Source organism: Anomaloglossus baeobatrachus, unplaced genomic scaffold (assembly GCF_048569485.1).
Source record: "Anomaloglossus baeobatrachus isolate aAnoBae1 unplaced genomic scaffold, aAnoBae1.hap1 Scaffold_362, whole genome shotgun sequence".
Lineage (NCBI taxonomy): Eukaryota > Metazoa > Chordata > Amphibia > Anura > Aromobatidae > Anomaloglossus > Anomaloglossus baeobatrachus.
The window spans coordinates 166504-310682 of NW_027442973.1; the positions used below are offsets into that span (position 1 = coordinate 166504).

The following is a 144179-nucleotide window of genomic DNA, read 5'->3' on the forward strand; positions in this document are numbered from 1 at the left end:
CAAAGACAAAAGTGTGTGCAGTGTATTAATATGGATTGTAAATAAGGGGTTTAACCCGTACACTAGAACCCGAAAAATAATCCAGTGTGCATGCCGTTTATTATTTAAATCCTATGTACCTGGCAGCTTAAGTTTCCAGTTTGCACTGACTTTGCAAAAATAGTGTATCGTTCAAAAGTGACTGAAACCCTCCGACAACAGGTTGTCTAGCTGAAGGCCAAAGGGGTGACCCTATCAGCCATAGCAAGAGAAGTAGGTAGAGCCAAGTCTGTGATTTCAAGAATATTGTTCTTTACAGCATCACAAACTCTTTCAAGTCCCCCAAGAAGACTGATTGCCCTCAAAAGACAAATGCAAGACAGGACAGGATAATAGGGAAAATCTCCATGGGTAAATCGTTCCAAAACTTCAGCTGGAATTGCTAGCCAGAGTTCAGCACAGAACAGGGTAAGAATCTTATCTCGTCATACAGTGTCATGATGTTTGAGAGCATTTCGACTGAAAGCCCACTCTGAAGTGACCAAACCTCTCATTAGCAGAAAGAATCAAAAGGAGGATGTTGTGTGGACAGAGGAGAAGTGGTCCACAGTTCATTTTAATGATTAAAGCAGCAAGTTTAATTTATTTGGGTTTAATGGGAAATATTATATTTGTTGACAAACTGGGGAAATACTGAATCCGAAGTGTAGTAAGAAGTCAGTGAAAGGCGGTGGAGGAAATGTCATGGTTTGGGGATTGTTTTCTGCAGGAGTTGGACCTCTCATACAGCTACATGGCAGAGTGAATGCAAGTGTGTATCAGAACCTTCTTCAACAACGCGTGGTTCTTCACTTGCATTCATCACTCAATGAGCCAGCAATTTCCATGCAGGACAATGCCCCCCGTCACACAACAAAATGGGTAAAGCAGTTCCTTGAAACAGAAAACATTGAAACAATGAAATGGCCGCCCAGAGTCCTGATCTAAACCCAATAGAAAACCTCTGGAAAATCCTTGCTGACAAAGTTATGGCCAAGAAACCCACAACAGTCAAAGAACTGTGGAAGAAACTGGAAGACGAAAGGACCAAAATCCTACCAGAGCAGTGTGAGAGACTAGTGATGTCCTGTGGCCGCAGATGTGCTGAAGTCATTCACAGCGACGGCCGGTACACGTCCTACTGATTGATGACTGTTGTTACCGAAAGAAAATTTAGTTATATCTTTTTCTGTGCTACAGTCATTGCAGTTTTCTAATTCTGATCATCACATTTTTGGCAAAATCAAGGTTTTAGGTTGATTAACTTTGGATCTTTTGTAAAACACTATTCTAGTGGCAAAAACCTTCAAGTGTTGATCAATTTAAATTACATAATTTCTGAAAAAAGCAAGTGATCATACATTGTTCTCTAATTTTGATCTCCAGTGTATGTTGCGGTATCACTATTTGTTTTAAGAACATCCAAATGCAATGTGTGATCATTTCTAATTAATTTACATTTTTAGCGAATTTCAGATTTTTTCTTAGTGACCAGGAAACAAATCTACCTCACATTACAGCTAAGATAAAGTACAATGTGTCACAAAAAAAAATCTCAGAAACACTGGGAGCAGATTCAGCATTACAAAGGTGTTATCATGTAAAGTGACAGATGTCAGATTGGAGAAATGGGGCCTGGATAGGAGCAGAAAACTGTCTACAGTGGAAAGCCATGAAATAAGAGCGTCTTTGTACTAACTACTATAGAGAAAACTGTGACTATAGACAATAACACATCTACTAAAATGATCGCCCTCCACCGCGACAGCTTTCATCGTCAGTGATTTAGTAACTAGAGGGGACACATCTGGAGTAATTACAGTATGTGGCTCGGGGGCTCTCGGCAAGCCAAACTATTGTAGGGGCCAATATCTTCTGTCAGATGAGTTTCTTGAAGAAATATTAGACATTTACAGAGAACTTCTTAACATAGTCCAGTAAACCGGAGTTGTACTCATTTAAGGTGAACCATCAGTGCTACTGTGAGTTTTGGCCAGAAAAGTAGAGAAAGTATTAGTGCTCCCCATTTCAGGAGCGATTGTGCAGCAATCTGAATTCCTTAGGATCGGAAACATAATAGAATTCATGACGATCTTGTAGATGTGAGTGAATGTATTTTAGAGCCATCATCCACGCACAGCTTAGCGATTTATCATGGCGGAGCTGTCAGGTTATCTTTATAATTTATCACAATCCTCTTTGAAGGAGACAAGTGGGATTGAAGAGAACATCTGTGCTCGATCTCCACAAAGCAGGACCTGGAGGCCATGTTTACTAGACTAGAGGAGACTCAGACCAGGGGCCCATATACTTTATGATTTACTATACTTCCTATGATTTACTTGGGAGGAAAGAGGACTCTAAAGGCCGCTTTACACGCTACGACATCGCTCAAGCGATCTTGTTGGCGTCACGGAATTTGTGATGCACATCCGGACGCTTTAGCGATGTCGTTGCGTGTGACACCTATGAGCGATTTTGAATCGTCGCAAAATCGTTAAAAATCGGACTTCCTGTTCCTGCGCTGAGATGTGAGGAGGGAGAAGGAGCAACTCCGTACAGCCCCTGCAATATACAGCGACCTACAGAAACAAATAGCACCCTAGACCAACATATAAAGGCTGCACTGAATCACCAGCTGTCAGTGCATGGATCGTTATCTCCTCAGAAGTGGATGAACACCATTCAAGCCCACAGCAGAGCAGAGGGAGGAGGGGGTGAGTGCAGATAACATGGCACCCACAGTGAGGAGGAAGGAGGGGGAGGAGGGAGAGGAACCACAAGGGCAGCTGCAGCAATGTGCAGGAGGCCAAGATAACAGAAGAATTCAGAGTATGCAGAGTGGTACAGAGACATTGGGCTTAGGGGAAAGATATGAGATGGATTACAAAAGGCTGGCAAAAGAAGTGGCAGATCATCTGACAGCAGAAATCAAAGAGGCAATAGCAACCTCAGTGAAGGAGGCTTTGGCTGCGCTGCAAGAGGATGTGGAGCACCATGATATGAGACTGACAGAGGTAGAGCAAAGAGTTTCTGATGCTGAAGAGAATCTGACAAGATTGGAGGGCAGATTTAAGGAGCTAAACACTAATGCTCAGCTTATGAAGGATAAAATAGAAGATCTCGAAAACAGATCTAGGAGGAATAATTTAAGGCTGGTGGGTCTGCCTGAGACAGTGACAACAAAATATTTGGACTCAATCTGTGAAAAAGAATTACCCCAGACTTTAGGCTTACCACATAGCTGCCGTGTAGAAAGAGCGCACAGAGTGGGACCCATAAGGGAGCAAAGAGATGGTCACAGTAACAATGATAATACCTCCAGGCAAGGTGAAATGTCCAGAGCAAGACAGGTTATTATAAAATACCTGGAATACAAAGATAAAGAAGAAATTCTACGGGCCTTCAGGAATAGGAAACAGGCACTATGCATTCAGGGACACAAGATTCTATTATTTGGCGACTATTCGGCAGAAGTCACACGAAAAAGAAAAGCATTTAGCCAGATCTGCACTGCCCTCTATCACAAAAACATTAAATTTCAGCTTTTATACCCAGCAATACTAAGAGTAAGAGGAGCAGATGGGGTCACAAAGACTTTTCGGGATCCTTCAGAGGCGGAGCGAGAGATACTACAGGACGGGAGAACACGGCGACAGGAGAGGAATGGAAAACAAGGGACTTTCACTGATCCGAAACATGCAGATCCTGCAAACATAACATCTGCAGTTAGACCCGACAACGAGCCAGAGTGGAGTCAATCGAGATCCAGACCAGCCAATCCGAAGGAAAAGCGACAGATGGCGACTTCAGCTGGGAAAAGAGGAGGAAGAGGCAGCAGCTCATGAACAAGCAGGCAAGACAAGGACTTAATTTGAGACTGCTGAATGGAGCCGTATGGTGACAAATGTGCCTTAACGCTCTAAAGTCTCGCCTACCTCCTTCTCTCTTTCTTCTCTATCTCTTTTTCATGCTTATCACTTTTTCCCTTTTATCATTTACTAATGCTTTTTTTTTTTCCTTCTTCTCTCTCTCTTTTTCTTCTCTTAATGACGGTTTTAGGAGCTTGTTAAATTTATAAAGGCTGTTTAGGGGCAAGGAGTTAATAGCCAATAGAGGGGGAGAGGTGACTTAGTGGGGTGGCTTCATGGAGAGCTTGACTGTCAAGGGATTTGAAAGGAGTCTCAATCATCTCAGAAAAAATGGAAGATGTTAATTGTATTTGTAAAGTTGGGTGAGGGGAGGGGAGGGGAAGAGAGTTGGAGAATCCATGCGACACGGCCTGAAAAAGGAACTGTTGATTTTGGGGATTATGGTTAAGCTCATTACGTGGAATGTTAAGGGACTCAGATCGCCGCACAAACGAAATATGATACTACGTCATCTCAAGAAGCTTAAGGTTGATATTGCTTTATTACAGGAGACGCACTTGCAAAAGGATGAGTTCTTCCGTATGAATAAGATGTGGGTGGGAAGGGTATATGGGTCGGCCTCAAACGGTAGGAAAGCAGGGGTTCTTATTTTGATAAATAAAAACTTTGCACACAAGGTGGAAACACAAGATTCAGATGAAGAAGGAAGATACATACATATAAAGATTTCAGGTACTCAAGGCACTTTTAGTATCCATAATATATATGCACCCAATACGGAACAAAGGGTCTTTTTTGAAAATATAGCTAGTAAGATTTTGCTGGATGGGGATATATGTAAATTGGTGGGGGGAGACTTCAATACAGTGGTTTCTCAGGAAGAAGACAGGAGGAGTCAGGGGAAGCAGGGGAGGAACACGGAGGGGTCGCTGAGAGCATTGTTAAATACAACTACACTACAGGATTGCTGGAGATTATATCACCCGCAAGAAAGAGCATTTACACACTATTCCCACCCACACGACTCTTGGTCAAGGATTGACCTTTGGCTGACAAGTGAGAATTTATTGCAGAGGGTAGAAGAGATAGTTATAGAGACTATGGTAATATCGGATCATAGCCCAGTGGTAGTCAGTATAGCTGACAAAGTCCAGAGAGGACAGGATTATATATGGCGCTTCCCCTCATTCTTGACTTTGGACGAGAACTTCCATAGAACACTGATAGAATGGTGGGTGGATTATACATTGACGAATCAGGAGCACAGTGGGGAAACACTATTGTATTGGGAGACGGCTAAGGCAGTTTTGAGAGGAAAAGTGATAGGATATACGACAAAGGTGAAACGACAGGCGCAAGTAAAGTTTCAGGAGGCTAGCCGGGCAGTCAGGGAAGCATATACTGACTTCTTAAAAAAACCATCAAGGGTGACAAAAGCAAAGTGGGTGGAGGCGAAGGGCAATTTTGAGAACTGGGTAGAAAGGAAAGAAGGTATGTACAGGACACAACAAGAGGCAGAGTTGAATCGTTTCGGGAACAAGGCAGGGAAGTTATTGGCAAATCTGGCAAGGGGACGACGACCGATGACACATATTATGACACTGAGAAACGCTGTGGGGAGTAAAACGACAGATCCCAAAAAGATAAACGACATTCTTGGAGACTTCTATGCAGGTTTATATAAAGAGGAGGGGTTAGATGATAGGAGAGAAGGAAATGAGTGGTTAAAAGGAACAAAAATGCCTACGCTCACGGAGGAAAATTTACAGGCTCTGAATAAAGAGGTGACGGAGGAGGAGGTGCTAAAGGTTATAGGAGAGTTAAAAACGACAAAGGCCCCGGGACCAGATGGCTTTAGCGGCAGTTTTTTCAAAATTATGAAGGATCAAATCTCACCTATACTGACAGAGTTATTCAATAAGATAATGGACGGGGAAAGAATATCGGGTACACTTAATACAGCCTATAGAAAGCTCATTCCTAAAGGAGGAAAGAATTTAGAAGACCCATCTAGTTATAGGCCCATCTCGCTGATTAATCAAGACCTAAAAATTTTAGCGAAGTTGATGGCAAATAGGTTAGCGGCAGTATTGCCAGAGATTATAGTTCTCCCCCAGGCTGGCTTTGTTAAAGGACGTTCAGTGGTGACAAACATTAGGAAAGTAATGCTAGCAATTGATGTAGTAAAGCAGACGAGAGAAGGGGGGGAGGGGAATCCAGCCTTGATCACCTTGGACGCGGAGAAAGCCTTTGACAATGTGAGGTGGTCATGGCTGGAACAGGTGTTAGATCACCTGGGCTTACACGGAGCTTTTGGGAATTTTGTGAGGGTCCTTTATGCAAATCCTCAGGCAAGAGTGAGTACCCCGGGATTTCTGTCAAAAACATTTCCTTTGATGAAGGGAACCAGGCAAGGATGCCCGATGTCACCACTATTGTTTAACTTGGCTATTGAACCACTGGCTAGACGTTTGAATGAGGGGGGTGGTTTGAAGGGATCAAGGTAGGGAGGAAGTCATTGCACTCAGCCTTATTTGCTGATGATATAATCCTGTTCATGAGCAAACCTAAATCACAATTGAGTAGAGTCATAGAACAAATTGAGGAGTTTGGGAGGTTAGCGGGGTTTAGACTTAACAAAAACAAATGTGAAATTCTCTTCTTGGATGGAAAGAGAGCGGATGGGGAGAGGGGTGCATTATGTGACATTCCAATAGCTAGAAATACAATTAAATACTTGGGAGTACAGGTTGGGAGGGATACAAAAACCATATATTCATTAAATTATTCCCCTTTGATCGAGAAAATTGAACGTGAACTGCAAGGTTGGGCAAATTTGCCGTTGACTCTTCTGGGAAGAAATCATCTAATAAAAATGATGAGCTTTTCCAAGGTTCTCTGTCCAATGCAGACAATCCCATTGCTTCTTAAACACTCGGATGTGAACAGATTGACAAAAGCGTTCTCACGTTTTTTGTGGAAGGGATATAGGCCGAGGATTAGTGCCAAAAAGCTAATGTTATCAACAGAAAATGGAGGGATCAGACTACCTAACATCAGGGGGTACAATTTAGCCTGTATCTTAAGACATGTAATCGATTGGATCAGACGAACAAGTAGGTATTCTGACTGGGATATAGAGGCAGAATTTTGTAAACCTTGGGACCTGAGTTCAATCCTACATACCTCCATTCCAAATTTGCCGCCCAACATTAAACACTCACTGATTTGTAGAGACACAGTGATGACTTGGAAGGCGGTTAGGAAAAAGTTCGGGTTAGCCTGGAACATCTCCAAATTCCTTAATATATGGGCTTGTCCTGACTTTCCACAGGGAAGGGAAAATTATCTCTTTAAAGAATGGAGGGAAAAAGGGATTGGAACTCTAAAAAACCTGATGCATGATACAGAACGGAGATGGATGACGTGTGAGGAGTTGAGAGCAAAGTATGACTTGCGCCTATTCCAGACTCTCCATGTTGTGTCCCATGAATGGGAACAACCTGTTGTATATAATTCTTGCATTGCATATTTTTCCTCCTATCAGGAAATTCCTTCTGTTACTAGGTAGATTAGACTGTATGAAGTTTGTCCCTATGTACCTCCCTTAGTTGGCTTCTGTATAGATTGCTCCTCCCTTCTCCTTCAGTTTAGTCTAGAGAAATCATTGCTGAAGAGACATGTCTGCAACCCTGTACAGATTATTCCTTTTCACCTGCATTTACTTTGTACTTAATACAAGATTCTAGAAGAAAACTACAGCGTTTCTCCTTGTCTTCCTACAAGTCATCGTTGTGCTGAGTTGAGCTATCTGTGGAAGCCGGTAGAGTGAGTAAAACCATACAGTTATCTAAGGGACTGATAATTAGAGCGGTTGGATTCATTGCTATGAGGAAGATACAGAATAGTGAAAAGGATTAGCTGTGACCGGGATTAGTATACATATATCAGTAAATAACCTGTTTCCAGGAGTGCTATACTGCATACAATCCAGAGAAAGGATTACCCCAAGGGGCTGATAACAAGCCACAGCATAAAACTTTATAGCAGCTTCTTACAAAGTGCCCTGTAAAGTATTTACCTGTTATCAGAACTGTGTGCAGCTATAAACCAAGAATCCCCCATAAGCTAATTGTAAATTGCAGCCAGAGACTCTGCAAATACATCCTGCAAACACAGACTGCAGAGAGATTGCAACATTGTATGATCTCCATGACAACCAGTGCAGAGCAGCTTTCATCCTTCCTGATGGAGTCAAAGAGAACCCTCTCACTACCTGCTTTAAAGCAACAAGAGGAAGACATGGTCTCACACTTACATTGCAGTGAAAGATCTAAGCGGTTGACCAAACCAACATGGAAGGTTAAAGAGAACCTAGAAACAGCCAGATGTGAACTGTTTACCCAGACAGCATTATTGTGGCAAAGAGTGCAAAAACAAGTGACTGTTTTATCTGCGCCCGGTGCTCATGAGCTACCATCAGAGGGAGCCCTGGAACAACTGTACTCAGCATACCAGTCCTACAAAGAGATTTGTAAAAAATATTCCTCTACCCTGCTGAGAGCAAATACGTCTGAGTCTGAAAAAGAATTACAGGACTTTCAACAGCTTAATGCTGAACGAGACCGCACCGTGCGCGACATTGTGAGCGAGACTGAAGCAAAAATTGCGCAAATGTCAGGAGCGGCATCTTACAAATCCAGGTCCATTAAGAGCTCAAGGCACTCACTCAAATCAGGCTCATCAAGGTACTCAACCCTCAGCGAGCAGCTCATAAAGGCGCGCGCTGAAGCAGAAACAACAAAAGTACACGCCATCTTCGCCCAGAGAGAAGCGGAGATGAAAGCAGAATCTGCACGCAAGGAAGCGGAGATGAAAGCAGAATCTGCACGCAAGGAAGTGGAGATGAAAGCAGAATCTGCACGCAAGGAAGCGGAGATGAAAGCAGAATCTGCACGCAAGGAAGCAGAAATTGAAGCCCTTCAGAAGGAATGTGAACATGTGGCGGCCATGGCAAGGCTAAAAGTCTTTGAGCAAGCTCTGGGTGGGAGCCAAGAAGGTAGCGCCAGTTTGTGTGATCTCGACACAGAAGACTCACTTAAGCGTACAAGAGATTACGTGCTGAGCCAAGCCGACGAACCGCCAACTACCATCAACATTCCCGTCAGTGCTAACACTTCTCCAGAGCCTCAAGACACTGATCCACCTACAGCTTCCAGCCTTCCAGGTCAGTCCAATGCACCTCAGACTTTTAAGCCTGAACCAGCTTCATATTCCAATGCACAGCCACACTCTGCGCATCAGCAACCTCCGTATGCCCATGTGTACATGCAACCTAACATGCCGGCAAGGCGCTACACTCCCAACAACTGTGTAGTTCCAGACCCGCATACAACAGAGACTGTACACACCAAACCGGCGGTCACTGGTCTAAACGCCTACGCCACTCCGTACTTTCCCATGTTCCCGAACCACGAAGCTACGAACCACGCAACCAGCATCACGCAGTCAGCAAATGTGCCCCAACTATCGGAAAGATCAGACATGTCCGACTTTGCGAGGTACATGATCCGCCGAGAACTCACCAACACCGGTCTCACAAAGTATGACGACCAGCCTGAAAACTACAGAGGGTGGAAGTGTGCCTTCAAAACCGCAACGCGTGACCTCGGCATTACAACTGCTGAAGAGCTGGACTTGCTAATCAGGTGGCTAGGGCCACGGTCTACTGAGAGAATCAAGAGACTCAGATCCGTCTACATCAGCGACCCAACAACTGGTCTCGCAACCGCATGGGACAGGCTAGAGAAAGGCTTCGGCAGTCCTGAAGCAATTGAAGATGCATTGCTGAAACAACTATACGACCTTCCCAAAATATCTAGCAAAGATGCTTCAAAGTACCAGGAACTCAGCGACCTGCTGTCCGAGCTCCAGCTGGCCAAAACAGACACACACCTACCTGGCCTCAGCTACCTGGACACCGCTCGTGGGGTGAAACCCATAGTCGCCAAGTTACCTTACAACTTGCAGGAACGGTGGACTACGGTAGGAACAAACTATAAAAAAGAGCACCAAGTCTCCTTCCCTCCATTCTCCTACTTCTGCGAGTTCATCAACGGCATCGCGGAATGTAAGGCAGACCCCAGCTTCACCTGTGGAGAACCAACCGGCTCCACTTCACCAGCTCCCGGATATGAGAGCCCTCATCAAAATGACAGAAAACGTAGGGGCCCAGTATCAGTCAAGAAGACCGACGTTCTACCACCTACACCATCAGCACCAGACAATGGCACTGAAGGCGGGAAGGTGGAAAATCCGAACCGCCAATGTCCTATTCACAAACTGCCACACCCCCTGAAGAAGTGCATTGGCTTCAGGAAGAAACCCCTTCAAGAACGAAAGGAACTCTTGAAAAGGTTTGGGGTATGTTTCAGGTGTTGTGCCTCTACAAAACACCTTGCCAAGGACTGTAAGGTTACAATTAAGTGCATGGAGTGCGACAGCACGGATCACGTACAAGCGCTCCACCCATCTCAGCCTGATCCTGCACCTACACCTTCTCCTACCACAAGTCATGGCGGGGAGAGTACAGGCCAAGCTGCAAACCACCTCACAGTATCCTCCTCGTGCACCGCAGTCTGCGGAGAAGATCTCTGGGACAAGTCTTGTGCAAAAATATGCCTAGTAAGGGTATATCCCAAAGGTCACCCAGAACGAGCTGTGAAGGTGTACAGCATCCTGGATGACCAGAGCAACAGGTTACTCGCCAGGTCTGAACTCTTCGACTTGTTCAACTTAAAAGGAATTGCCTACCCTTACACACTAGGTACTTGCAGCGGCATCTCAGAAGCTTGCGGAAGAAGAGCCAGTGGTCTCGTGGTAACATCTCTGGAAAATACCGTAGAGATACCCCTACCGACACTCGTCGAGTGCAACCAGATACCGGCTAACCGGGAAGAGATTCCAACGCCAGAGGCAGCTCTTCACCACCCTCACCTGAGAACTATCGCCAGCAAGATCCCACCTCTTGATCATAGTGCAAAAATGCTGATTCTGATTGGAAGGGACATCCTCCGGCTACACAAAGTACGCCAACGCATCAACGGGCCACACGATGCGCCATTCGCTCAGCGCTACGACTTAGGCTGGGTGATCATAGGAAACGTCTGCGTAGGCAAAGTGAAGAGTCCCGACGCGATCTCCTCCTACAAGACGCACATCCTCCCAAACGGTCGCGGCACTCACTTTCAACCATGTCCGCATCACTACGGGGTGAAAGAGAGGCTGAGCGACACCAGGTGGCGACAGCAGCCTCCCGACTGCGCGGACGCGTATCATCTCTGGGATGACGACTTCGGGTCAACAGCGTTCGAGTCTACAAATGAAGACAACAAATTGGCTTCGATGAGAGAAGACAAAGAATTCATAAAGATAAAGATTATGGATAAAGAGTTCTCTCAAAACGACTCTAACAGTTGGGTAGCCCCATTACCCTTTCGGTCTCCAAGGCCAAGGTTGCCAAACAACTCCCAGCAAGCAACCGCAAGGTCCTCCTCTCTAAAACGCACTTTGGAAAGACAACCAGAGATGGAGAAATGCTTTGTCGAGATTACGCAAAATATCCTCGACAGAGATCATGCTGAACAGTGGCACCACATTCCCACCGAACAAAACCCAGCTGACCGAGGAACGAGACTCACTGCTGCATCCAAACTCGGCGACATGTGGCTGATACCTCCAAGTATCTTATACGAGGAGACCTGCGATAACTACGCCGACAACATGTACGAGCTGGTGGAACCAGAATCTGACAAGGAAATGAGACCGGTCGTCTCCGCTCGCTACACTTCAGTGACATCAAAACAGAAGTTGAGATCTCATCGCTGCGAGTGCTTCTCAAGTTGGTCATCTGAGGTACGAGCCGTAGCTTGTCTTGTTCACACTGCTCACTGTTTCACCAACTACAAGTCTTCAACGTGCCACGGCTGGCACATGTGTGTGATTCGTCCAATCACCGAACTCGTGCTACTTTTACCAAAGGAGGACGTTACATGAACTAACTTTGTCGTTGGACACTGCCACGGCGGGGAGCGTACCTTTCCTTACCCCTGCTGTACGGAGACACAACTGTCCGTGTCCAATTGAACCTTGAACTTTTCCTTTGGATTAAAACTTTACCGTTGGATTATTGGGTTGGAGGAAGAGTTGGCATGTTTGCGGCTTCCCCAATCTGAAGATGGGTTTGTTGAACTTGAATTCATGTTTAACATTTTTCTACTTTTTCATTTTTTATGCAAGGACAATGCGTCATCAACAAAGCATGGACTTGAATTCAGTGCATTACGTTGCATTTTTTGTGTTGTCTCTTATCTCGTTACAGGTTTCGTGACATCGAGGGACAGGATCTACTCCTTACATCGTAGAAGGACTTGTGAAATCATATGATTTCAGACGGGGAGTGTTGTGTCCCATGAATGGGAACAACCTGTTGTATATAATTCTTGCATTGCATATTTTTCCTCCTATCAGGAAATTCCTTTATTGTTGCTAGGTAGATTAGACTGTATGAAGTTTGTCCCTATGTACCTCCCTTAGTTGGCTTCTGTATAGAATGCTCCTCCCTTCTCCTTCAGTTAGTCTAGAGAAATCATTGCTGAAGAGACATGTCTGCAACCCTGTACAGATTATTCCTTTTCACCTGCATTTACTTTGTACTTAATACAAGATTCTAGAAGAAAACTACAGCGTTTCTCCTTGTCTTCCTACAAGTCATCGTTGTGCTGAGTTGAGCTATCTGTGGAAGCCGTAGAGTGAGTAAAACCATACAGTTATCTAAGGGACTGATAATTAGAGCGGTTGGATTCATTGCTACAGGAAGATACAGAATACTCCAGTTTGAACAGGTGAAACAAGGGATAATGAAGAAACTATACAACATAAATAACGAATATGAGGCAAATCAGATGGATGCGATCATATTAAGGGACATCCATGCCACAAATATATCAAGTCTTTATGGAAATATGAGAGAAGTGTTAGTCCCTAACATATCAGGAAGAATGTTGGAAGGGTGGGCAAAGCAGTTGGGAGATCAAGAAGTGGAGGAGAAGATTTTGAATGGTTGGATGGTGATGAGAAAGAAGATTGTGAATGAGAACTTAAGAGATACCCAATTCAGGATCATACATAGAGCTATCTATGGATTTAATATACTGAATGCAAGACATCCAGATAAGATGATGAGTTGTCCAAATACTGGTACGGAAAAAACAGATCTATATCATGGGATATGGCAGTGCGAAAGGATTGAAAGATTTTGGAAACAAGTCCAAGGGGTAGTGAGGAAAATCTGGAATAGAAATGTAGAGTTAGATCCAATGGTCTGGTTATTTCACTATCAGCATCGGGAGGAGGGAGAGAAAGGGGGAGACAAGTTACCGAATCTTCTCATGATATAGCAATGATAAGTAAAAGGGCTATTCTTCAGAAGTGGCTGGTGAAGGAAATACCAACAAAAGAAGAACTTATTAATCAATTGAAAAAAACGCTCATGTTGGAGAAGGTGATGGTGGAGAGGTGTAAAGAAAGGATGACAGCAAAATTTTTCAGTAAATGGAGAAAGTTCATAAGCGTTATATGTTCTAGAGAAGAAACAATACAAATAATGTCCACATTTGTGTCTACGGAATGGTACATGAAGGAAGACCTGTCAGGGTCCCTGTGCGAGCTGAAAGTATAGTTGGCCAAATTCTGGGTTGTGTCGCATGGAGAGGGGAGGGGGGGTGGCAGGGATAGTGTTTACAAGTAATGTTTGTAACAAGTTATCAAGGAATGCTGAAGGGGGGTAGCGGAGACTGAATAATGGAAATATACATTGACGAAGAAGGGGAAGGAGCAAATTTGATGACCGTGACAAATATTTGATCGATAAATTGTAGAGACTATGTTATTTGATATTTTGATTTGTTGACCCTTATTTTCTTCATTCTGTACCCTTTTTTACCATTACAAGAAAAGAAATAAAAATTTGGTTTAAAAAAAATCGTTAAAAATCACTAATCGGTGACATACCCCCCTATTCCCAATTATCATTGCTGCTGCGTCTACGATGTTGTTCGTCGTTCCTGCGGCAGCCCACATCGCTATGTGTGCCACCGCAGGAACGAGGAGCCTCACCTTACCTGCGGACGCCGGCAATGCGGAAGGAAGGAGGTGGGCGGGATGTTACGGCCGCTCATCTCCGCCCCTATTGGGCGCCCGCTTAGTGATGTAGCTGTGACGCCGAACGAACCGCCCTCTTAGAAAGGAGGCGGTTTGCCGGTCACAGCGACGTCGCTAGGCAGGTAAGTAGTGTGACGGGTCTGAGCGATGTTGTGCGCCACGGGCAGCGATTTGCCCGTGTCGCACATGGTGGTGGGTACAAACACTAGTGATATCGGTAACGATATCGCAGCGTGTAAAGCGGGCTTTATGCTATGTTCACATGCAGCATCTTTTTCTGTCAGTGCATCTAAAAGGTACCAAAAACTAATCAAAAACGCAATGCGATTTTACTGCGCTTTGCCCAATGTGTTTTTTAAGTCAAATCTATTGACTGGATGGCTGAAAAACACGGTAAAACACACAAAAAGAATTGACACGCTGCATCTTAAAAAACGCAGCTAAGATGCAGCCAACAAAAGATGCCCAGCGTGGACAGCAAAATCGAAATCTCAGACTTTGCTGGGAGAAGAAAATGCATGCATTGCATTTAGGTGCATCTTTGTGACCTCAAAAACGCACTAAAAACGCAGCAAAAGATGCCCTTATTGAAATGAGTTTAATTCACAGAGCTCTGTTCCTACCCCCTAACCCCATCTGAATGACGTCGTTCTGCCTCTGCTTTTTTATTGAAATATATGATTGTAAAAAAAAATTTATAATTAGTGAATAACAAAGTAAAAACTTACTGAACCATAAACAATAAGAAATAATTATAAATTCTGCTAATGTTCTCCTGTCTAAGAAAATGAGAGAAGGTTTCATTTTACGGAAATTCACAGGTTACACCGTCTCCGGCTTTTATACCCGAGATCGCAAATATTAAAGGAAAGGTGTCGCGTTTTTTATTCTTGTATTAATAATAGTGATTATGAAATCAAGTTTTTTTGATACAAAATTAAATTCTCTGTTTATTTAGTTTTTATTTAATTCTAGATTTACTGAAACACAGGGGGCTGCCATCTTGGATCTGCTGTGTGTAACAACAGTTACTCACCTCAAATACGGCAGTTCCATGGGCTTAACAGTCAGTTGTTGGGCTGCGACTCTATTCTCTAGACACCGATAAAACTTCTGCTGTGATCTGACGCGCCCCCTGATCTGTCCAGATCACCGCCAACTTTGTGGAGCTCACAGCATATGTTGTAACTTTCCCCGTCACACGCCGGGATGCGTGAGTTCTGGTGCCGTGCCACCGCTGCTACCCTCCCCGTGCCCCCCCTCTCCCTGCTACCCTGCTCTCATGTGCTCACCTCGAGCCTCCGCTCCTCAGCTCTGCAGAGCACAGTATACTGAGGAGCACGGTATATCGAGGAGCGCGGAATACTGAGGAGCGTGGTATACGCGGACGGGCGTGCGTGCGGCAGAGCATTGTGGGCATGCGTGAGGCAGAGCGCTGTGTGCGGCAGAGTATTGCGGTCGGGAGTGCGGGCATGCAGCAGAGCACTGCGGTCGGGTGTGCGAGCGACAGAGCATTGCAGTCGGGCGTGCGTGCGGCAGAGCATTGCGGTCAGGCGTGCGTGCAGCAGAGCATTGCGGTCGGGTGTGCATGCGGCAGAGCATTGCGGTCAGGAGTGCGGGCATGCAGCAGAGCACTGCAGTCGGGTGTGCGTGCGGCAGAGTATTGCGGTCCGGAGTGCGGGCATGCAGCAGAACACTGCGGTCGGGTGGGCGTGTGGCAGAGCATTGTGGTCAGGCGTGGGTGCGGCAGAGCATAGCGGTCGGGCGTGCGTGCGGCAGAGCATTGCGGTCGGGTGTGCGTGCGGCAGAGCAGTGCGGGCAGGCAGACATGCGGCAGAGCAGTGAGGGCAGGCGGGCGTGCAGCAGAGTAGTGCGGGCAGGTGGGCGTGTGGCAGAGCAGTGCGGGCAGGCGGGCATGGTACGGCAGTGCATTGAGGCCGGCGGCCGTGTGGCAGTGCATTGCAGGCGGCAAAGCATTGCGTGTGTGCGACAGAGCATTGCTGGCGTACGAGCGTGCGGCAAAGCATTGCGGGCGGGCATTAGTGCGGCAGAGCATTGCTGGTGCGGGGCATCCAGAGTGCTATGTGGGGAGCAGTATGCAGCTCTACTTGGTGACACTTTAGACATTAGGATCACTTTGCGGTCACCAACAAAATGGCACTGCACTGTGATCCTAAACTTCATCTTCCCTTATCTTTTTGGAAACACCCAGATTGGGGGGGAGGGGTGACATCACACACAGGAGAGCAGATTCTACCTACTTTTACTGCAGTAGTTCTACAGTAGGATTTCAGCAGTTGCTCCCCCTAGTGTTTTAGGGATGCTTTACACGTAGCAACATCGCTACCGATATATCGCTCATCTCCGCCCCTCCGCTTCTATTGGCGGACCGATTAGTGACGTCGCTGTGACGCTGAACGCACCTCCCCCTTGAAGGAGGGATTGTTCGGCAGTCACAGCGACGTCGCCGAGCAGGTATGTGCGTGTGAAGCTGCCGCAGCGATAATGTTCGCTACGGCAGCAATCACCACATATCGCATGTGCGACGGGGGCGGATGCTATTGCGCTGGACATCGCTAGCAATTGCTAGCGATGTCGCAACGTGTAAAGTACCCCTAAGGCCTGTTTCACACATACGGCATTTCACCGCTTTGCCGGATCCGGCACACTCCAGTACAGTGTAATACAGTACAATGGCATCGCGGCAACCTCCGGCCACATGCTGTCATGTGACCAGAGCTTGCCGCAATGCCATTGTACAGTATTAACACTGTACTGGAGTGTGACGGATCCGGCAAAGCGGCAAAATGTCGGATATGTAAAACAGCCCTAAGAGTGGAAAAATATCAAACTTTTTACATTTTTTTATATTCTGCTCAATTAAAACCAAACAATAATATTTAAACAAAACATTAAAAACATTAATACTTTACATTTTTTCAGTTATTGAATTTCTTTTTTTTTTGGATGACACCTGCCCTTTAAATATTCTACACTGTGTGCAGAATTATTAGGCAAGTTGTATTTTTGAGGACTTTTTTTATTATTCATTACCAACTATGTTCTCAATCAACCCAAAAGACTCATATATATCAAAGCTTAATATTTTTGGAAGATGGAGTGGGGTTTTTAGATTTGGCTATCTTAGGAGGATATCTGTTTGTGCAGGTAACTATTACTGTGCAGAATTATTAGGCAACTTAATAAAAACCAAATATATTCCCATCTCACTTGTTTATTTTCACCAGGTAAACCAATATAACTGCACAAAATTTAGAAATAAACATTTCTGACATGCAAAAACAAAACCCCAAAAAATGAGTGAACAATATAACCCTCTTTCTTTATGATGACACTCAACAGCCGACCATCCATAGATTCTGTCAGCTGCTTGATCTGTTTACAATCAACATTGCATGCAGCAGCCACCACAGCCTGCCAGACACTGTTCCGAGAGGTGGACTGTTTTCCCTCCCTGTAGATCTCACATTTTATGAGGGAATACAGGTTCTCTATGGGGTTCAGATCAGGTGAACAAGGGGGCCATGTAATTATTTTTTCATCTTTTAGACCTTTATTGGCCAGCCACGCTGTGGAGTAGTTGGATGCATGTGATGGAGCATTGTCCTGCATGAAAATCATGTTTTTCTTGAACGATGCCGACTTCTTCCTGTACCACTGCTTGAAGTTGTCTTCCAGAAACTGGCAGTAGGTCTGGGAGTTGAGCTTCTGTGGGACCCCAAGGTGTGTGCATTACCTTCAGGGACTCCACGTGGAGGGGCAGTCACAGGTAGGTTGTCTTCCTTAGGATTTCGTGACACCACTCTCGGTATTGCGGTCAGGGGGACCGCCACTGCAGATTAGGGGACGCCTGGGGCTGATGTTGCTTGCAGTTAGATGTAGTGGCCTCCCGAGAGTGAGGCTGGCCCCAGGGCCCGGTGTGGGTGTGTAGAACCACAGGTCGCAGAATAACTCGGTCTCAGTCCAGAGATGTCTTTCAGGGTTTTTACTCACGTTAGGTGGCAGGGTGAGTAACCCAGGCGTAGCCGTGATGCACAAAGTAGGGAACCAGGCTCCTTCAGGCTGACTTGTGAGGGTTGCTACTGACTCGCTTCTTAGCCCTCTATTGTTTGTGGTGACTCAGACATGAAGTCCTACGGGGTCATCCAGGGAAGTTGCTCTCTGCCTGTTCTCCCCTTTTTCGGCCCGTTTGCTTGTAGCCTGGACCAGGTCACTCCGGCTGCTTGCCTCCTGTGAACTATGGACCCTCTCGTTGCTACGTGGCTCCGGACTCTCTGGTGGTTTGGTGAGGAGCATGAAGTGGCCTCACCTGCAGGTTTAGCAGGCCTAATAAATAGGTTCCTGATCTGGGGACCTGTAACCCCATGCAGGCAGAGTCTACTAGGCAGTCCCCTTACTCCACCACCTCTCAGCCCTTCCAGCCCTAGGTGGCTTTTCAGGCGGCACTACCAGGTAGCCCTTTCTCCTCCGTCAGTAACCACTGCGCCTGCGGTGTCTGACTAGTGACAGCCTGCAGGGTTCCTCCTTGCGACTGCTCTCCCTGAGCTCCACTTCAGACTGACTCACTACTCCTCTCCCCACTGTGCCTGTCTACGCAACTTAGAAACCAGGCTCTCTACCACACCCCTTGAGTGGAGATGAAGGCCGCGCCACCTCCTGGATTCCCCAGGGGTCCCTTCAAAGGTCAATGTGGGAGACCTGCCTACTATGCGCCTGTGTAACCACGCCTTGGTCAGCCTTCTGGATTACCTGTCTTGTACTCACTCAGCATGAGTGCAGTACTCAGTGGTGCCTGACCAGGTCAGGGGCGCCACACTTCACTACATCCTCAACCCGAAAAGGTTCCACAAGTTCATCTTTGATGATACCAGCCCATTACCACTACCCCACCTCCACCTTGCTGGCATCTGAGTCAGAGTGGAGCTCTCTGCCCTTTACTAATCAGCCTCTGTCCCATCCATCTGGCCCATCAAGAGTCACTCTCATTTCATCAGTCCATAAAACCTTTGAAAAATCAGTCTTAAGATATTTCTTGGCCCAGTCTTGATGTTTTAGCTTATGATTCTTGTTCAAAGGTGGTTGTTTTTCAGCCTTCCTTACATGGACCATGTCCCTGAGTATGGCACACCTTGTGCTTTTTGATACTCCAGTAACATTGCAGCTCTGAAATATGGCCAAACTCGTGGCAAATGGCATTTTGGCAGCTTCACGCTTGATTTTCCTCAATTCATGGGCAGTTATTTTGCTCCTTTTTTGCCCAACACGCTTCTTGCGACCATGTTGGCTATTTGCCATGAAACGCTTGATTGTTCGTTGATCACGTTCAAAAGTTTGGAATTTTCAAGACTGCTGCATCCCTCTGCAAGACATCTCACAATTTTGGACTTTTCAGAGCCCGTCAAATCTCTCTTCTGACCCATTTTGTCAAAGGAAAGGAAGTTGCCTAATAATTAAGCATACCTTATGTCATTATACCACACCCCTCCTCATTACAGAGATGCACATCAACTGATTTACTTAATTGGTAGTTGGCTCTCAAGCCTATACAGCTTGGAGTAGGACAACATGTAAAAAAAGTATCATGTGATCAAAATACTCATTTGCCTAATAATTCTGCACACAGTGTAAATGTCCCATGTGTAACTCAGAAGCTGCAGATCTATTCATTTGTATTGCGACTGCTCGGAAAGTAGGAATTTCACTGCTCATGGAATGGTGTCTTCTCATAAAAGGGAAGGAAGACTGGACCTTTGTAACGACCCGATCAGCACATTCAGCAGCACAGAAGGGAGAGAAGGAAGATTCATCAATAAGATGCCAAGATTCTAGGAAGTCACCAATATCATAACCCTCCGCTTTCTCCTAGGGGTCCACCATACAGATTAGATTTTTCTTCCCATGATTTTTTAAGTTGTCTCCAAATTCTACGTACGCAGTCATTTGGCTTTGCAGATTGTAGATCTGAGCAGCTAAAGGTCAACGTTTCTAATTTCAAGGGATAGGGTGGATCATACCTGTAAGATCTGGATAAAACAGATCTCACTCCAACAGAAGAGCGTCCAATGCCCAAAATAATGGGGACAGTTTTGGGTGGAGGAGCATGTGGTGGTCTAGCAGCAGAATGGTGACCATTTGATATGGCCGGACTACAACCCTGATAAAGCAGCCACAGCCGGGGACTGAGAAGAATCTGTGACTTCTCTGCATTTAGTGGTCACTACTCACCTGGGCGGTTATCTGTAGGAATCTCCTCTTTACTCCGCTCATCACCCCTCACATATCTCTCTGTAGTATTAATATGGGGCAGATCTTCACCCTGAAACAAATATTGTAAAAGTCACAGACAGATGGAGAAGTCCCATCTATGATCAGCTCTAATCCTGCCATCTCCACCGCTCTCATTACACAAGTATAACACATATAATACTGGAGGATAAAACAAGACTGAGCACAAGACCTTCACAGCCGTCTACACATCATAGGGGGATTTCATGGCACCTTCTCTCCATCTACCTGATGATCCTGAGGAACATCGGGATCTTCTTGTTTACAGTCCTGTGGGAGAAGAGGACGGGGACATCTCTCTGGTGTTGTCCTCTTACTGGATAGAACTGGAGGAGACACATACAGGGGCTGAATTCATTCCTTACATACAGATAATTTAGGCCGTGTGTATTTAGTCCTGTCTATTACCTGGTGATGTGAGGGGCTGGGGAACCTCCATCATGACGTCCTTGTACAGATCTTTGTGTCCTTCTAAATACTCCCACTCCTCCATGGAGAAATAGACGGTGACGTCCTGACACCTTATAGGAACCTGACACATACAATGAATCCGTCACCCCCGATCCCTTCATAGCGTTACTGTATAATGTCCCAGCATTCCCAGCAGTGTCACCTCTCCAGTCAGCAACTCAATCATCTTGTAGGTGAGTTCTAGGATCTTCTGGTCATTGATGTCCTCATGTATCGGGGGGTGAGGTGGAGGCCCCGTGATTGGGCTCAGGGGTCTTTCCCATCCCTCAGACACAGGGGCCTGACAGCGCTCACTAGAGGTCTTCTTCACTACTGTGTAATCCTGGTTATGGAGAGACACAGTAATAAATCTCACTACAGACATTTCCAGAGTCCTCACCTCTCCAGTTCTGTCCATCTGTTATTCCCATAGATAAGAATGATGTAATGTGACGTCATCAGAATCTCTCACCTCTCCAGTAAGCCGGAAGAGGATCTCTAGGGTGAGGTGTAATATCCTCTCCGCCATCTTGTCCCTGTCCATATCCATCCTTCACGGGGCAATCAGGAGAATTCTCTTCTATAGAAGATCTCCACTGAGAGGATCCGATATTGTAGGAACCTGAATGGGGATAAGATGACGATGTAACATCATAGAGAATCCGCTGTAATAATACAATTACTGGAGAGAATAAGGGGAAACATATAATGAGAACATTCTGGGGGAACATTATTCTGTGTGAGGGCAGAAAGGGGCCGAGGACTGAGGGCAGAAAGGGGCCGAGGACTGAGGGCAGAAAGGGGACAAGGACGGAGGGCAGAAAGGGGCCGAGGACGGAGGGCAGAAAGGGCCCGAGGACGGAGGGCAGAAAGGGGCCTAGGACTTAGGGCAGAAAAGGGCCGAGGACTGAGGGCAGAAAGGGGCCGAGGACTGAGGGGAGAAAGGGGCCGAGGACTGAGAGCAGAAAGGGGCTGAGGACTGAGGGCAGAAAGGGGCCGAGGACTGAGGGCAGAAAGGGGCCGAGGACTGAGGGCAGAAAGGGGCTGAGGACAGAGGGCAGAAAGGGGCTGAGGACTGAGGGCAGACAGGTTTCCTCACTTCCGGCCTCTCATAGTTGGGGCGTCTGTATCTATCAGAGGAAAAGGAACAAAAACCTCACAATTCATAGAAATCAGCGAGAGAAAAACTCCAAGAAAGTCTCAGAGCTGAAGGGGTTAATGCCGCCTGCCCCAGTAATAGGGAATCTCCACACACCTCCACCTGCAGAGCCGCACACTAGATATATAATACCCTGCACCTACCTCCACCTGCAGAGCCGCACACTAGATATATAATACCCTGCACCTACCTCCACCTGCAGAGCCGCACACTAGATATATAATACCCTGCACCTACCTCCACCTGCAGAGCCGCACACTAGATATATAATACCCTGCACCTACCTCCACCTGCAGAGCCGCACACTAGATATATAATACCCTGCACCTACCTCCACCTGCAGAGCCGCACACTAGATATATAATACCCTGCACCTACCTCCACCTGCAGAGCCGCACACTAGATATATAATACCCTGCACCTACCTCCACCTGCAGAGCCGCACACAGATATATAATAACCTGCACCTACCTCCACCTGCAGAGCCGCACACTAGATATATAATACCCTGCACCTACCTCCACCTGCAGAGCCGCACACTAGATATATAATACCCTGCACCTACCTCCACCTGCAGAGCCGCACACTAGATATATAATACCCTGCACCTACCTCCTCCTGCAGAGCCGCACACTAGATATATAATACCCTGCACCTACCTCCACCTGCAGAGCCGCACACTAGATATATAATACCCTGCACCTACCTCCACCTGCAGAGCCGCACACTAGATATATAATACCCTGCACCTACCTCCACCTGCAGAGCCGCACACTAGATATATAATACCCTGCACCTACCTCCACCTGCAGAGCCGCACACTAGATATATAATACCCTGCACCTACCTCCTCCTGCAGAGCCGCACACTAGATATATAATACCCTGCACCTACCTCCACCTGCAGAGCCGCACACTAGATATATAATAACCTGCACCTACCTCCACCTGCAGAGCCGCACACTAGATATATAATACCCTGCACCTACCTCCACCTGCAGAGCCGCACACTAGATATATAATACCCTGCACCTACCTCCACCTGCAGAGCCGCACACTAGATATATAATAACCTGCACCTACCTCCACCTGCAGAGCCGCACACTAGATATATAATACCCTGCACCTACCTCCACCTGCAGAGCCGCACACTAGATATATAATACCCTGCACCTACCTCCTCCTGCAGAGCCGCACACTAGATATATAATACCCTGCACCTACCTCCACCTGCAGAGCCGCACACTAGATATATAATAACCTGCACCTACCTCCACCTGCAGAGCCGCACACTAGATATATAATACCCTGCACCTACCTCCACCTGCAGAGCCGCACACTAGATATATAATACCCTGCACCTACCTCCTCCTGCAGAGCCGCACACTAGATATATAATACCCTGCACCTACCTCCACCTGCAGAGCCGCACACTAGATATATAATACCCTGCACCTACCTCCACCTGCAGAGCCGCACACTAGATATATAATACCCTGCACCTACCTCCACCTGCAGAGCCGCACACTAGATATATAATACCCTGCACCTACCTCCTCCTGCAGAGCCGCACACTAGATATATAATACCCTGCACCTACCTCCACCTGCAGAGCCGCACACTAGATATATAATACCCTGCACCTACCTCCACCTGCAGAGCCGCACACTAGATATATAATACCCTGCACCTACCTCCACCTGCAGAGCCGCACACTAGATATATAATACCCTGCACCTACCTCCACCTGCAGAGCCGCACACTAGATATATAATACCCTGCACCTACCTCCTCCTGCAGAGCCGCACACTAGATATATAATACCCTGCACCTACCTCCACCTGCAGAGCCGCACACTAGATATATAATAACCTGCACCTACCTCCACCTGCAGAGCCGCACACTAGATATATAATACCCTGCACCTACCTCCACCTGCAGAGCCGCACACTAGATATATAATACCCTGCACCTACCTCCACCTGCAGAGCCGCACACTAGATATATAATAACCTGCACCTACCTCCACCTGCAGAGCCGCACACTAGATATATAATACCCTGCACCTACCTCCACCTGCAGAGCCGCACACTAGATATATAATACCCTGCACCTACCTCCTCCTGCAGAGCCGCACACTAGATATATAATACCCTGCACCTACCTCCACCTGCAGAGCCGCACACTAGATATATAATAACCTGCACCTACCTCCACCTGCAGAGCCGCACACTAGATATATAATACCCTGCACCTACCTCCACCTGCAGAGCCGCACACTAGATATATAATACCCTGCACCTACCTCCACCTGCAGAGCCGCACACTAGATATATAATACCCTGCACCTACCTCCACCTGCAGAGCCGCACACTAGATATATAATACCCTGCACCTACCTCCACCTGCAGAGCCGCACACTAGATATATAATACCCTGCACCTACCTCCACCTGCAGAGCCGCACACTAGATATATAATACCCTGCACCTACCTCCTCCTGCAGAGCCGCACACTAGATATATAATACCCTGCACCTACCTCCACCTGCAGAGCCGCACACTAGATATATAATACCCTGCACCTACCTCCACCTGCAGAGCCGCACACTAGATATATAATACCCTGCACCTACCTCCACCTGCAGAGCCGCACACTAGATATATAATACCCTGCACCTACCTCCACCTGCAGAGCCGCACACTAGATATATAATACCCTGCACCTACCTCCTCCTGCAGAGCCGCACACTAGATATATAATACCCTGCACCTACCTCCACCTGCAGAGCCGCACACTAGATATATAATACCCTGCACCTACCTCCACCTGCAGAGCCGCACACTAGATATATAATACCCTGCACCTACCTCCTCCTGCAGAGCCGCACACTAGATATATAATACCCTGCACCTACCTCCACCTGCAGAGCCGCACACTAGATATATAATACCCTGCACCTACCTCCACCTGCAGAGCCGCACACAGATATATAATACCCTGCACCTACCTCCACCTGCAGAGCCGCACACTAGATATATAATACCCTGCACCTACCTCCACCTGCAGAGCTGCACACTAGATATATAATACCCTGCACCTACCTCCACCTGCAGAGCCGCACACTAGATATATAATACCCTGCACCTACCTCCACCTGCAGAGCCGCACACTAGATATATAATACCCTGCACCTACCTCCACCTGCAGAGCCGCACACTAGATATATAATACCCTGCACCTACCTCCACCTGCAGAGCCGCACACTAGATATATAATACCCTGCACCTACCTCCACCTGCAGAGCCGCACACTAGATATATAATACCCTGCACCTACCTCCACCTGCAGAGCCGCACACTAGATATATAATACCCTGCACCTACCTCCACCTGCAGAGCCGCACACTAGATATATAATACCCTGCACCTACCTCCACCTGCAGAGCCGCACACTAGATATATAATACCCTGCACCTACCTCCACCTGCAGAGCCGCACACTAGATATATAACACCCTGCACCTACCTCCACCTGCAGAGCCGCACACCAGATATATAATACCCTGCACCTACCTCCACCTGCAGAGCCGCACACTAGATATATAATACCCTGCACCTACCTCCACCTGCAGAGCCGCACACTAGATATATAACACCCTGCACCTACCTCCACCTGCAGAGCCGCACACTAGATATATAATACCCTGCACCTACCTCCACCTGCAGAGCCGCACACTAGATATATAATACCCTGCACCTACCTCCACCTGCAGAGCCGCACACTAGATATATAATACCCTGCACCTACCTCCACCTGCAGAGCCGCACACTAGATATATAATAACCTGCACCTACCTCCACCTGCAGAGCCGCACACTAGATATATAATACCCTGCACCTACCTCCACCTGCAGAGCCGCACACTAGATATATGGCTGCTCTGTGCTTACAGGACCTGTGATGATGTCACATGGAGGGGAGGAGTCAGGGGTCACATGGTCAGCTCCTCGGTGTAGTCCTATATTGGCGTGCACACACTGGATGACGCACGGTGTCAGTGGACGATTATAGTAAACCACTGTTGCGTATATATGTGACCCCTGTTGCGTATGTATGTGACCCCATCAAACTCATTTCAATCTTTGCTAAATTGAATTCTTTATTGGTAAGTTCAGGTGAGGAGACGATTTGTTGAGCGACTTTAGAAGAAAAACGTTTGGATCTGATCGGTCTTGATCACAATTCGCTGAAAATGTGTGTATGACGTATATGGAGCAGAGCCGCATGTGTACGATGTGTACGGGACAGTGCCATGTGTGTACAATGTCTACGTAGTGGAGCTGTGTATGTAACGGAGCCGTGTGTGCATGACATGTATGTAGCAAAACCATGTGTGCACAACATATATGTAGCGGATACCCTCTTTTACCACTTTACTAATCCCCAAAACACCCATGCAGGTTCGACATAATACACCAAAGGTCCCATGAAGCTTCAAGCTCTGCTACATGTATTCAAAGCACGCGATCATGGCACATAACCACCCGCTGTGAGGTTCAGACAGAGACTGAGCAGTGATCAGTGGTGACGTCACTCAGGTTAGCCGCGGCCACAGCTGGAGGGTCTCTACCTGCGACCGCAGGTAACTTGACCTCAGATGACTTTTGTGATCTCACCTGAGTTCATTCACTGCTCATCATGCGACTCACTCAGTTTCTGCCTGAACATCACAGTGTACGTAGCAAATACTGTTAGATAGAAGCGCAGAATAGGGTCTTACCAGGTAAGGAAACAGATAAGCCAAGGTAATTTAATTCACCTATAAGGGTTGTGCTAGTCACAACTCCTAAACGCACATAAAAGATGGCGACAGCCGCAGCCCTGGAAAGCGAATTCAGTGTAGCGTCCACGCTGGACCAGGTCCGGGCCTTCTTTCCATAATGAACGGAATGTCCCTCAGCTTTTCGCTCACAACAGTCTTCGGGACACTCTGCTTTTCGGGCCTTTCCTCTCACCCAGACTTTCGTGGCTCTCTCCTCTGGCAGCTTTCCTCTCAGAGTTTTGTTTCCCTCTCTTGCCTAGAAAGTCCCGCTGCCCGGATCCACCTTTGGGGCTGCGGATTTTCCTTCTTGCCACACCCCACCTGGGGTTGACCGACAAACATCAATGCTCCTGGGGGTGGGCCACACTTTTGCGCCATTGAGCTGTAACTCCGCCCACGCTGGGCCCGCCGCTCTTCCAAAGCGACCAGCACCATTTAAGTTCTTCTCATGCACACATCCCCAAGGGTTTTCTTTCTCTTTTTCTTCACTCTTACCGAGCGGGTCACGTTAAAGCATGGAAGTTGATCCTGCTGACTACGCCAAGATGTGAGAGGCACGGGGCAGGCCGTAGTAGTCGTGCTTGCAGGGGTCAGCCGGCCACAACGCAGCCGCTCGCTAAACCCTGCCTCCCCGCTGCCACATCACGTACAGGATCACTCCCAACTCGTCCACTCCACATTTCAGTCACTTTCAAAGGACATAAACAAGATGCCATAGCATTTGAATTCATCAACTTGTCTTTACTTCCTTTCTTCGTTTCAATTACAATTCCACTTCTTTCCTTCACAATATCTGTTAATGTCTGGGCTACACGGTCACCGTATTCAGACCCACGGGAGTTCCCTCCAGACTCCATCTCGTAAATGAATTTAGTGGCCGACCATCTTCCTTGCACCTGGGTTCTGTAAGATACCGCTAGGCCCCTCAGTTCCCCGTTTGACGTCACTTTGGCGTTGACCGGATCATATAGTCTCTTAAGGCATCCGTTCCCTCCCACAGGGATGCTTGCGCTAGGAATAGCTTATAGCGTTTTAACTCCTCGATCACTGCCTAGGTCAATAACAAAGCGTGTCCTTCTGTTTGAGGGCGCCACTGACTTCGGTCTCACTGGGGACTTCGTAGGGAAATACGTTTCCAGGAACATGGCCAGCACCCCAACCACCGGACTATACCCCAAGCACAGGGGACGTGACTAGACCGTTCTCCAACTTGTCGGTCTCCCATGTATCCATAATCCAGGGTTCACTCTTAGTCAGAAATCATTCTCAATGTTGGCCTTATCTTTTCTACTTCTCCTTTGGGACTCACCTACCCCTTTCCCTCTAACTGCCCTCTTTATAGTGTCCTGTCCTCCTCCTCTATTAACCCGCTCTCCGCCAATCCAGGTGCCAAGCATACTGTATGATCCTTGGGCCAGACTGCCACCGGGTGGCGACCCACACACAGTACTATGCATTGAAATACAATATACTAAACCCCTCAGTGTGCCACAGTTCTGCAGGGGTGGCCTATCCCCGACTCCCTACAGGTGAATGAACTCAGGTGAGGTCACTGACGACACCTGAGGTCAAGTTACCTGAAGTCACAGGTGGTGGACCGTGGGAACGTCCAGCTGTGGCCACGGCTAACGTAAGTGACATCACCATTGATCGCTGCTCAGTCTCTGCCTGAACCTCATACCGAATCAAAAAAGGTCCGTGGAGCCTCTGTTAGGAGTCTCAACACAGAAAAAATATTTTTTTAAAAAACATTTCTGTGTTGAGAATCCTAATAGAGGCTCCACGGACCTCTTTTTGATTTGCATACTTCCCAGGGGGCAATGCACCTAGGATTTCATTGTTTTGAGAGCCTTTGTGGGCTGCCGGCAGTGTTTTCTCTGGCTGGTCTCCCCGAGATCGGTGATTGTTTTGTCTTCTTCGTCTACTAGGCATTGCTCCTGTGACGCCCTGGACTAGCCAGATAGTCACAGGTAAATTTAAAGAAGTAGGGGGTGCACAGCCACTTGATAATTATAAATGGGAGTTCAGCCTCTTGTGTAGAAGGCAATTATCAATAAGGAAGAGAAAAGGCTACACAAATTCATAGGCGCACATCCGAATTATGTGAAAAAAATATATCAATTTTATTGAATCCATGAAAACACCAACAATTTAAAATCATTTAAAACCACACATAAATACACAAAAACAACCTCCATATAATATAATCATGGCTTAGTTGACCAGGGACCAATATATAAGGTAAATATGGTTGGGGTAAATAATTAATACAATAATCACAGGTAGTTCATAATAACCAAATATATAATGATTAGCAAGATATAACCCAAAAGCACCGTAAATGCGAATTGTTTTATATTAACATCCAAAATCAAGTATCCATACATATATAGATGTACCTGGTTAAATAATAGATTTTCCAATTCAAGATAGAAAAATCAAACTCAACAATAATTAATACTGTAATTTTTCATGAAAACCCTAAACCCATAATGATATAATCAAGTCCAATAAGGCATAATACACAATACACATAACCCTTATCCGGGTATCCTAGCAATCAGCCTATCAGTGAGAAAATATAGGAAAAAGTACCCCTGATGAAGCTGCTAGACAGCGTAACGCGTGGGGCTTCCTACAACCTCCTTTATTGAGGCACATTTTCTCTCCCTCCATGGCAGTATTTTTCTCCCTTTCTACCATTTAAATCCGGTCCACATATGGTACTTGCCCTACAGCTGTCCACCGCTGAGAAACCGGGCCCGGTTGGTAAATATGTGTGCACTGGGTGGATAGGGGAATTATACTATACCTTGCTGAGTATTTCTTAGCCTCTTAATCCTTTCCTATATTTTCTCACTGATAGGCTGATTGCTAGGATACCCGGATAAGGGTTATGTGTATTGTGTATTATGCCTTATTGGGCTTGATTATATCATTATGGGATTAGGGTTTTCATGAAAAATTACAGTATTAATTATTGTTGAGGTTGATTTTTCTATTTTGAATTGGAAAATCTATTATTTAACCAGGTACATCTATATATGTATGGATACTTTATTTTGGATGTTAATATAAAACAATTCGCATTTACGGTGCTTTTGGGTTATATCTTGCTAATCATTATATATTTGGTTATTATCAACTACCTGTGATTATTGTATTAATTATTTACCCCAACCATATTTACCTTATATATTGGTCCCTGGTCAACTAAGCCATGATTATATTATATGGAGGTTGTTTTTGTGTATTTATGTGTGGTTTTAAATATTTTTAAATTGTTGGTGTTTTTATGGATTCAATAAAATTGATATATTTTTTTCACATAATTCGGATGTGCGCCTATGAATTTGTGTAGCCTTTTCTCTTCCTTATAGATAGTCACAGGTAGGCCCTTGCACAAACACCCGTCCCTTAAGAAGGTGTCAGCAGCCACAAGCGAGCGGTCGAAAAACGAAACTGCTCGAGAGAAGAAGCAAGTGCCGCGAAAAGACCAAGGGGGAGGAGGGTGTCGAAGACCCCGTGCCATGTCACCGAGAAGATAAAGGGCAGGGACTCCAGGACTCTGCCACACTTCTGGTTCCTGGACTCCACAAGAGCATCATGTCCGCCCCGTCTGGCAAGCCCGCACTCCTGGAGCCCACGCCTGGAACAACGGCGTGGGTGGAAGCCCGGACGACAATGATGTGCTGCCGCTTGCAAGCCCAGTTGCGGTTCTTGATGAAACGATGGGTGGCCGAGATGGAGGAGATAGCTGCGGCCGTGCGGGTACGTGAAGTGGAGGCAGATTTTGGAGAGCGGGTAAGCGACCAACGCCCCTCTGTCCCCGAGGGACCGGCCAACGTGGCTGAGGGACCCGGTCTGCTCCTGCTCTCCATGTTGCTTCCCTCACCACCCGTGCCGGTTGCCGCTGCTTCTAACACCGGCAGCGGAGCCCGTCCTATCCGCCTGTGAGGACCCACCTGGGGAGGTAGCCCGCGGACGGCCGTTTGTTCGGCCCGCACCAATCCCGCTCCCGTGGAAGCTGAACCCTCGGAAGGTGCCCGTTCCCCAGCTGGGCTCGGGAGAAGCAGAAGGCTGAGGTGCTGGCCCGGACCATCCAAGAGAAAGACAACCTCCGCAGCGCCACCTATCGGGTGCGGGGCCCGACCTTCAAAGGCCAAGTGCGGCAGTTTGACCCCCGGCGTGGATGGGGGTTCATTTTCCAGCCCGGCCTGGAGGCCCAGATCTTCGTCTCCCAGAGGGACGTGTACCCCCACCTTCCAATGGGTCACCCGGACCATGACCTGGAGCCCGGTGAGCTCGTCACATACACCCGGCATTGCGGGGAGAGGGGCTGGTTCGCCCTGGATGTGAAGAGGAGGGCGAGCCGCAGTGTTCCGAGGCGTCCCCAGTCCCCTCCCCCGCCGTACAGTCTCAAAGTCGTGCTTGAGGAGGAGTATGAGTAAAAGGTAGCGGTTCCCGGCTACCCTACTGCCCGTCCCCGTTGGGACTTTGTTTATTCCAGTTATTCCCGTAAAAATAGACAAGGCCGAGAACTTGCAGGCCAACCCAAAAACTGTTGGGCCTTGTAAATAGCCCCTTGGACCACCCTTTCCCGCCTGCAGTCTCCGGAGAGGCTAGTTGGAGGAAGGGCCTGCGGCAGAGGATGCCGGAGTCCCGTCACCAACACAACCGGTGACTACCCTCCGGGGCCAGGGGTCTCCTGGACGTGGGGCATCTGAGAGACTGCCGGGTATGGAACTTTGTACCCGGCCTGTTGTGGGCAATACCCGGACCTGAACCCATTCCTGGATTGGGGAAAAGGGATGCTGACCTGGTTTTAGAGGCAGCATCAGGGCCAGGTTTGCTTGGGTGGGCAATTAAAAGGACCCGGTTCCGTCCCGTTCCCGTTAATAAAAATGTTTTATTGTTTGTAACGCTTGAAGTAACATGCCTCCCGTAAGGGATGATTCCAGCACTTGTTTATAATGTAAAAAGTTTATTATACTTGTACATGTTATACCAGTTATGTATACCAGTTATGTATATTAGATTTTATGACAGGGTATTGATCCAGGGAACTAGTCTGATTGCCGGATGTGGAGTCAGGAAGGACATTTTTTCCCCATTGGAACTTGTTTGCCACATTGGTTTTTTTTTGCCTTCCTCTGGATCAACATGTTAGGCTACAGGTTGAACTAGATGGACTTAGAGTCTCCCTTCAACCTTAAAAACTATGATACTATGATACTATGTTTTCCTTTTTCATCTTTTACAGTTAACAGCAACAAAAATAAACCAGTGGTGGTCGGACAGCCCGCGGACGGTCTGTATTAAACTAAGGGGGAATGTGACGCCCTGGACTAGCCAGGTAGTCACAGGTAGGCCTTTGCACAAACACCCGTCTCTTAAGAAGGTGTCAGCAGCCACCCTTTAAAACCCTAGTCACCTCCCTCAGGGTTTGATGGGCACACCAAGGGGGCGGAGCCATGCGGTTGGCACGCCCATCAAGGAAACCACAGGATCTGAGGCAGGAAGTTTAAAGACAGATTAGTTTTGGGGGTGAAGGAGAGTAGAGGTCAGGCCTGTGTGACAAGCCTGATACAGTCTGACAACTGGTGTCTGGGTCATAGCCCAGTCACCTCTGGCTAGGAGGCATACGGTGGCCTCAGCCTGCAGGAGCCGGAAAGATGGCTCAGTGGAACCGTAAGGGACCGGGACAGGGTAGTGGCCCGCCGGTACCGAACCGGGGAACCGACTGGAAACCGGAGCACAAAGGGGGGTACTCAGACCCTGAAACTCGGTCCAGAAACTAGTGGACCCAGTTAATTAACTGATTGAGGTCTGGACTTTAGGTCCTTTCCCACCCAAGTCCCGACTGAAGACAACAGCCCAACGAGGGGGATAAAAAGCCACCGCACAGGCAGAGAGATCCCACGGGCCAGCGTCTGCGGGAAAACGGGCACACCCGGCATTACCAAGTCTGGGAGTGGGCTCCTGTTGCTGAAGCACATGCAGACCACAGCTACAAGGTGCAGGAGAAAGGCGGAGACCACAAACCTGAATAAGGGACCAACTGCAGCTGGCTGCGGGCACCGACCACCATCTTTTTGGTTTACTAAGGACTCTTGTGCATCTTTCATAGTGAGTATAACTGTGCCCTCGGGCCACGCACTGCACCGCACCGACAAATACCACACCAAACGGGTTACGGGGCCACCACTCCTGCCCACGGAGGGGTTAACACCAAAGCTGCACCACATCTCCCCAGGGGTGCCTAGTCAACAGCAGTGGTGGTGCCTACATTCACCACAACCCATGGGTGGCGTCACTAACTTTAACCTAAAACCCCCTTCAAAGCTCCAGCCCCTTCCAGAGCGAAGTGACCCCCGGTCCGGAGGCGCTCGAGCCACCAACACACGAGGCCGGAACAGAGAGGCTCGGCTGCAGCCGAGCGCGGGGCGGTACACTCCCACCTATCCAGAATCCTACTCCATACTGATGAGGGGCAACACCCCGAAACAGCTGTCTGTGGATGGATACCTGGCCTTGGTATTTCCCTTGTCATATCTTTAAACTCGACAAAGAGTTAGATATTGACTGAAAGGGCCACTTAATATGGTGCTTATGGTTTCCTAAAAAGAGCCACTCCTTGGCTAGGTCCTTCCCGGAGGGATATCTGGCTATTTTTCTGTGATGAGACTCCTAACAGAGGTTCCACGGACCTTTTTTGATTTGCATACTTCCCAGGGGGCAATGCACCTAGGATGTCACTGTTTTGAGCGCCTTTGTTGGCTGCCAGCAGTGTTTTCTCTGGCTGGTCTCCCCAAGATCAGTGATTGTTTTGTCTTCTTGAACCTCATAGCGGACAGTCATGTGCCATGATCACGCTGTGACTTTACATGTAGCAGAGCTTGAATTGTCATGAGACCTCGTGTGGATTATGTTGGAGATGCACAGGTGTTTTGGGGATTAATAAAGTGGTAAAAGAGGGTATCTGCTACATACACATTGTGCACACATGGCTCCGTTACATACACAGCTCTGCTACATAGACTTTGTACACATATGGCACAGTTCTGTACACATCGTACACATGCGGCTCTGCTCCATATACGTCATACACACGTTTTCAGCGACTTGTGTTCAAGACCGATCAGGTCCAAATGTTTTCTTCTAAAGTCGCTCAATAAATCTTCTCCTCACCTAAACTTATCAATAAAGAATTCAATAAAGCAAAGATTGAAATAACAGTGTGAAGGGGTCACATACATACGCAACAGGGGGTCACATACATAAGCAACAATAGTTTACTATAACCGTCCACAGACACCACGCCTCATCCAGTGTGTACACGCCAATATAGGACTACACTGAGGAGCTGATCATGTGACCCTGACTCCTCCCCTCCATGTGACATCTTCACAGGTCCTGTAAGCACAGAGCAGCCATATCTCTAGTGTGCGGCTCTGCAGGTTTAGGTGTGTGGAGATTCCCCATTACTGGGCTCAGGCTCCATACACATTAGATGCTGGGGGAGAACAATCGCTCTATAGAAGAGAATTCTCCTGATTGCCCCGTGAAGGATGGATATGGACAGGGACAAGATGGCGGAGAGGATATTACACCTCACCCTAGAGATCCTCTTCCGGCTTACTGGAGAGGTGAGAGATTCTGATGACGTCACATTACATCATTCTTATCTATGGGAATAACAGATGGACAGAACTGGAGAGGTGAGGACTCTGGAAATGTCTGGAGTGAGATTTATTACTGTGTCTCTCCATAACCAGGATTACACAGTAGTGAAGAAAAGAGATGAGCGAACCAGTTGCGGTTCGGCTTGAGCTTGGTTCGCCGAACGGAGGTGTCGTTCGAGTTCGGTTCGGCGAACCACTCGAACCCATAGGAAACAATGGGAGGCAATCACAAACACATAAAAACACATTATAAATTTACACATACAGGTAATAAACATTGCCATAACACTTACCGATGCCCGCGACGCGTCCTGCACTCTGTCTCCTGCCGCTATTCCATCCGATGATCGCTGAATCTTCCCGGTAACCAGCACTGCCAGCAGTGATGCAGGACCTATCATGATGTCAAAATAGCCATGTGACCAGTCACGTGTCTGTTATCTCATTGGCTACAGACTGGCCACATGACTATGACGCGTCATGTAGGATCTGCGAGTGCATCACTCCAGTATGCGGTGATCGTTTGTGTATCGCCGTGTACCGGGGACATGCTCTGGCACGCGGTCGGGTTCCCGGTCTGCTTCCCCGTTCCGTTATAAACCGGCTGCCACAGCCGGTCAATAACGGAGATCACCGTTGCTATAGCAACGCGCTTGTCAGTGGTGACGTCACCGCTCACAAGCAGCAGCTCGGGGAATAGCACCACCTTCTTCCTTATCAGCGCTGATGTAGTAGAGCTGCATGTGTTGAAGGAGAAAGAAGACAGAAGAGCCGGATCGTGGAGGGATGCGAGGGAGTAATAAACATGGAGTCTCTAATGTGTCTGTGTATTTATTTCTATTAAAGTAATTTTTCTCTGTGTGGTGTCTTTTTTTAACCCTTTATTGGAGATTCTTAATGGCGGGTCAAACTTGCCTGACATTAAGAATCTCTGGCTTAATACTAGCTAGTAAAACAAAGCCAGTATTAACCCTTATTACCCAGCAAGCCACCGTCACCAGGGCTGTTGGAAGAGTTGGATACAGCGCCAGATGATGGCACTTCTATGAATGCGCCATTTTCTGAGGCGGCTGCGGATTGCAATTCGCAGCAGAGGCGCCCAGAAACCTCGGGCTAACCTGTGCTGTGGATTCCAATCCCCAGCTGCCTAGTTGTACCTGGCTGGACACAAAAATATGGCGAAGCCTACGTGATTTGTTTTTTTAATTATTTCATGAAATAAGTGAAATGATTTAAAAAAACGGGCTTCCCTATATTTTTAGTTCCTAGTCGGGTACAAACAGGCAGCTGGGGGTTGGGGGCAGCCCGTACCTGCCTGCTGTACCTGGCTAGCATACAAAAATATGGCGAAGCCCACATCATTTTTTTGGTGGGCAAAAAACTCCTGCATACAGTCCTGGATGGAGTATGCTGAGCCTTGTAGTTCTGCAGCTGCTGTCTGGTCTCCTGCATACACTAGTGAATGGAGCATGCTGAGCCTTGCCATTCTGCAGCTGCTGTCTGCTCTCCTCCATATAGACAGACAGCAGCTGCAGAACTCAGCATACTCCATCCAGGACAGTATGCAGGACTTTCCCCCCCCCAAAAAAATTATTTGGGCTTCGCCATATTTTTGTATGCTAGCCAGGTACAGCAGGCAGCTACGGGCTGCCCCCAGATGCCTATTTGTACCCGGCTGGAAACAAAAATATAGGGAAGCCCTTTTTTATTAATTATTGCATGAATTTCATGAAATAATTAAAAAACAAATGACGTGGGCTTTGCCATATTTTTGTATGCTAGCCAGGTACAGCAGGCACCTACGAGCTGCCCCCAACCCCCAGCTGCCTATTTGTACCCGGCTGGAAACAAAAATATAGGGAAGCCCTTTTTTATTATTTCATGAAATAATTAAAAAACAAATGACGTGGACTTCGCAATATTTTTGTGTCCAGCCAGGTACAACTAGGCAGCTGGGGATTGGAATCCACAGCACAGGTTAGCCCGAGGTTTCTGGGCGCCTCTGCTGCGAATTGCAGTCCGCAGCCGCCTCAGAAAACGGCGCTTTTATAGAAGCGCCATCATCTGGCACTGTATCCAACTCTTCCAAGAGCCCTGGTGACGGTGGCTTGCTGGGTAATACTGGGGTTAGGGCTAGCTGTATATTATCAACTGGCCCTAACCCCGAAATTCATGGTGTCACGCCAATATTAGACATGGCCACCATGAATTTCTAGTACCGATAAAAAGAACCACAACACCCAGAAAAATATTTTTATTATAAATAAAACACAACACAATTAGTGACTCCATCTTTATTGAAATAAAGAACCCCCCTCCGCAGTAATCCTGGGTCAAGGGTCCCGCGCCGTCCAATCCGGATCTAATATCATCTGATCGGTTTGCTGGAAGGCAAAGCGATCAGATGATGTGTCAGCATCAAGGGCCTGAATCACATGACACAGCAGCTGATTGTATAAACGGCTTTTATACAATCAGCTGATGCTTCAGTGCAAAAAAAACAAAACAAAGTACACTCTTCAGTGCATACTCCTGTCCGACAGCATCAGCTGATAGTTTAGCCGGCCGGGCGGTAAAAAGTCGGCCACACCGCTCGACTTATAGTGTCAACTGATTCCGTCAGGTGACCGCATCAGCTGATCATCGCCAGGTCTGAGAAAAAGAGAGAGAGAAAGAAGAGAGAGAAAGAGAGAAAGAAAAGAAAGAGAGAGAGAAAGAAGAGAGAGAGAAAGAAGAGGGAGAGAAAGAGAAAGAAGAAAGGAGCGAAAGAGGAGAAAGAGAGAAGGAAGAGAGAGAGAAAGAAGAGAGAGAAGAGAAAGTAGAGAAAGAAGAGAAAGAAAGGAGAGAGAGAAAGGAGAGAAAGAAAGGAGAGAGAAAGGAGAGAGAGAAAGGAGAGAGAGAGAGAAAGAGAGAAAAAGAAAGGAGAGAGAGAAAGGAGAGAGAAAGAAAGGAGAGAGAGGAAGAGAGAAAGAAGACAGAGAAGAGAAAGAAGAGAAAGAAAGGAGAGAGAGAAAGGAGAGAGAGAAAGAGAAAGAAGCGAAAGAGGAGAAAGAAGAGAAAGAGAGAAGGAAGAGAGAGAGAAAGAAGAGAGAGAAGAGAAAGAAGCGAAAGAGGAGAAAGAAGAGAAAGAGAGAAGGAAGAGAGAGAGAAAGAAGAGAGAAGAGAAAGAAGAGAGAGAGAAAGAGAGAAAGAAGAGAGAGAAGAGAGAGAAGAGAGAGAAGAGAAAGAGGAGAAAGAGGAGAAAGAAGAGAAAGGAGAGAAAGAAGGAGAGGGAGAGAAAGGAGAGAAAGGAGAGAGAGAGAGGAGAGAGATAGAGAGAGAGAGAAAGGAGAGAGATAGAGAGCTCACAGCTGATGTCCGGCTCCTCCCCTCAGTGCATAATTAAATTATATTTATAAATATATTATAAGTATGATTTAAAATGAAAAATAAAAAAAAATAAAAAAATTACCGGGTCTAGAACTCGCAACCTTATGCTCCCTAGGTGAGCACTCTATCCACTCAGCTATTGCAGAGCACTTGTGTTCTGTAGCAGAGATGACAGTGTTGTGTGGATTACGTCGGACCTGGAGGGGTATTGGAGGATTTTAATAAAATGGTGAAACTGTGTTTTTTTGTTTTATTCCAAATAAAGGATTTTTCGGTGTGCGTGTTTATTCACTTTCAGGTTGATCATGGAAGGTGTCTCGGGGAGTTGCATGGCATGATTAACTCTTTATTACGGTACCTCGATTGCCACCGCACCAGGGCAATTCAGAATGAGCTGGGTAGAGTCCCCCGGGACTGTTGCATCTAATGGATAATACATAACTCACATCAAGAGCCATTAAATTGTAAGCACCAGGCCTACCTAATTAGGCAGGGAGGGTGCCAGCACTACTCATTATAGGAATAAACAGCAGGAGAACGAGAGTAAAGTGCAAAATATACATAATTTTTATTAAATACACAACAAGACAAAAATTTCATTAAAATGGTACACTACCAATAATTCATAGGGATACCGACATATAGGACTAGACCAGTTTAAATAGCCAATCCAGTGGGTCAAAAGATTAACTAGTAAATATCTGTATAGATGGCGGCTAATAGCCTAAGAGGGTCCAAATAGTTGGTAAAAATATACAGAGGAAAAGGGGGCTGCTTAATAAGGAGTAGGATGTGGTCAGATCAAACCGTGGTTACCCACCATGTAAGGGTGGGGAATCATGGTGATCCCGCTGGCTGTACTGTTACTAAACACTAGTGCACAGCAGAATAAGAATCAACATGGAGTAATCATATAGCACAGGTGTGCAGATTGAGAAAATTCTCTTACCTAAAGTGCTGAAGTGCAGAGTAAACCAACACAGGAAAGCCAGCCGTAATAAAAAGCAGTCCCTATGAAGTATAGGAAAGTATCCCTAAAAACATCCTGGGGTCTCCATCAGACGCGCGTTTCGCGAGGATAGCTTTATCACCATGATAGGCATGAGAGAGGACGCATAGAAGGAGAGCTCCAGGGGAGGCTGCAAATTACCGATTCCACTGTGCCCACAAGATTGCATTTTTCAACTAAATAGGCACCGGACACCTCCCTGACACTATTACATACCTCAAAATGCGGTGCCATGACTGGCGGGATCAGCAGATGGCAGTGGGAAGCAGCAGCCACGGAGCGGGGAAAGTCCCAAAATGGCGCTGGCCAGCAAACTGTGAGTGCCAAGGCGGGAAAAAGAGCGGCAGCAAATGCAGCAGTGAAGCTGGCGGGATTTGCAAGGGCTCCTGGTGGTGTGGGAACCCCCTCCACTGATGAGGTACCACAGAGCCCAGCAAACTCAGGCAAACCCGGGGCATCGCAAAGCCCAGTGGAATTGAGCAGGCAGGAGGCACCTCAGGGCTCAGCAAGCCCGAGTAGACATGGAGTACCACAAATGCCAGCAGACTCTGGCAAGTGCGGGGTATCAAAAGTCCTGCAACCTCGGGCAAACAAGGGGCACCACAAGGCCCAGCGGACTTGGGAAAGCACAAAGCACCACAAAGTCTGGCAGGCTCAAGCAGGCACAGAGCACCACAAAGACCAGCAGGTTCGAGCAGGCAGGAATAACTAATTAATCCGGGCCAGTATGCTGTGTTAATGGAGAAGGAAGGGGAGGAGGGCAATGAATCGGCTATGGGGGAAGTGATGTCCCCACTGCTGCAAAATGGTCAGGCTCCTGCCACAACAGAGACACAAGCCATCATGGGTGATGTGAGCTTTCAGGGTGAGGAGCCCACGCTGAAGGACGTGTTATCTGCTATTAAGCAATTTGGCACCACTAATCCCCCCCTTAATACCCAGATGGGACAAATCAGAGAGGAAATATCTCATATAAGTCAGGGCCTGCAAAAAGCATCCGATCAAATGTCAGCTTCAGAAGGAAGAATAAGTGACTTGGAAGACAACTTACCGCAAGTGTCTAGGAAGGTGAGCGGCCATGAACAACAGCTGGCAGCCCTGATAAACAAAACTGATGACTTAGAAAACAGGTTGAGGAGGAACAATGTGAGAGTGATCGGAATCCCGGAGAAGACGGAAGGTACAAATCCATCCGAATTTTTCAAGAAATGGCTGCACAAGATATTTGGTGATGAGGTTCTTTCATGACTCTACGCAGTTGAACGGGCACACAGAGTCCCCACAAGACCACTGCCACCGGGAGCCCCTCCGAGACCGGTGTTGATTAAACTGCTCCACTATAGAGATAGAGATGCCATCTACGCGCAGCCCGCAACAAGGGAGACGTCATGGTCAACGGTCACAGAGTTTCATTTTTCTCTGACTTTTCCATGGAGATATCAAAGCGAAGGGCGTGCTTCATTGATGTAAAGCGTCGCTTAAGGGCTCTGCATATCTCATACTCCATGCTATACCCAGCGAGGCTGAGGCTTAAGGGGGCTTTACACGCTGTGATATCACTAACAATTTATCGACGGGGGTCACGGTGTTTGTGACGCACATCCGGCGCCATTAGCGACATCGCAGCGTGAAACACGTACGAGCGACCTTAAACGATCGCAAGAGACAAAAATCGTTGGTTTTGGAGAGGTCGTACAAACACCAAAAATCGTTGTCTCGTACGTAGCGATGTTGTTCCTCGTTCCTGCGGCAGCACACATCGCTGTGTGTGACACTGCAGGAACGAGAAGTTGACTCGCCCACCCCAGGGCTATGGGACACCCGCCCACCCCAGGGCTATGGGACACCCGGTGCCGGGCCGGACTAGTCCGGGGGTCGTCAGTGGTGGCGGGGCCCGACTCCGTGACCCTGGCGGGAGTCAGTTAATATGGCGGATGCTTTGGGGGTGATTGTTAAAGTTTATATTCGTGACGCCACCTGTGGTTTGCAGCTATTAAGCCGCTGCTGCTGTATGGGCCTCCGGGGCTGGTGGAATAGCAGCTTGGATGGTCCTGCTCCCCACAGGTGGAGCGGTGCCCTGGGGCAACTGTTGGTGCTTGTAAGTGTCGATGTAGTTGCGGTGTAGTGCAGGGCCGACAGGGCAGTGAAAGGACACAACAACAGTCTCTTTACCTTCTTTTCTTTTACTGGCAACCAGTCGTCCTGGGAGACCGTTACAGGTGGTAAGGTGATCCGGCCGGCCTGGAAGTAGCTGGGGGGGTGATCCCTTGGCCAGTTGAGTAATGAGGCCTACTCCCTGTTCTTCCTTTGTTTTTACAGGATCCTGAACTCTGGATGTAGCAACGTCCCTCTTCCTGCTGGGACCGGTGGTTCATCCCTTTTTCTTAGGATAGGCTGCGCAGACCCTCTCTGATGCTTCCCCTCCGGGGTCCACACTGGGCCCTGGTGATGCAGCTGCACCTTAGGTTCGTTTTGGGGCCAGGAGACCTGCAGTCCTCCTGCCCTTCGGATTCGGCTACCAGGTAGGATTTTAGACCCTGGCGGCCACAGACTCCGATGTCTAGTTCTCCTCTGTGCCTCTCTGCCAATTCTGCTTCACTGGGCCAAGCTATTCCAGCTCTAGGCCCCAGTCCACAAGACAGCACTACTCTCTGTCTTCTCTCTCCAGACTTCCCTGACAGACTACTTAACTCCTCCCCCAGGTCAGGGCTTAAGGGATCCTCCCTGGAACTCCAGGTTTAGAGCTCCCTCTGCTGGCCTAAGAGAGGAACGTGTTGCATGATGGAACTTACTGGCCAATAGACTCCCCCAATTACCTCCAGGCTTAGTATTACCCTTTTGAGGCGGCAACACTGTTGTGGCAACCAGATGCTGGGGCCCCACACTCCCCCTTAGTTAAACTCAGTACTCCCGGACTGAAGAAACAAAAAACATAACATGTTAGAACATTTCATTCCATGGTGGGAGGCACATTTTCTTAAACGTTACAACTTAAATAATACTATAATGAGTCTAGTGTGGCTCCCTGCCGGGTGTCCATTACACTGCTCCATGGGGGACCCGCCGCGATAAAACCCCCAACGTAGGCTCTGGGCGTGCATCAGAGCATTGATGACCCCACTCCATGCACGCTGGACGGGTTTTTCTTCAGGGGTGTTGAGCACACTGGTGCTAACTATGTACAATAAAAGTGTTGGCCACCCATAGTCCAGTGGCCCAATTGTCCATTTACTTATTCACTTAAAATAAAAAGCATTTTGTACGAGACATTTTAAATAACTATATACACTCTGTTAGGTATTCTATTTTCTATGTTCTATACCTTGGAGGGGGCTGTCCCCGAGTGCTACGTTGGGACCTGCGTAGCTCTGGTGTTTGTCCCTGACTACTTGGAGTGTCTGCTACCTCAGTGCTACTGGTAGGCCTAACCCTTATAGGTATGCGTGATGGTTGCCTACGGGGTCTTAGATTCGCCAAGGGTACGACAGGTTCACCACTGGTAGGGGGTTGATTCTCCTGTTCCACTGCTGGCGTGACATCTATTGTTGGGACCGACTTGTCTTCAGGTGGATCCGAGACCTTTTCTGCTGCTGGTTCGACCATTTGGGAGAATGTCAATACTGGTACCACTATAGCATTATTTATTCGGGTCCATGTTTTAGGGAATTTTCCAAGTATTGTTTGGATCATTTCTTCCTCTTTTTCTTGAATTTGGGGACTTTCTTGTACTTCTACTTCCTTTTGGATTTTACACCGTTCAGGGCACACTTTCAGGCGGTCTCTAGAAACTGCTTGATAGGTTTTGCCTTCGTCTTTGCTTATGAGACACACTTTACTATTGTCAAAATTGGAGGGAATAACGGTGTAGGGTTCATTCTCCCACTGATCATCTAATTTATGCGTTCTCCGCTTTTTCTTGAGGACCTGTTCTCCAGGTGCTAAGGGAGTTGCTGGGGCTGTTTGATTGTAGTTCTTTTCTTGTCTCATTCTGGCTTGGGACAGGTTCTGTTCCACGCATTCCTGAACATTGCGGTACTGTTGTTGTCGCTCTGTATCCCAATCTTCTATTTCTTGACCCGCTTCAGGTGACACAGTTCCCATTTCAAAGTCTACAGGCAACTTGCCAGGTCTTGCTCGCATCAGGTAAGCAGGGCTGCAGTTGGTCGAGTTTACTGGGATATTATTGTACAAGTCCACTAGATCTGGTAACTTCTCTGGCCATTGGTTTCTTTCTTCCAGAGGTAGAGTCTTGAGCAAATCAATAACCACATGGTTCATTTTCTCGCACAATCCATTGGTTTGAGGGTGGTACGGTGTTGTTCTTATCTTCTTACAGCCGTACATGTTACAGAACTCTTGGAACACTTCTGCCTCGAATGTAGGGCCTTGATCAGTCAGTACCCTTTCAGGATAACCATGAGGTCGACAAAAGTATGCTTGAAATGCTCGAGCTGCTGTTCTGGCTGTCTGGTCTTTCACAGGCACTACTACCAGGAAACGAGAGTAATGGTCCACTATGGTAAGGGCGTAGACATAGCCTGACCGGCTTGGTGTTAGTTTCACGTGGTCCAGGGCCACCAACTCTAGGGGCTGCTTCGTGACAATTGGCTGTAGGGGAGACCTCTGGCTGGTATCATCCTTCCGCCTCAGGTTACACGGACCACAGTCTCGGCACCACTTCTCGACTGCCTTTCTCATGTGCACCCAGTAGAACCGATCACGGAGTAAGACCTCCAACTTCTTCCACCCGAAGTGTCCTGCTCTGTCATGGTAAGCTGCTAGGACCATTGGAGCATCCCTCTGTGGGACCACTATCTGCCAGACGAGTTCATTCGTTCGCCAGTTGACATATCTCTTGCATAGCTTGCCTTTGTAGAGAAACAGTTGTCCCCTCTCCTTCCACAGCTGTTGGGCTTCTTGTGGAGCATCGGGACCAAGATTGGTTTCGGCTTGTGCCAGCTTTTCTTTAACTAATCGGACGGCCGGGTCACTGTCCTGGGTTTCTTCCCATTTATGGTGGAGTAATGGGTTGATAGAAACCTCTTGCTGACTCGAGCGCTTTCTTCTTACAGCATGCTCACACTGGGAGACACCTTGTCCATGGAAAGCTGGTAACTCTATCTCTTCCAGTTCATCCAGGTCTTCTCCAGACTCGAGTAAGTGAGGCATTCTGGATAGCGCATCCGCATTGTTATTCTTCTTGCCAGCCCGGTACTTGATGGTAAAGTCAAAGTTGGACAGTCGAGCCATCCATCGCTGTTCTAGTGCACCTAGCTTAGCTGTTGCCAGGTGAGTCAACGGATTGTTGTCCGTGAAGATGGTAAACTTGGCCGACGCCAGATAGTGCTTGAAGCGGTCAGTCACTGCCCAGACAATCGCGAGGAACTCCAGCTTGAAGGAACTGTAGTTTTCTGGATTCCTTTCTGTGGGACGAAGCTTCCTGCTGGCGTAAGCTATCACCTTCTCTCTGCCTCCCGCAGACTTCCTCACACCCCTTCCTTCTCTCAGACTCTCTCCCATGTCACTAAATCTCTGACCTTCCTTGCTACTCTGCTCTCGGGTGGCTCCTCCCACCCCCCAGTTGCTAAGCTACCACCCTATGGGAGCAGGGATGGGTCTTACGGCTCCTCCCAGCATGCAGCATGGGAGGGTTGCTGCCACTGTCCCTGGTCCCTGTGTGTATCTAACAATGGTGTAGTGCAATTTCCCTGTGGACCGGCGTTCACCCCTTTCCTTACCCAGGATGGGACATCACACCGCTGGCTGGGGTGCAATGTTCCTGTGGCGACGGAAGCCTCAGGGGCGCCACAGAACATCTCCTTACCTGCCTCCACCAGCAATGAGGAAGGAAGGAGGTGGGCGGGATGTTACGTCCCGGTCATCTCCGCCCCTCCGCTTCTATTGGACGGCTGCTGTGTGACGTCGCTGTGACGCCTCACAACCCGCCCACTTAGAAAGGAGGCTGATCGCGGGCCAGAGCAATGTCGCAGGGCAGGTAAGTCCGTATGATGGGTGTTAGCGATGTTGTGTGCCACGGGCAGCGATTTGCCCGTGACGCACAACCGACGGGGGAGGCTACACTCGCTAGCGATATCGATATCGCAGCGTGTAAAGTACCCTTCAGATTGGCAGCACTAAATGAGATCTTTTTCTTTGAAAATCCGAAGGATGCCATCCGGTGGCTGGATCTGGACAAGCAGCGAATCAAGCAATCTCTGCAACAATGAGGAGGAGGGAGAGGAGGAACCCTGGTGCTGCTGAATTAAATTACAACCTCTGCTACAAGGAGGAGAAATCCTGGGGATGTTTAATTTAGTTTTACGGAAATATAAAAGAAAAAAATTTCTTTCCACGTCTTCCTTTTTTTTTTTCTCCAAGGTCAAGTGCTACCGATCAATAATCTGTAGATATTCACGGCTGCAGGATTGTTTCCTTTTCTTCTTCTCTAGAACCACTATGGCCCAGTGGTCACAGAATTTGGCTATGTCATTTTGAAGAGGCAGCGTCTCCGGGGGTGATCCCCCCTTTTTTTTCTCTTTGTCGTACCCTCTTTCTTTTTGAGCTTCATGCCAGGTTGCAGGATGAACTGGTGTCCCCTGTTCGGCTTCAATGCTTTTGAATGTGTTTTTTCATTTGGGTTTTATGGGAAACTAAGAATATATGATGTTTCTAATGTCGTAGTTCTGTACATGATTCTGTCCTCTAAGGTCCTACAGATATGGGACCAAGAGCGCATGATGTCATTGGAGGATCGTTGGGAGTGCACAATGTTTTTACGTGTCTGGTATGGCGAGGAAGGTTAACATCTTAACGTGGAATCTCCGTGGTTTGGAGAAGGGAATATATTTAAAACGGAATTGTATGGCCAAATTTGAAAAGATCTGGGCCTCATGGATAGACGACTCCGGTCTGGCATCTAGGGATTTATTTAGGTTCTGATTAGGCTTGTTTTAAACCATGGTATAAATAACTGAAATGTTGTATGATTGCGGGAACTGTAACTTCCTTCTATGGACTCATTGCTTGCTTTTGTCTAACTTTTGGCATACATGATATTAACTAGGATGAGAATGTTGATGATTCTGGTCCTCTCGTATACCCTTGGACATTGTATTTTCTAGAGAGAACTACGACATCTATTCATCACACGTGGTGAACAGTCAAATACGTGATTTTTTTATTTTATTTTCACTTGGGAGGAGGGAGAGATGGGGATTTTGGGGTTATGTTGACCCCGATTTTGTCTGATTTATGTATTGTATAAAATCTTTAATAAAAACATTTTGGTCTAGAAAAAAAAAAGGCTTGTGGGCGGAGATGAGCGAACCCGAACAGTAATGTTTGTACTAAACACAGACTTTATAAAAAAAAAATCAGTGTTTGAGTTCGGAGTTTGGGTGCCTTTCGTATCCTAACCACTCGACCTAGCATCGGTGTGCTCTGGTATGCCCGGTGCTCAGTAAAGTGCAGTGTTTGAATGGCTTTCATGGGGGGGGGGTTAAAAAACGTGATAGGATATATAGTGTACAAGAAAAAAAAACTCTGCTCTCCCTTTTCCGTAAATGCTCTATTTATGCAAGGTTGCATGTGGGCGGAGACCTGAGCTACCCAATCAGTGGGATTGGTTTTATAACATAAATAACCTTATTTTTGCGGGGGTCACTCCTGATTCATGAAGTGGTGCATGCCTCTTCATGAATTTGGAGCTTTTGATGATTGGCATGTGCCTCATTGTGTCATGCTAGAAATATTACTCCCTTCAAGGACTGGAGTGAGATCTCTGGCATAGGGAACACCACAGCTGATCATGAATCAAAGGCGCTGTGCTGTCACGCCCCAGTCCCACCCAAGCTCTGTCAATTTTGGAGTGAAAATGCCAAAAGCCACCAAAATTTGGCACAACTCTGAATTGATCCAAATTTCCGACACTTTTCAAAGCTTGTATGACATTTTTTTTTACATAGTTGTGTCGCGGGCAGGGGGGTGACTGACCACGTCAGGGAAGGCTACCCGAGGCACTCGGATCCGGAATCGTGGCTGGGGCTCTAGTAGCAGCCGGATCCGGGGCTCGTGCAGCGGCCCATCGCCCACAACAACGAAAAAGGGGTATTTACAGGGGAAGAGTTTGTCAGTGACACCACCCGTGGGTTGCGGTAATGGTTGGTGACACCGCCGCTGCCTTAGTAGGGGACGCCCAGGGCTGATGGAGCTGGGCAGCAAGGTGGAATCCCCTCCATGGGTAGGGGAGGTGTAGTCCCGGGACCCAGAGGATGGTGCGGGATTGCAGGGAGCAATCTTTAGAAATGGACTGGATGGTACTGGTGTACTCACTGTGGTAATAAATCACACAAAGTCCATGTGGTAAACCAAGACCGGATGCCGGGAGCCTCTGGAGGGGTGTGCTTGGTCCTGCACACGGGCTGACAGGGCAGGTCCCCTTCCTGCTCCACTTGTAGTTTCTTGTGTGTTGACTTAACCCACATAAAATGGGAGAAATATGCTCCCTGTATTTTGTGTACGGTGGGAGCCGTTGCCCGCAAAATCTGACCCATGGGATCTCTGTGGGCTCTGGCGGACACCCTATTCCCCTCGTTGGGCTTCCGTTTCACTCTCTGGGCTACTCGTGGGACAAAGTCTGGAACCTTGTCCCCTGCTTGCTAATCAGTAAGGTGCTTGAAGCGGTCCTTGCCCTTGGGTCCAGGTACCCCGACTGTGCACGGCCTCCAGACCGGGTTCCCGCTGTCAGCATCGGCGGGCTACAACTCTGCCCCAGTCCACTTAAGGTCTCCGGCGACCGGATCTCCGTCGCCTGTGGCCCTGCTCCGCCGTCTACCACCTAGTCAGCTTAGGTAGTCCGGTAGTCCAGGGGCTCCAACCCCTGACTACCACTCCACACTCCTCTCACTTCCTCTCTCCTGACTAATCTGCTGTGTTCCCTCCCCTGACACCTCAGGACCCCTAGGTGGGCGTTCCCATCCGCCGGGTCCCGCCCACTGGTGTGTCCCTATTGTCCCGGGGGGTTGACTAGGCTTTTGTGGCTGGTGTTACCTGTGTGTGGTGTTGTGTTGGTAGGCCAAGGAGGATGGAGTCCTGCACCAGAAGGATTTGTGCAGTCTCTGTGACAACCTGGTTTTGCCAGGGCGTCACAGTAGCTTTGATGAATTAGAACCAGAGTGTCTTAACAACTTCTGCACATCTAGAATGCATACTGTGATTCAATTCTAATCTGTGCTGGCCAGATATGAAGCTATACTGGCAGTATAGTACAATACAAAGGGAAGGGGAAAATAGTGCCCTATCACTAGGGAAAAGGGGAAGTGGTGACCCCTGACAAAAACCTGCAGCTCACCCACACTGCCTTTACCAACACTATACAGGTTCGACACCTGTCGCCGAGCAGGAATACCTCACCCTAGGCAAACACTGATCTGGGCCCAAAGTAAGGATGGTGGGTATGAGCTCTTCGTCAACTCCACTAACACTAAGGGTGACAAAAGGAAACAATACAGGGGAAACACAAATGCTATCACCTGAGTCCAGGTAGATAGCAAAAGTCAAACACTTATAATAGGAGCAGTTACCACAGAAGTCTCTGGAACAACAAGAGGAGACAACCGCTATAGACCACAGCGAGGAACAACTATAAACCGCACCCAAAGCACCCCAGGGTGAGGCTTATAAAGGAAGTCAGAGGCTGGCAACTGAGAGGAAAAACTAACAGTTTCCCAGGGTCATAGAGTCCACTTCTGCAGAAATAGGGAATTGTCAGATAACAACACGTGCTGCCAAACTCTGGGATTTTCTAACACTCGCTGCCACTGGATTGTCTGCCAGCCATGACACCTATGTGACATCCCCTCATTGTTTTTGTGCGAAATGCCTACAGCTCTGCCTCAACTCCAGAGATTCTGAGTCAAAATCATCACATCTAAATAATAGAGAAAGAAAGGCATGAAGAATATATATTTTACAAGCATTTATTAACAAAACAAGTTTTGAAATGCAATTAAATACAATGTGATATACTTCAGAGTTCCTATCTCCAATCTGGGGCTGCACTTTTTAGTAAATAAAGCAGTGGGAAACCTGAGATTAGTGAATTATAAAAATAATCCAATATCAAAACCTTTCACAAATGTTCATAAAGGCTCTCAAAATACCCAACTTACTAGCAAAGTGGAGCTCGAATTTCCATTTTGTGGGATCTAAGTATGCAGAGTAGGATCCCACAAATCTCTGCGGCTGCTCTAAGCATGAGACATTGCTCTCTCACCTAATCCAGTGCTGTCACATACTTTTTTAAGGTTTTTCTGGACTGCTTAAGAAGGACTATGCAGAACTGGGTTCGCAGAGGTCACTCTCTCACTGTGAAAGTGATCACTGAGAATTGTTGGATCTCACACCCTGGAAGTTCCTTTCGGGGGACATTAGAGACACCTCCAAAAGTTTTCGTATTGGATTATATTAAGAAAATTCATTAATCTGCGGCTCTCCACTGCTTTAAACTGGGGTCACACTAAACGACAGCGACAACGACATCGCTGTTACGTCACCAAAATGGTGACGTAGCAGCGACCTTGTAAGTCGCTGTTATGATCGCTGCTTAGCTGTCAAACACAGCAGCCGAAGCAGCGATCATAACGACACACGTCGCTGTGCTGCAACATGTGCAGAGAGCCGCGCATACTGAGCGCTGGCTCCTTGCTCTCCTAGCTACAGTACACATAGGGTTAATTAACCCGATGTGTACTGCAGCTACATGTCACAGTGCAGAGAGCAGGGAGCCGCGCACACTACTTAGCGCTGGCTCCTTGCTCTCCTAGCTACAGTACACATCGGGTTATTTACACGATGTGTACTGCAGCTACATGTTCAGAGAGCAGGAGCCGGCGCTGGCAGCGTGAGAGCGGCGGAGGCTGGTAATGAAGGTAAATATCGGGTAACCACCTTGGTTACCCGATGTTTACCTTGGTTACAGCTTACCGCAGCTGCCAGATGCCGGCTCCGGCTGCCTGCTCGCTTCATTTCGTCGCTCTCTCGCTGTCACACACAGCGATCTGTGCGTCGCGGCGGGAGAGCGACTACCAAAAAATGAAGCTGGACATTCAGCAACGAGCGGCGACCTCACAGCAGGGGCCAGCTCGTTGCTGGATGTCACACACAGCGACAGCGACGGGACGTCGCTGCAACGTCACAGAAAATGGTGACGTAGCAGCGACGTCGTTGTCGCTGTGTGTGACACCACCTTTAGTAAATAAAAAAGGCAGTCACAGATTTGTGATAAGCACTATTTAAAGGGAGAGTCATTATACACATTGCGCTAGAAATTGGGCAATATTACCCCCGTAACAGTGTCATCAGCAGATACCACAAAGAACAAGGGGCTTAACAACACTCTAATATACACAGGGTACAATGTGCCATGTGCCAAGATACACAATAACTACAGCAAAAGAAACTGCACATATAAGGCATGAAAGTAACCCTCAATAATTTGAGAAAATAAGAAGGTAAACCATAAGATCCAAAGTTCATGAAAAAATATTTATTTAGATACAGTGGAAGAAAAATATCATTAAAACCATTTAAAAATTGAGTGAAAACTCACTATCAAAAAGCAAACTTTCTCGAAAATTACAAAATGAGGTTTTACAAACATACCATAATGCAATAATATGGTTATGCAGAATATAGATGACCAAGCAATTATATATAACACAACTTACATAACTACCCACAATGGCTACAATAAGTAGTGTGAGTAATGTGGCCTGGATATCTCCATGAATATCAATGGTCTGCCCAAGATGTGCAAAAAGTAAAAATGCAGGAGGAAAAAAGGTAAAAATGCAGGAGGAATTAAATAGGCTGAACTAGATGAACAGAAGGTCTTCCTTCAGCCTTAGAAACTATGTTACTACGGTATGTTACTAATGATGTTTTTCTGCCACTGTATCTAAATAAAATAATTTTTTAAGCACTTTGGATGTTATGGTCAACCTTAATTATTATCTCAAATTATTGAGGATTTCTTTGGTGCCTTATATGTGCAGTTTCTTTTGCTATAGCAGCAGATCCCCCCATAACAGTGTGTCACTACCACATTTTTTCTTTTTCCCTATTTTCCTTGTTCAAAACCTAGGTGTGGCTTATGGTCCGAAAAATATGATAAGTTTAAAAGGAGAGAAAATGTTGCATTCCCTCACAAATTCTTGCTTGAGCAATTGTAGCCGATTTTTGGATAAAATCCTTTGATTCACGGTACATCATGATGGCTTCTCCCGTGTGACTCATTTGACAACAGGACATGATTAATGATAAAAAAACATTTGGCAAATTCTGAATGCAAGAATGGCTTCTCTACAGTGTGGGTTTTCTCATAGTCGACAAGATTTGATTTACCGTATTTTTCGGACTATAAGACGCACCTGACAATAAGACGCACCCTGGTTTTAGAGGAGGAAAATAAAATTTTAACCAAAAAATGTGGTCATGACACACTGTTATGGGGCGAGGATCTGCTGCTGACACTGTTATGGGGGTAATGTCCCCAAATTCTCTACTAAGGTACCCCATTCTGGTAACGATCCTCCTGCCTTGTATATGATCCTGCAATATACACCCATCCTGCTCATATACCCCCATCCATCCTGCTCATATACCCTCATCCTTCTCATATACCCCCATCTATCCTGCTCATATACCCCCATCCTGCTCATATACTCCCATCCATCCTGCTCATATATCCGCATTCTGCTCATATACCCCCATCCTGCTTATATCCCCCCCATCCATCCTGCTCATATACCCCCACCCTGCTATATACCCAGATTCCTGCTCATAATATACCCCCATCCATCCTGCTCATAATATACCCCCATCCATCCTGCTCATAATATACCCCCATCCATCCTGCTCATAATATACCCCCATCCTGCTCATAAAATACCCTCATCCTGGTATATGGCCTGTATCCTGTGGCACAGAAAAAAACCCCAAACGTTTATACTCACCTTTCCTCACTCCCTGCAGCACCAATCAGCTTTCTCTCTGTCTCAGCTGCAGCGCCGCTGACCTGTGTGTGTGGAGCCGTCACTGTTGTCTGCAGCATCGCGATATCTTCCTGTCTGTGCCGGTCAGCTGATCTGTGTGGACACTATCGGCGCGCACAGCAATGACGTCATCGCTGTGCTCACCGCTCTCTACACAGATCAGCTGACCGGCACAGACAGGAAGACATCGCGATGCTGCAGGGGGACGGGTGAGTACACTGATTCACTGCACCCCGCACTGATAATGATACACGGAGGGCAGTGAATACAGCCGCACATGATCACTCCAGGCTGTAGTTGCTAGGGTGATCATGCGGGCCGGCTGTTAATTATGCGCACACCCCCATCATCCCGCCCACCTGTCAGCGCTGACTTAAGCGCTGAGAGATGATGGGCGGGATGATGGGCGTGCATATGTAATGAGCGGGCCCACGTGGTCATGGCAGGCACTGCTACAGCCTGCTCATGCTCCCGATGACCCGCTCAACCGCAGCACCCTCATTCCCCACAGCCACATTCAGACCATAAGACGCACCCCCCACTTTCCCCGAACATTTTGGGGAAAAAAGTGTGTCTTATAGTCCGAAAAATACTGTACCAGTTAAACATTTCCAATATTCACAACATGAAAAAGGTTCCTTCCTTGTGTGACTTCTTCTGATGTTTAACAAGATCTGATTTCTGAGAATAACATTTTCCACATTCAGAACATATAAATGGTTTATCCCCTGTGTGAAACTTTCCATGGTCAACAAGAGTTGATTTCCTAGTGAAACATTTACCACATTCCAGGCATGAAAATGGCTTCTCCCCTGTATGAGATCTTTGATGACTAACAAGATGAGCTTTCTGAATAAAACATTTCCCACATTCTGAACATAAAAATGGCTTCTCCCCTGTGTGAGATCTTTGATGCACAACAAGTTCTGATTTCCAAATAAAACATTTCCCACACTCTGTACATGAAATTGGCTTCTCTCCTTTGTGATTTTTCTGATGTTTAACAAATTCTGATTTCTGAACAAAACATTTCCCGCACTCTGAACATGAAAATGGCTTCTCCCCTGTATGAGATCTTTGATGCACAACAAGTTCTGATTTCCTAATAAAACATTTCCCACAGTCTGAACATGAAACTGGCTTCTCCCCTATGTGATTTTTCTGATGCCTAACAAGACTTGATTTCTGACTAAAACATTTCCCACATTCAGAACATGAAAATGGCTTCTCCCCTGTATGAGATCTTTGATGACAAACAAGATGAGCTTTCTGAATAAAACATTTCCCACATTCTGAACATGAAAATGGCTTCTCCCCTGTGTGAGATCTTTGATGCACAACAAGGTCTGATTTCCCAATAAAACATTTCCCACACTCTGAACATGAAAATAGCTTCTCCCCTGTATGAGATCGTTGATGGTTAATAAGTTCTGATTTCCAAATAAAACATCTCCCACACTCTGGACATGAAACTGGCTTCTCCCCTTTGTGATTTTCCTGATGCGTAACAAGATTTGATTTTTGACTAAAACATTTCCCACATTCGGAACATGAAAATGGCTTCTCCCCTGTATGAGATCTTTGATGTGCAACAAGTACTGATTTCCGAATAAAACATCTCCCACACTCTGTACATGAAACTGGCTTCTCTCCTTTGTGATTTTTCTGATGCCTAACAAGACTTGATTTCTGACTAAAACATTTCCCACATTCAGAACATGAAAATGGCTTCTCCCCTGTATGAGATCTTTGATGTCTAACAAGTTCTGATTTCCTAATAAAACATTTCCCACATTCTGAACATGAAACTGGCATCTCCCCTGTGTGATTTTTCTGATGCTCAACAAGACTTGATTTCTGACTAAAACATTTCCCACATTCTGAACATGAAAATGGCTTCTCCCCTGTATGAGATCTTTGATGGTTAACAAGATGAGCTTTCCGAATAAAACATTTCCCACATTCTGAACATGGAAATGGTTTTTCCCTTGTAGGAGCTGTTTCATGTTCCACATTACTTCTATAGCTTTTATTTTGCTTAAAATTCTGTGATAAATCGGAATTTTGGATTTGTTTGAAAAGATCAGATGATAGAGCTTTCCGAGGAAGGATTGGAGGTATATCTGGGACAACAGCATGCTCTTCATATGTATCATGCGTGATACTTTCATCATCTGTTATAAATGCTGAAAATATTAGAGGTCCATCTGAACTCCCGATACAGTCATCTGGTAAAAATAAACAAAATGATATTATCTTGAAAGTACATTTCTTTTCTTTTTTTTTTTTTTAAACCAAATTTTTATTTCTTTTCTTGTAATGGTAAATAGGGTACAGAATGAAGAAAATAAGGGTCAACAAATCAAAATTGCAAATAACAGTCTCTACAATTTATCAATCAAATATTTGTCACTGTCATCAAATTTGCTCCTTCCCCTTCTTCGTCAGTACAGTGGAACCTTGCTTAACGAGAACAATCCGTTCTGGGACTGTGCTTGTTAACCAAGTTACTCGTTAGGCAAAGCAAGATTTCCCACAGGAAATCATTGCAATGCAAACGATTCGTTCCACAACGTGTTAAATTTCCTATCCTGGTCCCCTATTCTGTCATTCCACACATGCACAAACATGTACAAACACATACAAACTCACACAAACACACATACACGCACATATTATATGCTCACCTTACCTTCCGTTCCATCGCCGGTCTCCTGGGACTTGATGTTCTCTGGTACGGGGCCGGGCTGTGTATCGCGTTACCATAACGACGAGGGAGGAACTTCCTGGCCAGAGCGCTGACGTCAAAGGCAGAGCCTGCTTGCCTCTGATTGGCCAGCGCGGTGCTTTTCACTAGCGGTGACAGTAAGTTCCTGCCTCGTTGCTATGGATGCCGATACACAGCCTGGAGTGGAGCGGCGAACTACAGGACCCAGGAGGCCGGCGATGAAACGAAAGGTACACATATTATGTTATATTATAGCCTCACCTTACCTTCCGTTTCAATCGCCGGCCTCCTGGGTCTTGTAGTTCGCCGCGAGGACGTCGCGATGTACCCGGGAACTACAAGAACCATGAGGCCGGCGGTGGAACAGAAGGTAAGGTGAGCATAATACTGTATGTGCGTGCGTGTGTGTGTGTTTGTTTGTGCGTACATGTGTGTGTTTGTGTGGACTGCAAGTGCGGGTCAGAGCGCGGTGGATGTACGGAACCGGAAGTGTGTGCAGTGAGGATTCCATTCCATTATTCAGTCTCCATTGGCCCTTCAGCATTCCTTCATAACTTGTTACAAACATTACTTACAAACACTATCCCTCACATTCCCCCCTCCCCTCTCCATGCGACACTACCCAGACAATAGCCAGCTATACTTTCAGCTTGCACAGGGACCCTGACAGATCTTCCTTCATGTACCATTCCGTAGACATAAATGTGGACATTATTTTTATTATTTCTTCTCTAGAACATATAACACTTATGAACTTTCTCCATTTACTGAAAAATGTTGCCGTCATCCTTTCTTTACACCTCTCCACCATCACCTTCTCCAACATGAGCGTTTTTTTCAATTGATTAACAAGTTCTTCTTTTGTTGGTATTTCCTTCATGAGCCACTTCTGAAGAATAACCCTTTTACTTATCATTGCTATATCATGGAAAAGATTCGGTAACTTGTCTCCCCCTTTCTCTCCCTCCTCCCGATGCTGATAGTGAAATAACCAGACAATTGGATCCAACTCCACATTTCTATTCCAAATTTTCCTCACTACCCCTTGGACTTGTTTCCAAAATCTTTCAATCCTTTCGCACTGCCATATCCCATGATATAGATCTGTTTTTTCCGTACCACAAGTTGGACAACTCATCATCTTATCTGGAGGTCTTGCATTCAGTATATTAAATCCATAGATAGCTCTATGTATGATCCTGAATTGGGTATCTCTTAAGTTCTCATTCACAATTTTTTTCCTCATCACCATCCAACCATTCAAAATCTTCTCCTCTACCTCTTGATCTCCCAACTGTTACGGTTGCTGTGGCTCTGGAGACTATGTCCGGATTTCTTGCTACTGCACATGTGCAAGCGCTGGCGACTAAGTCCTATATTGGAGCCATTGCACATGTGCGGGTGACATCATCGCTGACACAAGGTCACATGTTTCTGACACCTTCTAAGCTGATTGGCCACTGGTCATGTGCTTGTGACACGTGGTCACATGTCTCTGACACCTTATATGCCGATTGGTCGCTGGTCATGTGCTTGTGACGCTTTGCTCGGTGATAGGCCAGCATGACGTCATTGCTGTCATTCTGGCAGCGGATTGGCTCTGGTGTCCTCCATCTTGGATGAGGCACAGAGTCTATATAAGACCCTGACGCACGCCGCCCGGCGCTCAGTCCTCTTGGTTCATGCATGAGGGTAGGCGCCCTGTGCACGTCCCTCTAGGCATCTCTCTGTCTATGTTAGGTGAGCGCTACCGGCAGGGTAGCGTTCTTATACCTTACAGCTTCGGCTGCAGTCCGTATCCTTACCTCTTAGTGGAGCGGACATAGGCAGGTGCCTGAGGCACATGGTCCGGCTGGGCCTTGTGATTCTACTCGTAGGTGGACGTTGCCGCTAGGGTAACGTTCCTTATACTGCGTCTGGCAGTTGTTCGTATCCTCGCACACTAGGGGAGCGAACAGAGGTAGGAGCTTTGTGCGGCTTATGCTGCTGTCCGTCTCTTTTGCACCACTAGAAGAGTGGACCTAGGCAGGTGCCATATCTAGTGGTTCGTGTCCTCGCACACTAGTGGAGCGAACGCAGGTGGGAGCTTTGTGCGGCTTACGCTGCTGTCCGTCTCCCGGCACCACTAGAGGAACGGACCTAGGTAGGTGCCATTTCACACTCACTGCTTTTGTCTCTGTGATCTTTAACAGAGACCATTCCACACACCCTCCAAGTAAGGGAGGAATTGCTTTATTTTCTAAATTATATTCCTCTGTGAGTTTAACCGAGGTATTGCACTCTGCACTTGTGCTATTTTTTACAGTGGCACACTTATATACCCCTTATCCTCTGCCATAGTCTGCAGCAGAGTCTTTGCACGGTGGACCCTGACTGTCTGACATTCCTTTAGGTTTTATTATCAGACAGCCCCCCGTAACATTAGGACTGAGCCAAGGGTCTGGCAGTTATGTCAGAATATCAGCAGTTACACCGTTACATACAAGTACTTGAGTCGCGGCTCAAGAGTATAGACGATAAACCTCAGACCATGGTGACATCTGCACATGATCCTCGACTTGCTCTGCCAAACAGATATTCTGGCGATGCCAAATCATGTCGTGGTTTCATTAGTCAGTGTCAGATACACCTAGAGGTCAACTCTTCTCGCTTTTCTACGGAGAGGTCCAGAGTAGGCTTTATCATCTCCTTACTTCAGGACAAAGCCTTAGAATGGGCGACTCCCTTATGGGAGCGCTCTGATGTGGTTACTCTGAGACATCAAGACTTTCTTGATGCTCTTAAAGAGGTATTCATGGGTCCGCAGGTTACCCATGATGCGACCCTGAGACTCTTAGATCTATCTCAGGATTCGTTATCCACTAGTTCTTATGCCATTGCTTTTAGAACTCTGGTGGCAGAACTAGATTGGCCAGAGAAGGTGTTGATTCCTATATTCTGGAGAGGGTTGGCAGGCTATGTCAAGGATGCCCTTGCTACTCGTGAGGTCCCTGCTTCTCTGGAGGACTTGATCACATTAGTAACGAGGATCGACGTACGCCATAGGGAACGTAGACTCGAGGTCTCTTCCTCACGCCCTAAGCATCGGGCTATTCCAGTTGTTGAGGGTCCACTACCATCTTCCTCAGCATCTGAAACATCTCCCACTCCTATGGAGATAGGTCATACGTCCTCCAGACTACGCAGGTCTGGTACTCCTATATGTTACGTATGCCGTCAGGCTGGGCACTATGCCAACAAGTGTTCTAGTCGTCAGGGAAACTCCCAGGCCTAGTAACCATTAGAGGGGGGTTACTAGAGAAGTCTTCTGCACCCTCTAAGTGTAGTATCCCAGGTCAGCTCTCATTCTCTGAGAATCCATGGCCTATTATGGCTTTTGTGGATTCGGGAGCTGACAGGACTTTTGTGTCCTCAGGATTTGTAAAGGGACACAATATTCCCTCTATCATGTTAGAGGCGCCTATTCCTGTCCGTGTTGTTAATGGGACTATGTTGTCTGACTCCATTACATTGAGGACAGTTCCCTTGCGCCTTTCCCTGCCTCAGGGTCACATAGAGGAGATTTCTTTTCTTGTTTTGCCTGAGGGTATAGACGACGTCCTTTTGGGTCTCCCATGGCTTCGGACTCATGCTCCTCACATTGACTGGGAGTCCGACAGCATTATTAGTTGGGGTTCGAAATGTCAGTCCCGATGTCTTCCCTTACCACCTAAGGTCGTTGCGGTTGCATCAACTGATCTCTCTCCCATACCTATACCCTATTTGGATTTCGCTGACGTGTTCTCCAAACAGGGTGCTGAGGTTCTTCCACCCCATAGGCCGTATGACTGTGCCATAGACCTTATCCCAGGTTCGGTTCCACCTAAGGGCAGGGTTTACCCCCTGTCGATACCTGAGTCGGAGGCCATGTCGACCTATATAAGAGAGAGTTTAGAGAAGGGCTTCATTCGTAAGTCTGTCTCTCCCGCGGGAGCTGGGTTTTTCTTTGTTCGGAAGAAAGAGGGTGATTTGCGTCCCTGCATAGATTACAGGGGTCTCAACGCAATCACAATAAAGAACAAATACCCGTTACCTTTAATTTTGGAGCTCTTTGACAGACTGAGGGGAGCTCAGGTTTTTACGAAGTTGGATCTGCGGGGTGCGTATAACTTGGTACGAATTCGAGAGGGTGACGAATGGAAGACCGCTTTTAACACCCGAGACGGTCACTATGAATACCTCGTCATGCCTTTTGGTTTATGTAATGCACCCGCAGTATTTCAGGACTTCGTAAACGATGTGTTCAGGGATTTACTGTTATCATCCGTCGTGGTGTATCTGGACGACATCTTGATTTTTTCTCCTGATCTGGAGACTCATCGTCAGGATGTCGTTCGTGTCCTTTCCCATTTAAGGGAGCACTCATTGTTTGCTAAACTCGAAAAATGTGTATTCGAGCAGTCATCCTTGCCTTTTTTGGGCTACATTATCTCACAAGAGGGTCTGGCTATGGATCCTGCGAAGCTCTCTGCTGTCCTGGAATGGTCCGAACCTCATTCCTTGAAGGCGGTGCAACGCTTCTTAGGATTCATAAATTATTACAGGCAGTTCATACCCCATTTCTCTACTTTGGTGGCCCCTTTGGTGGCCTTGACTAAGAAAGGTGCTAATCCAAAAGTCTGGTCTACTGAGACATCCCAGGCTTTTGAGGCAGTAAAAAGACACTTTTCAACTGCTCCCGTTCTTCAAAGACCCGATGAGAATAAGCCCTTCCTCTTGGCGGTTGATGCCTCTTCAGTGGGTGCTGGTGCGGTCTTGTATCAAAAGAACGGTGCAGGTAGAAAAAGGCCGTGTTTCTTCTTTGCTAAAACCTTTTCACCGGCAGAGAGAAACTATACCATTGGGGATAGGGAACTGCTCGCCCTGAGATTAGCCTTGGAGGAGTGGCGTCACTTGCTGGAAGGAGCGAAACATCCTTTCCAGGTCTATACAGACCATAAGAATCTGACGTACTTACAAACCGCTCAGCGTCTGAATCCTCGCCAAGCCCGCTGGTCCTTGTTTTTCTCCCGCTTTCACTTCTCCATCAACTATCTGTCTGGGAGTAAGAATAACAAGGCAGACGCTCTGTCTCGCTCTATGGTTTCTACCCAGGAAGAGATTGACGAACCTCGTCTTATCCTTCCCTCCAGGGTTTTTCATACGCTCTCCCCTGTGACGTTAGACCAAATCCCACCGGGCAAGACCTTTGTGCCGCCTGATCGACAGAATGATATACTGTCGTGGGCCCACACCTCAAAGGTGGGTGGGCATTTTGGTATTAGGCGGACACGAGAGTTACTGGAGAGGTGGTATTGGTGGCCACACTTAGCCAGCCACGTCAAGAGATATGTTGGTTCCTGCTACTCGTGTGCTCGCAACCGTCCATTACGGCAGAGACCGGCTGGGCTCTTGCATCCTTTACCAGTGCCAGATAGACCATGGGAGGTGGTAGGCATGGACTTTGTGGGTGATCTTCCGTTTTCACAGGGACATAGATTTGTGTGGGTCATTACGGACCATTTCTCCTGGATGGTTCATCTCGTACCATTATCGAGAATCCCGTCTTCCAGGGTACTAGCCAATCTATTCCTCAAGCATGTCTTTAGGCTTCACGGGATGCCAGATCGTATCATTTGTGATAGAGGCCCGCAATTTGCTTCCCGTTTCTGGCGAGATCTTTGTAGCCTTCTGCAAATTGAGTTGAATCTCTCTTCGGCATACCATCCGGAGACCAATGGTTTGGTTGAGCGTACCAATCAATCCATGATTATATACCTTCGACACTTTATTGCTGAGAACCACGATAACTGGTCCTCCCTCCTACCCTGGGCAGAATTTGCCCTTAACAATTCGCTGGCTGAGGCCACTGGGCAGACACCATTCGTACTCAATGGGCAACACCCTAGGGTACCGGTACCGTTTCCCGCTGCTGCACCTTCTCCTCTTGTGGCCGACTGGGCAACTAATGCCAGAGAGGTTTGGGATCGGACTCAAGAGTCGATCCAAGCAGCTAAGGTCCGTATGAAGATGGTGTCCGATCGGTTTCGTCGCCCGGCTCCTGTCTTTTCTCCAGGGGATTTTGTGTGGCTCTCTGCAAAACACGTGAAACTTAGAGTGAGCTCTGTCAAATTTGCTCCTCGCTTCCTGGGTCCTTATGAGGTTCTTCGACAGGTAAATCCTGTAGTCTACCAATTGAAGTTACCCGTCCATCTTAGGATCCATGACAAATTCCATGTTTCACTGCTATAGCCGGCTATTTTACCTCACGCTCGTGAAGTGCACTCTCCTGCCTCTGATTCCTCTCGCTCTAGCTATGAGGTACGAGCCATAGTTGGTTCTAAGATGGTTAGAGGGCGCAGGTTCTTCTTGATAGATTGGGAGGGCTATGGCCCGGAACATCGCTCTTGGGAGCCTGAGGAGGCTGTCCATGCTCCCGACTTAGTTGCCGATTACCTGCGTCGCCAGGAGGGGGGCCCTTGAGGGGGAGGTACTGTTACGGTTGCTGTGGCTCTGGAGACTATGTCCGGATTTCTTGCTACTGCACATGTGCAAGCGCTGGAGACTAAGTCCTATCTTGGAGCCATTGCACATGTGCGGGTGACATCATCGCTGACACGAGGTCACATGTCTCTGACACCTTCTAAGCTGATTGGCCACTGGTCATGTGCTTGTGACACGTGGTCACATGTCTCTGACACCTTATATGCCGATTGGTCGCTGGTCATGTGCTTGTGACGCTTTGCTCGGTGATAGGCCAGCGTGACGTTATTGCTGTCATTCTGGCAGCGGATTGGCTCTGGTGTCCTCCATCTTGGATGAGGCACAGAGTCTATATAAGACCCTGACGCACGCCGCCCGGCGCTCAGTCCTCTTGGTTCATGCATGAGGGTAGACGCCCTGTGCACGTCCCTCTAGGCATCTCTCTGTCTATGTTAGGTGAGCGCTACCGGCAGGGTAGCGTTCTTATACCTTACAACTTCGGCTGCAGTCCGTATCCTTACCTCTTAGTGGAGCGGACATAGGCAGGTGCCTGAGGCACATGGTCCGGCTGGGCCTTGTGATTCTACTCATAGGTGGACGTTGCCGCTAGGGTAACGTTCCTTATACTGCGTCTGGCAGTTGTTCGTATCCTCGCACACTAGGGGGGCGAACAGAGGTAGGAGCTTTGTGCGGCTTATGCTGCTGTCCGTCTCTTTTGCACCACTAGAAGAGCGGACCTAGGCAGGTGCCATATCTAGTGGTTCGTGTCCTCGCACACTAGTGGAGCGAACGCAGGTAGGAGCTTTGTGCGGCTTACGCTGCTGTCCGTCTCTTTTCCACCACTAGAAAAGTGGACCTAGGCAGGTGCCATATCTAGTGGTTCGTGTCCTCGCACACTAGTGGAGCGAACGCAGGTAGGAGCTTTGTGCGGCTTACGCTGCTGTCCGTCTCCTGGCACCACTAGAGGAACGGACCTAGGTAGGTGCCATTTCACGCTCACTGCTTTTGTCTCTGTGATCTTTAACAGAGACCATTCCACACACCCTCCAAGTAAGGGAGGAATTGCTTTATTTTCTAAATTATATTCCTCTGTGAGTTTAACCGAGGTATTGCACTCTGCAATTGTGCTATTATTTTTTACAGTGGCACACTTATATACCCCTTATCCTCTGCCATAGTCTGCAGCAGAGTCTTTGCATGGTGGACCCTGACTGTCTGACATTCCTTTAAGTTTTATTATCAGACAGCCCCCCGTAACACCAACTGCCTTGCCCACCCTTCCAACATTCTTCCTGATATGTTAGGGACTAACACTTGTCTCATATTTCCATAAAGACTTGATATATTTGTGGCATGGATGTCCCTTAATATGATCGCATCCATCTGATTTGCCTCATATTTGTTATTTATGTTGTATAGTTTCTTCATTATCCCTTGTTTCACATGTTCAAACTGGAGAGTCTGGAATGGGCGCAAGTCATACTTTGCTCTCAACTCCTCACACGTCATCCATCTCCGTTCTGTATCATGCATCAGGTTTTTTAGAGTTCCAATCCCTTTTTCCCTCCACTCTTTAAAGAGATCATTTTTCCTTCCCTGTGGAAAGTCAGGACAAGCCCATATATTAAAGGAATTTGGAGATGTTCCAGGCTAACCCGAACTTTTTCCTAACCGCCTTCCAAGTCATCACTGTGTCTCTACAAATCAGTGAGTGTTTAATATTGGGCGGCAAATTTGGAATGGAGGTATGTAGGATTGAACTCAGGTCCCAAGGCTTACAAAATTCAGCCTCTATATCCCAATCAGAATATCTACTTGTTCGTCTGATCCAATCGATTACATGTCTTAAGATACAGGCCAAATTGTACCCCCTGATGTTAGGTAGTCTGATCCCTCCATTTTTTGTTGACAACATTAGCTTTTTGGCACTAATCCTCGGCCTATATCCCTTCCACAAAAAAAACGTGAGAACGCTATTGTCAATCTGTTCACATCCGAGTGTTTAAGAAGCAATGGTATTGTCTGCATTGGATAGAGTAGCTTGGAAAAGCTCATCATTTTTATTAGATGATTTCTTCCCAGAAGAGTCAATGGCAAATTTGCCCAACCTTGCAGTTCACGTTCAATTTTCTCGATCAAAGAGGAATGATTTAATGAATATATGGTCTTTGTATCCCTCCCAACCTGTACTCCCAAGTATTTAATTGTATTTCTAGCTATTGGAATGTCACATAATACACCCCTCTCCCCAGCCGCTCTCTTTCCGTCCAAGAAGAGAATTTCACATTTGTTAGTGTTAAGTCTAAACCCCGCTAACCTCCCAAACTTCTCAATTTCTTCTATGACTCTACTCTATTGTGTTTTAGGTTTGCTCATGAACAGGATTATATCATCAGCAAATAAGGCTGAGTGCAATGACTTCCTCCCTACCTTGATCCCTTCAAACCACCCCCCCTCATTCAAACGTCTAGCCAGTGGTTCAATAGCCAAGTTAAACAATAGTGGTGACATCGGACATCCTTGCCTGGTTCTCTTCATCAAAGGAAATGTTTTTGACAGAAATTCCGGGGTACTCACTCTTGCCTGAGGATTTGCATAAAGGACCCTCACAAAATTCCTAAAAGCTCCGTGCAGACCAGGTGATCTAACACCTGTTCCAGCCATGACCATCTCACATTGTCGAAGGCTTTCTCCGCGTCTAAGGTGATCAAGGTTAGATGCCCCCCCCCATCTTCTCTCCTCTCCTTTACTACATCAATTGCTAGCATTACTTTCCTAATGTTTGTCACCACTGAATGCCCTTTAACAAAGCCAGCCTGGGGGAGAACTATAATCTCTGGCAATACTGCCGCTAACCTATTTGCCATCAACTTCGCTAAAATTTTTAGGTCTTGAGTAATCAGCGAGATGGGCCTATAACTAGATGGGTCTTCTAAATTCTTTCCTCCTTTAGGAATGAGCTTTATATAGGCTGTGTAAGTTAAGTGTACCCGATATGCTTTCCCCGTCCATTATCTTATTGAATAACTGTCAGTATAGGTGAGATTTGTTCCTTCATAATTTTGAAAAAACTGCCGCTAAAACCATCTGGTCCCGGGGCCTTCATCGTTTTTTACTCTCCTATAATTTGTAGCACCTCCTCCTCCGTCACCACTTTATTCAAAGCCTGTAAATTTTCCTCCGTGAGCGTAGGCATTTTTGTTCCTTTTAATCACTCATTTCCTTCTCTCCTATCATCTAACCCCTCCTCTTTAACATAAACCTGCATAGAAGTCTCCAAGAATGTCGTTTATCTCTTTGGGATCTGTTGTTTTACTCCCCACAGCGTTTCTCAGTGTCATAATATGTGTCATCGGTCGTCGTCCCCTTGCCAAATTTGCCAGTAACTTCCCTGCCTTGTTCCCGAAACGAGTCAACTCTGCCTCTTGTTGTGTCCTGTACATACTTTTTTTTCCTTTCCACCCAGTTCTCAAAATTGCCCTTCTCCTCCACCCACTTTCCTTTTGTCACCCTTGATGGTTTTTCTAGGAAGTCAGTATATGCTTCCCTGACTGCCCGGCTAGCCTCCTGAAACTTTACTTGTGCCTGTCGTTTCGCCTTTGTCGTATATCCTATCACTTTTCCTCTCAAAACTGCCTTAGCCGTCTCCCAATATAATAGTGTTTCCCAACTGTGCTCCTGATTCGTCAATGTATAATCCACCCACCATTCTATCAGTGTTCTATGGAAGTTCTCGTTCAAAGTCAAGAATGAGGGAAAGCACCATATATAATCCTGTCCTCTCTGGACTTTGTCAGCTATACTGACTACCACTGGGCTATGATCCGATATTACCATAGTCTCTATAACTATCTCTTCTACCTTCTGCAATAAATTCTCACTTGTCAGCCAAAGGTCAATCCTTGACCAAGAGTCGTGTGGGTGGGAATAGTGTGTAAATTCTCTCTCTTGCGGGTGATATAATCTCCAGCAATCCTGTAGTGTAGTTGTTTTTAACAATGCTCTCAGCGACCCCTCCGTGTTCCTCCCCTGCTTCCCCTGACTCCACCTGTCTTCTTCCTGAGAAACCACCGTATTAAAGTCTCCCCCCACCAATTTACATATATCCCCGTCCAACAAAATCTTATTAGCTATATTTAAAAAAAACACCTTTGTTCCGTATTGGGTGCATATATATATATATATTGTGGATACTAAAAGTGCCTTGAGTACCTGAAATCTTTATATGTATGTATCTTCCTTCTTCATCTGAATCTTGTGTCTCCACCTCGTGTGCACAGTTTTTATTGATCAAAATAACCCCTGCTTTCCTACCTTTTGAGGACGACCCATATACCCTTCCCACCCACATCTTGTTCATACGGAAGAACTCATCCTTTTGCAAGTGCGTCTCATGTAATAATGCAATATCAACCTTAAGCTTCTTGAGATGACGTAGTATCATATTTCGCTTGTGCGGCGATCTGAGTCCCTTAACCCCTTCACCCCCGGCCACTAAAACACCCTAATGACCAGGCCATTTTTTGCAATTCTGACCAGTGTCACTTTGACAGGTTATAACTCTGGAACGCTTCAACGGATCTTGGCGATTCTGAGATTGTTTTTTCGTGACATATTGTACTTCATGTCAGTGGTACATTTAGGCCGATATTTTTTGCGTTTATTTGTGAAAATTTAGGAAATTGTGCGAAAATCTGGAAAATTTCGCAATTTTCAAACTTTGAAAATTTATGCCCATAAATCTGAGAGATATGTCACACAAAATAGTTACTAAATAACATTTCCCACTTGTCTACTTTACATCAGCGCAATTTTCGAAACAAATGTTTTTTTCATTAGGAAGTTAGAACGGGTCAAAGGTCATCAGCAATTTCTCATTTTTCCAACAAAATTTACAAAATAATTTTTTTTAGGGACCACATCACATTTGAAGTGACTTTGAGAGACCGAGGTGACAGAAAATACCCAAAAGTGACCCCATTCTAAAAATTGCACCCCTCACACTGCTCAAAACCACATCCAATAAGTTTATTAACCCTTTAGGTGCTTCACAGGAACCAAAGCAATGTGAAAGGAAAAAATGAAAATTTTCCTTTTTAAACACAAAAATGTTACTTTAGCCATAAAATTTTAATTTTTACAAGAGAGAAAAGAGAAAGTGCACAATACAATTTATTGTGCATGTTCTCCTGAGTACGCTGATACCCCATATGTGGTAAAAATCAATTGTTTGGGCGCACGGCAGAGCTCGGAAGGGAAGGAGCGCCATTTGAATTTTTGAATGCAAAATTAGCTGCACTCATTAGCGGACGCCATGTCGGGTTTGAAGACCCCCTGAGGTGCCTAAACAATGGAGCTCCCCCACAAGTGACCCCATTTTGGAAACTAGAGCCCTCAAATAATTTTTCTAGATGTTTGGTGAGCACTTTGAACACCTGGGGGCTTCACAGAAGTTAATAACGTTGAGCCGTGAAAAGAAAAATTTTTTTTTTTTACCACAAAACGGTTGCTTCAACTAGGTAGCTTTTTTATTCACAAGGGTAACAGGAAAAATGCACCATAAAATGTGTTGTGCATTTTCTCCTGAGTACGCAGATACCTCATATGTGGTGGAAAGTAATTGTTTGGGCGCATGGCGCGGCTCAGAAGAGAAGGAGCGCCATTTGACAGCAAAATTGGTTGGAATCATTAGCAAACGCCATGTCACGTTTGGAGACCCCCTATGGTGCCTAAACAGTGGAGCTCCCCCACAAGTGACCCCATTTTGGAAACTAGAGCCCTCAAATAATTTTTCTAGATGTTTGGTGAGCACTTTGAACACCTGGGGGCTTCACAGAAGTTTACAGCGTTGAGCCGTGAAAAGAAAAAATTTTTTTTTTACCACAAAACGGTTGCTTCAACTAGGTAGCTTTTTTTTCACAAGGCTATCAGGAAAAAATGCACCATAAAACGTATTGAGAAATTTTTCCTGAGTACGTAGATACCTCACATGTGGTGGAAAGTAATTGTTTGGGCAAATAGCGGGGCTCAGAAGAGAAGGAACGCCATTTGACTTTTCAAACGCACAGACGCAGTGCACTGATCGGCCGCTGCAGGACGCACGATCGGATGCAATACAAAAAGCGTCGGGGATACATAAAAAAAAAAGTCACGCCAAAAATTGACCATGGATGCAGATCCGTTATGTGCATCCCTGATTAGCGCTCGGCGGGACGCACGGACGGATGGGATACAAAAAGCGTTGCGGATACGGAAAAAAGTCACGCCAAAAATTGAGCAGGGATGCAGATACATTATCTGCATCCCTGATCAGCGCTTGGCGGGACGCATGGACGGATGCGATACAAAAAGCGTCGGGGATACGGAAAAAAAAGTCCCGCCAAAAATTGAGCAGGGATGCAGATACGTTATCTGCATCCCTGATCAGCGCTCAGCGGGACGCATGGACGGATGCGATACAAAAAGCGTCGGGGATACGGAAAAAAAAGTCCCGCCAAAAATTGAGCAGGGATGCAGATACGTTATCTGCATCCCTGATCAGCGCTCAGCGGCACGCACGGAAGGATGAGGTGTAAAAATGGACAGGGGATAGAGGAAAAAAAAAAAAAAAGTTATACTCACAGTACCCAGAGGATCACTGACCAGAAGTGCTGCAGGAGGAACAGCTTTACAGGAGCAGCAGGCAGATCAGCAGAATGCCCAGGAAGGACCCAGCGATGGAGGCAGATGTGATCGGGCCGGTGAAGACAGGTAAGAGGACGTCGGGGGAGAGCAGAGGGGGGGAGAGCAGAGGGGGAGAGGGGGAGAGGGGGAGGGGGTGAGAGCAGAGGGGGGGGAGAGCAGAGGGGGAGACCGGAGAGGGAGCTGCAGAAGCAGAAAAGAGATAATGGGGGAGGCAGTCAGATCGTGGGGGGAGCAGATCGGGATGTCGGGGGGGGGGTGGGGGGAGCAGATCGGGATGTCGGGGGGGCAGATCGCAGGGGGGCACGGGCAGGGGCTAACACGGGAGCGCGCAGGGGCACCACGGGAACGCGCATGGGCTGCAAGGTGAGCACAGTACTCACGTGCAGCAGGAGCGGTGACCTCAGCTACGGCGGCGGCAGCAGCGGTGGCGTGGTACCATAAGTACCAGCCACTGCACGCTGCAGACATGTTGGGGGAGGGCACGCAGGCCAGCACAGGCCTGGGGAGGCGGCCACCGGCAGATCAGACCGCCCCACTGCACACTGATTGGAGCGATTGCGCGTCATAGCACGATCGCTCCAATCAGTGCTGCAGGGGCTGGGGGCGACATGTTTGAGGTCCACCTATGATATGCTGGAGCAGCTGCGGCATCTCATAGCTGGATCTCACAGTATCGCACTAATTCGGGAATTATTTTTGCCGAAATTAGTGCGAACGATGTGGTTGGCAGTTCAGATTTGAACAGCCAATCACATCGATCGTCGATAGGGGGTGGCGATGCCGCCCCCCCTGGGGTCAAGCAAAGGTCCCCTGCTGTAAGAAACAGCAGGGGACATCATTTGAAAGCTGTTGCTATGGCCACGGCAATCAAATGAAGTTTAGGCAGTAAAATTACGTCCCTGGTCATTAAGTCACGTTAAAATAGGACGTAATTTTACTGCCCGCGGTCGTAAAGGGGTTAACATTCCACGTAATGAGCGTAACCATATTCCCCAAAATCAACAGTTCCTTTTTCAGGCCATCTCGCATGGATTCCCCGACTCTCTTCCCCTCCCCTTCCCCCACCCAACTGTATATACCCCCTCCCATCCCCAACTTTACAAATACAATTAACCTCTTCCATTTTTTCTGAGATGATTGAGACTCCTTTCAAACCCCTGCTTCAAGTCAAGCTCTCCATGAAGCCACCCCACTAAGTCACCTCTCCTCTTCTATTGGCTATTAACTCTTTGCCCCTGAACAGCCTTTATAAATTTATCAAGCTCCTAAAACCGTCATTAAGAGAAGAGAAAGAGAAAAAAAAAAAGGCATTAGTAAATGATAAAAGGGAAAAAGTGGTAAGCATGAAAAAGAGAGAGAGAAAAAGGGAGAGAAAGAAAAAGAGATAGAGAAGAAGAAAGGGAAAAGGAGGTAGGCGAGGCTTTAGAGAGTTAAGGCACATTTGTCACCATACGGCTCCATTCACCAGTCCCAAATTAAGTCCTCTTCTTGTCCTACTTGTTCATGAGCTGCTACCTCTTCCTCCTCTTTTCCCAGCTGAAGTCGCCATCTGTCGCTTTTCCCTCAGACTGGCTGGTCTGGATCTCGATTGACTCTACTCTGGCTTGTTTTCGGATCTAACAGCAGATGTTTTGTTTGCAGGATCTGCATGTTTCGGATCAGTGAAAGTCCCTTCTTTTCTATTCCTCTCCTGTCGCTGTGTGCTCACCTCCTGTAGTATCTCTCGCTCTGCTTCCGAAGGATCCTGAAAATTCTTTGTGACCCCATCTGCTTCTCTTACTCTTAGTATTGCTGGGTATAAAAGCTGAATTTTAATGTTTTTGTGATAGAGGGCAGTGCAGATCTGGCTAAATGCTTTTCTTTTTCGTGTGACTTCTGCCGAATAGTCGCCAAATAATAGAATCTTGCGTCACTGAATGCATAGTGCCTGTTTCCTATTAATGAAGGCCCGTAGAATTTCTTCTTTATCTTTGTATTCCAGGTATTTAATAATAACTTGTCTTGTTCTGGATATTTCACCTTGCCTGGAGGTATTATCATTGTTACTGTGACCATCTCTTTGCTCCGTTATGGGTCCCACTCTGTGCGCTCTTTCTACACGGCAGCTATGTGGTAAGCCTAAAGCCTGGGGTAATTCTTTTTCACAGATTGAGTCCAAATATTTTGTTGTCACTGTCTCAGGCAGACCCACTAGCCTTAGGTTATTCCTCCTAGACCTGTTTTCAAGATCTTCTATTTTATCCTTCATAAGCTGAGCATTAGTGTCTAGCTCCTTAAATCTGCCCTCCAATCTTATCAGATTCTCTTCATCATCAGAAACTCTTTGCTCTGCCTCTGTCCATCTCATATCATGGTGCTCCACGTCCTCCTGCAGCGGAGCCAAAGCCTCCTTCACTGAGGCTGCTACTGCCTCTCTGATGTCTGGTGTCAGGTGATCTGCCACTTCTTTTGCCAGCCTTTTGTAATTAATCTCATCTCTTTCCCATAAGCCCAATGTCTCTGTACCACTCTGCATACTCTGAATTCTTGTTATCTTGGCCTCCTGCATCGTCAAGCTGCTGCAGCTGCCTTTGTTGTGCCTCTCCCTCCACCCCCTCCTTCTTCCTCACTGTCGGCGCCATGTTATCTGCACTCACCCCCTCCTCCCTCTGCTGTGCTCTCGGCTTGAGTGGTGTTCCTCCGCTCCTCAGGAGATAACGATCCATGCACTGACAGCTGGTGATTCAGTGCAGCCTTTATATGCTGGTCTGGGGTGCCGTTTGCTTCTGTAAGTCGCTGTATATTGCAGGGGCTGTATGGAGCTGCTCCTTCCCCCTCTTCACATCTCAGCGCTGGAACAGGACGTCACATTTCTTTTTTTAAACCATAACATCAGAAATTAAATTAGGGAAAAAATGAATCTGTTTTCCAATTTCGAGATCTAAGAGTTACATTTTTGTTAATTCAGACCTCTCATTCCTAGCACTAGTTCTCTGCAATGTGCTACAGTATATAATCTGACTGATTTTCACAATGTGACTGCAGGATAATGAGGGACAGGGGGCTCCTATACTGTCCCTCATGCTAGGAGACCCTAGGCGATCCCTAATCTCTGGATTACCCCTGAAGGTGTTGATGCCCTTATCCCGTACCTTGCTATTCTCCTGACTAGATCTAATCAGTGATCTCCCAGGGAAGGAAAGTGAAGAAGTATGATGGAAATACAGATTAAGACAGATGGGAAAACTAAAACTCAGGCACACTGCAAACTCACAGAAATAAACAGTGAGAGACTAAGGAGAAAAGCAAGAGCAGGAAGGCAGAAACAAAAGGACAACAAGGGTTAACACCACAACAGTTCACAGCAATAATGCACAACCACCACCCGTTAGTCTGTGTGACGGGGTTCTTTTCCGATATCATACAATCAACAGAGCAAGAGATGGCTGAAGAATCAAATAAACATTTATCTCAAGCAAAACAGAAGGTTCATAATATAATCCACCACACAGAGGGTAAAAATAGTCCAGTAATGGCATAAATGTCCCAGGGATGAGTCACACTCCTCCAGCAGTCCTTCTCCAGGGATATCGGGGTTTCTCACAGTTTCTCAGGGGTACTGGCCGCAGCCTCAGCTTTCCCTCAGAAGTTCAATCCTGCTTCTTCTCTCTTGTAAGTCTCACCCAGAATCACTAATCCCCCAGGTAAGCAGAGAATTTAGGTGGATCCCAGGCCCCACTCCCCCAGACCTAGGGACAGGAACACTACAGGGGGTGATTACCTACAGACAATACAATGTACACACAAGGAATACAAATAATGGACAGTGAACCGCACCTAAAATACGAACTTACACAACATGATACACATCCCCCCCCATATTCCACCATCACAACTTCTCCCTCCTTCTTAATAAGTTAGTACGTCATGAGGTCTACACAGACCTCTGGCCACCTCACTTAAGTCCATGTTGCTCAGCTGTTGATAGTCCCTTGTATGGCAGTAGGGTTGTTAGGACAAGCTTCCCTTTGTGTCCTCTTTCACTCAAACTGTGCTTCCTGCACCCATAAATTGGCACTATAACTCCCCAATGTCATTTCCCAGGAGGATATCAGCGGGCAGTCCTCTCATAACTCCAATCCAGCATAGTTTTTCCCCATAACCATAATCACAGAAGCTCACGGTATATATTTTAGAGTCCCTCCCGCCAGGACAATGGGGATTCCAGTGCCCTGGTGAATTGCCTTGGGTCGAACTACAGGAGGGTCAGCGATAGTGAGGAAGGCTCCTGTGTCTCGAAATCCTGACACTTTGTATCCATCGATTAAGACATCCTGCAAGTGTGAAGCCCCACAAGTGCGGTGTCGGTGCATTACCTTCAGGGACTCCACGCAGCTGGATCCTGTCACAGGTAGGAGATCTTCTTCTAGGATTGTCGTGACACCACTCTCAGAATTGCGGTCAGTGGGGACCGCCACTGCAGGTTGAGGGACGCCTGGGGCTGATGGTGGGTGCAGTCAGTTGTAATAGCCTCCTGAGAGTGAGGCAAGCCCCAGGGCCCTGTGTAGGTGTGTAGAACCACAAGGCGCAGAATAACTCCACACAAGCAGAATGTCTTTCAGGGGTTTTACTCACAGAAGGTGGCAGAGTGAGTAACCCGGGCGTAGCTGGGATGAACCAGGCTGGAACCAGGTGTCCTTCAGGCTGACTGATGAGGGTGGCTACCGACTCGCCTTCCTTAGCCCTTCTGTGGTTTGTGGTAACCCCGACTTTTAGTCCCTATGGGGGTCACCCAGGGAAGTAGCTGCTCCCCTCGTCTGTTTGCCGTTTGCTTGTCGCCTGGACCAGATCACTCCAGCTGCTTGCCTCCTGTGAACTATGGGCCCTAACTGTGGCTACGTGGCTGCGGCTTTTGTGGTGTTGTGGCGTGGGCTTTGAGGGCCCCACACCGGCAGGTTTAGCAAGGAAAGGTGGATCTATCCCCGCACCGGGATCTGCCGCCCGTTTGGGCCTGGTACTCCCCGACAGTCTCCGTACTTTCCACTACGCGGCTCTCTCTCCAGCTGTGTGTGGGGTTCGGGCAGCACTACCAGGTGACCGTTCTCCCCCGTCGGTAGTCACTGCGCGGACGCTGTTAGACTGCAACAGCTCCAGGGTCTGCTTCTCTCGTCTGCTTTCCCTGAGCTGCACACTAAACCGGCTCACTTGAGGGACCTGCACTGCTGCTCCTGTCTGAGCTCCACTTTCCTGCTCCTCACTCCTCCCCACTCTGCTTCAGACTGTTCTCCTCCTTCCTCTTTTCCCTTTTGTGCCTGCCTACGCCACCTAGCAACCAGGCTCTCTACCACACCCCTTGAGTGGAGATGGAGGCTTCGCCCCCTCCACTCCTCAAGTGGAGGTGAAGGCTTTGCCCCCTCCTGGGATCCCCAGGGGTCCTCTCAAAGGTACATGTGTGAGACCTGATCACTATGCGCCTGTGTAGTCACACCTCGGTCAGCCTTCTGGATTACCTGTATTGTACTGTCCCCAGCATGGGTGCAGTACTCAGTGGTGCCTGACCAGGTCAGGGGCGCCACATTCCCCCTTAGTTATCACCAGCACGTCCTCGGGCTGCAAGACAACATTTTAAAATGCATAAAACATTAAAACATGGTAAAACTTTTAAAACCACCAGGTACCATACATCACCACCCTCCACCCACAAGTCCGTTAACCCACCCAAAACCCTCTCACGTTGGCCGCGCCTTCAGCCACTTCTGGCAGGATGTAGAGGCGGCTTTCATGGTCTGGTGGTCTTCAGGGCATACCTGGCCTGGTGGAGCCGCGCCTTCAGCCTCTTCTGGCAGGATGTAGAGGCGGCCTCCACAGTTGGTGCTGACCAGATACCCTCTTTGTGGTGGAGAGCCAGGCCCCATAAACAGGCGTGCTCCCTGGTTGCAGGCGAGCCAAGGCCCCATAAACGGACGTGCTCCCTGGTTGCAGGCGAGCCAAGCCCCTAAACAGGCTGGCTCTGGTGGTGGTACCTCTGGGGTAACTATTTACACTGCGAGAGTTTGTGGCTATAGCCAGTTCATAGCCTTAAGGTTCATGGGTTTCTCACATTAGTTCATGTGGGCTCATTCTTAAACATTAACGTTACAAACTGGTCAAAACTGTAACTTGCTGTACTTTACTTTACTTTAAACAGATTCCTCCTCACCAGGGCTTGGGCCTGTAGGGCTGCGGCACCTGTTGCTTTCTTCATTTCTCTCGTCATCGGAGGTAGTCTCATCAGTGGGTTCTTTATCTTTCCTTTCTTCTTCTGTATCTGTTTCTTTTTCTTGTGGTATGGAGACAGCTGGGTTTCTATAGGAATCTCTGGTACATGGCGTAACGTCAAGTGCATACCATCCTCTTTCTCCTTGATGCATTGTGAATTCCACTGTATCTCCCATCTGTAAGTTCCTTCCTGGATGTCCTCTGGGCAAATGGGCTCTCACATCCCTTCTATTCACGAATATACCTTCTTTCATACCAGGAGCTACTATGAAGCCATATCCACTCTTTAAACTGAAATCTTCCACAACTCCACGACAAAGTGGACCTCTAACCTGGGATTTGGCCCTTCTCAGGAACCGTTTCTCTTCCAAGTCTCTGGCCATGACTTCGTTTTTCTGCTCTGGAGACTGCGGTGCAGGGGAAAACTTTGTTCTGCTACGGCGCCGTGTCCTACGGGCTGGATTCTGCTGGGCTGCTACTTCACTGCCTGCAGGCCCCCAGGTAAGGTTTCTGGACAAATCTTCCTCTTCATCCCAGCGGGAATACGGCAGCATCTCTGGCTCGGGGCATGGATACACTGCTGATGGCTCCGGGGTCGGCTTCTCAGCTTCCTGGCCTCCTCTCCTCCTTAGTTCTTCTGGGCACTCCTGTTGTGGCAGCGCCGGGGATGGGTGGTCATCAGCAGGCCCGGGCGGGGGACTCTTTAGCGTGGTTGCTGCAGAAGCCGCCTTGGGGGTGTGCGGAGGGAGCAGATACCGGTCCACCATCTCCTGTGGGAACTGGGCCTCTAGGTCAGCCTTCAGCTTCCAGTATTCGGGGTCCTCTCCTATCAGGGACTTCCTAGACTGGGGAGCGGTGTCTGCTCTGGCCTTGCAGGCCGGGGTAAACAGTGGTACAGTCTTGTCTTGGCGGGCCGCGCCTGGCATGGCGGCGGCCTGGATCAGCGTTGCTGTCGCAGTCTCACTCAGGGTCGCAGCTGGAGTCTTAGCGGGCATCGCTACTGTGGCCGGTTCTTGGCGGGCCGGGCAGGGCATCGCTGCGGCGGCCTGGATTGGCGTCGCAGCTGCGATGGGATCTGTGCAGGCTGGGCTGGGCGTCGCTGCAGCGATCGGAGCTTGGCGGGCCGCACCGGGCGTGGCTGCGGCCTGGTTCAGCACCTCGCCTGCGGCGTGGATGAGCGTCGCTGCTGCGGTGGGGTCTTGGCGGGCCGGGCCTAGCAAGGCGGCGGCCTGGGTCAGCGTCACACCTGCGGCATGGATGAGGGTCGCGGTGGCAGCCGGATCTTTGCGGGCCGGGCAAGGCATCGCTGCGGCGGCCTGGGCTTGGCGGGCCGGGCAGGGCATCGCTGCTGCGGCCTGGTCCAGCGTCGCCGCGCCGGGCGCCTCTTCAGGGACCGCGGGCGTGGCAGCAGGGGTCGGGGCACTCGCGCTGGCAGGGGCAACACTGGACTCACCCATCGGTGGCACCATCGGGGTCTGAGTCGTCGCCGCTCGGTCTGGCACTCGTCGCATGGCTCTCCCCTCGTAGGCCTGAACCGCTGCAGCCATTTCCAGAAGCTCCATTCGTTCCTCTCTGATCTGCTCTACGACCCGGGTCTCCAGTCGGTCGCAGAACTGGGCAAGTTCCCGATACCACCAGGCAGCGGAGCCTGGCTCTGGGTTTCTGCGTTCAGACGCCATTTCCTCTGCGCCTTCTTCTGCACGATTTCCCAGCAGCGGACTCGTCGCTGCCTCCAGTAGCAGGCTCTTCAGTTTCTGCTCTGCCTCTTCCAGCAGCAGGCTTCTGGCTCCCTTTCTGTCCCGACGTCTCTCAACACCTCCGCTCTCTTCACTTGCGAGGTCAGGGCTCTGCAGGGGATCTCTGGGTAGCCACACCTCTTCGTGGGCGGTAACTTCTCCCAGTGCGGGCTGCTGTTGTTTTTCAGCGCGCTTTTCATGGTGGCAATATGGCGGCGCTTCCAATTTTCCAAGCGGACCGCCCAGGCACATGGTCACCTGTCTGAACAGGTCTAGTCCTTATCCTGTTCGTGACGCCAGATGTGAAGCCCCACAAGTGCGGTGTCGGTGCATTACCTTCAGGGACTCCACGCAGCTGGATCCTGTCACAGGTAGGAGATCTTCTTCTAGGATTGTCGTGACACCACTCTCAGAATTGCGGTCAGTGGGGACCGCCACTGCAGGTTGAGGGACGCCTGGGGCTGATGGTGGGTGCAGTCAGTTGTAATAGCCTCCTGAGAGTGAGGCAAGCCCCAGGGCCCTGTGTAGGTGTGTAGAACCACAAGCCGCAGAATAACTCCACACAAGCAGAATGTCTTTCAGGGGTTTTACTCACAGAAGGTGGCAGAGTGAGTAACCCGGGCGTAGCTGGGATGAACCAGGCTGGAACCAGGTGTCCTTCAGGCTGACTGATGAGGGTGGCTACCGACTCGCCTTCCTTAGCCCTTCTGTGGTTTGTGGTAACCCCGACTTTTAGTCCCTATGGGGGTCACCCAGGGAAGTAGCTGCTCCCCTCGTCTGTTTGCCGTTTGCTTGTCGCCTGGACCAGATCACTCCAGCTGCTTGCCTCCTGTGAACTATGGGCCCTAACTGTGGCTACGTGGCTGCGGCTTTTGTGGTGTTGTGGCGTGGGCTTTGAGGGCCCCACACCGGCAGGTTTAGCAAGGAAAGGTGGATCTATCCCCGCACCGGGATCTGCCGCCCGTTTGGGCCTGGTACTCCCTGACAGTCTCCGTACTTTCCACTACGCGGCTCTCTCTCCAGCTGTGTGTGGGGTTCGGGCAGCACTACCAGGTGACCGTTCTCCCCCGTCGGTAGTCACTGCGCGGACGCTGTTAGACTGCAACAGCTCCAGGGTCTGCTTCTCTCGTCTGCTTTCCCTGAGCTGCACACTAAACCGGCTCACTTGAGGGACCTGCACTGCTGCTCCTGTCTGAGCTCCACTTTCCTGCTCCTCACTCCTCCCCACTCTGCTTCAGACTGTTCTCCTCCTTCCTCTTTTCCCTTTTGTGCCTGCCTACGCCACCTAGCAACCAGGCTCTCTACCACACCCCTTGAGTGGAGATGGAGGCTTCGCCCCCTCCACTCCTCAAGTGGAGGTGAAGGCTTTGCCCCCTCCTGGGATCCCCAGGGGTCCTCTCAAAGGTACATGTGTGAGACCTGATCACTATGCGCCTGTGTAGTCACACCTCGGTCAGCCTTCTGGATTACCTGTATTGTACTGTCCCCAGCATGGGTGCAGTACTCAGTGGTGCCTGACCAGGTCAGGGGCGCCACACAAGTGGCGTTGCCATTGCCCTGGGTTGCTTCAGGACAAAGACCGAAGGCCGTACACTCCCAAAGGGGCATCTATGGTGCAGGGGTCAGTGGTACAGATCAGAGGAGGTTGTAGTAGCTCTTCCTCAGGCAGGATAGCGTGCACAAGATGCACCGGATGATGTGGAGGTGCATGGGGCTCCCTTCAAGTCCTTGCAGGACAACTCGATTGCAGGTGTCCAGGCTACCCACACCCATAGCACCTCTTCTGCATCGTACTCCTTTCCATTTGCATCTGGAAAAGGCATTGGGAGAACCTGGGGACAAAGGCCATACACTCCAAAAGGGGCATCTATGGGGCAGGGGTCAGCGGTACACTCCAGTGGAGGTGGTTGTACCTCTTTCTCAGGCGGGATGGAGTATACAAAATGCACCAGATGAAGTGGAGGTGCATGGGGATCCCTTTGAGTCCTTGAGGGACAACTGGATTGCAGGTGCCCAGGTTGCCCGCACCCATAACATCTCCTCTCTGTAATTCCCCCAGGGCGTGGTCGGACCTATTGGGGCACAGGATTGTGAGCCGTGGTTGTCATAGGCCTGCAGCTGGTTAGAGGGGCAGATATAACTGGAGAGGGCCGGCGCTCAGGAGCAGGCTGTGGCTTATTATCCAGAAGCCTCCTCCATTGCGGTTGGAAAGTAAGGACGTCAATCAGCCAGGACTGCAGCTCTATGCAAGGTGCACGGCGTGTGCTCCCTGACCCATTCCCGTATTTCTGAGGGACACTTGTAAAGAAATTGTTCTATAAGAAATACCTGCATAACGTCATCCACAGTGAAGGCATTTTCCACTTCCAGCCATCTATGACATGCCTGGGACATCTTATGGGCATATATTCTAAACGATCCCCCCATGGTGCATGGGAGGTCTCTGACTTGTGCCCTATGTGAGTCTGGGGTGATAGCATGGTATTTCAGGATAGTCCGCTTTACAATGTTATAATCCTGGTTCCGCTGAGAGTCAATGAGCCTCTGCCAGGCTTCCATTCAGGAGTCCCACTAACAAACGCATCCAGCCAGAGTGAGGCACCTCTATCATGGCACACTGCTGCTCAAAGTCCTTGAAGAACCACTCCACATCTCCAGAAGCCTCATGAAATGCCTTGAAATCTGCCCGGGTGATCCGTACAGGCTCCCAGATCGCTGGGTTTACACTACTCCAGCAGTCCTTCTCCAGGGATATCGGAGTTTCTCATAGTCTCTCTGGGCTGCTGGCTGCAGCCTCAGCTTTTCCCTCACAGGTTCAATCTTGCTTCTTCTCTCTTCTAAGTCTCACCCAGAATCACTAATCCCCCAGGTAAGCAGAGAGTTTAGGTGGATCCCAGGCCCCCCTCCCCCTGACCTAGGGGCAGGAACACTACAGGGGGTGATTACCTACAGACAATACAATGTACACACAAGGAATACAAATAATAGACAGTGAACCGCGCCTAAAATACGAACCTACACAACATGATACACAACCCCCACATATTCCACCATCACAACCTGTATCACAACACCTTACCAGACCAGTATAGGTAAACTATAGCTGGCATTAATGGAATAGACACCGCCTTAACAGTTGAATAACCTGCAAACATCTCTGTGACATTGGTCCACAACATAGACAATTTCAAAGAGATTTTTTTTCCAAAATATTTAAAGACAGATGCTGGAAATTTAACGGGGTTGTCCGGGACTATAACGTTGATGGCCTATCTTAAGTGGGCTTTACACTCAGCGACATCGCTAGCGATGTTGCTGGTGAAAGCACCCGCCCCCGTCGGTTGTGCGTCACGGGCAAATTGCTGCCTGTGGCGCACAACATCACTTACACCCGTCACACATACTTACCTGCCTAGCGACGTCGCTGTGGCTGGCGAACCGCCTCCTTTCTAAGGGGGCGGTTCGTTCGGCGTCACAGCGGCGTCACTAAGCGGCCGCCCAATAGAATCGGAGGGGCGGAGATGAGCGGGCTGAACATCCCGCTTACCTCCTTTCTTCCTCATTGCGGGCGGCCGCAGGTATGATGATGTTCCTCGTTCCTGCGGTGTCACACATAGCGATGTGTGCTGCCGCAGGAACGACGAACAACCTGCGTCCTGAAACAGCAACGATATTCGTGAAAGGAACGACGTGTCAACGATCAACGATTAGGTAAGTAATTTGGATCGTTAACGGTCGTTCCTGCGTTTCACACACAACGACGTCGCTAACAAGGCCGGATATGCGTCATGAATTCCGTGACTCCCAGCGACATCTCGTTAGCGATGTCGTTGCGTGGAAAGCCCGCTTTAGGCTTTGTAACCAAAACAGGTAGCAGGGTCTTGCTGTCTGCAGGTAATCATTTGGGCTCCAATTCATCAAAAGCAGCGATCTACACTGAAAAATGACATCAAGGACTGGAGTGAGATTTCTAGCATAGGGAACGCCACAGATTGTTATGAATTAGAGAAGAGGTGGCATTACACCCTTGTTCTGGCCAAGCTTTGCCCATTTTGGCAAAGCTGATTAAAATTGGCGTGAACACACACACACACAGAAGCCTGTCTCCATTCGGCTTTAGACTCCTGCAACTAAGACCTTTGGTCACATGTTGTGATGTCAAAAAGGTCCTTAAGCCCTTAAGCCAGTGTTTCTCAACTCCAGTCCTCAAGACCCAGCAACAGATCATGTTTTCAGGTTTTCCTCAAAATTAGACAGGGAATAATTCCATCACCTGTGCGACATTAAGGAAATCCTGAAAACATGCTTGAGGAAAATCTGAAAACATGATCTGTTGGTGGGTCTTGAGGACTGGAGTTGAGAAACACTGCCTTAAGCAGTCATTTAATTGGCATATAAACACTGGAGAAACTAGGAGAATCGAAGCCTGAGAAATTGCCCAGCTTGCTCTAACTTTGCCCTAATGCCAGTGCTGCATGCCAGCCTGTGTCCTGTTCAGTTCTTTTAAACTTCAGCAATTAAAAGACCTTTGGTTACATGTCACATGACTTTAAAGTCATCAAAGATCCTTAAAGAATCAACCTTAGGATACAACTGATGGGGTCCCTAAGAAAGTGGGGTTCCTGAGAAATTATGCAATTTAACTGCTCCCAACGCTGGCCCTGACTGTAACTAGGGCTTAGTTTTGGGGTAGGTCTTATTTACTGGGAAACAGGGTATTCATGACCCTCTGCAGATCTTTGAGTTGACTTTATAATTACATAGAGAAGGCATTAGAAACAAACAGCAGAAGAAGCCGAAGTAAAGAAAATACAGCTGAAAAAAAACAGAGCAGAAAGTCTAAAAATGTAAACACAAAATGAGTGCAGAAAGTACATGAGTAGATATCTCTTACTGGATAGAGCTGGAGGAAACACATCCTGAGGAACATCGGGAGCTTCTTGGTTACAGTCCTGCGGGAGAAGAGGACGGGGACATCTCTCTGGTGTTGTTCTCTTACTGGATAGAACTGGAGGAGACACATACAGGGGCTGAATTCATTCCTTACATACAGATAATTATAGGCCGTGTGTATTTAGTCCTGTCTATTACCTGGTGATGTGAGGGGCTGGGGAACCTCCATCATGATGTCCTTGTACAGATCTTTGTGTCCTTCTAAATAATCCCACTCCTCCATGGAGAAATAGACGGTGACGTCCTGACACCTTATAGGAACCTGACACACACAATGATACCGTCACCCACGATCCCTTCATAGCGTTACTGTATAATGTCCCAGCATTCCCAGCAGTGTCACCTCTCCAGTCAGCAGCTCAATCATCTTGTAGGTGAGTTCTAGGATCTTCTGCTCATTGATGTCCTCATGTATCGGGGGGTGAGGTGGAGGCCCCGTGATTGGGCTCAGGGGTCTTCCCCATCCCTCAGACACAGGGGCCTGACAGCGCTCACTAGAGGTCTTCTTCACTACTGTGTAATCCTGGTTATGGAGAGACACAGTAATAAATCTCACTACAGACATTTCCAGAGTCCTCACCTCTCCAGTTCTGTCCATCTGTTATTCCCATAGATAAGAATGATGTAATGTGACGTCATCAGAATCTCTCACCTCTCCAGTAAGCCGGAAGAGGATCTCTAGGGTGAGGTGTAATATCCTCTCCGCCATCTTGTCCCTGTCCATATCCATCGTGAACAGGAAATTTTCTGAAACAGAAAAAAATCACTAAAAGGATCCGATATTATAAGGACCTGAATCGGAAGGAGATGAGCCGATATGTAAAATTAATGCATATAATAATGGAGGGAAGATATAATTTGGGTAGGAAAAAAAATTTCAACATGAAATGAAGTAGCAAAACCGACCCATAAAAGTATTGCCCCTAAAATGGTAACAATGAAAAACTTAGCTCATGAAACAAAAAACAAGTCCTCACTCAACTCCGATGTTGGAAAATGGAGACACAAACCGATTTTTTAATGTTTTGTTCTTTTGGTTTTTTTTTTACAAAAGTCTGATTTTTATTCACTACTAGAGATGAGTGAACCTGGAGTTCGGTTTTCGGTACAAACTCAGACTTCTCCAAGATAGTAAAGTCTAGTTTTGGGTTCGGGAGCTTTACATCTGCAAACCACTCTCGTGTGATCAGGTGTATTGTGCACCAAGAAATAAAACTGAAAAAACCCGCCCTCCCCTGTTAGTGATCTTTTTATGGCTGCATGTGGGCGGAGACCCAAACTGCCAATCAGTGATTTCAAATAAAGTCCAGGTCAAGTCCAAGTCCAGAACCGATCTTTACAAATGTTCAGCTGGACCAGCAGAAGCCGAACGTCCACGGGTCCGCTCATCTCTAGTCACCACTTAGACAATAAATGTCTGATATTGCCGTAATCACACTGACCTGGAGAATCACGCTGACCGCTCACTGCCAGCACATCGTGAATATAGTAACAACAATAAAAAAAAAATAATCCAATTAATTTTTTTTAGTCACCATTTCACCGCACTTGAATTTTTCCTTAATTGCCAGTACATTTTATGGTAAAATTAAAAACGGTGAGTCATTTAAAAAAAACAAACAAACCGATCCTTCATACGGCAATGTGGGCAGAAAAAAAAATAAAAGAGCCGCGCAGTTATACACAATCATGTAGCATCAAGAGCAGAAATCCATCCGTCTACATAAGGCACAGACGGTTTATTACTGCCTCTGCCTTCTCTGTCACTGTATACACAGCTCTGCAGTGCAATGCAGCTGGAACGGTGAGGGACCTGACAGTGACACAGAGCTCTGTGTGAGAGCCCATCCACCATCGCTACTTGCCAGCTGTAATTTTCTTGGGGTCTGGTGAGTACAATTATTTTTTTCGGGGGAATATTTGCTTTCTTTTGAGGGTCGCCGCTTTCTTTGATAAAGGTCCTGCTGTATTCTTTCTGAATAACGACTACAATGCAAGTCAAGGGGAAATGCGAGTCATTTCTGCTGCACTCAACAAAGAGGTCTGGGGGCCTGAGGAAAAGGATGAAATGGATGGGAAAGTGATGAAACTGAATGGGGAGAGCCTGGAAGAGAAGCCTGCATGCATTTCTGACGCACATATGGTTTCTGGGAATTGGATGTCCCAGTTTTATGCCACTTTTACAGATGCACAAGAACACCTAACCTAAATTGTACTTTACAGGCAAAAAGGTTAAGAAACAGTTTTTCCTGCATAATCACTTGTATATAAGGCTAAATAAACCGGAGGGGAAAAAAAATATCCGTTTTAGCGTTTGTTCACACGTAGTGTTTTGTTTGTTTTTTTTACTTTTACATTTGGGAGAGTTCTGACAATATACATTTTGTAGGTCCCACTGTCATACATAATTTCTAGTTAACTATTCCCCAGCACTTTACAAGGCCAGCTAGAACATGCCCGTTGGTATGTAGATCTTTGACCTGAGGGGCCTCAAGTGGTCCTGTAACATATACATTTTGGAGGGACTGCTGTTACTTATATATTTGAGCGGTCCCTCCCTCATTGAGACTCAGGTAGTGGAATACATATTCAATAGAAGTTTACAATGTGTCCATTGTGTACCCTCCTCCTCCTCAAATTTCCCGGTCTGGACCGTAAACTTGTGTGTAAGCCAGAAGAACGAGAGCAGATTCTGTCTTGGATGGCAGACAACAAGGCCTCTTTGCATTTTTTAACCAGCAACAAATTTTCCACAACCACACAGTCTACTGTGAATACACAGAAGGCTGGCCCATCTAATCCTCAACCTGGTTCTCCTTCCTCCCTCCATCATCAGTCACAGGAGACATATGACCCCAAGCTTGGCCACTCTGAGGATCTGTTTTGGATGTATCCTTTTGTTGGCTCTGGCCTCTCACAGTGCAGCATTGAAGAGGGATAGGAGGAGGTGGCGTAAGTTGATGCGCAAGTATTTGAGGACCTACGGCCAGAAGAAAGCCAGTTTGAGGAACCTGATTTACTGTCTCCAGAGGTGGATGTTGGTGATAAGACACAGTTGCCATCAGGTCAGCCTACAATCTCAACTGGGAAGGAGGATGAGATGGAAGACGAGGTGGTCGATGATGAGTCCACTGATCCGACCTGGACCATTGACATGCATAGCCAGCACAGCAACACAGAGGAAGCTGGATATGTAGCATCAACACAACCACCAAGGGGTAGTGGTTTGCCCAGAGTGAGAACTGGGTCAACTGTTCCGAAGAGCACCACAACTGTGGCCCACTTCAAGGCAAGGTGGTGTTCAGCTGCTGTCTGGAAGTTTTTTTTCTGAAAGTCCTTCAGAGAAAAACATTGTAATCTGTAGCATCTACCATACCAAGTTGAGCAGAGGCCCGGGCAAAGATAACCTTACCACCACCAGTATGCGGAACCACATGGCAGCCAAGCACCCCAGGAATTATTATTATTATATTTATGTCTATAGCACCAACATATTCCGCAGCGCTTTACAATTCAGAGGTTCATATACAAGCAACAGTTAGAGAAAATACACTAATTATAGTAAAAAAGATAACCCTGCTCATGAGAGCTTACATCTACAATGAGGAGGTGTTGGGGGGGATGGGTGGGAAGGACAAGGTACAGGTGCTTACTTCCAATGACAATCCAACCATCTCAAAGAAATGGGGGATAGATAAATGCTGCCTGAACCAGTCAGCCGATCTTTGAGATACTTTTGGGTGTGGTAGAGTTTGATGGAGAGTTATATTGTGAGAAGTCGTGGATGGACTATGTGAATTTAATTTGATTAAGGAGTGTGATAGGCCACCTTAAAAATATGTGTTTTTAGAGAGCATTTGAAGTAAGGTGTAGTTCATCCTGGTTTCTTGGGTCAAAGCATTCCAGAGGATTGGTGGAGCTCGGGAGAAGTCTTGGATCCGGGAGTGGGAGGTTTGGATTAGTGTGGATGTTAGTCGAAAGTCATTTGCAGAGCGTAAATAAGGGTAGGGTGGTAGACAGAGATGAGGGTGAAGAAGCTGGGGGGGGGGGCACACTGTGGAGAGCTTTATGGGTGAGAACATGCAATTTGAATTGTATCCTGTGATATATGGGCATCCAGTGTAATAACTGTCACACAGCAGAAGCATCCGATTAACGATTAGCCAGATAGGTGACCCTGGCTGCAGCATTAAGGATGGATTGTAGAGGAGAAAGTCTAGTTAGGAGGAGACCAATTAATAGAGAATTGCAGTAGTCAAAGCAGGAGGGGATGAGGGCTACAGTGAGGGTTTTTGTAGTTTCCATGGTAAGAAAGGGGCGGATTCTAGAAATGCTCTTGAGGTGCAAGTGACAGAAGCGGGTAAGAGATTGTATATAGGGGTGAATGACAGATCAGTGTCGAACATAACCCCCAGACAGCGAACCTGAGTTACACACAGAGACAGAGATGTCAGGTTTAGGGAGGTTAGAAGATGGAGGGAATAGAAGTAGTTCAGTTTTGGAAAGGTTAAGTTTCAAATAGAGTGCAGACATGATGTTGGAAACTGCAGACAGACCCTAGCTGAGTAGGGCTGAGCGGATCCGGACTGTAAAAGTCCTGATCCACGCGGTTTCAACAATATCTGGCTGCCGGACCTGAGCCCGGGATTCCAGGTGCACAAATCGGATTCGGCAATTAAAGTAAAAATAAACTAAAGAAGAAATAAGTGAGCGTTTCATACTTACCGAGACTTGGAGTCATTGGCGGCACACTGCTTCCGGGTCGCGCATTCACTTCCTGTACTGTGCATGCATACACACAGTGTTTTCCCCACCCACCGGCCGTCCTCTCGTCTGTGATTAGTTGTAGGCAGACGCGCTCCCCAGCCTGTGACAGTCTCTGCTGTAGTCATCGCTTATCGCTGCTCAGTAATAGGCTACACTCAGAGCTGGCAGTATTCTCTATGGCTGCTAGCTGTGACATGTAGTAGAGCTGGATGTGTCATTGTTGGACATTGTGTGGATTACACCAGAGCTGCAGGGTGTTAGGGGTTAATAAAGTGGTGAAGGAGGGTGCGTTTTGTACTTTATTCCAAATTTTTCTGTGTGTGTGTTTATTTACATTCGTTTACAGGTCTGTGATGCAGATATCTGATAGACGCCTGTGCCATCACAAACCTAGGGTTTAGTTACAGCTGTGCACTGCTATTAACCCCTTATTACCCCGATTGGCACCGCATCAGGCCACCGGGCAGAGCCAGTATCGCACTGGGATTGTCACATCTAATAGATGCAGCAATATCGGGCAGCTGCGGGCTGACAATACCATGGCTGGGGATGAAAATTGGGGGGAACCGCACGTCTGGGTTTTTTTTTTATTATTCATTTAAATAAAAAAGACACATGTGTTTTTGTTAGGCCGCAGTCACACTTGCGAGGGACTCCCGCGAGTCTGACATCGCAGCACAGCCGCGCACATTTCTAACAGGAGCGTGCATGTGTTTCTAGGTACATGCACGCTCATGTTCAAACAGCGGCAGACTGTGTCAGCTGATGTCATGTCAGACTTGTACGAGTACAGCTGTGCACTGCTATTAACCCCTTATTACCCCGATTGGCACCGCATCAGGCCACCGGGCAGAGCCAGTATCGCACCGGGATTGTCACATCTAATAGATGCAGCAATATCGGGCAGCTGCGGGCTGACAATACCGGGCGGCTGTGGGCTGAGAATACCAGCCCCCAGCCGGTGTTATCATGGCTGGGGATAAAAATTAGGGTTTTTATTTTTTTTTTTATTTATTAATTTAAATAAATTAAAAAAAAAAAAAGGCCAGAGTCACACTTGCGAGGGATACACTGCTTTCCCCGCCCATCGGCCGTCCTGCCACCAGTGATTGGTTGCAGTTGTGGCGCCCTGGACAAGCCAGGGGCCACAGGTAGCAACACACACACACCCCCACCCCCAGCAGTTCACAGCAGACATCCCCAGTGAAACTTGATTCCTTTCCTCGGGCTCAGACAGACACACCAGGTGGGCGGAGTCAGGAGATGGAGACACCCACCCAGGAGTTTAGCTGGCCTGAGGCAGGAAACAAGCCAAGACAAGTCTAGGAGAGGAAGAGAGAGGAGGTCTGCAGAGAGGCAGACGCAGACTGGGGCCTAGGTTGGAGCCTAGGGCCCTCGTGCAGCAGAGAGTGAGGCAGACGGTAGTGGCCGTCTGCAGGGAGCCGGGCAGACAGTTGGTGGAACCGCAGGTAGCCGGGGCTGGGCGGTGGCCCTCCGGTACTGAATCGGGGAGCCAGCTGGAAACCGGAGCGCAGGAGGAGCGTACAGAGGTTGCAAGAAAGGACTTACATTACCAACCTGGGGTCAGGGGAAAACACCGCAGCCGCCTGTGGGACCCGTCCATCCAGCCGTTTGTTTCAGCAGAGACTCTGTGTGCATCATTGGGCTGAGTGAGTACCACCGTGCCGTGCGGCACAGCGCTGCCCCTGCGACCCTGCACCTCGCCAGGCCCTGTAGCCTGCCTGCCATCCATCCCTACCCATCACTGGGCCCCGGGACAACCAACCCCCCTACCCACGGAGGGGACATAACAACTACGCTGCTCCCTGTCATCGCTCCCGGGATCCCCGTCCAGAGCAGCGGTGGTGTCACAACCTCACCACAACCGTGGGTGGCGTCACGGACAATCTCCCTTACCCAATCCCCTTTTTACTGTGGAGCCTGGGATCACAGACCGGGTCACGCCACCGTGATACCCACAGAAGTGACCCCGTGGCCCGGATCTGAGTACCCCTGATCCACGGGCGACACACAGTCAGCTAACACGCTGCTTCTCAAGGTGGGGGCGCGTCTAACTGCAACCAATTACACGCGCCGGTGGGCGGGTAAAGTAGTGAATATAGGATTGTCGGCTCCGGAAGGGAAAAGCGTGACCCGGAAAGAGTGTGCCACTGTGACACAGCCTCTGTGAGTATGCCGCGCTCGCTCCTACCGCCTATCCTCTCCACAAACGTTTTTAATCTCCGGATTCCGGTCCCCATTAACTTATATGGGCACTGGATTCCGGAGCGGATCAGACTCTTTTTAAAATCTGGCTGTGATCCGCCGGTCCCGGTTTTTGGCGGGTTCGATCAACTCTATAGCTGAGCAGAACACCAGGGTACCAAATTTTTGTCTGCGTGTCAAACCACTCCCATGTCACTTGTGCTATGGCATTCACAAACTGCTGTCCTGGAATTAGGCGCTCATACATCCTGCCCACAAGCTGCGATTGAACAGACACAGCAAACATCATCCACATACACTTCCTTGTCCCAGCGAAGCGTCTAGTTGTCTGTGCCTGAGACTTTGTAAAGGAACCATAAATACCCAGCTACGCACCCACAGGCACAGAATCTAAACTTGTACATTGCCAAATTACTAGCCATGGAGATGTGGCCGTTTAGGCTTGTGGGAACCCAGTGTTTCCATGATCTCTTGGCTGTGGCTGCCCCATGATACAGTGTTCCCAGGTGCCACTATTTTGCCCAGTGTGCCATCCTCGCGTTACACAAGCACGTGTTAAACAATCTCAACCATGCTCTGACCAATGCCGTAACCGGAAGGTCCACCTAACAGACACGTGGACAAGTTGTTCTGGACAGGGACGATACATGTCTGTCGTGGCACAATGGGTGAACCTGGTGGCGGTTGGGACAAAGTTGCAAACTGTAACATCACACATCCTACCCACGCCAAGAATAGTGGGCCCATCTTCTATTTGGGTATCCGCCTCATCATATGCCAATTCCTGTCTCCCCTCCTGATCCTCTGCTGAATTACTCTCACCATAACTGCCAAGCAGGGAGCTGTGCAGCAGCGCATTGGCAAAGCGGCAACACGCTCTGCTGAAGCTGATCTGTTTAGGTCAGAAACTACACACTGCAGCAGAGTTGTGGCAAGGTATAAAAGAACAGACCAATCAGTGGCTCTCCCTGCTCCACCTCCAACCCGTTCTGGTCATCTGTGATAATGAGTGTAACCTGGTGGTGGCTTTAAAGGTTGGCAAGCTGGTACATGTGCCATGCATGGCTCACGTGCTGGACCTAGTTGTTCAAAAATTTCTCAAAACATACCCTGACTTGCCGCACCTACTTCAGAAGTTAAAAAAAACAAAACAGAAATAATAAAACAACAAAAAAGTGAGCCGGAGTATGAGTTGGTGTACATGCAACTACTAAACTTATTTTCACTTGAGAAGGTGCACGATATTAGCGCCCATTTCCGCCATTTCTCTACAGCTTTTGTTGGTCTAACAGTGCTGCAGAAGCGCTTGAATTTGCCAAATCACCAAATCATGTGCAACCTGCCCATATGGTGGAACTCTACATATCATATGTTGGCGAGGATTAGTGAGCAGCAGAGGGCAGTAGCTTAATACCAGCTTCAACATGCCTGTCAGACTGAGAGTCAGCAACCACACATAACTGTTGAGTGTGTGGATCACTGACATTTGTGAGGTTCTTGAGAACTTTGAGTACTGCACCAAGCTCGTGAGAGGCGATCAGGTTATTATCAGCTAAACCATCCCGCTGCTCTGTCTGTTGAAACAATCTCAAAGAGGAAGCTTTGAGTGCCCAGCATGTGGTTATGGAGCCAGATTTCCCAATGAGTGATACTACCCAGCCCTGCCAATATTCTGAGCCAACATTGGGTGATGAGGAGGAGGATGAGGAGGGAAAGGACTTTTTTTTCTGTGCTACCGAGGTGATACCCAATACTACTCAAGGAACTCTCAACCCCAGCTTCATGTCGGTCCAGCATGGATGGGCTGGAGAGGAGGAGGTGGAAGAGGTGAGTCAACGTGAGGAGAGGATGGGTATTGTTCCTCCTGGTTAGGACACAGAACCTTTGCCTGTTTGCAGCTTGGCCCACATGGCACAGTTCATGTATAAGTATCTGTGGCCAGACCCACACGTGATACACATTTTATCCTGCAACCTATACTGGTTGGCCACCATTTTGGACCGAAGGTATAAGGAGCAATTTCCTTCTCTCCTTTTGGAGTCACCAAAGGGTTGCACAATGGAAACCTTCAAGAGGGTCATTGTAGATCAGTTGCTGAAAACATCACTCTCAGACAACGCTGGTGGCAGAGTTACCGAGTCTTTTCAACAACAAGGATTAATAGGGAGAGACACGAGCACCAGTTCCATCAGAGGTAGGGGGATAATGTGCACAAACTGGGCCATTTTCAATAAACCAGCACATCAGTAAGGGATATCTGTGCCTGTAATAATGCCAAGAAGGGAGAAGCACAACATGGTGAAGGGGTACTTAACCTCTTCAAGACAAATGACGTACTGGGTACGTCATAGATCGTGTGAGGTTAATACAGCCGCCTGCTGTGGGTAGTCTGCAGCGATCTGTGCATAAATCATCTGATTTCAACAGCTGACGTGTGCCTGTCAGGTGCGAGTGGAATCGCATTCCACCCACGCCTATTAACCCCTTACGTCTCGCTGTCAAATTCTGACAGCAAGATGTAACAGCGTGCCGACATAAGAATAACTTACCCAGAACCATCGGAAGTCATGTGACGTGATCACATGACTACTGCTGTTAACGTCTGCCCCTTCCCATATAAAGAAGTTTCCGTCCTGCGTCAACCATGACTAATTTTTGTAAACACTATGCACATTGTGCAGTGGTGGACAAACCAGGACAGTACTCCAACTGCAGCCTAACTACTATTTGTCATTGGAAGCCCTTGTGATGGTGACTCCCTGTGTTTACCATGACACAGACCATAGGGCTAATTTTTTTAAACAATGCACACTGTGCACTGGACAAACCAGGACAGTAGTCCTACCAAACTAATATTTGTCATTGGAGACCCTTGTCACAGCTTGTCCCACATTGTGACTAGGATAGGAGATACATATTTGATAGCAATTTACAATTAAGGTCCAGTCACACTAAGCAACTTACCAGCGATCCCAACAACGATAGGGATCGCTGGTAAGTTGCTAGGAGGTTGCTGGTGAGATGTCACACTGCGACACTCCAGCGATCCCACCAGCAACCTGACCTGGCAGGGATCGCTGGAGCGTCGCTACAGGAGTTGCTGGTGAGCTCACCAGCAACCAGTGACCAGCCCCCAGCGCCGCGTGGAAGATGCTGCGCTTGGTAACTAAGGTAAATATCGGGTAACCAACCCGATATTTACCTTGGTTACCAGTGCACAGAGCTACACGTGCAGAGAACAGGGAGCAGCGCACACTGAGCGCTGCTCCCTGCTCTCCTAGTTACAGCACACATCGGGTTAATTACCCGATGTGTGCTGCAGCTACATGTGCACATAGCAGGGAGCAGCGCACACCGCTTAGCGCTGGCTCCTTGCTCTCCTACTTACAGCACACATCGGGTTAATTACCCGATGTGTACTGCAGCTAAATGTGCACAGAGCAGGGAGCAGCGCACACTGCTTAGCGCTGGCTCCCTGCTCTCCTAGCTACAGCACACATCGGGTTAATTAACCCGATGTGTCCTGCAGCTACATGTGCACAGAGCAGGAGCCGGCACTGACAGTGAGAGCGGCGGAGGCTGGTAACAAAGGTAAATATCGGGTAACCAAGGACAGGGCTTCTTGGTTACCCGATGTTTACATTGGTTACCAGCCTCCGCAGAAGCCGGCTCCTGCTGCCTTGCACATTTAGTTGTTGCTGTCTCGCTGTCACACACAGCGATCTGTGCTTCACAGCAGGACAGCAACAACTAAAAAATGGCCCAGGACATTCAGCAACAACCAACGACCTCACAGCAGGGGCCAGGTTGTTGCTGGATGTCACACACAGCGACATCGCTAGCAACGTCACAAAAGTTGTTCGTTAGCAGCGATGTTGGTAGCGATGTTGCTTAGTGTGACGGGGCCTTTACTATTGATGAACAACTGATGGCCCTGTGAAAACGTAAATTGAGGGCTGCAGAATAACATGGAGGAGGAGAGTAAAGCCCAACACTAGAATAAGCACATTGTAAACTGCTATGGAATATGTATTCCACTATCTGAATCTCAATGAGGGAGGGAACGGCCAAATGTATAAGTAAGATCAGCCCTTCCCAAACGTATGTTACTGGACCACCTCTGGCGCAGCAGGAAACACGCTCTGACATCACACTAGCAGCTGGGCAGGCCAGCACCTCCAAGGTACAGTTAGGTCCAGAAATATTTGGACAGTGACACAATTTTCGCGAGTTGGGCTCTGCATGCCACCACATCGGATTTGAAATGAAACCTCTACAACAGAATTCAAGTGCAGATTGTAACATTTAATTTGAAGGTTTGAACAAAAATATCTGATAGAAATTGTAGGAATTGTACACATTTCTTTACAAACACTCCACATTTTAGGAGGTCAAAAGTAATTGGACAAATAAACCAAACCCAAACAAAATATTTTTATTTTCAATATCTTGTTGCGAATCCTTTGGAGGCAATCACTGCCTTAAGTCTGGAACCCATGGACATCACCAAACGCTGGGTTTCCTCCTTCTTAATGCTTTGCCAGGCCTTTACAGCCGCAGCCTTCAGGTCTTGCTTGTTTGTGGGTCTTTCCGTCTTAAGTCTGGATTTGAGCAAGTGAAATGCATGCTCAATTGGGTTAAGATCTGGTGATTGACTTGGCCATTGCAGAATGTTCCACTTTTTTGCACTCACGAACTCCTGGGTAGCTTTGGCTGTATGCTTTGGGTCATTGTCCATCTGTACTATGAAGCGCCGTCCGATCAACTTTGCGGCATTTGGCTGCATCTGAGCTGAAAGTATATCCCGGTACACTTCAGAATTCATCCGGCTACTATTGTCTGCTGTTATGTCATCAATAAACACAAGTGACCCAGTGCCATTGAAAGCCATGCATGCCCATGCCATCATGTTGCCTCCACCATGTTTTACAGAGGATGTGGTGTGCCTTGGATCATGTGCCGTTCCCTTTCTTCTCCAAACTTTTTTCTTCCCATCATTCTGGTACAGGTTGATCTTTGTCTCATCTGTCCATAGAATACTTTTCCAGAACTGAGCTGGCTTCATGAGGTGTTTTTCAGCAAATTTAACTCTGGCCTGTCTATTTTTGGAATTGATGAATGGTTTGCATCTAGATGTGAACCCTTTGTATTTACTTTCATGGAGTCTTCTCTTTACTGTTGACTTAGAGACAGATACACCTACTTCACTGAGAGTGTTCTGGACTTCAGTTGATGTTGTGAACGGGTTCTTCTTCACCAAAGAAAGTATGCGGCGATCATCCACCACTGTTGTCATCCGTGGACGCCCAGGCTTTTTTGAGTTCCCAAGCTCACCAGTCAATTCCTTTTTTCTCAGAATGTACCCGACTGTTGATTTTGCTACTCCAAGCATGTCTGCTATCTCTCTGATGGATTTTTTCTTTTTTTTTCAGCCTCAGGATGTTCTACTTCACCTCAATTGAGAGTTCCTTAGACCGCATGTTGTCTGGTCACAGCAACAGCTTCCAAATGCAAAACCACACACCTGTAATCAACCCCAGACCTTTTAACTACTTCATTGATTACAGGTTAACGAGGGAGACGCCTTCAGAGTTAATTGCAGCCCTTAGAGTCCCTTGTCCAATTACTTTTGGTCCCTTGAAAAAGAGGAGGCTATGCATTGCAGAGCTATGATTCCTAAACCCTTTCTCCGATTTGGATGTGAAAACTCTCATATTGCAGCTGGGAGTGTGCACTTTCAGTCCATATTATATATATAATTGTATTTCTGAACATGTTTTTGTAAACAGCTAAAATAACAAAACTTGTGTCACTGTCCAAATATTTCTGGCCCTGACTGTATATAAGCAAAAGTGTGTTTAGTGTATCAGACAGCACAAAATGCTAGTAGTACTGCTTTGTATTTGGCAAGCCCTCTAGCAGCGTAGTAATGTGGCTGATGTGGATTGCACAAGCCAGGCTGTGACCCCCTAAATATTGTGGAAACAGGAGCGGTGCGTTTAGTCTATCAGGCAACACGAAATGGTAGAGTCCTGCTATGAATTTGCAAGGGCCACTAGCCAAGGTATTAATGTGGCTGATGTGGACAGACGGCACAAGCCAGGCTGTGAACCCCTAAATATTGTGGAAACAGGAGCTGTGCATTTATTGTATCAGGCAGCACTAAGTGCTAGAGTACCGCTTTGTATTTGCAAAGACCACTAGCAATGTATAAACATGGCGGATGTGGACCCCACAAACCAGGCTTTGAACTCCTAAATATTGTGGAAACAAGAGCTGTGTGTTTAGTGTATCTGGCAGCACTAAATGCTAGAGTACTGCTATGTAATTGCAAAGGCCACTAGCAACGTATTAATGTGGCTGATGTGGACATCAAAAGCCAGGCTGCAAATCTCTAAATATTGTGGTAAAATGTCCTGATTCCCTACATAATCCACAATCTCTCTCTCCCTGTTGTGACTTTATTCAGTGGTTACAGCTCTTAAAAGCTATTGTATTCTGGATGGTACTATGGAGGTAGTGACACGCTCCTTTAAACTCTGTCCCTGCTCGACAATCTGTCCCTCCATACACTATACTGACTTTTACACGGCAGGTAGCCCTGAATAGGCTTTTTGTGTTATTAATAGGCCTACACTCTCCCTAGTAGCTGCTTGCTCTATCCCTATACTCATACAACACTGGCTCTGGATGCAATGTGCGCAAAATGGCGACAGAAGGGCTTACATAGACCCTATGATGCTGCGCGACCATCCAATCACAGTTATGCCACAACCAAGATGACTGCGGCATTACTGTGATTGGTTAAAAAGCCCAGCATGTTTAGTAACTGCAAATCAGGTGCCAAACTGGCTGGGCGGGACATCCGAATATAGCGAGGCGAATACATAAAAACGCACATGACAAGTATCCCGAATACCATACTATTCATGCGAGTAGCGAATAGTAACAATTACACTCGCACACCGCGAGAAGTAAAATGAAAAAAAAACCTCTTAAATACTGAACTGACACCCCGCTTTCCGAATGTGTGAAATATAGGAAAATACCACTGTCAATCCAAATCTCTGTTATTAGGTAAAAAACAGCCATATATACAAAATAACAATTGTTACAAAATAGCTAAGAAATATTTACAGGTGATTATAAACATATATAGGTGCATCTCAATAAATTACAATATCATCAAAAAGTTATGTTCAGTAATTCATTACAAAAAGGGAAACGCATATATTATATAGAGTCATTATACACAAAGGGATCTATTCCTATATATTATATAGAGTCATTACACACAGAGGGATCTATTCCTATATATTATATAGAGTCATTACACACAGAGGGATCTATTCCTATATATTATATAGAGTCATTACACACAGAGGGATCTATTCCTATATATTATATAGAGTCATTACACACAGAGGGATCTATTCCTATATATTATATAGAGTCATTACACACAGAGGGATCTATTCCTATATATTATATAGAATCATTACACACAGAGGGATCTATTCCTATATATTATATAGAGTCATTACACACAGAGGGATCTATTCCTATATATTATATAGAGTCATTACACACAGAGGGATCTATTCCTATATATTATATAGAGTCATTACACACAGAGGGATCTATTCCTATATATTATATAGAGTCATTACACACAGAGGGATCTATTCCTATATATTATATAGAGTCATTACACACAGAGGGATCTATTCCTATATATTATATAGAATCATTACACACAGAGGGATCTATTCCTATATATTATATAGAGTCATTACACACAGAGGGATCTATTCCTATATATTATATAGAGTCATTACACACAGAGGGATCTATTCCTATATATTATATAGAGTCATTACACACAGAGGGATCTATTCCTATATATTATATAGAGTCATTACACACAGAGGGATCTATTCCTATATATTATATAGAGTCATTACACACAGAGGGATCTATTCCTATATATTATATAGAGTCATTACACACAGAGGGATCTATTCCTATATATTATATAGATTATATAGAGTCATTACACACAGAGGGATCTATTCCTATATATTATATAGAATCATTACACACAGAGGGATCTATTCCTATATATTATATAGAGTCATTACACACAGAGGGATCTATTCCTATATATTATATAGAGTCATTACACACAGAGGGATCTATTCCTATATATTATATAGAATCATTACACACAGAGGGATCTATTCCTATATATTATATAGAGTCATTACACACAGAGGGATCTATTCCTATATATTATATAGAGTCATTACACACAGAGGGATCTATTCCTATATATTATATAGAGTCATTACACACAGAGGGATCTATTCCTATATATTATATAGAGTCATTACACACAGAGGGATCTATTCCTATATATTATATAGAGTCATTACACACAGAGGGATCTATTCCTGTATATTATATAGTCATTACACACAGAGGGATCTATTCCTATATATCATATAGAGTCATTACACTCACAGGGATCTATTCCTATATATTATATAGAGTCATTACACACAGAGGGATCTATTCCTATATATTATATAGAGTCATTACACACAGAGGGATCTATCACTATATATTAAATAGAGTTATTACACATAGAGGGGTCTATTCCTATATATTATATAGAGTCATTACACACAGAGGGATCTCTCGGACGTGTTTATTTCTGTTAATATTGATGATTATGGCTTACAGCCAATGAAAACCCAAAAGTTCTCAGAAAATTAGAATAATTACCACAAAAAACCTACAAAGGGTTCCTAAGAATTTAAAATGGTCCCTTAGTCTGATTCAGTAGGCTACAAAATCATGGGGAAGACTGCCGACTTGACAGATGTTCAGAGGGCAGTCATTGACATACTCCACAAGGAGGGTAAGCCACAAAAGGTCATTGCTAAAGAAGCTGGCTGTTCACAGAGTGCTGTATCCAAGCATATTAATGGAAATTGAGTGGAAGGAAAAAGTGTGGTAGAAAAAGGTGCACAATCAATCGGGATAAACACAGCCTTGATAGGATTGTTAAGAAAACCCCATTCAAAAATTTGGCGGAGATTCACAAGGAGTAGACTGCTGCTGGAGTCAGTGCTTCAAGAGCCACCACACACAGACGTATCCAGGACATGGTCTACAAGTGTCTCATTCCTTGTGTCAAGCCACTCATGACCAATAGACAACGCCACTTGTATTATAACAACGTCCAGCTTTCAGTCATAGGGGTGGCACTGATGCGGTTTTAGTCACCGCGCTCTCGGCACTGACTTCTAATGCTCAGCTGCAGTCAGTCACTGGCGGGATATAACTGTGGTAAAAACAGACATTTATTTCCCTTTTCCCACCGGTATCGCTCTACATCAGCAATAGCAACACGATATTGAAGTTGGTTTCTTTTTTGGATTATTATTCTGTTTTTTTTTCTTTTACAGGTTAACAACAAAACAGAAAAAAAAATAAAAAAAAAAATCACAATAATAAAGTACAATAGAGTGCAGAGCCCAGATGTGAATACACTTAAAAGCAGCAAAAAACCCCAAAAAATAAACCAAACAATGTATAAAACCGCACAAAACGAGCATCAAAATTACATCAAAAGCCGTTTTTGAAAGGGTTAAATGACTTTGGCGACTGATCTCACACCACCATTACAAAGTGATGTCTCGCATCTAACTCCGGTCACTCCAGCCCGGCCCAAATGGGTTTTATAATGAGAACTGGCACCAAAGTGAGCAAATTGCCAATTCACCCAAATATGAATAAGTCACTGGGGTTCTGTAAAGTTCACTTCCGGCTGATGTAAATGGGTTTCTGGCATTAACTTGTAATCGTAAAGGGAAAGTCGCCATTGTTCTCTGATTTCAGTCTATGGGCAAATTATTATGGTTTTACCTATATAGATCAGTGGCCCAAGGCCATTTAACCCTTTCCATAACGCACTTCGGTGCCACTTTGATGTCCATTTTTGTGCCAGTTTTATCATTTTAAGTGTATTCACATCCGAGCTCCGCACTATAATGTATTATATTGTTGTCATTTTTATTTTTGTAGCTAAAAAACGTTAAAACCAAATAAAAACTGCCGAAGAAACCGACTTCCGCCTCATCATAAAAGCAAAAACAATAAAGATGACGACAGTATCATGAGAATGAAGCCGAGGAAATCACAAAAAATAAAAAAAAAAGACAAATTACTTCAATATCCGAACAAGAAAAAAATATTTTCACAGACCTTTAACCTCTTTATGACAGCTTTACGGATTAAAAACAGCAGCAAGAAAAAGAAAAAAAAAAAGTGTATAGCGTCAGAAAATCTCTGAGGTTTCAGCTGCCGGGGGTAGCCGAGACCCTGGAGATCACGATTCAAGCCCTTAAAAAGATGGTTTATCTCCCACTTGTCATGATCAAACATGTCAGATGGGAGATAAATCTCCTCCCTCGGTCACCTGATGTGGCCAAAGTGCTCCTCCTGGTCTCCGTTGTTGTGCCGCCTCTTTCGGCCATCTTTGTGCTCCTTCTTCTCTAGTTGTGGTTCATTACGGGTCCGACGTCAGCCACACTCGCCGGCATTCAGGTCCTGAGCAGGATCGGCAAGTGTGTATGATGTAGACGCGTCATGCACACAGGCTTCAGAAGAAGGATGAAGATGGCCGAAACAGGCGGCGCCGACAGCGGACAACAGAGACGCCCATTAGGCCCCCCGCGCAACCGTTAGGTAAGTATTATAAAGTGTTCTTTATATTTTCAAAGCGGCCTGGGCTCTTACATACAGCATGTTAGAATGCTGTATATAAGAGCCCGGTGGTGGTGGCCTCAGCTTATAGGGCAAAAAAGTGGTGACAGGTTCCCTCTAATTAATTATTTATTTTTTGGCTAAAACAAGGCTAAACACCCTTTAGTGCCACATGAAAGTCACTAAAGGGTGCCAGCTTAGAATATGCTACAATATGGGACATTATATATGTGTTCGACATCCATCCATCCATCAATCCATCCATCCATTCATTCATTACTAGCTTTTTAGGCTATGTGCCCATGATCAGGGTTTGCAGCGTTTTGGATGCAGAGTGTTTTCGTAACAAGTAACAATTTTGTGGTAAAAGTGGATTTTTTTTATTTTTACGGATCAACGTTAAAAAATTCTGTGAAGCACCTAGGGTTTCAAAGTGTTCACCAACCATCTAGATCAGGGGTGGGGAACCTCCGGCCCGCGGGCCGTATACGGCCCGCCACGACTTTTTATGCAGCCCCCAGGCACATTCCCAGGGACCGCTGTGCTGTGGCAGCAGCCGCGCTTTTCCCGGCTGCCGGCCCTTTAAATCTCACTGCCTGATGCCTTGAGGGTAGATGCTAGAATGTACGGGCTCTATCCAGATCCTGACTTCCAGGACCTGACTGCAGCCCATACATTCTAGGCTTAACCCCGGCCTGTGCTAGTGTGCTCTCTGGTGGGCGGGGTAAGCAGCACGCTGCGATATGTCACAGAAGAGCTGCAGCAGATTTACCAGCCTCCCGGACCTGCTGTCTGCGTGACTCCTCCTCCCCCTCACTGTGAGTACGCAACCCATCGCTACCCCCCCCCGCTAAGTGCTGTGTACTCCCTCGTGCTGTGTGTACCCCTCAATGCTGTGTACCCCCTAATGCTGTGTATCCCCTAATGCTGTATGTACCCCCCAGTGCTGTGTACCCCCCAATGCTGTGTGTACCCCCTAATGCTGTGTGTACCCCCTAATGCAGTGTGTACCCCCTACTGCAGTGTGTACCCCCTAATGCTGAGTACACCCCTAGTACAGTGTGTACCCCTTAGTACTGTGTGTGCTCCCCTAGTAATGTCTATACCCCTTGGGTGATGTCTATGCCCCCCCAGTGCTGTCAGCACCACCTAATGCTGTCCATGCTGCCACCAGTGCTGTCCATGCCACGGTCAGTGCTGTCTGTGCCCCCTTATGCTGTCCGTGCTCCCCAGTGCTGTGTGCCACCCCTCAGTACTATGTGCCCCCCAGTGCTCTGAACTTGCTACTGCTGTCTGTACCCTCCCACTGCTTTCTATGCCCCCCTGTCTGTGCCCTCCTGTTGATGTCTATGCTCCCCCAGACTTCTCTGTGTCTCCCTAGTGCTGCCACCTAGTGCAGTCCGTGCTGCCACCTAGTGCAGTCCGTGCTGCCACCTAGTGCAGTCCGTGCTGCCACCTAGTGCAGTCCGTGCAGCCACCTAGTGCAGTCCGTGCAGCCACCTAGTGCAGTCCGTGCTGCCACCTAGTGCAGTCCGTGCTGCCACCTAGTGCAGTCCGTGCTGCCACCTAGTGCAGTCCGTGCTGCCACCTAGTGCAGTCCATGCTGCCACCTAGTGCAGTCCGCGCAGCCACCTAGTGCAGTCCGTGCAGCCACCTAGTGCAGTCCGTGCAGCCACCTAGTGCTGTCCGTGCTCCCCAGTGCTGTGTGCCACCCCTCAGTACTATGTACCCCCCAGTGCTCTGAACTTGCTACTGCTGTCTGTACCCTCCCACTGCTTTCTATGCCCCCCAGTCTGTGCCCTCCTGTTGATGTCTATGCTCCCCCAGACTTCTCTGTGTCTCCCTAGTGATGCCACCTAGTGCTGTCTGTGCTGCCACCTAGTGCTGTCTGTGCTGCCACCTAGTGCTGTCTGTGCTACCACTTAGTGCTGTCTGTGCTGCCACCTAGTGCTGTCTGTGCTGCCACCTAGTGCAGTCCGTGCTGCCACCTAGTGCAGTCCGTGCAGCCACCTAGTGCTGTCTGTGCCCCCTTATGCTGTCCGTGCTCCCCAGTGCTGTGTGCCACCCCTCAGTACTATGTACCCCCCAGTGCTCTGAACTTGCTACTGCTGTCTGTACCCTCCCACTGCTTTCTATGCCCCCCAGTCTGTGCCCTCCTGTTGATGTCTATGCTCCCCCAGACTTCTCTGTGTCTCCCTAGTGATGCCACCTAGTGCTGTCTGTGCTGCCACCTAGTGCTGTCTGTGCTGCCACCTAGTGCTGTCTGTGCTGCCACCTAGTGCAGTCCGTGCTGCCACCTAGTGCAGTCCGTGCTGCCACCTAGTGCAGTCCGTGCAGCCACCTAGTGCTGTCTGTGCCACAGCCAAGGCTGTCCATGCCCCCCTACTGATGTATATGCCCCAGCCCCCTCCTGTGATGCATATGCCCCAGCCCCTCCTGTGATGTGTACTCCCAGTGTCTCCTGTAATTTATGCACCCCAGCCCCTCCTGTGATGTATATGCCCCAGCCCCTCCTGTGATCTATATGCCCCCAGCATCTCCACCCACCTCATCTCCTCAGATCTTTTCCTCCACAGTACACCCTGTGTCACCAGACACACACGACTACCTCATGGCCTCCTCATGGCCACTCCTGCTCCCACCTACTAACACTCTTTCTGCTTCTTCTCACTGCTGGAGGTATCTCTCCTAATCCTGGTCCTCCTCAGCACATCCCCATTGTCACTTTGAACCCTCATCCACGATCTATGACAAATTTTCACAACCGTTCTAACCTCATACCCATTCACCCGAGCCCCGCTCCCCCAGTCCCACTAGCAGGAGCTCTGTGGAACACTTGCTCTGTCTGCAACAAACTTTCATACATCCATGATCTTTTCATCACTAATAAACTTTCCTTCCTCGACATCACAGAAACCTGGCTCACCCCCTCTGACTCAGCCTCTCCTGCTGCACTTTCTTATGGTGGTCTCTATCTGTCTCACCCCCGCCCCAGTAAGAAGCATAATGGAGGAGTTGGATTGCTCCTGTCTGACAAATGCTCCTTTACATTAATTCCACTACCACCCTCTGTTACTCTCCCCTCTTTTGAGGTGCACTCTGTCTGCATCTACTCCCCTTACAACCTCCAACTGGCTGTCATTTATCGCCCTCCAGGGCCAGCTACCGCCTTTTTGACCAATTCACCACCTGGCTAGTACATTTCCTTTCCACCGACATCCCCATCGTCATCATGGGCGATTTCAACATTTCCATCGACACCTCTCACTCAGCTGTCTCAAAACTTCTAAGACTCACTTCCTCCTTCGGCCTCACCCAATGCTCCTCTGCAGCTACTCACAAAGATGGCCACACGCTGGACTTCATCTTCACTCGCCTCTGTTCCCCATCTAACCTCTCTAACTCACCACTCCCCCTGTCTGACCACAACCTACTCACATTCTCTTCACTCTCTTCTCCAAATACACAACCCCCCTCCACAAACAGTCACACCCTCGCAGAAACATCAAACACCTTGATTTACACGCACTTTCTCAGTCCCTTCTCCCTCTCGCAGACATTGCTTCCTTACACGACGCAGATGCTGCAGCCTCTTTATATAACACTACAATCTCTGCAGCTCTTGAATTCACACACACCAAAACTCACACAATCAACAGGCAACCTTGGCACACGAGCCAGACTAAAGAACTGAGACGGGTTTCCAGATTTGCTGAGCGCAAATTGAAGACGTCTCATTCCACTGAGCACTTCATTGCATATAAACAGGCCCTCACCACTTTCAAGTCTGGACTCACTGCTGCAAAACAAACCTACTTCTCATCCCTCATATCCTCTCTATCTCACAAGCCTAAACAGCTATTCAACACTTTCAATTCTCTCCTCAGTCCCCCAGCACCCTCTCCCTCTCCTCTCATCTCAGCTGAAGACTTTGCCTTTTTCTTCAAGCAGAAGATTGGCAACATCAGAGCAAGCTTTGGCCCACAATCCCTACAGCCCCTTATCATAGCTACTCAGCCCTCTTCCTCCAAATCCAGCTTCTCCCCCATGACAGAAGATCATCTTTCAACTCTATTCTCAAGATCACATCTAACCACCTGTGCACTGGACCCGCTCCCATCACATCTCATTCCCAACATCACCACAGTCCTCATCCCACCCCTAACCCATCTCTTCAACCTATCACTATCAACTGGTGTATTCCCTTCATGCTTTAAACATGCTTCGATCACACCCATCCTCAAAACTCCCTCTCTTGACCCATCCTCTGTGTTTAGCTACCGCCCAATATCCCTTCTCCCCTATGCCTCAAAATTACTGACACAGCATATCCATCTTGAACTGTCCTCATGCCTCTCCTCCTGCTCCCTCTTTGACCAGCTACAATCTGGCTTCTGACCGCATCACTGAAACTGCCCTAACTATCGTCACTAAGACATACTAACTGCCAAAGCCAAGCAACACTACTCTGTCCTCCTCCTTCTGGACCTGTCCTCTGCCTTCGACACTGTAGACCTCTCCCTCCTATTACAGATTCTCTTCTCTCTGGGTATCACAGACTTGGCACTATCTTGGATCTCTTCATACCTAACCGACCGAACTTTCAGCATCTCCCACTCTCACACCACCTCCTCATCCCACCCTCTATCCATTGGTGTCCCCCAAGGTTCTGTTCGTGGAACCCTGCTGTTCTCCATCTACAACTTCGGCCTCGGCCTAGGACAGCTCATAGAGTCCCACGGCTTTCAGTATCATCTCTATGCTGAGGATACGCAGATCTACCTCTCTGAACCTGACATAAACGCCTTACTAACCAAAATCCCACAATGTCTGTCTGCTATTTCATCCTTCTTCTCTGCGCCATTCTGAAAGTTTAACATGGACAAAACAGAATTCATTGTCTTTCCTCCTCCTCATTCAACTCCTCCACCAAGCCTGTCCATCAAAGGTGATGGCTGCTCACTCTCCCCGGTCTCACAGGCTCATTGCCTTGGAATAACCCTCGACTCTGCTCTATCCTTCAAGCCACACATCCAACCCCACTTCACCTCATGCCGACTACAACTCAAAAATATCTCCCGCATCCGTGATTTCCTTAACCAAGAATCAGCAAAAACATTTGTACATGCCCTCATCATCTCCTGCCTCAGCTACTGCAACCTCCTGCTCTCTGGCCTCCCTTCTAACACTCTTTCCCCCCTCCAATCTATCCTGAACTCTGTAGCCTGATTAATCCACCTTTCCCCTTGCTATTCCTCAGCCTCGCCACTCTGCCAATCCCTTCACTGGCTTCCCATTGCCCAAAGACTCCAGTTCAAAACATTAACCATGACCTACAAAGCCATCCACAACCTGTCTCCTCCTTACATCTGTCACCTAGTCTCCCGGTACATATTTGCACGCAACCTCAGATCCTCACAAGATCACCTTCTCTACTCCTCTCTTATCTCCTCTTTCCACAATCGCATACAAGATTTCTCCCGTGCATCCCCCATACTCTGGAACACTCTACCCCAGTATATCAGACTCTCTCCTACCGTGAAAAGCTTCAAGAGGAACCTGAAGACCCATCTCTTCCGACAATCCTACAACCCACAATAACCCTCAGTCCAGTACACCACTGTGCAACCAGCTCTGTCCTAACCTACTGTATCCTCACCCATCCCCTGTAGACTGTGTGAGCCCTTGCGGGCAGGGACCTCTCTCCTCCTGTGCCAGTCTGTTTTGTACTGTTAATGACTGTTGTACTAGTATTTATGTGTACCCTTTTTCACTTGTAAGGCGCCATGGAATTAATGGCACTATAATAATAATAATAATAAAAAAAATCACTGACGGCTGCGGCCCCTGCACCAGCCGTGATCATCAAGGGGGGCAGGGCTTGCGGGTCGCCAGAAGCAGCCTGAGGAGCCGCATATTTGATGCCATTGCTCTACAACATACACTTCTTGCAAATTTCCAGAAACTTCCTGTGGAGTCAAAATACTCATTTAGGCTAATAAAGCAGAATACGGTAAATGCTATCTATTGACTATATGTTGTGGTATCACTATTTGTTTTAAGAGCCTCAGGGTAATATTGTGGTACCATCTTAGTCAGAAACATCAATTGAAATACTATGTCCCAAGAATGACAAAAGTATTTTAGAAGTGATACCTTTATAGGCTAACCAGAAAAATTATATTAGCAGCTTTCAGAGCACAGAGGCTCCTTCTTCAGGCAAATTACAAATTAATTACTGAGACTAAACACAACATTTAAATCAGACCTGGGCAAGGGGCGGCCCGCGGGCCGGATGCGGCCCGCCTACTGTCTGTGACCGGCCCGCCCGTCTTGCTAAGAGTTGGAGGCGTGGCCTGATCTATGCCTCAGCCTTGCTCTCACTGCCGGGAGCTATGATTCCAGCAGTGCAGTGATAACAGGCTGCCACGCCCCCACTCTGCCTGTCATGCCTCCTCTGGTTGCTGATCACACTCCTCGGATGCCTCCCTTGTCCCCTCCTCTTGCTCTGTCGATGCTGGCCGCGCCCCCTTTGCCTGCCCCTTCTACCCTGGGATCCTCACATGACCGGCCACAGCGGCCACTTCAAAAACGTTTGGTCTACAAACTGAGGTAATGTGCACTTGTGCAGAAGTAGCACCGGTGAGAGGGCAAAGTGGCTGCAGAAGGGGGGAGCAGGGGAGCAGCACTTGTGCCTTCTCAGGTCCCCCCTGTGCCTGCAATAGAGGAAGCAGACACACAGGGGACTCAGAAAAAGCAGCCAGAGGAGCCCTCAGGCTCTGCTGCTGCAGTGCTGCCTGCCTGTGCCCTCAGTGCCCTCAGCGCCAGTATGTATGCCCCACTGGCCACCACTGTGAGTATGCATGCCCAACTAGCCACCACTGTGAGTATGCATGCCCCACTAGCCACCACTGTGAGTATGCATGCCCCACTAGCCACCACTGTGAGTATGCATGCCCCACTGGCCACCACTGTGAGTATGCATGCCCCACTAGCCACCACTGTGAGTATGCATGCCCCACTAGCCACCACTGTGAGTATGCATGCCCCACTGGCCACCACTGTGAGTATGCATGCCCCACTGGCCACCACTGTGAGTATGCATGCCCCACTAGCCACCACTGTGAGTATGCATGCCCCACTGGCCACCACTGTGAGTATGCATGCCCCACTGGCCACCACTGTGAGTATGCATGCCCCACTGGCCACCACTGTCAATATGTCTGTTTCACAGTCCCCAGTAATGTCTATGCCCCCCACTGACCCCAGTAATGTCTATGCCCTCCACTGCCCCCCCACTGACCCCAGTAATGTCTATGCCCTCCACTGACCCAAGTAATGTCTATGCCCCCCACTGACCCCAGTAATGTCTATGCCCCCCACTGCCCCCCCACTGACCCCAGTAATGTCTATGCCCTCCACTGACCCAAGTAATGTCTATGCCCTCCACTGATCCCAGTAATGTGTATGCCCCCCACATTTTCATTGAATCTTATTGTTGTTTAACTTACTGTTTGTTTATGAAGGGATAGTATATATACTATATACAGTATTGGGTAGAACTGAGCTAATTACATTAGTCCGGCCCTCTAAAACCATCCCAATTTCTCATGCGGCCCCATGGAAAAATTAATTGCCCACCCCTGATTTAAATGAATGTTACAACAGGACATGGGAAAGATGATGCCTCCTAAAGATAAGCCAAAGAAATCAAATCATTTCTAAGAAAAAACTTAATTTGCTTTCCTTGGCTTATCTTTAGGAGGCATCATCTTTCCCATGTTCTGTTGTAACATTCATTTAAATGTTGTGTTTAGTCTCAGTAATTCATTTGTAATTTGCCTGAAGAAGGAGCCTCTGTGCTTTGAAAGCTGCTAATATGATTTTTCTGGTTAGCCTATAAAGGTATCACTCCTAAAATACTTTTGTCATTCTTGGGACATAGAATTTCAATTGATTTTAAGAGCCTCCAAATACAATGTTTCATTACTTCTAATTCTTTCACATTTTTGGTAAATTTCAGGATTTTTTTGTTTAAATAAATGGAAAACAAATCATCCTAACATTACAGCTAAGGTAAAGTAGAATATGCCACAGAAAACAATCTCAGAAACACTGGGATCAGATTCAGCATTACAAAGGTGTTATCATGTAAAGTGACAGATGTCAGATTGGAGAAATGGGGCCTGGATAGGAGCAGAAAACTGTCTGCAGTGGAAAGCCACGAAATAAGAGCGGCTTTGGTACTAACTACTATAGAGAAAACTGTGACTATAGACAATAACACATCTACTAAAATGACCGCCCTCCCCCCGACAGCCTTCACCGTCAGTGATTTAGTAACTAGAGGGGACACATCTGGAGTAATTACAGTATGTGGCTCGGGGGCTCTCGGCAATCCAAACTATTGTAGGGGCCAATATCTTCTGTCAGATGAGTTTCCTGAAGAAATATTGGACATTTACTTTCTGCCTCTCGGACTCCACAATGGACGGCTCCAGTACAAGTTCTTATATAATGGACATTTGTACAATTCAGAGAAAATATCTTTCAGGCTCTTGAAGATAAAAATATGAGAACTTTATGTGTTAATTATTACCATGTGTTAATGTTATGTTATGTGTTATTACTTTGCTTTTTTCTCCAATTACATTTTGGAAATCCTGTGGGTGGGCTGCCCGGCCTCCATGTACCCACTGTGGGATAATCCTAACCCCCCTCATATGTTACAGTTACCCGGTGCTGAACTTTGGATATAAACGCCCCTATCAGCACATTCATCAGAAGGGAGAGAAGGAAGATCCATCAATAAGATCCCGGGATTCTAGGAAGATGGATTCATCGCTCTCAGTGGAGAAACAATAAGAATCTTGTAGTTATGATACTTATTAATGGTGAATAAAGATAAAATAAATGATGTTACAAAGCAAGCTTTCCAGAATACTGAGGTCTCTTCATCAACTACAAGATTATTATTTTGTTTCTCCCACTGAGAGCAATCAATCTTTATTCACCTGGAGAACACGACACCAAACTAAGAATCTAGGACGTCACCAGCATCATTACCCTCCGCTTTCTCTTAGGGGTCCACCATACAGATTAGATTCTTCTTCCCATGATTTTCAAAGTTGTCTGCACATTCTACGTACACTGTCATTTGGCTTTACAGATTAGAGAATTGGGCAGCTAAGGGTCAATGTCTTCTAATTTCAGGGGATAGGATGGATCCTACCTGTGACATCCGGCTGATACAGATCTCACTCCAACAGAAGGGTGTCCAATGCCCAAAATAATGGGGACAGTTTTGGGTGGAGGAGCATGTGGGGATCTAGCAGCAGAATGGTGACCATTTGATATGGCCGGACTACAACCCTGATAAAGCAGCCACAGCCGGTGACGGAGAAGAATCTGTGACTTCTCTGCATTTAGTGGTCACTACTCACCTGGGCGGTTATCTGTAGGAATCTCCTCTTTACTCCGCTCATCACCCCGCACATATGTCTCTGTAGTATTAATATGGGGCAGATCTTCCCCCTGAAACAAATATTGTAAAAGTCACAGACAGATGGAGAAGTCCCATCTATGATCAGCTCTAATCCTGCCATCTCCACCGCTCTCATTACACAAGTATGTGCAATACAGGGTAATATTGTGATACCGTGTTAGCCAGAAAAATCAATTGAAATACTATGTCCCAAGAATGACAAAAGTATTTTAGGAGTGATACCTTTATAGGCTAACCAGAAAAATTATATTAACCCCTTCACGACCATGGACGGAAAGATCCGTCCTTGTGCCCTGGGCCTTAACGACCAAGGACGGATCTTTCCGTCATGGCGTAATCGCGGCACCGGAGCTTCCGGTGACTGCGAAAAGTTAGGATAAACCGCAGATTCGGGGAGGAGGGGACCTGTACCTGACCTCAGGAGGGGTGGTGCCTCCTCCCCGGACCTACGGAGGCTGTGATTGGCTGACGAACGCCGCTCAACCAATCACAGCCACTGTAATGTTCCAGCCACTTAAAGTGACTGAAACATTTTAATCCAGCCCTGGCCAGTGCAACTATAGCACTGGCCATTGGCTGGAGCTGGGTGACCTCACTGGATCACCCTCCCCCAGCTCCAGTAACTCTGATTGGAGTGATCGGCCTTGTGACCGCTGTCTCCAATCACAGTGGACCTGTTGCCGGTGACCGTCCCCGTCATCGTCCCTGCAGCACGCCAGCACAGTGAATGTACACAGTGCAATGGCAGGGCGACAAGCTCCGGTCCCATGCTGTTATGAGACCGGAGCATGGGACCCGGAAGTTGCTGCGCTGCCATTGCACTGTATGAAACCGGCCTCCCGATCCGCCGCCGCCCTCCGCCGCGATCTGCCACCCGCACCCCCACCCCTCGTATCTGCTGCCCGCATCCTCACCCCCACACCTCCCGATCCGCCGCTGCCCTCCGCCGTGATCTGCCACCCGCACCCTCACCCCCACACCTCCCGATCCGCCGCCGCTGCCCTCCGCCGCGATCTGCCACCCGCACCCTCACCCCCACACCTCCCGATCCGCCACTGCTGCCCTCCGCCGCGATCTGCCACCCGCACCCTCACCCCCACACCTCCCGATCCGCTGCCCTCCGCCGCGATCTGCCACCCGCACCCCCACCCCTCGTATCTGCTGCCCGCACACTCACTCCCACACCTCCCGATCGCCGCCCTCCATCTGCCACAGTGCCACCGGTCCCCCCCGATCTGCTGCCCGGCCCCTTTCCCTCGTGATCGGCTGCTCGTCCCCTCACCGCCGTGATGTGCGCTCCCTCCCCTGTCACCGCCGTGATGTGCGCTCCCTCCCCTGTCACCGCCGTGATGTGTGCTCCCTCCCCTGTCACCGCCGTGATGTGCGCTCCCTCCCCTTTCACCGCCGTGATGTGCGCTCCCTCCCCTGTCACCGCCGTGATGTGCGCTCCCTCCCCTGTCACCGCCGTGATGTGCGCTCCCTCCCCTGTCACCACCGTGATGTGCGCTCCCTCCCGTCACCGCTGTGATGTGCGCTCCCTCCCCTGTCACCGCCGTGATGTGCGCTCCCTCCCCTGTCACCGCCGTGATGTGCGCTCCCTCCCCTGTCACCGCCGTGATGTGCGCTCCCTCCCCTGTCACCCCCGTGATGTGCGCTCCCTCCCCTGTCACCCCCGTGATGTTTGCTCCCTCCCCTGTCACCCCGTGATCTGTGCTCCCTCACCTGTCACCCCGTGGTGTGTGCTCCCTCACCTGTCACCCCCATGATCTGCTGTCCGCTCTCCCTCACGTCTCACCCCCGTGATCTGTGCTCTGCTCACCTGTCTCCTCCGTGATCTGCGCTGCGCTCCCTCCCCCACCTCTCACCCTCCCCGATATGCTGCCTCCTTCATCTCCTGTGATCCAGCTGCCTAGATCCATCCTGTAGGGTAACTATCCCCAATCTCACCTCCCACTCCCCTTCCCACCCATCCCCCCCATCCTCTGCCGCTCCTGCATCTACTGCGTGCGCCCTCTCCCATCCGCCCCCACCCTATCCCAGCCGCCGTCTCACAATCACAGATGCTCCCTTTATATGCCGCTGCCCCCCCCATCTGCTGCCGCCCCATCTGCCGCCCCCCCCCCACCTGCCGCTGTTTTTTTTTCTATGCCATGGGGGTCTAGTTTCCAAAATGGGGTCACATGTGGGGGAGCTCCACTGTTTCGGCACCTCAGGGGGTCTCCAAACAGCATGGAATACGCTAATTATCCCAGACAATTTTGCGTTTGAAACGTCAAATGACGCTCCTTGCCTTCTGAGCCCTGCTGTGCGCCCAAACATTTGATTTCCACGACATACGAGGTGTCTGTGTACTCAGGAGAAATTGCAAAATACATTTTATGGTGCAATTTTTCCTGATACCCTTGTGAAAAAAAAAGCTACCTGGTTGAAGTAACAATTTTGTGGTAAAAAAATTTTTTTTTATTTTCACGGCTCAACTCTATTAACTTTTGTGAAGCCCCCAGAGGCTCAAAGTGCTCAATAAACATCTAGATAAATTCCATGAGGGATCTAGTTTCCAAAATGGGGTCACATGTGGGGGAGCTCCGCTGTTTCGGCACCTCAGGGGCTCTCCAAACGCAACATGGTGCGGCTAACTATTCCAGTTAATTTTCTGTTCAAAAAAGTCAAATGGCGCTCCTTCCCTTCCGAGTCCTGCCGTGCGCCCAAACAGTGGTTTTTCGCCACATATGAGGTATCTGCGTGCTCAGTAGAAATTGCCCAACAAATTTTGGGGGTTCATTTAATCCTGCTACCCTTGTGAATATGCAATATTTGAGGCTAAATTAACATTTTTGTTGCAAAAAGTAAAATGTTCATTTTTTCCTTCCACATTGCTTTAGTTACTGTGAAGCACCTGAAGGGTTAATAACCTTCTTGAATGTGGTTTTGAGTAGCCTGAGGGGTGCCGTTTTTGGAATGGTGTCACTTTTGGGTGTTTTGTGTCATGTAGATCTTTCAAAATCGCTTCAAATGGGATGTGGTCCCTAAAAAAAGTGGCTTTGTAAATTTTGTTGTAAAAATGAGAAATTGCTCATAAACTTTGAACCCCTATAACTTCCTTAAAATTTATTTTTTTTCCCAAAATTGTTCTGATGTAAAGTAGACATGGGGGAAATGTTATTTATTAATTATTTTGTGTCATATGTCTCATTGGTTTTAGAGCATAAAAATTCAAAGTTTGAAAATTACAAAATTTTCAAAATTTTCCGTTTTTTTCACAAAGAAACAAAAAAAATATCGGCCTAAATTTACCACTAACATGAAGCCCAATATGTCACGAAAAAACAATCTCAGAATCACCGGGATCCACTGAAGCGTTCCAGAGTTATAACCTCATAAAGTGACACTGGTCAGAATTGCAAAAAATGGCCTGGTCTTTAGGGTCAAAATAGGCTTGGGGCTGAAGGGGTTAAGCAAGCATTCAGAGCACAGAGGCTCCTTCTTCAGGCAAATTACAAATGAATTACTGAGACTAAACACAACATTTAAATGAATGTTACAACAGGACATGGGAAAGATGATGCCTCCTAAAGATAAGCCAAGGAAAGCAAATCATTTCTAAGAAAAAACTTAATTAGATTTCCTTGGCTTATCTTTAGGAGGCATCATCTTTCCCATGTCCTGTTGTAACATTCATTTAAATGTTGTGTTTAGTCTCAGTAATTCATTTGTAATTCGCCTGAAGAAGGAGCCTCTGTGCTCTGAAAGCTGCTAATATAATTTTTCTGGTTAGCCTATAAAGGTATCACTCCTAAAATACTTTTGTCATTCTTGGGACATAGTATTTCAATTGATTACACAAGTATAACACATATAATACTGGAGGATAAAACAAGACTGAGCACAAGACCTTCACAGCCGTCTACACATCATAGGGGGATTTCATGGCCCCTTCTCTCCATCTACCTGATGATCCTGAGGAACATCGGGGTCTTCTTGTTTACAGTCCTGTGGGAGAAGAGGACGGGGACATCTCTCTGGTGTTGTCCTCTTACTGGATAGACCTGGAGGAGACACATACAGGGACTGAATTCATTCCTTACATACAGATAATTATAGGCCGTGTGTATTTAGTCCTGTCTATTACCTGGTGATGTGAGGGGCTGGGGAACCTCCATCATGACGTCCTTGTACAGATCTTTGTGTCCTTCTAAATACTCCCACTCCTCCATGGAGAAATAGATGGTGACGTCCTGACACCTTATAGGAACCTGACACATACAATGATACCGTCACCCCCGATCCCTTCATAGCGTTACTGTATAATGTCCCAGCATTCCCAGCAGTGTCACCTCTCCAGTCAGCAGCTCAATCATCTTGTAGGTGAGTTCTAGGATCTTCTGGTCATTGATGTCCTCATGTATCGGGGGGTGAGGTGGAGGCCCCGTGATTGGGCTCAGGGGTCTTCCCCATCCCTCAGACACAGGGGCCTGACAGCGCTCACTAGAGGTCTTCTTCACTACTGTGTAATCCTGGTTATGGAGAGACACAGTAATAAATCTCACTCCAGACATTTCCAGAGTCCTCACCTCTCCAGTTCTGTCCATCTGTTATTCCCATAGATAAGAATGGTGTAATGTGACGTCATCAGAATCTCTCACCTCTCCAGTAAGCCGGAAGAGGATCTCTAGGGTGAGGTGTAATATCCTCTCCGCCATCTTGTCCCTGTCCTTATCCATCCTTCACGGGGCAATCAGGAGAATTCTCTTCTATAGAAGATCTCCACTGAGAGGATCCGATATTGTAGGGACCTGAATGGGGAGAAGAGGACGATGTAACATCATAAAGAATCCGCTGTAATAATACAATTACTGGAGAGAATAAGGGGAAACATATAATGAGAACATTCTGGGGGAACATTATAATGTGGGGGGGACAAAAAGGGGCCGAAGATTGAGGGCAGAAAGAGCAGAGGACTGAGGGCAGAAAGGGGCCGAGGACAGAAAGGGGCCGAGAACCGAGGACAGAAAGGGGCCGAGAACCGAGGTCAGAAAGGAGCCAAGGACCGAGGGCAGAAAGGGGCCGAGAACCGAGGTCAGAAAGGAGCCAAGGACCGAGGGCAGAAAGGGGCCGAGAACTGAGGATAGAAAGGGGCCGAGAACCGAGGTCAGAAAGGAGCCAAGGACCGAGGGCAGAAAGGGGCCAAGGACCGAGGGCAGAAAGGGGCCGAGGACTGAGGGCAGAAAGGGGCCGAGGACCGAGGGCAGAAAGGGCCTGAGGACTGAGGGCAGACGGGTTTCCTCACTTCCGGCCTCTCATAGTTTGGGCGTCTGTATCTATCAGAGGAAAAGGAACAAAAACCTCATAATTCATAGAAATCAGCGAGAGAAAAACTCCAAGAAAGTCTCAGCGCTGAAGGGGTTAATGTCACCTGTGACCAATAATGGGGAATCTCCACACACCTCCACCTGCAGAGCCGCTGTCACAAGTAACAGTCATGTGGTTTCTGGCTATAGAAGGTCACAGCATCTGGCTGCGCAGAATGCTCCCTGACTTTCCATTGTTCCTGCTGTCAGTATTAATTTCCTGCTGGACTTCTCTCCCCCTTTTGGACCCAGCAGGAGCTCGCCTTACACCAGATCATCAGCATTGTCTGGGTGCTAAAATACCAGTTACTTCCTTGGACTGATGCTGGTGATATTTTTAGTTCATTCAAGCCTTAGTTGTAAGCAGGTGGCTTGTACTCCTCTGTGGAATTGCTGCTGAATTTCTACCTGTGTCACCTGTAGATAAGTAGTTCATGCATTTTCCTGTGTGTCCTCCTTGTGTCGTCTTTAGTGTTTAGTGGGGTTGATGAAGAGCTCATCCCACCCTTTCCCTATTTAGGGCCCCATAGTAGGGATACCTAGGGTCAGGTATCCGGCCCGGCGCAGAGGTGAGAAACCGATCTATGGTGGTGAGGGCCCAGGGACCAGCAGTAGGTTTGGTCTAGTTTAGTTTCCCTAGACACAGGGCTTCCCTTACCTTACTTTTTGCTGTTCGCTTGGTGCTTCCCATCCCCGCATCTAGAGTAACAGCCGCACAGTATACATGTGGCTGCTCTGTGCTTCCAGGACCTGTGATGATGTCACATGGAGGGGAGGAGTCAGGGTCACATGATCAGCTCCTCAGTGTATGCAGATAGTGATGGGTAAAATGCGGTTTTTTGGTGAGCCGGGTCTTTTTGCTCTGAAAACGGCTCTTCATTTCCTATTACCTGGGGCAGAAAATGGCTAGAAGGTTGGAGGAGTGTTTAAACTAGGAATGGGGGGCGAGGGTATTCACTTTATAGAAGGGGAATGTAGTGCAGATAGTGACCAGGGCACAAGTAATGAAATTGGGGGTGGTACGGGGGGAAGGGTTAGGACAGTTAATACAGTAAGCAGGAATACAGGTACAGAGTCATACGTAACGTGCATGTACACTAATGCCCGAAGCCTCACAAATAAGGTGGAGGAATTAGAATTAATATTGTTGAAAGAAAATTATGATGTAGTGGGGATATCAGAGACATGGCTGGATGAGAGCTATGACTGGGCTGTTAATTTACAGGGTTATAGCCTATTCAGGAATGACCGTACAAATAAGCGAGGGGGAGGTGTGTGTCTATATGTAAAATCATCCTTAAAACCCATCCTGCGTGACAACATATGTGAGGGTACTGAGAATGTAGAGTCCCTATGGGTGGAGATAAGGGGGGGAGAATGAATAATAAAATACTGATAGGGTTGTGTTATAAGACGCCGAATATTATGGAAGAGGTAGAGAATCTCCTCATAAAGCAAATTGATAAAGCAACGAGTCTCGGAGAGGTAATTATTATGGGGGACTTTAACTATCCTGATATAAATTGGGGAACAGAAACTTGCAGTTCCAGCAAAGGAAATAGATTTTTGATAACAATGAAAGATAATTACCTTTCACAAATGGTACAGGACCCCACAAGAGGGGGAGCACTACTAGACCTTGTACTAACCAATAGGCCAGACCGCATATCAAATATGCAAGTTGGGGGTTACTTGGGGAATAGTGATCACAAAATAATAAGTTTTCATGTATTCTTTAGTAAGATGTATAGTAGAGGGGCTACAAGGACACTAAACTTCAGGAAAGCAAATTTTAAACGGTTGAGAGATGATCTTAGTGCAATAAACTGGGATGATGTACTAAGTAATAAAAGTACACAAAGCAAATGGGAGACTTTCATGAGCATCCTGAATAGGGCTTGTGCAGAAAATATACCCTATGGGAACAAACATGCTAGAAATAGGAGGAAACCCCTATGGCTAAATAGAGCTGTAAGGGAAGCAGTAAAAGAAAAACAGAAAGCCTTAAAAGAATTAAAGAGGGTAGGTAGTGATGAGGCATTATATAATTATAGAAAATTAAATAAAATATGAAAAAAGCAAATTAAGTTAGCTAAGTTTGAGACAGAGAGACTCATTGCGAGAGAAAGTAAAAATAATCCTAAAATATTCTTTAACTACATAAACAGTAAAAAACTGAAAAGCGATAGTGTTGGCCCCCTTAAAAATAGTCTTGGTGAAATGGTGGAAGGGGATGAGGGTAAAGCCAACCTGCTGAATGACTTTTTTTCTACGGTTTTTATACAAGAAAATGCCATGGCAGATGACATGACCAGTGATACCATAAATTCACCCTTGAATATTACCTGCTTAACCCAGCAGGAAGTACGCCGCCGCCTCGAAATCACTAAGGTTGACAAATCTCCGGGCCCGGATGGCATACACCCCATAGTACTACAGGAATTGAGTTCTGTGATAGATAGACCATTATTTTTAATCTTCTCAGATTCCTTAATAACAGGGTCGGTACCGCAGGACTGGCGCATAGCAAATGTGGTGCTAATATTCAAAAAGGGGACAAAAACTGAGCCGGGAAATTATAGACCGGTAAGTTTAACCTCTACGGTTGGTAAAATCCTTGAGGGGTTCTTGAGAGATGCTATACTGGAGTATCTCAAGAAAAATAACCTTATGACAGAGTATCAACATGGGTTTATGAGGGATCGATCCTGTCAAACTAATTTGATCAGCTTCTATGAAGAGGTAAGTTCAAGCCTGGACCAGGGAAATGCAGTGGATGTTGTGTATATGGACTTTTCAAAAGCTTTTGATACGGTGCCACACAAAAGGTTGGTACATAAAATGAGAATAATGGGGATAGGGGAAAATATGTGTAACTGGGTTAAAAACTGGCTCAGTGATAGGAAACAAAGGGTGGTTATTAATGGTACGTACTCGGACTGGGTCTCAGTTCATAGTGGGGTACCACAGGGGTCAGTATTGGGCCCGCTTCTTTTCAACATATTTATAAATGACCTTGTTGGGGGCATGCGGAGTAGAATTTCAATATTTGCAGATGATACTAAACTCTGCAGGGTAATCAATACAGAGGAGGATAATTTTATATTACAGGGAGATTTATGTAAATTGGAGGATTGGGCTGAGAAGTGGCAATTGAAGTTTAATGTAGATAAATGTAAGGTCATGCACTTGGGTAGAGGAAATAACATTTATGATTATGTCCTTAATTGTAGAAAACTGGGTAAAACAGACACAGAAAAAGACTTGGGTGTATGGGTGGATGGTAAACTTCACTTTAGTGGACAGTGTCAGGCAGCTGCTGCCAGGGCTAATAAAATAATGGGATGTATTAAAAGAGGTATAAGTGTTCATGAAAAAAATATAGTTCTACCTCTGTACAAGTCACTAGTGCGACCGCACTTAGAATACTGTGTACAATTCTGGTCACCGATATATAAGAAGGACATAGCTGAACTGGAGAGGGTGCAGAGAAGAGCGACCAAGATTATTAGAGGAATGGGTGGGCTGCAATACCAAGACAGGTTATTACACTTGGGGTTATTTAGTTTGGAAAAACGAAGGCTTAGGGGGGATCTAATCACAATGTATAAATATATGAGGGGACAGTACAGAGACCTTTCCAAAGATCTTTTTACACCTAGGCCTGCGACTGGAACACGGGGGCATCCGCTACGTCTTGAGGAAAGAAGGTTTAATCATAATCACAGACGAGGATTCTTTACTGTACGAGCAGTGAGACTATGGAACTCTCTGCCGCATGATGTTGTAATGAGTGATTCACTACTAACATTTAAGCAGAGCCTGGATGCCTTTCTTGAAAAATATAATATTACCAGTTATGTATATTAGATTTTATGACAGGGTATTGATCCAGGGAACTAGTCTGACTGCCGGATGTGGAGTCAGGAAGGAAATTTTTTCCCCATTGGAACTTGTTTGCCACATTGGGGTTTTTTTACCTTCCTCTGGATCAACATGTTAGGCTACGGGTTGAACTAGATGGACTTAGAGTCTCCCTTCAACCTTAAAAACTATGATACTATGATACCTGTGGCTTTAAATTTGAAGCCAAATTCTGGTATGTTTTCACCCATGATTGTACCTTTTAGTAAAAATCTACACATGTGCCAATTTATGACATAAAACAGAATAGTTTCCAGAATAACCAGATTTTATATTATTTGCTGTAAAAACTTTAACAAACACAAAATGAACATGCAAAATAGCAACAAGATCCTAATTGTCAGCGCCACATTGTAAAGCCCCCTTCACACGTGGCGAGTTCGCTGTGGGCTGTGTCTGCTGCAAACAGTCTGCAGCAAATCTGCAGCGTCAGATGTGGCCTCTGCATCCAGGCGGATTTACATAAGGAATTTGCTGCGGAATTCTCCCGTCCATTGGCTGCAATGAATGTGGCATATCGGATATTCTGCACATAGTGACGCTGCTGAAGCCAGTTTCACACCTCATGTCACATTCTGAAGTTTTCCATGAAGTGAGAATGTGTTTTGGATAAAGCCATTGCCGCTGTCGGCTTCTGTAAATGCCATGGAATTTCCACGCTGATGATCTGCTGGAAACTCCGCTGCAAATCCACAAAGTGTGAAGGCAGCCGAAAAGTGTCTTTAGGGCCCATTGGATAAACTAAGTGCCATAGCCTGGATGGACGGATTCAGTTTATTTCCTCTGTTATCTGTTTTGGAAAAGACTGTTTTTTGGTGTCCCATCAAGGACCAATGTCTTCTGCCATCACTAATATAATGGCAGTAAAGGGGTTGGATCACATGGGCAAGTGCCATTAATTGAAGAGAACTTTTTAAAATAGGTATATTCTCCATATACTTATTTTAAAAATTCTGCTTCAATCCTGCTGGTATTCCATAAAAACCTATGTAACTGTTTACATGGGTTTCCATGGAAGTTGTCCTGAGCCGAGAGCCATTTTTGTACAGGTCAGTATTGAACCGCATTGCGAATAAACACAATGTGGCCGCTAAAATAGCAAATATTAGCGATTTTAGCCGCAGTATCGCGTATATTCACAATGCGGTTTAATTTAAACATTCAAATTGGACCGCACAAAGTGTTGGAAATTGCCAGCACCGCACAAAACGAGAAATGTTTGATAGAAAAAGTGCAGAAATCAAACAAGTGCAATTCAATGAGCTCAACACTACTGGCAATTGTATGCAGAATGGGGTGTGATGTGAGAGGCTGCACTGCCTTGTATAGGACTAGTTCTGTGCATGAAGGTGGTCCCTCAGATTGGCACTGCTATCATGTAACAGGGGCTGCTGGGAGGTTATTCACATACCAGAAACAACAGAACCATTCCAAGCTGCACTAGCTAATGGTGCATTTACACAGTCGCTGCAGCCCCCGAGCCTGCGATCCAGTGATGCTCAATCCAGCGATGGGATGTTTGCAGAGGAGATCCTTATCTGCCCTGCCCATATGCATCGCTGGATCATTTGTTCTCTTCCATTCAAGTGAATGGGAGAGAACAAGGGACGCACATTTACATCCGCTGTTTCTCCCTCGCTCAGCGAGGATTTACAAGCTGGCGGTAGATAACTAGAATCAGGCGAAATCCAGATGTCAGTGTTCCTTTAATAAAGTGCCTGACTGCTGCTTGTCACAGATTGGAGGGGGCGGGGCTGTGACTGCCTGACTGCTGCTTGTCACAGATTGGAGGGGGTGGGGCTGTGACTGCCTGACTGCTGCTTGTCACAGATTGGAGGGGGGCGGGACTGTGAGTGAGTGCTATGTGCGGCAGCAGGAGGAGCATTGTCAGTCTCCTGGATAAGATCAGAGTGACTACTGCCGGGAGGGAGGGGCCGGGAGGGGCGGGGCAAGAGGGGAGGGGCAAGAGGGGACTGACTGTGGAACGGAACTGGCAAAGAGCCGTTTACATTTCAATTGGCCCCTGCCAGGAGCCGACTCATATGATTCACTATGAAGAGCCGGCTCTTAGAGCCAGCTCGTTCAGAAGCTACCTATCACTAATATTAATGTGCACACACTGGACAGGCGCGGTGTCAGTGGACGGTTATAGTTAACCCCTGTTGCGTATGTATGTGACCCCTGTTGCGTATGTATGTGACCCCTTCACACTCTTATTTCAATCTTTGCTTTATTGAATTCTTTATTGATAAGTTCAGGTGAGGAGATTTATTGAGCAACTTTAAAATAAAGACGTTTGGACCTGATCAGTCTTGAACACAAGTCGCTGAAAATGTGTGTATGACGTATGGAGCAGAGCCGCATGTGTACAATGTGTACGGAACAGTGCCATGTGTGTATGATGTCTACGTAGCGGAGCTGTGTATGTAGTGGAGCCATGGGTGCATGATGTGTATGTAGTGGATACCCTCTTTTACCACTTTATTAATCCCCAAAACACCTGTGCAGGTCCAACATAATCCACACGAGGTCCCACGACGATTCCAGCTCTGCTACATGTAAAGTTACAGGACGCGATCATGGCACATGACCGCCTTCTATGAGGTTCAGGCAGAGACTGAGCAGCGATCAGTGGTGATGTCGCTTAGGTTAGCCGCGGCCACAGTTGGAGGTTCCCACGGTCCACCACTTGTGACCGTAAATAACTTGACCTCAGGTGACTTCAGTGACCTCACCTGAATTCATTCACCGCTCATCACACGACTCAGTCTGTGCCTGAACATCACAGTGTACATAGGAAATACTTTCGATAGAAGCGCAGAATAGGGTCTTACCAGGTATGGCAACAGATAAACCAAGGTAATTTAAACCCAGAACGGCTGCTTTTCAATCCAGTAATTCCCACCGCTGCGGGAGGTCTTCTATGGTGCGGATGATCACGCAGCTTGGATGGTACAGCTCTCCACAGGCAGAGCTCAGGCCCCAGGGAGGATGTTAGGAGTAGTAATCGCCTATGGCACAGGGTGCGATGATGGGAGCTCCGGCAGTGACGGGACGGCACAGAGGTTGCAGTCAAAGTTCTTTACTCACTGAGATTACACCGCCTTGGCAGTGCCGTGCTCTGTTGTTATGGTCTCGAGCCAATCCAGGATAGTTAGGAAGTTGAGGCAGGTGTTTCCTTCTGTGTTTCCTTTCCAGTGGTCTTCCCTCCACCACAGCTTATGGACTGTGGAACGGGTCACGGGTGGTTGCTGCACTCCTCGTGAACTCTGGGATTCCCCTTCTACCTAAGAACCCGGGTCGAGCCTCCAGCTCCAGACCATGGGCACCTTTCTATTCTGTCTTCTTTTCCTGACGTCTCTGTCTGATGCCTTCTCGACCCCCTTCCTGGGTGTCAACCTGGCACTAACTGAATTTTGTGTGAGATGGATCCTAACTTCACCTGAAGGTGCGCCGCCTCCTGGGTTGCTGAACTAGTGGGCAGGAGATCCCATACCTGTGATGGCCACCCCCGGCACCTACCCTGGCCCAGTCCCAGTGAAAGATCTCCCGTGTTTGTGTGAGATGTGTTATGGTGGTTTACCGGTGATGACCTCCTCATTATCCAAGATGAATACTGCACCCCAGATGAGGGCCGTCTCAGATGTCAGTCTTATTTTATTGTATACCTGATAGAATGCGAGTGTAATAAACAATATGTGGGCAGGACCTCTCAAACACTCCACAACAGACTTCATTCCCACAGGCAGAATATTAAAACTGTTTTTTACTACACAGATTCTCTAGGCATTGTACGGTAGTTCATAATAAAAATATGGCTTTAAGGGTGACCCCATCGAAGAGATCCCTCCTAATACCCCTAATAGAGTGGAGGTATTAAGTACAAAAGAAACATTCTGGATATACAAATTAAACACTTTGAAGCCTATAGGTTTAAATGAGGTGACAGATTTGTGTTATTAATATTATTTTATCAATATATTTTTATTCAATTTAATAGATTTCTTGTTTTTATATTATTTATTTATAGTATGATAATTTTATATTTTAATTCAGGTCCCGACTTTTAAATATGTTTCATTTTAATAATGTTAATATTTATACATTTATATAACTATAAATTGTATATGATTGATGTTAATGATTCATGTTTCTAATTGAGGGAAGGGGTGCGTGATTATGGAGTCCTGTGTGTGGTTATTCCGGCACTGTCCTTCACACTGTAGTCATGCGGGAGGGCTTCTCATTTGAAGCTTGTGAACCTTCTGTAATCTGCGCAGACGCGCAGAGGTAATTACCACGGCCTGAAGTCTGTTATCCCCCACGCATGCGCGGTGTGGTTCTCTCCCACGGACCTGAACTCCTGTTACCCCTCACGCATGCGCACTCCTGCTTTGCTCTGGCACTCGCTTTCTGAACCTTCACAGCTAGAATCACTATACTAAGGAATACAAATATATGGTGCACATCAACACTCCCCACCAATAACTAATATTCTTTAATTCTATTAAAATTCATTATTTTAACATTCCTTTTTGTTTTTAAAACTGAAGAAATGTTCATTAATTACATTCCTCCATGGATTTTTCTTCATTGCTTCCTGAGCAGCTTCATTTGCACAATATGAAAACCCGCAGGCGGACCGCCACCTCCATGGCTTCTAACTGGGTCTGTTTAGGGTCTTTATACAAAAAAATAAAAATTAATTTTCACCCATATAGTTTTTTTGCTTATATGAACTCCTTCTAGTACGTTAACCTCATATGTACGATTGCCGCACGCGATCTCTGCACACACACTGTATATTATGTCTGCACTACTATATGAAACCTCTCGACACTTCTTACCCATAAGGACTTTCCTGCTCGTAGTCTCTGAACATTCGCACTGCATATCAATTTTTGCACAACCCGTCACTATACACACGCAATTTTTAATTTTTCTTCATTTTTTTCCTTTTTCCCTTTGATAAATAATACACGATTGTGAGATTCAAAGTTTTTCTTTATTTTTATTTATTTTTTTTCTATTTCTGTAATATCATCATCAATTTATTTTTTCAATAGACCTCCCATTTTTTAACACAATAAATACCATAACCTTTCTTCTCTTCCCATTGTTTATCATGATCCCCTATATAGGGCTGTGGATATTGCCTCCAGCCAGTGTATTACTACGATCCCCAGTAAATCCCACAGTTCTAGACTCTCAGCATTCTGTTATATTTCCAAGAAATATTTTTGCATTATTCCTTTTCTCTTTTTCGTTTTTTGCTTTTTGTTTTGTAATTTCTATATTGTTGCGATATTTGTTACTTCCAGGACTTTTAAAGTCATCTTTTAATACATTATGCTTTAAATTTTGTTGCCGCTTATTTGATAAGTCGATTGTCCCGCCAGTATTTGAAATACAGCGGGCGGTCCTCTGACGTATCTGTATGTATATATATATATATATATATATATATATAGGTTCTTTTCTCTGTAGTAGACTGTTGATTTTTCCTTGATGTCTTGATGAAGGAGACAGAGTTCTCTGAAACGCACCAACCTGAATAAAAGCATAAAGAGATGAAATAATCAACATCTAATTTTCTGGTGATAGCGCGGCATACACCCTATCTCTCCCCCGTTACGTCTGAATTCGCTTTCCAGGGCTGCGCTGCCCTGTTCAAAGTAGCCACCTTTTGCTTTCATTACTGCTTTGGACACTCTTGGCATTCTCTTGATGAGCTTCCAGAGGTAGTCACCAGAAATGGTTTTCCAACAGTCTTGAAGGAGTTCCCAGAGATGCTTAGCACTTGTTGGCCCTTTTGCCTTCACTCTGCGGTCCAGCTCACCCCAAACCATTTTGATTGGGTTCAGGTCTGGTGACTGTGGAGACCAGGTCATCTGGCGTAGCACCCCATCACTCTCCGTCTTAGTCAAATAGCTCTTACACAGCCTGGAGGTGTGTTTGGGGTCATTGTCCTGTTGAAAAATAAATGATGGTCCAACTAAATGCAAACCGGGTGGAATAGCACACCGCTGCAAGATGCTGTGGTAGCCATGCTGGTTCAGTATGCCTTCAATTTTGAATAAATCCCCAGCAGTGTCACCAACAAAGCACCCCCACACCTCCTCCTCCATGCTTCACGGTGGGAACCAGGCATGTAGAATCCATCCGTTCACCTTTTCTGTGTCACACAAAGACACGGTGGTTGGATCCAAAGATCTCAAATTTGGACTCATCAGACCAAAGCACAGATTTTCACTGGTCTAATGTCCATTCCTTGTGTTCTTTAGGCCAAACAAGTCTCTTCTGCTTGTTGCCTGTCCTTAGCAGTGGTTTCCTAGCAGCTATTTTACCATGAAGGCCTGCTTCACAAAGTCTCCTTTTAACAGTTGTTCTAGAGATGTGTCTGCTACTAGAACTCTGTGTGGCATTGACCTGGTCTCTAATCTGAGCTGCTGTTAACCTGCGATTTCTGAGGCTGGTGACTCGGATAAACTTATCCTCCGCAGCAGAAGTGACTCTTGGTCTTCCTTTCCTGGGGCAGTCCTCATGTGAGCCAGTTTCTTTGTAGCGTTTGATGGTTTTTGTCACTGCACTTGGGGACACTTTCAAGGTTTTCCCAATTTTTTTGACTGACTGACCTTAATTTCTTAAAGTAATGATGGCCACTAATTTTTCTTTACTTAGCTGCTTTTTTTCTTGCCATAATACAAATTCTAACAGTCGATTCAGTAGGACTATCAGCTGTGTATCCACCAGACTTCTGCACAACACAACTGATGGTCCCAGCCCCATTTATAAGGCAAGAAATCCCACTTATTAAACCTGACAGGGCACACCTGTGAAGTGAGAACCATTTCCGGTGACTGCCTCTGGAAGCTCATCAAGAGAATGCCAAGAGTGAGCAAAGCAGTAATCAAAGCAAAAGGTGGCTACTTTGAAGAACCTAGAATATAAGACATATTTTCAGTTGTTTCACACTTTAAGTATTTCATTCCACATGTGTTACTTCATAGTTTTGATGCCTTCAATGTGAATCTATAATTTTCAGAATCATGAAAATAAAGACAACTCTTTGAATGAGAAGGTGTGTCCAAACGTTTGGTCTGTACTGTATGTCATACACACATTTTCAGCGACTTGTGATCGAGACTGATCAGGTCCAAATGTTTTTCTTCTAAAGTCCCTTCTCCTCACCTAAATTTATCAATAAAGAATTCAATTTAGCAAAGATTGAAATGAATTTGAAGGGGTTACATACATACGCAACAGGGGTCACATACATACGCAACAGTGGTTTACTATAACTGTCCACTGACACCGCGCCTCATCCAGTGTGTGCACGCCAATATAGGAGTATACTGAGGAGCTGATCATGTGACCCCTGACTCCTCCCCTCCATGTGACATCATCACAGGTCCTGGAAGCACAGAGCAGCCATATATCTAGTGTGCGGCTCTGCAGGTGGAGGTAGGTGCAGGGTATTATATATCTAGTGTGCGGCTCTGCAGGTGGAGGTAGGTGCAGGGTATTATATATCTAGTGTGCGGCTCTGCAGGTGGAGGTAGGTGCAGGGTATTATATATCTAGTGTGCGGCTCTGCAGGTGGAGGTAGGTGCAGGGTATTATATATCTAGTGTGCGGCTCTGCAGGTGGAGGTAGGTGCAGGGTATTATATATCTAGTGTGCGGCTCTGCAGGTGGAGGTAGGTGCAGGGTATTATATATCTAGTGTGCGGCTCTGCAGGTGGAGGTAGGTGCAGGGTATTATATATCTAGTGTGCGGCTCTGCAGGTGGAGGTAGGTGCAGGGTATTATATATCTAGTGTGCGGCTCTGCAGGTGGAGGTAGGTGCAGGGTATTATATATCTAGTGTGCGGCTCTGCAGGTGGAGGTAGGTGCAGGGTATTATATATCTAGTGTGCGGCTCTGCAGGAGGAGGTAGGTGCAGGGTATTATATATCTAGTGTGCGGCTCTGCAGGAGGAGGTAGGTGCAGGGTATTATATATCTAGTGTGCGGCTCTGCAGGTGGAGGTAGGTGCACGGTATTATATATCTAGTGTGCGGCTCTGCAGGAGGAGGTAGGTGCAGGGTATTATATATCTAGTGTGCGGCTCTGCAGGTGGAGGTAGGTGCAGGGTATTATATATCTAGTGTGCGGCTCTGCAGGTGGAGGTAGGTGCAGGGTATTATATATCTAGTGTGCGGCTCTGCAGGTGGAGGTAGGTGCAGGGTATTATATATCTAGTGTGCGGCTCTGCAGGTGGAGGTAGGTGCAGGGTATTATATATCTAGTGTGCGGCTCTGCAGGTGGAGGTAGGTGCAGGGTATTATATATCTAGTGTGCGGCTCTGCAGGAGGAGGTAGGTGCAGGGTATTATATATCTAGTGTGCGGCTCTGCAGGAGGAGGTAGGTGCAGGGTATTATATATCTAGTGTGCGGCTCTGCAGGTGGAGGTAGGTGCACGGTATTATATATCTAGTGTGCGGCTCTGCAGGAGGAGGTAGGTGCAGGGTATTATATATCTAGTGTGCGGCTCTGCAGGTGGAGGTAGGTGCAGGGTATTATATATCTAGTGTGCGGCTCTGCAGGAGGAGGTAGGTGCAGGTTATTATATATCTAGTGTGCGGCTCTGCAGGTGGAGGTAGGTGCAGGGTATTATATATCTAGTGTGCGGCTCTGCAGGTGGAGGTAGGTGCAGGGTATTATATATCTAGTGTGCGGCTCTGCAGGAGGAGGTAGGTGCAGGGTATTATATATCTAGTGTACGGCTCTGCAGGTGGAGGTAGGTGCAGGGTATTATATATCTAGTGTGCGGCTCTGCAGGTGGAGGTAGGTGCAGGGTATTATATATCTAGTGTGCGGCTCTGCAGGTGGAGGTAGGTGCAGGGTATTATATATCTAGTGTACGGCTCTGCAGGTGGAGGTAGGTGCAGGGTATTATATATCTAGTGTGCGGCTCTGCAGGTGGAGGCAGGTGCAGGGTATTATATATCTAGTGTGCGGCTCTGCAGGTGGAGGTAGGTGCAGGGTATTATATATCTAGTGTGCGGCTCTGCAGGTGGAGGTAGGTGCAGGGTATTATATATCTAGTGTGCGGCTCTGCAGGTGGAGGTAGGTGCAGGGTATTATATATCTAGTGTGCGGCTCTGCAGGTGGAGGTAGGTGCAGGGTATTATATGTCTAGTGTGCGGCTCTGCAGGTGGAGGTAGGTGCAGGGTGTTATATATCTAGTGTGCGGCTCTGCAGGTGGAGGTAGGTGCAGGGTGTTATATATCTAGTGTGCGGCTCTGCAGGTGGAGGTAGGTGCAGGGTGTTATATATCTAGTGTGCGGCTCTGCAGGTGGAGGTAGGTGCAGGGTATTATATATCTAGTGTGCGGCTCTGCAGGAGGAGGTAGGTGCAGGGTATTATATATCTAGTGTGCGGCTCTGCAGGTGGAGGTAGGTGCAGGGTATTATATATCTAGTGTGCGGCTCTGCAGGTGGAGGTAGGTGCAGGTTATTATATATCTAGTGTGCGGCTCTGCAGGTGGAGGTAGGTGCAGGGTATTATATATCTAGTGTGCGGCTCTGCAGGTGGAGGTAGGTGCAGGGTATTATATATCTAGTGTGCGGCTCTGCAGGTGGAGGTAGGTGCAGGGTATTATATATCTAGTGTGCGGCTCTGCAGGTGGAGGTAGGTGCAGGGTATTATATATCTAGTGTGCGGCTCTGCAGGAGGAGGTAGGTGCAGGGTATTATATATCTAGTGTGCGGCTCTGCAGGTGGAGGTAGGTGCAGGGTATTATATATCTAGTGTGCGGCTCTGCAGGTGGAGGTAGGTGCAGGGTATTATATATCTAGTGTGCGGCTCTGCAGGTGGAGGTAGGTGCAGGGTATTATATATCTGGTGTGCGGCTCTGCAGGTGGAGGTAGGTGCAGGGTATTATATATCTGGTGTGCGGCTCTGCAGGTGGAGGTAGGTGCAGGGTATTATATATCTAGTGTGCGGCTCTGCAGGTGGAGGTAGGTGCAGGGTATTATATATCTAGTGTGCGGCTCTGCAGGTGGAGGTAGGTGCAGGGTATTATATATCTAGTGTGCGGCTCTGCAGGTGGAGGTAGGTGCAGGGTATTATATATCTAGTGTGCGGCTCTGCAGGTGGAGGTAGGTGCAGGGTATTATATATCTAGTGTGCGGCTCTGCAGGTGGAGGTAGGTGCAGGGTATTATATATCTAGTGTGCGGCTCTGCAGGTGGAGGTAGGTGCAGGGTATTATATATCTAGTGTGCGGCTCTGCAGGTGGAGGTAGGTGCAGGGTATTATATATCTAGTGTGCGGCTCTGCAGGTGGAGGTAGGTGCAGGGTATTATATATCTAGTGTGCGGCTCTGCAGGAGGAGGTAGGTGCAGGGTATTATATATCTAGTGTGCGGCTCTGCAGGAGGAGGTAGGTGCAGGGTATTATATATCTAGTGTGCGGCTCTGCAGGTGGAGGTAGGTGCACGGTATTATATATCTAGTGTGCGGCTCTGCAGGAGGAGGTAGGTGCAGGGTATTATATATCTAGTGTGCGGCTCTGCAGGTGGAGGTAGGTGCAGGGTATTATATATCTAGTGTGCGGCTCTGCAGGTGGAGGTAGGTGCAGGGTATTATATATCTAGTGTGCGGCTCTGCAGGTGGAGGTAGGTGCAGGGTATTATATATCTAGTGTGCGGCTCTGCAGGTGGAGGTAGGTGCAGGGTATTATATATCTAGTGTGCGGCTCTGCAGGTGGAGGTAGGTGCAGGGTATTATATATCTAGTGTGCGGCTCTGCAGGAGGAGGTAGGTGCAGGGTATTATATATCTAGTGTGCGGCTCTGCAGGAGGAGGTAGGTGCAGGGTATTATATATCTAGTGTGCGGCTCTGCAGGTGGAGGTAGGTGCACGGTATTATATATCTAGTGTGCGGCTCTGCAGGAGGAGGTAGGTGCAGGGTATTATATATCTAGTGTGCGGCTCTGCAGGTGGAGGTAGGTGCAGGGTATTATATATCTAGTGTGCGGCTCTGCAGGAGGAGGTAGGTGCAGGTTATTATATATCTAGTGTGCGGCTCTGCAGGTGGAGGTAGGTGCAGGGTATTATATATCTAGTGTGCGGCTCTGCAGGTGGAGGTAGGTGCAGGGTATTATATATCTAGTGTGCGGCTCTGCAGGAGGAGGTAGGTGCAGGGTATTATATATCTAGTGTACGGCTCTGCAGGTGGAGGTAGGTGCAGGGTATTATATATCTAGTGTGCGGCTCTGCAGGTGGAGGTAGGTGCAGGGTATTATATATCTAGTGTGCGGCTCTGCAGGTGGAGGTAGGTGCAGGGTATTATATATCTAGTGTACGGCTCTGCAGGTGGAGGTAGGTGCAGGGTATTATATATCTAGTGTGCGGCTCTGCAGGTGGAGGCAGGTGCAGGGTATTATATATCTAGTGTGCGGCTCTGCAGGTGGAGGTAGGTGCAGGGTATTATATATCTAGTGTGCGGCTCTGCAGGTGGAGGTAGGTGCAGGGTATTATATATCTAGTGTGCGGCTCTGCAGGTGGAGGTAGGTGCAGGGTATTATATATCTAGTGTGCGGCTCTGCAGGTGGAGGTAGGTGCAGGGTATTATATGTCTAGTGTGCGGCTCTGCAGGTGGAGGTAGGTGCAGGGTGTTATATGTCTAGTGTGCGGCTCTGCAGGTGGAGGTAGGTGCAGGGTGTTATATATCTAGTGTGCGGCTCTGCAGGTGGAGGTAGGTGCAGGGTGTTATATATCTAGTGTGCGGCTCTGCAGGTGGAGGTAGGTGCAGGGTATTATATATCTAGTGTGCGGCTCTGCAGGAGGAGGTAGGTGCAGGGTATTATATATCTAGTGTGCGGCTCTGCAGGTGGAGGTAGGTGCAGGGTATTATATATCTAGTGTGCGGCTCTGCAGGTGGAGGTAGGTGCAGGTTATTATATATCTAGTGTGCGGCTCTGCAGGTGGAGGTAGGTGCAGGGTATTATATATCTAGTGTGCGGCTCTGCAGGTAGAGGTAGGTGCAGGGTATTATATATCTAGTGTGCGGCTCTGCAGGTGGAGGTAGGTGCAGGGTATTATATATCTAGTGTGCGGCTCTGCAGGTGGAGGTAGGTGCAGGGTATTATATATCTAGTGTGCGGCTCTGCAGGTGGAGGTAGGTGCAGGGTATTATATATCTAGTGTGCGGCTCTGCAGGTGGAGGTAGGTGCAGGGTATTATATATCTAGTGTGCGGCTCTGCAGGTGGAGGTAGGTGCAGGGTATTATATATCTAGTGTGCGGCTCTGCAGGTGGAGGTAGGTGCAGGGTATTATATATCTAGTGTGCGGCTCTGCAGGTGGAGGTAGGTGCAGGGTATTATATATCTAGTGTGCGGCTCTGCAGGTGGAGGTAGGTGCAGGGTATTATATATCTAGTGTGCGGCTCTGCAGGTGGAGGTAGGTGCAGGGTATTATATATCTAGTGTGCGGCTCTGCAGGTGGAGGTAGGTGCAGGGTATTATATATCTAGTGTGCGGCTCTGCAGGTGGAGGTAGGTGCAGGGTATTATATATCTAGTGTGCGGCTCTGCAGGTGGAGGTAGGTGCAGGGTATTATATATCTAGTGTGCGGCTCTGCAGGTGGAGGTAGGTGCAGGGTATTATATATCTAGTGTGCGGCTCTGCAGGTGGAGGTAGGTGCAGGGTATTATATATCTAGTGTGCGGCTCTGCAGGTGGAGGTAGGTGCAGGGTATTATATATCTAGTGTGCGGCTCTGCAGGTGGAGGTAGGTGCAGGGTATTATATATCTAGTGTGCGGCTCTGCAGGTGGAGGTAGGTGCAGGGTATTATATATCTAGTGTGCGGCTCTGCAGGTGGAGGTAGGTGCAGGGTATTATATATCTAGTGTGCGGCTCTGCAGGTGGAGGTAGGTGCAGGGTATTATATATCTAGTGTGCGGCTCTGCAGGTGGAGGTAGGTGCAGGGTATTATATATCTAGTGTGCGGCTCTGCAGGTGGAGGTAGGTGCAGGGTATTATATATCTAGTGTGCGGCTCTGCAGGTGGAGGTAGGTGCAGGGTATTATATATCTAGTGTGCGGCTCTGCAGGTGGAGGTAGGTGCAGGGTATTATATATCTAGTGTGCGGCTCTGCAGGTGGAGGTAGGTGCAGGGTATTATATATCTAGTGTGCGGCTCTGCAGGTGGAGGTAGGTGCAGGGTATTATATATCTAGTGTGCGGCTCTGCAGGTGGAGGTAGGTGCAGGGTGTTATATATCTAGTGTGCGGCTCTGCAGGTGGAGGTAGGTGCAGGGTATTATATATCTAGTGTGCGGCTCTGCAGGTGGAGGTAGGTGCAGGGTATTATATATCTAGTGTGCGGCTCTGCAGGTGGAGGTAGGTGCAGGGTATTATATATCTAGTGTGCGGCTCTGCAGGTGGAGGTAGGTGCAGGGTATTATATATCTAGTGTGCGGCTCTGCAGGTGGAGGTAGGTGCAGGGTATTATATATCTAGTGTGCGGCTCTGCAGGTGGAGGTAGGTGCAGGGTATTATATATCTAGTGTGCGGCTCTGCAGGTGGAGGTAGGTGCAGGGTATTATATATCTAGTGTGCGGCTCTGCAGGTGGAGGTAGGTGCAGGGCTTTATATATCTAGTGTGCGGCTCTGAGATGGATGGTCAGGGAGATGCAGAGGTATCTATATATTCTCCTGAGTGCGGCTCCTTGCAGGATGGATATGGGACAGGTGACAAATGGCGGATATTATATATCTAGTGTTGCGGCTCTGCAGGTGGAGGTAGGTGCAGGGTATTAGGTCTGCAGGTGGAGGTAGGGGCAGGGTATTATATATCTAGTGTGCGGCTCTGGCAGGTGGAGGTTATCTAGGGTGTGCGGCTATGCAGGTGGATGTGTGTGGAGATTCCCCATTACTCGGGCTCAGGCTCCTATACACATTAGATGTGGGGAGAACAATGCTCTATAGAGAGAATTCTCTGATTGCCCGTGAAGGATGGATAGGCCAGGGACAAGATGGCGGAGCGGATATGGGAATAACAGATGGACAGAACTGGAGAGGTGAGGACTCTGGAAATGTCTGGAGTGAGATTTATTACTGTGTCTCTCCATAACCAGGATTACACAGTAGTGAAGAAGACCTCTAGTGAGCGCTGTCAGGCCCCTGTGTCTGAGGGATGGGGAAGACCCCTGAGCCCAATCACGGGGCCTCCACCTCACCCCCCGATACATGAGGACATCAATGAGCAGAAGATCCTAGAACTCACCTACAAGATGATTGAGCTGCTGACTGGAGAGGTGACACTGCTGGGAATGCTGGGACATTATACAGTAACGCTATGAAGGGATCGGGGGTGACGGTATCATTGTATGTGCCAGGTTCCTATAAGGTGTCAGGACGTCACCGTCTATTTCTCCATGGAGGAGTGGGAGTATTTAGAAGGACACAAAGATCTGTACAAGGACGTCATGATGGAGGATCCCCAGCCCCTCACATCACCAGGTAATAGACAGGACTAAATACACACGGCCTATGATTATCTGTATGTAAGGAATGAATTCAGTCCCTGTATGTGTCTCCTCCAGGTCTATCCAGTAAGAGGACAACACCAGAGAGATGTCCCCGTCCTCTTCTCCCACAGGACTGTAAACAAGAAGATCCCGATGTTCCTCAGGATCATCAGGTAGATGGAGAGAAGGTGCCATGAAATCTCCCTATGATGTGTAGACGGCTGTGAAGGTCTTGTGCTCAGTCTTGTTTTATCCTTCAGTATTATATGTGTTATACTTGTGTAATGAGAGCGGTGGAGATGGCAGGATTAGAGCTGATCATAGATGGGACTTCTCCATCTGTCTGTGACTTTTACAATATTTGTTTCAGGGGGAAGATCTGCCCCATATTAATACTACAGAGACATATGTGAGGGGTGATGAGCGGAGTAAGGAGGAGATTCCTACAGATAACCGCCCAGGTGAGTAGTGACCACTAAATGCAGAGAAGTCACAGATTCTTCTCAGTCCCCGGCTGTGGCTGCTTTATCAGGGTTGTAGTCCGGCCATAGGAAATGGTCACCATTCTGCTGCTAGACCACCACATGCTCCTCTCTCCAAAACTATCCTCATTATTTTGGGCATTGACACCCTTCTGTTGGAGTGAGATCTGTCAGATATTACAGGTAGGATCCACCCTATCCCCTGAAATTAGAAGACGTTGATGTGTCGCCCAGGGTTATGGGGTACTCTGCTCCGGGCAGTGTATGTCTGGGGAATGTCACTTTGGTGGCTGTTGCCCGGTCCCGTGCCCTGGGTGCTTTTTGAAATGAGGAATATTTACAGAAGATTTGAATAATGTTCACTCATGACGCCACTTGCGGTGTTGCGGCTATGTAGATAGAGTTGCCGCTGCACAATGTTCACTACTGGGGCTGGTGTTAATGGCAGCCTGGATGTTAGGCCTTCCGCAAGCAGGGCCGGGCCCCATAGGGTAGGTGATGTGACGGGTGTCGGAAGAAGGTACTTTACACAAAGGGTTTAGTGCAACTGGTTCTTTACTCACTTTCTGGTGGTAACTGGTCACCCGAGGCTGGCTGGTTTCAACTTCAGGTCCCCTTAGTGCCAGTTTAGAAATCTGGTGGCTTCTTCCCCTGCACCTATCTCTCCCCGTGGCGTAGAGCAGCTGGGGGTCGCTTCCTGGCTTTCTTCCACTGCAGTCCATATGACGGTAGCGTGAACCCTGTGGGGTTGGAGTCTCTGGTCCTGTCCACGGTTCTCCCTTTGCTACTGTGTCCTGGACGTCAAAGTCAGTGAGGTCCTTGATGGTTCCCTCACTGTGCAGGTGTATAGTTCTAGGGGTACTTCACCGCCAATTAAGCGACTGGACCCTCAGGTTACTGTTTACTCCTGGTCAGTGCGTCTGCTCCCTTCCACCGTCTCCTCTCAGTCTCTCTCTCACTCTGACTGTCCACCGTCTGCCCCTGCCACCTGGTCAACTAGTGAACTGGACTGGCTCCACCTCTAGGCGGCCATCCATTGGTCCCACCCTAGCCTTGTACTATTCTATGGGGAATAGTGGGGAAAACTGGGATTACCTGGAGTGTTTGTGTGTTACCGACACTGGTCTTCTGGGTCCCTAGGAGATAGGCCCTGCATCCCGTTGGGGATGCAGTACCTTGTAGCTTCCTGATGGCTTCAGGGGCACTACTTTTACCCCTTGGTTAATTCCAGAACGTCCTCGGGCTGCAAGTGAAACTGGATACATTTTCTAATTTTTGCATAATAACAACATAACAGGTCTTCCCACGCAGGGGAGGTTCAAGCTTTAATGTTGCTTTATCTGGAGTACCCCTTCCCTTATACCCACCACCCAAAGGTTCTGGTTCCCAAAACCCTTGCAGGAGTTTAGTCACTGCATTTCTCTGATGACTAGGTCTCAGCCTACTCCACCGCAGACCTTTCCTCCAATCTGCCTCTCCATAGTGGCAGTGCTGGTTAGGGTCCATTGGTAGGGTGTACTCTGGTAGTACACAACTGGTGTAACTATTTACACGAAAAGTTTTTGTTTTCCGCCGGTCCTTCAGCCTGGGTCCATTTTTATCAAATCAAACTGGTAGAATGCAACATTTTAAAGTTTTATCTTCTATTATCCATTTTTATCAAAACATCTTAAATCAGCTAAATCAACATTATTTACATTTCATATTTAACTTTATGTACATCTTGTTTTAAACACCTCATTTTCTGTACCTGAGCGGAGGTTGACCTAGGTTGCTACGGGTAGACCTACGTAACCCTGGGGTGTGAACTTGTCTTTGTGGTGCACTAGTATCTGGTGTCTGTGTCACTCTAGTGTCTCTAAGTGAACTAAGGGGTACTTTGCACGCTGCAACATCACTAGCCGATGCTATCGGTGCCGAGCGCGATAGGATCCGACCCCATCGCACATGCGATATCTGGTGATAGCTGCCGTAGCGAACATTATCGCTACGGCAGCTTCACATGCACTTACCTGCCCTGCGACGTCGCTCTGGCCGGCGACCCGCCTCCTTCCTAAAGGGTGGGTCATGCGGCGTCATAGCGACGTCACACGGCAGGCGGCCAATAGAAGCGGAGGGGCGGAGATGAGCGGCACGTAAACATCCCGCCCACCTCCTTCCTTCTGCATAGCCGGCGGGACGCAGGTAAGGAGATGTTCCTCGCTCCTGCGGCTTCACACACAGCGATGTGTGCTGCCGCAGGAACGAGGACCAACATCGTAACATCAGTCGTCCCGAAATTATGAAAATGACCAACGCTACACAGATCACCGATTTACGACACTTTTGCGATCGTAAATCGGCGCATCTAGGCTTTACGCGTTGCGACATCGTTACTGGCGCCGGATTCACAAGCTTTCTTGTTGTTTGTATTAGAATGTAACACAGTGTAGCGTTTTGCTTCCCACTGATCATCACGTTTGTGTGCTCTTCTCTTCCTTTTCAGAACTATTTCTCCAGGGGTTAGTGGATCAGCTTTTGCTTTCTTGTTATAGTCCTTTTCTTGTCTTTCTTGACTCTGGTTCAAGCTCCTCTCAACGCATTCTTGTATTCTTTTGTACTGCGCTTGGCGATTTGGTATTCCAGTTTCTGATGGATCAAGCTCTGGCATGATAACTTCCATTTCAAGGTTAACTGGTAATCTTCCAGGTCTTGCACGCATGAAGTAAGCTGGCGTAAAGTTTGTTGAACTTACTGGGATGTTATTGTAGATATCCACTAAGTCAGGTAGCTTCTCTGGCCACATATTTTTTTCCTCTAGTGGTAGAGTCTTCAGCAAGCCAATAACAATCTGGTTCATTCTTTCACACATGCCATTGGTTTGTGCATTGTATTGAGTGGTTCAAATCTTCTTGCACCGTTATAAGTTGCAGAATTCCTGGAATATCTCTGGTTCGAATGCAGGTCCTTGGTCTGTCAATACCTGTTCTGGGTATCCATAGGCTCTGAAAAAATGAGCTTGAAAGGGTTTTGCTGCAGTCTTTGCTGTTAAGTCTTTTACTGGGACGATCACTAAGAACCTGGAGTAATGGTCCACCATTGTGAGTGCGTTGGTGTAGCCTTTTCTACTGGGTGTTAGTTTTACATGATCCAGGGTCGCAAGCTCCAATGGCTGTTTGGTAACAATGGGCTGCAGTGGTGTTCTTTGAAGGTCGCAATCCTTCCTTCTCAAAGTACAGGGTCCACAGTTCCTGCACCATTTTTCTATGGAGGGTCTCATCCCAATCCAGTAGAACCTGTCTCGCAGCAATGCTTCCAATTTCTTCCAGCCAAAACATCCCGCTCGATCATGGTAGGCTTCCAGCACCATCTGGATGTGGCTTTTGGGGATTACCACTTGACGTACTCTTTCATGAGTTTTAGGGTTGGTAACACTTCTGCATAGCAGGGCTGTGGAGTCAGTAAGCCAAACCTTCGACTCCGACTCCTCGATTTCCCTTGCACCGACTCCGACTCCGACTCCTACATATATTGCTTATAGTTGGGGGAAAAATTTATTGTAGTACATTAACACGTGTATGTGAACATCAGACATTTAATGATTTTTATGATACAATAATCAAGATATTTGGATAGAACATAAAATATATTTATTGGAATACAACTTTAGAGCACAAACTGTAATAAATTGTAAATACACTATGTAATATACAGTAGATTACATATATGTCTTGTGTGTGTAAATATAATATTACATATTGTATTAGATATTTACAATGTATTAAGTTTTTTGTGTTCTAAAGTTGTATCCAATAAATATATTTTATGTTCTATCTAAATATCTTGATTATTGTATCAAAACAATGATTAAATGTCTGATGTCCACATTGTACTACAATAAATTTTTCACTTAAATATAAGCATTATACTAAATGTTATTATTTAGTATGTTTTTGTTGAAAACTGTTTTTTTGCACTTACACTATAACACTATGTAATGCACTATGTATTACATAGTGCATTACATAGTGTTATATATAACACTATGTAATACACTATAACACTATGTAATGCACTATGTAAGTGGCAAAAAAACAGTTTTCAACAAAAACATACTAAATAATAACATTTGTGCAGTCCATGAATTTGTTGTAAGAAATAGAATTGCCTCCATCAGATCCTCCTTCACAGATGACCTCAAATCTGACCTAATAATGTTAAGGCTGGAGAACAACCTCTCTACACTAACTTGAGTTGAAAGCAAAGCCGTAACCACATGGGCAACATCTCTAACAATTTCCGGATATAAAGGAATTGCCTCATGCACAATCAGTTTTGATGATTGGTTGAATGTTTCTATTTCTTTGAGAGCAAGTGAAAAATTTTACTGAAATCTGGTCAATCTGCTGCTATAGGAGACGGAGTGAAATCTTTTTCCTTGCGGCAACGCTTTGCCTGCTCCATGTCATCCAAATACTTGTCAAAGTTAAACTCCTCATCTGATGAGGATGAAGATATGGCAGCAGTAGCACTGTCAGGCCCCAAGTCCTCTTGCACCTGGCAGTCCTGTAGCCGCTCATCCTAACTGCTACCTCAGTCAGAGCTTATTATTTAGTAAGCTGTTGATCATCAAGCAGTATACGATGACTTGGGTGCACGTAAACAGCTGCCAGAAGAATTCTTATTCCAATAGCTGTGTCTCTCTCCGTTTCATTGAAGTAGAAATGCCATCTGCGATTAAACCTCCTCTTTGAGACTGGCAAAATAGCAAGTTCTTCCACTCCCTTATAAAAATGCCAGGAGTTAAATCCTCATCTTGTAATTTTTTAGTCACGGTAAATGGGTGATTAAGGAATTCCTTCAATTCAGCCACCTGTGTCCATTGACCTTCATTTAATGTTACTTGAGGGTTCACCATATCTATAAGAAACGATTTTAGTTCAAGCAATCGCTCAGTCATTAAATTAGTGCTGCCTCACCGAGTGGTTTGATCAACAATTGCCCCTTTCCCAGCACGTATCTTCAAGATGGAATCAATTTTGGGGGTTCTGGCGGCAAAAAAACTACTTCCTCACTTTTCCAATTAATTTCCAGCATGTCCGCCCAGTTTCACAAATCCGGCTTTTCACCGGTTTGGCGGATGCGGCGCACTCCAGTACAGTACGATACAGTACAGTTTCAGCGCCGCAACTTCCGTGTCACATGCTTCGATCACATGACAGCATGTGGCCGGCGTTTGTCACGCTGCCACTGTACTGTATACTCTGTACTGGAGTGCGCCGCATCCGCCAAACCGGCGAAAAGCCGGATGTGGGAAACCGGGGTCCCTCTTGCAGACTCTCTTATTGCCAGCTGCAGCGTTTGCACAACACAGCGCATGTGATGAATATGAAAGTGTTTTGAAGCAGCTTCAACAAGATCATCTAATCCTAAAGTATCATTTTGCTGTTCTTCTGTTGTAATATCTGTTTGTTCCTCAGTTACATGAACAGCACTGTGGCTCCATCTCACACATACTAAATCCTAAATGTTCTTCTAGCTGTTGTTCATCATTACTCTCATTCATAAGTTTAATTGTACTTATCAAGTTTGAAGCATTGTCCATTACAATAGCAAGAACCTGTTCTTTTGAGTTTGTAATCTTGCAGAACTTTTTCCACTAAAGTCGGTGTCACACGCTAAGATATATATCGGGCGATTTGTCGTCGAGGTCACGGATTCCGTGACGCACATCCGGCATCGTTAGAAATATCATAGCGTGTGACAGCTAGGAGCAACTGTTAACGAGCAAAAATACTTACCTTATCGTTGCTCGTTGACACGTCGTTCATTTTCATAATATTGGTCACATTCCTTGATACAGGTTGTTCGTCGTTCCTGAGGCAGCACACATCGCTCCGTGTGATACCCCGGGAACGACGAACACAGCTTACCTACGTCCCGCTGGCAATGCGAAAGGAAGGAGGTGGGCGGGATGTTACGTCCCACTCATCTTCGCCCCTCCGCTTCTATTGGGCGGCCGCTGTCACGTCGCTGTGACGACGAACGTCCCTCCCCCTTCAGGAAGTGGATGTTTGCCACCCACAGCAAGGTCGTTTGGAAGGTAAGTACGTGCGACGAGGGTTACCGACTTTGTGCGACACGGGCAACAAATTGCCCGTGACGCACAAACGATGGGGGTGGGTGCGATCGCACATGCGATTGCACGATAAATCGACGCGTGTAACGGGGCCTTAAGGCCTGGAGAAACTGGCTGGTGTGATGAGCTTTAGTATCTTTTACTGCCAGTGTCTTACTAACAATTTCTTTCTTGTTACAAACATATCGAACATTGATGGCAAAATAATTCAGTGAAATGCAGTGACTCCGGGCACCTCAGCAAAGGCAATGGGTTTCAAGATGGGACATTCAGAAACAGCGTTTTGTGAGGATCCTCACAAAGAATGAGCTGTCAGTTTGTGGCCTTTTTCTAATCTGCTTTTGCTATTGAAAGCATTATTTATGAGCTCAAAAACCTTTCAGGTGATGCAGTTTTTTAAAAAGCTGATCTGCTTTTGCAGCTGAAAAACGTATCCTCAAAAAACGCAGCAAAAACTCTGTGTGTGAATGTTGCCTTAGATCAGGAATAGAACAGCCATTTATAGGACCTTTCATAACTTTCCCAAATTCCTATGAAAAAATATTCAGCACATTCTGCATTGCACTACTGTCCCCAATTTATTATATATTTTAGGAGTCGGTGCATTTTTTACCGACTCCGACTCCACCAAAATGAGCTCCGACTCCGACACCACAGCCCTGCTGCATAGTTTACCTCGGTGGATGCACAGCCTGCTTCTTTCTTTCCACAGTTGCTGAGCTTCAAGTGGGAGTCATAAGGAGCATGAACCTGGTTCGATGATCAGTTCTTTGATCAATTTCAATGTAGGATCATCCATCTGTGATGAGGTAATGGATTTAATGCCGCCTCTTTATGCTTGTTACAGGATTGCTGGTATTGAGAGGCACTAGGGCGGTGGAAAGCTGGCAATTCAATCTCTTTTAGCTCTTCCACATCTCCTCCCTCCTCTGGTAAGTGAGGCATCCTGGACAATGCATCTGCATTGGCATTTTTGTGACCAGCCCGATACATGATGGTGAAATCATAGTTTACTAGTCAAGCCACCCAACAATGCTCCAGTGCACCCAATTTTGCTGTATCCAGGGGGGTCAGATGGTTGTTATCCGTGTAGACCAGAGGTCTCAAACTCGGCTGGGTGTATGGGCCGCACAGAAGAAAAAAAAATAATTTGGGGGGCCGCATTCTTTGCAGGACAAAGTGACATTTTTATTGTACCATATATTTTGTTTACACACCTTTGGATCACTGATTTTGAACTTTTTTCACTTGTTTATTATAACAAATGTGCACATTCTTTTATATATATATATTATATATATAAAACAATCTCCAAAGGAGAAAGAAAGTCGCACTCCAGATGATCACCATATCACTCTGTCTTTATTGCAGGGGAAACATGAGGGTACAAGCGGTGGGGAGGGTGAGACAAGCCATACAACGCCGGACGCCGGCGTGCCGTTTCGCTAGGACTTAGCTTCCACGGGTCCAGTGCCTGGAGTGCCACTTTCTTTCTCCTTTGGATTTATCTTGGTCTTCACCGCAAGTCTGCACCATGATCCCCTCCATGGCTCAGTAGGGCTCAAGTAGCTGAACGTGTAGTAACACGCGGAGTAGGTGGTGCACTGGGACTCTTACCTCTATCATATATATATATATATATATATATATATATATATATATATATATATATAATATAAAAATGTTGTGCATTATTTTTTGGTGTTTTTTTTTTTTTTTTTACATTGTATCCTTTTTTTGTAACTAGTAGTGTTACAATTAGCAGTATATAGAAATTTTGGCCAACATCTTTTAGTAATGTTCCCCATCTTGTTATAATGTGCCCATCCTTGTGCCCTTGTAGTACTGTGCCCCCTCCTAGTCCTCATCCTACAGTAATGTGCTCATCCTTGTCCCCATCTTGTAGTAATGTGTCTCATTCTTGTCCCCATCCTATAGAAATGTGCCCCATCCTTGTCCCCATCTTATCGTAATGTGCCCATGCTGTAGTAATGTGTCCATCCTTGTCGCCATCCTGTAGTAATATCCCCAACCTATAGTAATCGAAAAATGGAGGGGAGCCAGCACTGCTTATGAGTGGCATGCAACAATGAAAAAGTAAAAAGTGTAATATTCACAAATTCATTCCTACTGTAACAATTCAATGAGATTTTTGGCAAATAATTGATCAATGATTTGAGCCCCCCTGCCCCGTCACGGCAAATCTCTATAAGGGGGGTCCCTACACTACAGTTATAACATACAAACGTACCATAAGGTCTCATGTAATGCGCAGGACCATATGAGAACATCACCTACCTGAGAAGTGTCAGAACCGCTCCCATGCTGCAAGGGCTGACAACTGCGAGTAGAAGGGCAGTCCAGGTGCCGGTGCGTGCGGCAGAACCACACACACCAGCACAATGTCAGAACTAGCCCCCACAGTGTCAGACCAACAGACATGGATGAAGGGCGGAACAGCCCCAGGCAGGTGGTGCTTAAGTAATAATGCCTATGGAACAGGAGGCGGTGGCTGTATGTGAACAGGCACCAACATAAATTTTGATGGCAACAGAAGGAATTTGCAAACCACACTGGGCGTGCACGGCATGGTGGCGGTCAACCACCTGACCAGTAAACGAAAAATGGAGGGGAGAGCCAGCACTGCTTATGAGTGGCATGCAACAATGAAAAAGTAAAAAGTGTAATATTCACAAATCCATACCTACTGTAACAATTCAATGAGATTTTTGGCAAATAATTGATCAATGATTTGAGCCCCCCTGCCCCGTCACGGCAAATCTCTATAAGGGGGGTCCCAACACTACAGTTATAATGTACAAACGTACCATAAGGTCTCGTATAATGTGCAGGACCATATAGGAACATCACCTACCTGAGAAGTGTCAGAACCGCTCATAAGGTCTAATGAAACATTACAGTGGCTGTGATTGGCTGAGCGGCGTTCGTCAGCCAATCACAGCCTCTGTATGTCCGGGGAGGAGACACCACCCCTCCTGAGGTCAGGCAGAGATCCCCCTCCTCCCCGAATCTAAGGTATTTGCAAAGCGATCGCAGCCACCGGGGCTCCGGGGCCGCGATCTCGCCATGACGCCATGGGTCCTTAAGTACCAAGGAGCCATGATGTACTCAATACGTCATAGGTCACTAAGGGGTTAATGTGCCGTCCTTCACATACACACAACCCCCCCCACCGTTCTCACCTGTCCCGCGTTCCCTCGGCTGCCTACTCTCTGCTTCTTGCTGTCTGCAGGCCCGTGCCCCCGATGACTATAGCAGCCGGTGCAGGAGCCGCAGCCCCCATCAGCGATTTATGTCAGATGAATGTTTAGCCGGCGCTGCGTGCGCAGAGTCAGGCTCTCCGTGCACAACGTTTCCAATGCAGCTTTGGAGGAATAATTGTGCACAGAGCGCTGGACTCAGAGCACAGCGCCGGCAAAACATTCATCTGACAAAGCGCAGACAGTGGCCCCTGCACCGGCCGCGATAGTCACCAGGGGCACGGGCCTGGGAGCCGCACGAAGCTGCCTGAGGGGCCGCATGCGGCCCACGGCCGCGTGTTTGAGACTTCTGGTTTAGACAATGAATTTCGCGGCTGCCAGATAGTGCTTGAACCGCTCTGTGACAACCCAGACCGATGCTAGGAACTCCAACTTGAAGGAGCTGTAATTTTCAAGGTTCCTCTCTGTAGGACGGAGCTTCCTGCTGGCGTAGGCAATCACTCTTTCTTTACCATCTTGCACTTGGGATAGCACAGCTCCTAGTCCCACGTTACTGGCATCGATATACAGCACAAAGGGTAGATTGTAGTCAGGATACGCCAGAATCTCGTCACCAGTCAGGGCCTACTTCATCTGTCTGAAGGAATTTTCTTCCCCTTCACCTCATTCAAATGGAGGACTAGAAGTTTTGCCCTTCTTGGCCTGGCCTACCAGGAGCTCTTGTAAAGGTGCTACCATATTCGTGTAGCCATTGATGAATCTTCTGTAGTATCCTACTAGGCCCAGGAACTGCCGAACTTCTTTGACGGTGGTCGGTCTTGGCCAGTTCTTCATGACTGTACTCTTTTCTGGGTCTGGCGCCACTCCTTCTGCACTGACAACGTGTCCGAGATATTGGACCCTGGGTTTCAACAAGTGGCACTTTGATGGTTTCAACTTCATTCCATATTTGGACAATGCTTCAAATACCTCAGCCAGATGTTCCAAATGTTCCTCCTAGGTTTTCAAGTATACGATCATGTCATCCATGTAGAGCAGTACTGTCTCGAAGTTGCGGTGTCCCAGACAACATTCCATCAACCTTTGAAACATTCCAGGTGCGTTGCAGAGTCCAAATGGCAAGCTGTTAAATTCACACAGTCCCATTGGGGTGGCAAATGCAGTTTTCTCCCTGTCCTTTTCTGCGACAGAGACTTGCCAATAGCCACTGGTGAGATCTAGGGTGGAAAAGTAGTTAGTAGTTATGCGGGATAGTGGATAGGCATCCTTGATTATCTGGTTGATCTGCCTATAGTCCACGCACATCCTCATGTTGCCATCCTTCTTCTTTCCTAGAACCAATGGAGCTGCCCAGGGGCTACAACTGTCTCTGATAACCCCAGCCTCCTTCATGTTCCTTAACATCTCTTTTGCACACTGGTAATGTTTAGGTGGTATAGGCCTGTACCTTTCTTTAATGGGAGGGTGATTCCCTGTGGGTATGTGATGGTGAACCCCTTTTGATTCTCCCAAAGTCTAGTCTAGTTTACACTACCCTGTAAACACCATGTTTCTGGTGTGTAGGGGTGGAATCAGTATCTACATGTAATTCCTGACACCAATTGTCCAGCTACTTTTGTGCATTGTCAACCTCTGCCTGCTCTGCTGGAATCATGGATTCCACTGCCTGGATGAAGTCGTCTGTTACAGTGAACAATTTGGCAATGGTGGTGTACCGCCCTGAGAGGGGCCCGGCCGCTTCCTCCGCTTGCTCGGGCCGAGCCACTCGAGGTCCGGGCTCGGGTGGTCGGTGGCACGAGCGCCTCCGGACCGGGGGCCACGTCGCTCTTGTTAAGGGAAGGCGGTTGGGAGGGGTTGTTGGTGGTTGTGTAATGGGTCGTGATGCTATCCACGAGTCGTGACGGCGGAATGCACCACCGCTGCGGCTGTAGTCATGGCGGGCTCGTCCGGGACCGGTGTTGCGGCCGCAGGCGAGATGTTAGCCCCTCCGTGGGTAGGGACTTTGGTTGTGGATGAACCCAAGAGGTCCGGCCAGCAATCAGTCAATTTGTTTATACTCAGTGGCTTCTAAGCTAGGATTGGGTCTGAGTACCCTTCTTTTGGTGCTCCGGTACACGTTTGACTCCCCGGTTCGGGACCGGCGGGCTCCAACTCAGGCCCGGTCCGTACGGTTCCGCCGGTTGCTGTACCGGTACTCCTGCAGACGGCCACCACCGTCTGCCTGCCTGATGTTTTCCAAGGGGCCCAGGCTCCTACCCAGGTCCCTGACATCTGCTCCTCTACCATTCACGGTCACTGTCCAAACTCAAAACTAATCTGTTTGAACTTCCTGCCCCAGGACAGTAGTCTCCTCGGTGGGCGTGCCTTTCCGCCTGACTCCGCCCAGCTGGTGTGCTCTACTGGCCCTGGGGGAGGCATCAGGTCTCCCTCTCGGGTGACGTGTGTGACCTCACAGGGGGTGGGGATGTGTGTGTATGTGGCTGATGTAATTACCTGTG

General features: G+C 47.4%; 1 protein-coding gene and 2 long non-coding RNA genes across 3 annotated transcripts; 1 reads left to right on the top strand and 2 right to left on the bottom strand.

The window, feature by feature from the left end:
• Window positions 1-20363: 20363 nt before the first annotated feature.
• On the bottom strand, window positions 20364-21187 carry LOC142273415 (uncharacterized). The gene is made up of 3 exons (XR_012737936.1): window positions 20826-21187; window positions 20646-20743; window positions 20364-20448 (listed from the first exon to the last, which is right to left on the bottom strand). It is a non-coding gene; the product is annotated as an uncharacterized LOC142273415 (long non-coding RNA).
• Window positions 21188-52134: 30947 nt separating this feature from the next.
• On the bottom strand, window positions 52135-112661 carry LOC142273419 (uncharacterized). Its single transcript, XM_075332530.1, has 10 exons — window positions 112407-112661; window positions 112202-112325; window positions 112021-112118; window positions 108011-108101; window positions 82244-82267; window positions 81454-81548; window positions 81145-81324; window positions 80940-81063; window positions 80743-80856; window positions 52135-54190 (listed from the first exon to the last, which is right to left on the bottom strand). The coding sequence occupies exons 1-10, from the start codon at window positions 112659-112661 to the stop codon at window positions 52581-52583; spliced, it is 2715 nt and encodes a 904-aa protein (XP_075188645.1). The 3' UTR covers window positions 52135-52580.
• A 19302-nt stretch (window positions 112662-131963) lies between these two features.
• Window positions 131964-139393, top strand: LOC142273416 (uncharacterized). Its single transcript, XR_012737937.1, has 3 exons — window positions 131964-132033; window positions 132231-132321; window positions 139308-139393. It is a non-coding gene; the product is annotated as an uncharacterized LOC142273416 (long non-coding RNA).
• The last annotated feature ends 4786 nt before the right edge of the window (window positions 139394-144179 follow it).

Excerpts from the sequence above, each read along its gene's own strand:
- LOC142273419 (XM_075332530.1), bottom strand. The coding sequence starts at position 112,661 with ATGGACAGAACTGGAGAGGTGAGGACTCTGGAAATGTCTGGAGTGAGA. Across the intron at positions 112,119-112,201 it reads CCAGCCCCTCACATCACCAG|GTCTATCCAGTAAGAGGACA; the intron begins GTAATAGACAGG and ends TGTCTCCTCCAG. Across the intron at positions 108,102-112,020 it reads ATGTTCCTCAGGATCATCAG|GGGGAAGATCTGCCCCATAT; the intron begins GTAGATGGAGAG and ends TATTTGTTTCAG.